This window comes from Dermacentor andersoni, chromosome 10 (genome assembly GCF_023375885.2).
Source record: "Dermacentor andersoni chromosome 10, qqDerAnde1_hic_scaffold, whole genome shotgun sequence".
Lineage (NCBI taxonomy): Eukaryota > Metazoa > Arthropoda > Arachnida > Ixodida > Ixodidae > Dermacentor > Dermacentor andersoni.
The window spans coordinates 70572991-70717169 of record NC_092823.1 but is presented as its reverse complement, the minus strand read 5'-3'; the positions used below and the strand labels follow the sequence as shown (position 1 = coordinate 70717169).

The 144179-nt window shown below is 46.6% G+C and overlaps 1 protein-coding gene across 1 annotated transcript; it reads left to right on the top strand.

The window, feature by feature from the left end:
- The first annotated feature begins 42506 nt into the window (after positions 1-42506).
- On the top strand, positions 42507-142793 carry LOC140213463 (uncharacterized). The gene is made up of 5 exons (XM_072284700.1): positions 42507-42712; positions 52880-52985; positions 140010-140127; positions 140490-140817; positions 141213-142793. Exons 1-5 carry the CDS (start codon positions 42507-42509, stop codon positions 141514-141516), a joined length of 1062 nt encoding a protein of 353 aa, XP_072140801.1. The 3' UTR covers positions 141517-142793.
- The last annotated feature ends 1386 nt before the right edge of the window (positions 142794-144179 follow it).

The window sequence follows — 144179 nt, the reverse complement described above, 5'->3', positions numbered from 1 at the left end:
CAGCCTGCCGACTCAGTAACTATCCTGGACGCCCCTCTAGACAACGCCTGTTCAGACCTGAACTCGTTGACTTATTACAGGTTGCTTTGTTCTCAGCCTACACAGGACGTCTTTCACAGCTCAGTACATGCCCTCCTGAGCCATACGCAGCATTCTACGGAAATAAAAATCTGCGTTTTACTGTCAACAATCCCCACTAGGCCGCACATGGACTGTACGTCACGAGATCGACACTGGTTCCCACGCACCACTGTGCCAGAGGCCTTAACATGTTTCACCCGCGGAGCGCCGTGTTATTGAAAACCAAGTAAGCGATATAGTTGAGCGTGGAGTGGTTCGACCTTCTAATAGTCCCTGGGCGTCATCTGTAGCCGTCGTTAAAAAAAGATGGCTCGATTTGATTTTGCGTCGACTACCGCCGTCTTATTAAGATAACTCGCAAAGAAGATTACCATCTACCACGCATCGACGATGTTCTGATTTGTTTGCAAGGCGCAGAGTAATTTTCTCCGCTCGATTTACGCTCAGGCTATTGTTAAGAGCCTATGAATCCTGCCGATCACCCAAAGGCAGCCTTCGTGACGCCAGACGGCCTATATTAATTCAACGTTATGCCGTTTGGGCGGTTCAACGCCCGGCTACATTCGAACGAATGGCGGAAAATCTCCTTCGGTGGCTAAAATTGAAGACATGCCTATGTTACCTTGACGAGGTTGTCGTCTTTTCTCCATATTTTCCCACACACCTGTACCGTCTCGAGCAAGTCTTGCAGGGCATCACAGAGGCAGAGCTCCAGCTGAACTTGAAGAAATGTCGCTTTGGAGCCAAGCAGCTTGCAATACTCGGACAGGTCTTATCGGAAGATGGCATACTACCTAATGCTTCCAAGCTTCGCGCCATCGCCGAATTCCTGAATCCCATGTCCCTAAAATAACTTCGGTGCTTTATCGAGGTCTGCTCCTACTTACGTCGTTTTATTCGAAATTTCGCTTCTATCGCTGCTCCCTTGACTCAGCGGCTTTGCAGCGATACAGAACTTTCTACTTGGGCCACAGCTTGCGACAAGGCTTTTGAAACAATGCGACGTTTGCTCACTTCGCCTCCCGTACTGCGGCATTTCGACCGCACGGCCCCACGATAGTCCACACCGACGTCAGCGGCGTAGGACTTGGGGCTATACTTGCACAGTGAAAAAGTGGGTATGATGAATACGTAGTAGTCTACGCAAGCCGAACACTAACGAAAGCAGAATTCGATTGCTCCGTCACTGAAAAGGAGTGCCTGACTATCATCTGGGCCCTTTAAAATTCCGACCGCCCCTTCGACTTCGTTACAGATCACCATGCTCTATGTTGATTATCGACGTTAAAAGATCCGTCTGGTCGCCTTGCCGATGGGCTCTACGGTTACAAGACTTCAACATTAGCGTGATTTACCAGTCTGGACGTAAACACACCGACGCGAATGCCCTCTCTCGCTCGCCCACACTAAGTGACATGATTTGCATTTCAGTCATAGAATCGGCGCCTTCGTCGCCTGTGCACGTCAACATGGCCGTGGAGCAACGCAGATCCCTAGATTGTGGCACTTATGGCTTGCATTTCTGACACTTCAACAACACACCCTTCACGCGCTACCCACCGCCAAGCTTCTCATTTTGAGTTGAGGGATGGCGTTCTCTATCGTCGAAATTACGCGTGCTATACCGCGTGCAATACCGTGGTATACCGCGTGTTATACCGTCCATCGCACCACTACAGCTAATCAGACGCTAGCGAACCGCGTAACAGAAGGGTTCAATCGTACTTGGGGCAACATGCTATCCATTTACGTTACATCGGATCAAACCAAGTGGGACCTTTTTTTGCCATATGTTACGTACTTTTATAACACCGCTTCATAGGCTACAACGGGATTTTCGCCATTCTTTCTCGTATATGGCAGTAAACCTACCTGTACGCACGACAGCATTCTCCCCTTCCTACCTGACCCATCAAAGCGCACGCCTCAATCTCAAGCCTCCAAGTATGCCAAGGAATGCCGTCAGCTGGCCCATTCGTTCATGGCGGAAGAACAGTCTCAAAAATTACGTCGTGATGATGACCGACCTCCCTGCACCTACCAGCCGGACTCACCAGCCTGGCTGTGGATACCTTCAAGCAACTCTGGTCTATACTCTAAACTCCTCGCTCAATACCACGGTCCCTACCGCGTCGTACAACATACGACTCCAGTCAACTACGTCTTCTAGCCGCCAACGCCATCTACTCACATGGGTCCTCGCGGATACCAGACAGTGCGCGTGCAGAGGCTTACACCCTATTACGACCCGGTTTTCCTCGCTTCTCCTTGAGTCGCCAGGATGGCTCCTTCTTCTCCCGGGGGCAGTTGTAGCGAGGAAGATTGGCGCGCCCTATGGACGCACAATCATCGCCGGCCCGCTGATGAAGAGGGCATCGCGCGCTCTGTGTCTGACGCTCGACTGAGCCGGACGCGTTTCTGAGTGATTATATATACGTAAACATATATATATATATATATATATATATATATATATATATATATATATATATATATATATATATATATATATCTATATATATATATATATATATTGTGAGCATACTTCATGCGCGTCATGTTCTCACCTGACATACTCATCATCACCGTCTTGGGGACTGGTGGTGGGGCTCTCACTCGGATGAATAAAGAAGAGAATGGCAACCTAAACCTAACGAGAGAGAGTTGGCGCCTATGCCAGTGGCGCATTAACGAATGCCGAAAAGAACTACTTGATCACAGAACAGGAATGTCTCAGAGTAGTTTGAGCGACGCAAAAATTTCGACAATATCTTTATGGACGCCACCTGACGGTCATAACCGACCACCACGCCCTATGCTGATTGTCGTCAATCAAAAATTTGTCTGGACGCCTTAGTCAGGGGTGGTCTGCTTGCAACAGTACGATTTCGACGTTGTCTGCAAGTCTGGAAAAAATATCAAGATGCAGATGCCCTCTCTCGCTGCCCCCTCTTGCTATTATTTTCGAGTACATCTCTCCATCGCCCGCCCCATGATGATGAGGTTGAGGCACGTTATACTCCGACCGCGTTGCTCAACTCGAATTGTGTCAACGTTCTGATCGCTAGTGCAACAGGATTATCCAACGCCTTTGCGATACTTCTTCTGCACCAAATGCCACAATATATAGACAACTGCGAGCATTTAAGCTCGTCAACGATGTACAGCACCGCTACATTCAAAGCTCCGACGGACACCGCTGGGTGCCTGTTCTATCAGGTTCGCTGCGTACACAAGTCCTTCAAGCCTTCAAAACGACGTGCGCGTTTGTCATTTGAGTTTCCACAAAACATACCACCACGTTAGGAGCCGTTTCTTTTGGCCAGGCATGTCATCCTTTGTGGCCAAGTCTCCTATTCAATAAATCTTTGCTCACCAGTTTTCTTCCTACATATTGGAAGGTTGCCTGCGTGGTCCCTATACATACGATCGGGCATCTGGAATTTGTCTCTAATTACCGTCCTATATCCTTAATAAGAAATGTCTCTAAAAGTCTTGAGCACATCCTATATACGAACCTAATGAATCATGTCAATCCCTTGTTAAATCCAAATTAGCATGGCTTCCGGCAGGGAACTTACTGTGTTACTCAAGCAACCGAGTTTGCTCCTGAGGTATGCTAATCTTTGGATCGTTGTAGCACCATTGACTGCATATACATCGATTTTAATAAGGCTTTTGACGTAGTCGGTCATGGTCGCTTAGTCCGCAAGTTGCGTTCTTTAAATGTGATTGAGAATGGTTACTCTGTCACGTCAGCCGGTGACTTTAATATAGATGTGTTAGCAAACACTAACGAACAAAGAAACATGAAAATGCTTATTACATCAAATGGATGCGACAATGCAATCACACTACCGACCCGAATTACGAAAGACAATAAAACACTGCTAGACCTTTTTGTGTCAAATTTTGATAATACAGACATCACAGCAGGAGCTATATCATGTGGTCTTAGCGACCATCTTCCGTTATTTGTTATGGTAAACAAGCAGAATTTAGAAGGATACAAAAGGCGACCACCCATTTTTTTTCATTCTATTACTCTGTCAAATTTAGACAGCTTCAGGACTGAACTACTTAAGTCAGATTTTACATGGGTAATGAAGATAAAAAATGCCGACGAAGGGTATGGAAATTTTATCAACCAGTTCCTGCTGGTTTACAAGCGACATTTTCTAATAAAAACTTTTAAGCTAGGTAAAAAAATCCGCAAACCTTGAATAACTCCAGAACTGCGCCGAAAAATCAACGAGAAAAATATGCTTTACCATCAGTTTATTAAAACAAAAGATCCTGATACCTCAAAGCAATTTAAGGCGTGCCGAAATAAATTAAACAAGGAGGTTAAAAAAAGCAGATCTAGTTAAATTTATTCTTAATTCCACAGTTGCCTAAAGAAAAGTGACCTCGTATGGAAAAAGTTCAACACTGTTTTTAAACGCACGAAACTTTCACCTGGAATCGAGAAGTTGTCAATAAATGACTGTGAAGTGTCTGGCTGTGCCCTTCGCAGATTCCTTTAATGAGTATTTACTTCATTATTCTGATCAAGATATACTTGTAGATTTTCACAATTTTATGCCCGTTAGAAATAATTCATCTGCTTTTCTAAGCCCTGTAACAGAGGATCAAGTTACATCAGTTTTTTCTTCTTTAAATAATAGTTCAAGTTTCGACGCTGAAGGAATTCAGACACGTCCGGTGAAATATGTGTTGGATGTGTTATGTCCATATTTAACCCATATTTTTAACCTTTGCCTAACATGTGCATGCTTTCCAAAGGGAATGCAAATCGTTAAAGTAACTATGCTCTTCAAGAAGGGCGATCCTAATGATATGAATAATTACCGACCCATCTCTGTCTTACCCATATCTTCCAACGGCTTGGAGAAGCTTATCCATTATCAGCTTTGCTCGTTCTTTGATTTAGACAAACTTATTTCAGATGCTCAATATCGATTTAGGAAGAACAAATCGACCGAATTAGCTTTGCTGGAACAGAAGGAATTTATTTTGTCTGAACTTGGAAAAAAGAACTTTGTACTAGGTATTTATGTCGACTTTTCTAAAGCATTTGATTGTATTCATCACTTAACTTTGCTGAAGAAACTGGAAATTTATGGAATCCGAGGTCATTTTCTTGAACTCATTAAATCATATCTCAGTTTTCGACCGCAGTTCGTTCAAATCGAAACGTATCGTTCTGATTTAAAATCCATAGTTAAAGGTGTTCCTCAGGGCAGCATTCTTGGTCCGCCTCTCTTTAACATTTACGTCAATTATCTCACTAACCTCTCTACTAAACCTAAATATGTTTTGTATGCCGACGACGCTAGTATATATCTATCTGCTCCAGACTGTCATATCTTACACAATGACGCGAATTCTCTCCTTACTAAGCTTAAAACCTGGTCAATAGTAAACCATCTGAACATAAACGTTAATAAGACGAAAGCTGTAATATTTAGACCTAAATCGAGGCAGCTAAATTCTCATGTAAGCCTAAGTTATGGTGGCGCACCAATAGAAATTACAAATAATATTAAAATTCTTTGTGTTACATTTTCTCAGAACATGCTATAGGATATCCACATTGATGCTATTCTAACTAAGCTAGCTCGAGCAGTCGGCATTATTTCCCATTACAAATCATATCTCCTGTATCAAGTAAAGATCCTGCTTTATAATTCCCTATTTTACTCTCATCTTAATTACTGTTTCTTCGTTTGGGGCACAACCCCGTATACAAATTTGCAAAGGATCTTTATACTTCAAAAAAAGCTTATCAGAGTACTTTTGCATCTACCACACAACAGTCACTCGCAAGGTCTTTTCTCCAAAGCATGCATAATACCAGTGTTCAATCTTTACAATTTAAGCTTGCACTTGCATTCCAGCGCGAACTAAAAAATCATCGTAAATATCTGCATAAGTTGTCATTACTGAAAAAGAGCCCTGTGTTTTACACTACCCGTCATAAAGAGGAGTGGATTGTACCAATTCCTAGAACCAATTACACAATGGAAAAATTATCCTTCGCACTTCCAACTCTATTAAACAACTGCAAAAAATGCGGGACTGACCTACTTAAAATATCTAAACGTGAATTACGACAGATTCACTGCACACAGTCCTAGTAACTCCACCTGTATTCCTATATTGTGTATACTTAATCCTGTGTTTATTGTGCAGCTTTATACCCTCTGCACTTATTGTATTGATTGTGGTTCTATTTTCTTTGTTTCTATTTCATTTATGAAATGATCCTGTTATTTTTGGCTCTGCTGAATTGCGAAGAGATTATATGCATACTTGTGTGTGTCTTTCCCTGCTTTGCTGTTGTTGCCCTGTAGAACGGGGCTGTGGGCCTTTGTCAAGCTGCCGTTTACGAGCGGCTTTTACCCAGAACCTCTCATCATCCCGATGAAAATAAAGATTATTATTATTGTTAATGTTGTTGAATGGATTGGGGAATACGTAACTTTAAGGTGTCGGTATTTCACAATAACCGGAGCCAAATCAAATGTAACTTCCGTCAAGTCAGGCGTCCCACAAGGGTCAGTCTTCGGATCGTTGTTATTTCTCTTTTTATTAATGACATATCAGAGAATATGAATTCCTACATGCGGCTCTTCGCTGATGACTGTATATTCTACAGAGAAGTGAAAAATTTCCAGGACTAACTTGCGTTGCAGGATGACCTAAATTCATTGCACTGGTTATGGGAACAGTGGCAAATGAAGATATCTTTCCGAAAAACAGTGTACATATGTTTCACGAGGAAGAAAGTGTACCTAAATACGTCCATACCATAAACGGGCACCTATCGGAAACTCTTGTCGAATATAAGTATTTAGGAGTTTACATCACCTCAAAGCTATGTTGGCATACACATGTTATGTTGCTGGGAAAGCATGCACAATGTTTGTTTTTTTTTTGCGCCGTAACACGAGACTTTTTCCGCAGGACTCTAGGGAATTACTATGTAAAACGCATATTAGGCCCACGCTGGAATATGCTTGTACTGTGTGAGACCCGCCGAAACACTCCGAGAGACAAAAATTAGAAACAATCCAGAACTTTGCGACCAGCTATGTTACTGGGAAATATAGTAAATACATTAGTGTGTGTGGCATAAAACAGGAATTACAATGGGAATCCCTTGAAGCAAGAAGGAGAAAGCTAAGGCTTAATTTTTTTATAATATTGTTACGTAGGAAGACGCAGACGAAAAGCTATGTACAAATATATTTACAAGGAAAATACGCTGCGCTTGGCCAAGAGGCAACAGCCCGCGCTAGCTTCTAATCGTCGTCGTCGTCTTCACACTGCTGGCCTTTCGTGATCGCGCATATTCTGCCGTAGCACTACCCCCGGCTGCAAAAGCGCCGTCCCGGAGCGACTAAAGATCGGACTCGGAAGCAGTGTAGTAGGCCTTGAGCCTACTGACGTGTACGACATCACTAGATGCCACAGGAGAGGACGAGGTTGAGGCCACAGGAGCAATTTCGTAAGTCACAGGCGTCACCTGGCGCAGCACGCGCTAGGGCCCTGTGTATCGCGAAAGGAGCTTCTCTGAAAGTCCGACGTGACGAGAGGGCGACCACAGGAGCACGAGCGCACCAGGTGAAAACTGTACGTCACGATGGCGGGCGTTGTACTGACACTGCTGAGTGGTCTGTGAGGCCGTCAGTCGAGCACGGGCAAGCTGGCGTGCATGGTCAGCGAGGGCGATGGCGTCGCGCGCATACTCGCTTGTTGAGACCGCAGCAGGAGGAAGTGCCGTGTCTAGGGGCAAGGTAGGTTCGCGACCGTACAGTAGATAAAAGGGAGAAAATCCGGCGGTGTCGTGCCGGGAAGAATTGTACGCAAATGTTACGTAAGGAAGGGCAATGTCCCAGTCGTGGTGGTCCTTGGAAACGTACTTGGCCAGCATATCGGTAAGAGTACGGTTTAACCGCTCTGTCAGGCCATTGGTTTGAGGATGGTATGAAGTAGTCAGTTTGTGTTGAATGGAGCAGGAACGCACAATGTCAGCGATAACTTTCGAGAGGAAGTTTCGCCCACGGTCAGTAAGCAGCTGTCGCGGGGCGCCATGAAGCAAGATAATGTCACGCAAGAGAAAGTCCGCGACGTCAGTGGCGCAGCTGGTAGGGAGAGCCCGAGTGATAGCGTATCGGGTGGCGTAATCAGTCGCGACGGCTACCCATTTGTTCCCAGAAGATGACGTGGGAAAGGGACCGAGCAGGTCTAATCCAACACGAAAGAACGGTTCCACAGGGACGGTGATCGGCTGGAGATGACCGGCAGGTAGCACCTGAGGTGTCTTCCGACGCTGGCAGGGATCACAGGCAGCAACATAGCGTCGAACGGAGCGAGCAAGACCAGGCCAATAGAAGCGGCGGCGGACGCGGTCGTACGTGCGGGTTACCCCAAGATGTCCTGAAGTGGGTGCGTCATGCATCTCAAAGAGCACAGTCTGTCGTAGCTGTTTTGGCACGACAAGAAGAAGGTCAGAGCCGTCAGGGAGGAAGTTCCTTCGATACAGAATGCCACCCTGGAGGACATATCGGCGAACGGATGCGTCGGTAGGTGTAGAGCGCAGACGCTCGATAAGTGCTCGCAGCGATAGGTCTCGGTACTGCTCATCGGCGATGTTACCGAAGGCAGAGACAGAGAAAATGCCGTTGGCGCTACTACTGTCGGCGTCGTCAGGCTCGTCGACCGGGTAGCGAGACAGGCAGTCAGCGTCCTTGTGTAGTCGGCCAGATTTATAGGTGACAGTATACGAATATTCTTGGAGGCGTAAGGCCCAGCGACCAAGTCTTCCTGTAGGATCTTTCAGTGAGCATAACCAGCAAAGCGCGTGATGGTCTGTGACAACGGAAAAGGATCGGCCATATAAGTATGGGCGGAATTTCGCAACCGCCCAAACTAGGGCCAGACACTCACGCTCAGTGATGGAATAGTTGCGCTCCGCGGGTGAGAGGAGCCTGCTGGCGTAAGCGATAACACGGTCGTGGCCACGCTGGCGTTGTGCCAGTACTGCTCCAATTCCGTGACCGCTGGCATCAGTACGGACTTCGGTAGGCGCAGAAGGATCGAAATGGGCCAAAACGGGAGGCGTTGTGAGAATGTCGATTAGATGAGAGAATGCAGAGGCCTCGTTATCGCCCCACTGGAAAGGAGCGTCTTTTTTCAAAAGGTCGGTTAGTGGTCGTGCTATGGCGGCGAAATTTCTCACGAAACGGCGGAAGTACGAACAAAGGCCGATGAAGCTGCGCACATCCTTGACACACTTCGGAACAGGGAAGTGCGTAACAGCATGGATCTTGCCTGGGTCCGGTTGCACTCCGTTCGCGTCAACGAGATGTCCAAGGACGGTAATCTGGCGACGGCCGAATTGGCACTTCGATGCGTTGAGTTGCAGACCGGCTCGCCGAAAAACGTCCAGGACTGCTGAGAGGCGCTCGAGGTGCGTAGCGAACGTTGGGGAGAATACGATAACGTCGTCCAAGTAGCACAGGCACGTGGACCACTTGAAACCGTGAAGAAGGGAGTCCATCATGCGTTCAAAAGTGGCAGGGGCGTTACATAGACCGAACGGCATCACTTTGAATTGATAAAGACCGTCGGGTGTGACAAAAGCAGTCTTCTCGCGGTCGAGATCGTCCACGGCAATCTGCCAGTAGCCGGAGCGAAGGTCAATAGAAGAGAAATAGCGAGCACCGTGGAGGCAGTCAAGGGCGTCATCAATCCGAGGTAGGGGATACACGTCCTTTTTGGTAACCCTGTTAAGGTGCCGATAATCCACGCAAAAGCGCCATGAGCCATCCTTCTTTTTGACCAGTACTACAGGTGACGCCCATGGACTATATGATGGTTCAATAATGTTCTTGGCAAGCATTTTGCGAACTTCTGCGTGAATAACTTGACGCTCAGCTGGTGACACTCGATACGGGCGGCGATGAATAGGAGGGGCATCGCCGGTATTAATGCGATGTTTGACAGCTGTAGTTTGGGCTAAAGGACGATCGTTAAAGTAAAAAATATCGTGGTAGGAAAACAGAACGCGGTAGAGTTCACGAGCGTGCTCGGAGGGCAAGTCGGGGGCAATCATTTTCCGTAAGTCAGCGATGGTACAATTTGCCGACTGCGATGGTAGAGGAGTAGCGGATGAAGTGTCGTCTACTGCAATGGATGCTACTGAGTGATCCTCGAATGAACAAAGCTGGGCCAAAGACATCCCACGTGGCAGCACTTGTGTCGTCAAGCCAAAGTTGACCACTGGCAGGCAGACGCAATTCGCCGTAATAGATAAAACTGTATGGGGTACTGTGATCCCATGTGTAAGGAGGACGTCTTGCATAGGAGCCGCGATGTAGTGACCGTCGGGGACTGGTGGGGATGACACTAGGTCAACGTAGGTCAGTGCCGAAGGTGGCAAGCGAACGAAGTCGGCGGAACTGAGGCGACTGGGGTGTGGTTCAGCAGGATCCAGAACAGGCAGGTCAAGGCGGAGAGTACTGGCGGAACAATCGATGAGAGCAGAATGTGCGGAAAGGAAGTCTAAGCCGAGGATGATGTCGTGGGGACAGTGGGCGATGACTGTGAATAGCACGATTGTTGAGCGATCGGCGAAGGAGACGCGGGCGGTACACATACCAATTACGGGGGTTGTTCCGCCATCGGCGACACGGACAACAGGCGTCGTGGCGGGCGTGATAATTTTCTTGAGCCGGTTACGAAGGTCAGCGCTCATTACGGACAAATGCGCCCCAGTGTCTATGAGAGCAGACACAGAAACACCGTCGACTTGCACGTCAAGAAGGTTCAGATGAGTGGGCAAAGTCAGTAGAGGATTTGGCGGCGTAGGGAGCAATGCAGCGTCACCTCGAGGCGCTGCATCGTCTAGTTTTCCGGCTGGGAGCGGCGTCCGAAGGGAGTCGGCGAATAGGCGCGACGGGGCTGGGGAGAGCGAGATTGTCGTCGTTGGGGCGAAGGCGAACGAGAATAGGGGCGGTTCGTTGGAGGAGAATCAGTGGCGGCATTATCGGAGCGTGCGGCATAGGGACGAGAAGGGCCACCTGAGGGGCGAGAGTAGGCAGTATAAGTAGGCCGGCTCGGGGAACTCCAGCGACTACGACAGTGCCGAGAAATGTGCCCGATTCGATGGCAGTGGAAACAAATAGGCTTGTCATCAGCAGTGCGCCATTCAGATGGGTTGCGGAAACGTGGTGGGTAAGAAGATGCGGGACGGGGCGAAATCGAAGAAGCCGGGCGGGTATTAGGGCGATGGGCCGAGCAGATGGTGTGAAGACCCATGTTTTCAAACTCCTGGCGGACAACTGCCTGGATCAGTGAGACCGTGACTGCAGATTTGTTGGTGGGACTGGAGTCGAAGACAGCCGGATAGGCGGCCTCGATCTCACGCCGGACGATCCTGGTAACATCGGCAGTGTTGTTGGGACGAGGAGCGTCGGCACAGGAAGATGTCGCTGGGGTGTTGGGCAGACGGGCAAACTGCTGGTCAATACGTCGGCTTTTGGCGAGTTCCAGGCGGCGGCACTCTCTTATAACAGCATCCACCGTCGCTACGTTGTTGCAAACGAGCAAGTTGAAGGCGTCATCGGCAATGCCTTTGAGGATGTGGGAAACCTTGTCTGACTCAGTCATGTGGGTGTCAACTTTGCGGCACAGAGCCAAGACGTCCTGAATGTACGTGACATAGGGCTCTGTTGACGTCTGCACACGGCCGGAAAGCGCCTTCTGCGCGGCAAGTTGTTGACCGTAGGGGTTGCCGAACAAGTCTCGAAGCTGTGTCTTAAGTGAATCCCAACTGGTGAGCTCATCTTCGTGCGTGCGATACCAAACTCGAGGTGTGCCACCGAGGTAAAAGACTACGTTGGCGAGCATAATAGTAGGGTCCCACCGGTTATTGCGGCTGACGTGTTCATACAGGCTGATCCAGTCATCGACGTCTTCCCCATCTTGGCCCGAGAATACGCCAGGATCACGGGGAGCGGGGAGAGTGATGTAGGTCGTCGAAGTGGCAGCAGGTGTCGGAGCCGGCGGAGTCGGGTTGTCGTCGCCGGGAGCCATGAAGGAAGGCTCGACGTACCGTCCACTGCGAAGCTCCGTGACGAGGTACAGGGAACCCAGCACCTCCACCAGATATGTTACGTAGGAAGACGCAGACGAAAAGCTATGTACAAATATATTTACAAGGAAAATACGCTGCGCTTGGCCAAGAGGCAACAGCCCGCGCTAGCTTCTAATCGTCGTCGTCGTCTTCACACTGCTGGCCTTTCGTGATCGCGCATATTGTGCCGTAGCAATATATATTACAACAGCATAGCTATTCCTAGGCAGACGCACATATTACATCCACGTTACAGATCCGAGCGGCTTCATCATAATTATAAAGTGCGCGAATTCATGTCAAAAACTGATATCTTCAAGATGTAGTTTTTTCCTTACGGTGTTCAAACATGGTATGCTTTATCTTCATTTCTTCTTAATATTACTGACAATGAAGTGTTTGCATTGTGATTGTGACTGCTCTTAATTGTACAGCCAAAACCCTTCCACTGTAATGCCACTGTGGCACTGTGGACAAATAAAGAAATAAATAAAAATACCAACATAAATTAATAAAAAATAAAAACAAAGAAATTACCGACGATTACGTTACTTCCTAATGCGAAATTTGAGCGCAGCAAATAAGCTGTTTCACCTTTTCGATAGATTGAGGCAAAGAAATCGAGCAACACATGTATGCGCTATCACAGAATTTTTTTGTTTATTTTTCACGCGTATTCCTTTAACAAAGACTCCACTAACAGTTCTTGACAGTCATGAAGGAAGCTTTGTGGTCGGAGAAATAGACTGATATATGTTCGACTTGGTACACCAATGCTTGATTCTCAAAGACGAGATCTATACAAGTGCCTCGCGAGGTTGTCACAGCCGTGGGACGCGTTACGAGCGAGAGGAACGGGATGTTCTCCCGCATAAGTGTTAGGAAATTGCTGTTTGTCTTTATGTCAACATTAAAGTCCCCCACTACTAACATCGGTGTGGATCGATGGACGGTTAATGCGAGTTGCAGGAAGTGCACGACGTCCCACCGATCTGGCTCTCTGATTGCCACCGCACAGGGGTTGCATTGGAGGAGGAGCGAAGAAAGGAATTAAGTTCGAGCCGGCGCTTTGACAACCGGAGACTCGCAGGAAGAGGGGTGAGGGGGGGCGGCGTGTACACCCAGCGGCAAACGATGGGGGCAGAAGCGCGCGCAGCAAGCGGACAACACAATAAAGGGAGGAGGGAAGAGATAGCAGCGACTGACTGATGCCGCTGACGCCGATAGTGAGTCAACCCCAGCTGCGGAGTTGGTTTCAGGGACAACGCCGCCGATGCCGACACAAACAATATGATACCCTCGCTTCCGCAGCGCTAAGAACCAGGTCTAGCCGTGGGAAGGTGGTCACGTATTCGTCGACGTGCCGGGGCCTACGTGAAATAACCGGCGCGTCGGCAACTGAAGAGCACCCTATCCGCCACACAAGAACAGGGGGGGGGGGAGGGGGGGCCCTTTCCTCCTCTTTCTGCATGGCGGCGACGGTGTTCTATGCAGTCACGTTATCTTGACTCTCTAGCGGCGTCAGCGGCATCCAGCGGTATCAGTCGGTCGCTGCTAGCTCTGGGGGGATGAAAGGGGGGCGGAGCTGGTTACGAGGCCGACGACAACGCCGACGACGACGCGAAACCCAGGAACGGACGCCAAAGAGCTGCGCTCTAAAACGTACGTCGCTTCTTGCGTCCAGCGTCAACGGCGCAAACGGCATACTTCGCATCCTGCTGGGCTTTTATAACCCATCTCAGGTCCCGAGACACCCTTTGCCATGATTGGGTAGACCTGATAGGCCCTCTGCCCATGACTCCGGGAGGTCAGAGAGGGATTGTGAAAGCTGTTGAACAGCTCCACGTTAGCCAGAGACTGCTCCTCTACGCTCTAGTTCGGCCTTACACGTTGCTACCTTCTTTCTGGATGCCCTTGTGCTGGATCATGGTGCACCTCTTGCACTGTTAAGTGACCGCGGCAAGACTTTCATGTCAGCAATGATCAAAGAAGTATTCGGAGCTTGTGGCACAGTTCATAAAACGACATCCGCATATCACCCTCAAGCAAATGGCATAACAGAGCGATTTCATCGCACACAACAGATGTGATATCAGTGTATATCGGGCCAGATCATGAAAACTGGGACAAACGTTTACAGTTGTGACGCTTGCGCATAATAATGGTATCCAACGAACTACGGAGTACTTACCTTTCTACCTAGTTTACTGCCATTCACCGACATTCAACATTAACGCCGCTTTTTCTAATGCCCCAACTAACACGTCGACCAGTATACCCGAACAGTTCGTCTCAAGACTTCATTAATGCCGTGGACGTACTCGCTTCAGCACAGAAGTCAGTCAGCTACATCGCAAGCAACGTTACATCTCTCGCTACGACATATCGTTTCGTCCTGCAGAGGAAGTACTCCTTTGGACGCCCATTCGTACGCCCGGTATATGTGAGCAGTTGGAATCCCACTTCCTTCGAGCCTACATTATTATTGAACAAGCATCCCCCGCGAACAATCGAGTTACTACAGTAGGCGTTTCTTCGGACCATCGCTATCGTAGTTTCGGGCCTCAAACAATTGGTTCGGCGCTTACCTCTGGGCAAAGTCGCGGCCGGCCCGGCCGCTTGCGCGCACGGGAAAATTAGTGTGAGCATTATTCATGCGCTTCATATTCTCACCAGTACATACTCATAATCACCGTTTTGGGGCTTGGTGGTGGGGCTATCACTCGGAAGAATAAAAAGATTGGCTGCATACCCTTATGAAAATGACTGTTGAAAAGTTGTTGGCATATTGTTGACGAATTGTTGACTCAATAGCCTTTCAACAATACCTCAACAATTATTGAAACCACTGGCAATAATTCAACAGTAAAGTTGTTGGGCAGTTCACAACAAAAAAGTCGTTGACTAAATTCTGTTGGTATATTGTTGAATAGTATTGAGTATTATTGAGCCATTGTTGAGCAGTTTTCAACAATAAAGTCATTGACTAAATTCTCTTGATATATTGTTGAATAGTATTGAGTATTATTGAGCCAATATTGAGTATTTTTCAACAATTAAGTCTTTGACTAAATTATCTTGACATGTTGTTAAATAGTATTGACTATTGAACCATTGTTGAGTAGTTTCCAACAATAAAGTCGTTGACTAAAGGCTGTTAACTTATTGTTGAATAAAATTGAGTCACGAGCAATATTGAGTTTCTAAGTACATGTGAAAAACACACGCACATATGTATGTGTGCGTCTTTTGCACATATATGTTGCTTTACTGATCACTTGATCACCATTGCATATATACAGGGTGTTGTTTCACGTTACTTGAACCATAGACGTATATACACGAGTTTCAGCTAACTTTACTCAGAGTTTAAAAGTATGCCGATGCACCATAAGACCATGCGACCAAATGCATGTTGCTCATTCTTGTACGTGTCACGCTATTCTTGTATTTTCCTAAGTAGTTAATTAGTCAAGAAAATTAGCCATTCTGAAGGAAACTAAGTTAGGCGAAAAATTCTAATTAGAAAGCTCTAGAGCACTTTGCAAAACGTCCTATTAGGCAATTTCTCACTTTCTATCTATTAAGCGCCCGTGAAACAGAAAAAATATCACCTGACATATCCGCTTGCGCGCCGTGCTTGCAGCGCTCCCAAACGAGCATACCATCGAGCAGGGTGTGTCGCCGCTTAAAAGGCGACAGGACAGTGACGAAGGCGTTGGCTGTGGTATTGACGCCAGCGACGTGCTTCCCTCGCTGCGGTTCATGATGGCGATAAGCAGACCGGTGTTCACACCGGTTAAATGGCATGTTTTCGTTTGTGCGCAGAAAACTTAGGAGCAGTGCAATCACGACTCGCAGGCGGGCATATGTCACGTGGTGCTTTTTCTATTTCGTGAGCATCCGCAGTAAGCTGAAAAACAATAATACTTAACAGATAGAAAGACAGAAACTGTTTATTCGGACGTGTTGCCAACAGCTCTGCAACTTTCTAATAGGAATTTCTTTCCTAACTTCCTTGCTTCAGAAGTTGGTTAATTATGCTTGACTAATTAGCTAATTAAGCAAAAATACACAAATAGCGCGACACGCTACATACCAAAGGGAGCAACATGCATTTAGTCGCGTCGTCATAGAGTTTACACTCGGCCTAAAGTTAGCAGAAACACCCTGCATATATATATATATATATGCAGTTGGAGAAGACAAACGTCCCTACAAGCAGTGACAAACAACCGATGATTGGACGCATCCTGCATTTCCATCGGCGTCCATTATAAGGGGCCATTGCCCTGGCTGTGTGTTAGGAAACGGCATTGCATGCCTCCATGTTAAATATGGTCAAGGTGGCGGAGAACGTTCACAAAATTCAAGTGTGGGGTTTGACGTGCCAAAACCACGCTTTGATTATGAGCTGCACCGTAGTAAGAAACGCCATATTTATTTTTGCCATCTGGGGTCCTTTAACCTGCACCGAACGCACAGTACACGGTCGTTTTGGCATTTCACCCCAATCGAAATGCAGCCGCCGCGGCCGGCATTAGATCCCAAGCACTCGGGTTAGTAGAGCAACACCTCAGCCACTATGCCACCACGGTGGGTGCGGCGCAGAAAGGAGTGAACATCGTTTTTACAGAGTGCGTTTCGCTTACCCGTTAGCGCGCTATACAGAACGAAACGAAAAGCTTGGCCGATATGTACGACATGGTGCCCATATTTCACATGGAGGCCAAATTCTTTTCTGTGACCTAGACGGGGTGCTGGCGAATGTGTTCGGAATCTGCTCGGCCACCAAGCACAATCTGCGCTGCTATACGTTCTCGGTGACAAATCGCACAGCGCAGGAGCACACGCACAAATGTTTAAAGAATGGGACGACAGCAGTGGCGTAGCTAGGTCGTCTGGCACCCGGGGCCCATAGGTCTTCTTTGTCACCCCCCCCCCCCCACGGGCGTAGCCGGCGGAAAGAGGGGTGTCTTCAGAAGTATATGACACCCCCCCCCCCCCAAACTGGCCCCCTTGCACCCTTCGCTGTGACATCTTTGGAATATTCTTGCGCGTTGCTCGCTTTTTATGAACTTGTTGCCTCGAAGATCGCCATGATCGCCTCCGACTCAGCGACATCAAGGGTGAGTGAGTGTTTCGAATTCCCCTTGTTCGTCCATTGCGACGCGGTGAACGGAAGCGGGGAAATGATTTCAGCGCTTGTGCGTGTCTTCCGCGCGCCTCTTTTCTAGTTTTCATTCCTAGTACTATCCTTCCGTTGCGAGAATGGGTTGTACAGCACTAGATTTGTGGCAGATAACGCGGAGTTTTGTCCTGGTTTAACTTTACACTCCGCTTGTGGTGACGTAAGGCAGCTATGTGGTGCCACCTAAAACTGGGCATGTTGTACGCCATGATTTCTGATACGGTGTTCGAGCACCCATTGAGTTAGCCTTATTAATGAGCGCAAAACAATGCGACGTGAAACCATCCGATCTGTACTGTAATCGAAGATATTTCGTTTGCGCCAAGCTAGTACAAGGCGTGTGAGCGAGCTTTCAGCAAAAGTGGGGGGGGGGTTGCGGTGGGATTGGCGAAAGTGTATTCTGTTGCGCTGTTCCCTTCAGGATCGAGTGACTCCGCGGTGCTTCAAGGCCACTATCTGACACGCCGTGCGGCCGATGTTCGCGCGATCGGAAAACACAGAGCAGGCTGTCGCGCAATAATAATTTCAAGGGTGTACATGCGACACGTGAGATACAATTGGGGTGATGCCACAGAGCGCTGCGAAATCATCGAGTTATACGCCTTGCCAACCGCGTGCGTTTGTTTTCCCCCAGGTCGCGCGCATTCAACTTTATTTTTTCACCTTCTCCGTTCGTCGCCATCGAGTGCTTCGCCCAAACGGCTTCGCGTAGGCGCTCTTTGCATTCACGGAAAGGCAGATTTCATGGCACTCCAGGTCCTACAACATTCAAAATAATGTAATTTCGTGAAATTGCAGCTTTTCGCACTTCAGTAACAGATTTAACAAAAGTTTTAAAATGAGTAAAGGAACGAGATGCCTGGCATATCTGCGTTGTCGTCCCACTGTGTTTCGAGGCGGCATGTATACGTTATCGGCAACATAAACATCAATAATTAGCATTGTTTCTTGTGACCATAGAAGTAGCTAGTTATGTCGAAAAGCTATTTTTGCTTTGAATCGGAGCACTATAGAGTGAACACATTGAAAGGGGAGCGCATCGTTGTGAACTAAATCACGACGCTTTGCCACAAGCTTGGAATAATGCTTTGTCGAAAGAGCAGTTCTGTGAAATTCTTTCTTTGAGAGTAAGCAAAACTACAGTAGCATCAGGTAGACGGGGAGTAAAAGAATGTAACACTGGTTTTATATGAAGGAGCTGCCTTTAATATGTGGCCATAACAGTTAAGTAGATGCGTGGAAATAATGTTTAAAGTAACTAGAGGAATGTGAAATAAATTTTTTGACAAGTTCACACTTCCATTGGCAAGTGCGGCCACACTTTAGTGTATTCAATGACTAGTCATTTGTATCCGTCCATTTATGTCAGCCTAATGGTCCATGTAGCTCTTTTGATTGGCGCTTTTGCTGCATCGTGGCTTCACGTTTTAATAGTGACATCTTTTTTCAGATTCAAAATGAGCTGGGAGAGGCCTCAGCTGGAACGGTAAAAGTGAATTCTTTGGCCATCCATTCTGTAGCGTCACGATGATCAAATACAGTGATACCGTGAAAATGTATTGCAGGAAGCAAAAAAAAACAACAACATTTCTGATGCAACTGCAACACATTTGCTCCAGTGATCAATTGGTGCAGAGTGCCTTCATTAGGAGACATGGTGCCTTTAAGCACTCAGCTTAAAGACTTTGCAACTGCACCGGGACTGGGAGTGAATTTCATTGTCACTTGTGAACATATTAAACGCGGAATGTGCCTTTTTCAGTGTATATGCCTGATATGAGAGGGGCGTTCAGAAACTTAGTGTGGACATTAGTGGTCTGCATGAGTGCACATCTTTCTAGTTTTACCAGAACGAAGGTATTATGACCTATGTCATACAGCAGTGCACAGCTAGAGGTATCAAACCAGAACAGCAGCACCATTTGAGAAAGTTGGCTGAAGAACGAGCAGTGATCGGGGCTTTCTGCATTTCAAGGGCCAAATTCCAAAAAGATTGATGCCGAGCTGGACGGTGTGAAGTGCCGGTCACCACGTGCTGTAGCCAGCATGGCATTTTTTAACTCCTTGGCATTATGTCTCGTTAAGATACAGAAATTGCATCACTGCTCATAAAGAAATTTGGAAATTGGGAGGTTGAGGGGAAGTGGAAGGGCTCCCCTCTGGAGCAGCCAGTGCATGCCCTTTGCTATACTGATAATGCTACCTTAATGAGAACCAGTGATGCATGTTAACCTATTACACAGCCAAGTGCATTCCTTGTTTTGTATTAAGAGGGACACTAATGACACCTTAAATGAATTTAAAATAAAGCATCGTCTTAAATAACTACTTCTGTAACTTTCTTGGTAGTTGTTTGATTATTAGAGAAAATAAAGCTCGAAGTTCAATTTTCTGAGTATCGCCCCAAAATCTTTGTGCTGACACCTCATTGTCACATCATGGATTCCAAGTATTTTTTCAAACTTGGGCTGTATTGGTTCTGTAAAAGTTCCTGACGCTTTTTATTTTGGGTTTTTTGGAATACGATGACGAACATCTTTATTTGTAAAAAAAATTGCTACACCTCAACAGACATCATCAAAATCCATGACGTCACAGCAAGCGGGTGTGGTAACTTCAAGGCAGCACTGCCACCAATCTTTCCTCTTGCTGCTTTTAGTTTACTCAGCCTCTTGTCACGGTATGAGTGAATCTCTTGAATTGTAGGAAGGTCATGTACAGATACATCTAAAATAATTTTTCTCTTTAGTGCTTTCATGCCGTAGTTGCTTAGGGGTGTTGGCACAGCTCCGCTAAGCACGAGGTCACAGGATCAAACAGCCGCATTTTGATGGAGGTGAAATACAAAACTGCCCAGGTACCTTGCAGCCTGATTTGGTAAAAATTAGTCCAGAGTTCCCCACTAAGGCGTGCCTAAACATCAGATTGTCGTTTTGGCACTTAAAACGTCAGAATTTAATTAATTTAATTTTGCTTTAGTGCTCTTTTAAGCTGTAGAATTCATGATCTTTGCAAAAACTCATGCTCAAGATATTCTCCATAAAGATTAAATAAACAGTACATATAAGTGTCTATTTATATTTTGAATTGTGGTGATACGTGATGACTATTAGAACGGTGGTACGAGACAGACAGAATTGTAATACAATGTATGACGGCACGATGATGCACATCGAGGAAATGACTGAGTTACCCTAGAGGTCCCTGACATGGACATCAACTGACTGTCCACAAACTTCTGAGTTCACTCCGTGATCTTGTGCAGCCTGTGCTTTGCGAGTCGATTAATTTAATTGAGGTGGTGGTTGGCACATACTGTCCTTGCAGCTTATGTACATTTCATACAGTGGAGTGGAATCTCACATATTACTTCTGCAGCACAGCAAGCTAACGTGACGTGTAGTGGTAATCTTAGTAATGATCGACAATCATGTCCCTCTTTGAGCTCCTAATGCTGCTTGCCAACACAAGCAGCAGCAGTTGCCCAAGATAGCGGGAAGGAGATTCATTGAAAAGTGGCATATGCCCAGGGTCGCATACCCAGTCACCCAAGCTGTTCCAACGGTTGATTTTGAACTTGTCCCTCAACATAGCAGCCCAATCTCCCCATTAGACCATGGACTACCTATTGACACAAATGGATGGGAAAATAGAGACAAACACCTGAAAATATGAAGTATCCTAAGAATGGTAATCACAATAAATAGTACTAGATGTGCATTAGCGCAAGCTCTTGGGCCAGTTGGTGCATGATGAACTTGAAAAAGGGGGGTACCAGCAAAACAAAGGACGTGCACACACGTAAAAGGTGTTAGACAGGGACGGACGCTGGTCCGTCCCAACGTCCGTCCGTGTCTAATGCCGTTTCCTTGTGTGCGTGTCATTTGTGTTTCGCTGGTACTCCCCTTTTTCAAGTACTAGATGTTTGGATACTTTGGTTTATTATTCTTGTTTGTGCTGGATTGTTTTTCTGAAACATGTGGCGTCCAGACAACATAAGAAGCTTGTAAGAAGTCAAGTTTAGGAATCTAGATTTGCAACAGGTACTTTTGTAATTTATTTGCAGTAGGGCTGTTGTGTGAATGTGCTTGAAAGGCCTAAAACTGTTTTGCTAACATTTACTTAAACATGCAGGTTCACATAGGTTGAAGGAGTGCACATTGAGAAGGTTATCCTGGCACAGTTTACCATGGCCTGCCATGGTGGACCAGGAAAGTTTGCAAGGGCCTTGCTTCACCATGTGTTCACAGAGGAGGAGCTCATGGGCCATTTGGGCTTTGGAAATAACACCAAGGGGCAAAAAGGCTCTTGACCCCACCAGGGTCAGTGCTGTTATAGGCAAGTACCATATATCCTTTCTGGTTGCATTTTTACATTCACATTTTTCTCTAAAATTATGAACTTGCCATTGACATAACAAACGACTTTCAAGTAGCCCGTGTGTGCAGTTGTGTGCGACAATAGCCTACTATTTGGAATGACTGTTCGTACGATCTTAAGTGCGTAATGCCGCCATACTCAAATGCTTCTAAACTTTAAAAGCTGCCTTCACTGCTGAAAGTTTTTAGTGGCTCCACCACATAAAATGAGCTGCATTTGCGCATTAGCAGTGTTACTTGGCTGTCATTGCAAGGAATAGTTGTCTGTGAAGCATGCTCCAAATCTATTGGCATGGAGGACATGTTTAGTTAGCCTGAAAATGTTATTCTAATACGCGAATTGCGGAGAAGGTATGCTCAAGTGTGATTACTGCTCAGCTCGAGCAGGAGCATGTTCACCAAATTGCAGAAGTCATAACAGCTCTCCAGGTTCCGAGATGTGAAACAGTAGTTTCACCAATTTTAACAGACCACATCGAATTAAGGTTGCTCCTATATTGAAGGAGGTCTATGTGATGCCAGACAGCAGCCTTTTAGCAGAGGGAACCTGAGTAGTGTGGCAATTTTCTTTTGGTATGTTTCAATCAAAGAAACAACAGGGACAGAGTTGCAAGCATTGCTGTCAACAGTACTACGTTTAGTGGGCGCTTACTCATTCTAAGCACTTAACCTATGACTCGTATTTATTAACGCCCACTTTATCACTTTGTATTCTAAGATATGAAAAAAATATTTATGTGTATTCTAAGATATGAAAACAATATTTATGTGGCTTTTCCCCACGTACTTCAATAAATTGAAAATAGGCTCTTGGGGCCTAATGTATAAAGCTTCTTAGAGACCATCGGACATGTCCACTACTCCCATTCTGAAATTGTTGGAATTGATTCCTGCTTCCTTACTTCACCTCCCTGTTAACAGCGTTATTATGAACCATCGCCAAGTAGATTATGGGCTTAAATTAATCAAAAAGATGAATGGGCTTTTCTGTCGCTCTTGTTTAGCCCGTTGAGGATCACATTTTGGGGAGAAATATGCCTCTCTAATTTAGGAGTTTTATATTTTTTGTGGTGTGCAAATGCTCAAAACTTTAGAATTGAATAGTGTCCTATTCAATTTAGTCTTTGAATGGTCACTATTTGTAAATGCGAGTATTCTAATATTTCGAAACACCAATAAAACATGAAATTTGAGCCAAAGTACGGTAAATTTTCACCTCCAATAACATAGTGTAGACATAAAACGTAACAACTTGTAATAGCAGACCAGGCTACGTTACTTCAGTAGCTGTACTTTAGAGGCTGTACAGCAATCATTTATGCTTACTGAAGAGTCCTGTGCATGTGAAGAAACTTTCTGCTGCTCCATTTGTGCTTTTAACAAACAGCTTTTCATAACATAACAATGACAAACTTGCTAACTTTAATAATACTAGGATGTGAGCCTCATCTTACATTAATTGTGATATCAGCTGTTCATTATTCAGAAACTATCCATTATTTGATTTGCTTCTAGCATTATTCGCTTCAGCCTCAAAAATCACTTTTCGCGCACCCTTAATATTTTTATTGCAGATTTAAGTTCTTCAGAGTGACATTCCGAGAAAATAAACTGGTAAATAATATTTTTAAATAACAATAAAGTGGCAATACCATTTCAGTATTTGCAGTTTTACATGTTTTATTTTTTTATGCAGGATAAAGCAGCATAATTTTTTTGTGTAATGAAACTTACAAAAAACTTGTGGCAACACTCCCAAATTACTGCAATGACAGACACCAAGGAGCTAGGTGAAAAATCAGTTTTGGAGAAACCCAAGGAGCGACAGCACTATAAGAATATTTTCTAGAAGTCTCAGAAGGTTGCAGCACCTCCAGTGGGATGTTAGGCAACACATTGTTCTGAAAAGGCAAATTTTTTTTCAGAACGTTCCATCACAGCCACAGATGTATGGCAGTGAACCCTAAAAGGGTTAAAGAAGTCAGTCCTATCGCATATGGCTCCTAAAAGACGGCATTTCTTCGTCTCTGTCACATTCTGCATGTGTCATGCTAAGCAGCTTGGTGCACTACACGGAATCCTCATTATAACAGTAATTCAGTCGTCGAGGCAGAAAACATACTTCACTGTAAGCAGTGTCTTCTTTAATGTAGAAAGTCTTAAGTCATTGTAACGCGAGAAGTACATTCCGATTGCATGTGAACTCAGGAAACCTAACATCAAATGAAGCTACACTCAATTGTAGTGACATGACAGTATTGTATTTGGAGCATGGAAAAGCACAGTGAAGTGCAGCAAGTTTTAATTATGAAAGTTACAAGAAGTAATTTTAGTTGTCAGTTCAGGTTTATTTATGAACGACATGAATTTGTTTCACCATTTCGTTTCTCAGCAAGCAAAGCTCACATGTTTGACATTGAGGATATTCATAAAGTTAATTTGCTACAGTGTTTTGTTCCTCTTTGCCCTTTCCTGCATTTGACACTTAGTGAAGTCCTGTGCCGCACTGAATAAATTTAAATGGTCATGCTATAAAGCTGTACCCGTGGAAAGTTGGACTAAAGCAACACAAATACATAAATCAATTTCGTTATATCGAGGGCAGATTGCATGCCATTCTTTTGCATGTGGAAGTTGCTTTTTAAAACTTGTTCTGGCTTCTTGTTTTTGCAGGCTTCACGTGTCGCAAATTGCCTGGTACCAACATGCCCTATGTAAAGAACTGTGGCATCGCTTCTCGCATGGGACCAATAACCTCTCAAGAGCCCAAGTTGGACAGCTCAAACCGAAACACAAGTGTTGTGCTTTTGTAACTCTCGACATTTTTATGTTCTGTGTTAGTCTCCTGAAGGGCCCAATTTGGATTTCTCAAATGAGCTTACAAATGTTGTGCCTTTCTATGCCTTCACATTTTTATGTTAATTTTATTTATGTTAATTATGCTAGTCTCCTGAGAAGTTCACATTGGATTGCTCAATCCAGAATACAAGTGCTGTGCTTTGTTATAGTTCACTACATTCTTATGTTAGTTTTTGAGATGGTTCTAGTATGGAAAGTGTTTCCTTATTAATATATTTTTTAAGTATCTTAAGCCATTTCATGCCAAACCACCCAATTTTGTCAAGAACTGATCCATTATGGCAAACCATTTCAAGTTTGCTTGTTTTTGAGTAGGTACAATGAGAAAATTTGCTTTCGTACATACACTTGAGTCATTGCAGGGCAAATAACCAGCGTTTTTTTGACCATTACAGATATAGTTGAAGCTCCAAACTCTTGCTCCCCAGTTATTTCCCTTCGCAAAAATTTTTTTGAACTTTGGCAAAAATTTATTCTTGCCCAGCTAAGCTAGAAGGCACTGATACACGTTTCTTCCGAAAGGGAAATTGTATGATCCAAATATTCAGATGGTGTTCATGTCAAGAGACTGAAGTGGTGTGAGTGCCAAAATTTGCAATGTTTGAATTTTCTTCTAACATAGGGAAATACAGAAGGCACAAAATAAATATAAAATCAGAGTGGTTGACTTGGGATAGCTGCAAAATATTTCAAGCCTTGGAGGTTCAGTTGATCAGCTAAAAAACTGTAAAGTTCAAATTTTTTCCAAAAAGCTTCGTGTTGAAGGTAAAAAAATTAGCTTTGGTGGTTGGCACAAAAGTATATGTCGCCCATCGTTACACAGCCCTATACATACATGTATACATACATACATGCATACATACATACATACAGCCCTATACATACATGTGACAAGTAACAAAAAGGTATTATTCTTTAAGTGCGATAAATTATTTTTTATAATGTTCATTTGTGGATCACACATACAGCATAAATATAGCATAAATATATGAAGCCATGTCATCTAGTAAGGAAATATTGTTAATATAATTAGCCACAAAAACTATTCAACAAACTGACTGCCTTTTTTATCATTGCGAAGGCAGGTGACGTCTAGCGCTGCAGCTGCAGTCTCAATTTGTATTTTTTTAACATGAACGCAAGAAGTGGTTGCCAATGGTGTCTGACCACATCAGACTAAACATGGCACATATGACTTTTATATATGAGCATCTTCCGGCTCTGAAACAGTGGGAGCAAACAACACCACAAGAATTTGTTCGTACTCATGTAGGTTTTCAGTCCTAATTATGAAGGTGATTTCTACTTGCATCGTCATTGGGCTTCAGGGAGCAGTGCACAAAGTGTCCTGCTCCCTCTATGTTGCATTGCACTGCGACATGCCCTTTAAAATGCTTTGTATAAACAATATCAGCGCTCTTTCTGGATTTACTGTCTACATAATAGCTGATATTTCTTTTTGTAAACTGCACGAACCATATCTTTTAGCACTGCAGGATTGCCTCACGTATTTAATACATACGAGGTCTGTTAGAAAAGTATTTGACCTTTTTTTGCGAACACCTGATGAATATGTAACAAGTGCGTTTTCATCAGCCGCCCTTGAACCTTTGTGCGCATGCACGAATTTTTTCCTGCCTGCCAATAGCGTTACTTGCTGGGACGCAGCATTTGAATGAGGTAGTACACAGTGCTCTCGCCGGTTTTTTATTGCAAGGAAAATGGCGGAGTGACTGGAGCAGTGCTACTGCATCAAATTTTGCCAGAAACTGGGCGACAGCCAAGTGGAAACCATTCCGAAGATTCACACTGCTTTTGGTGACTATGCTATGACCAGCACACAGATTAAGGAGTGGTACAACCAGTTTAAAGACGGCCACTCATCGGTGGAAAGCGAGCCACGCTCTAGTCGTCCATCAACATACCGAAATGACCAGGTCATTGCAGAAGTGAACCCCGTGGTGATGCGGGACTGTCGTGTGACTATCCAAGAAATTGTGGAAGAGGTGGGCATCAGCACATTTTATCCACATTCCATTATCACTGAAGATTTGGCCATGAAGAGAGTTGCACCGAAATTCGTTCCCAAGCTGCTCATGGTGGAGCTAAAGCAACTTCGTGTTGAAGTCTCACAGACATGCTGTATTCCACAAACAGTGACCCCAACTTCATGAACACCATAATCACTGGTGACAAGTCTTGGGGGTATGTTTACCACCCGGAAACTAAATCCCAGTCATTACAGTGGAAGCATTCCACGTCACCAACCAAAGACCGCTAAGTGCGCATCAAAGTTAAAGTGTTGCTGACTGCTTTCTTTGACTCCCGCAGTGTGGTACACCACGGGTACGCACCACAGGGTCAAACAATCACTAAAGACTACTACAGGGATGTCCTCCATGGCCTATGTGATGCTGTGTGGTGCAAGATACCGAAGTTGTCAACAGGAAATTGGCGCATCCATGACGACAATGCTTTTTTTCACACTTGATTCAGACGTTTTTGGCGAATAACTAGACTCCTGTAGTTCGACAGGTTCCTTACTCTCCTGATGTGGCCGCCTGCGACTTCTGGCTGTTTCCCGAAATCAAGAGGCCATTGAAAGAATCATGATTTCAGACAACAGAAGACATTATGGCTGCAACGACAGCTGAGCTAAACTCCGTTCGGAAAGAGGCCTTCTCGGAATGCTTCTAACAATGGCAGCACTGCTGGGAGAAGTGACTGGAGTCCCAAGGAGACTACTTTGAGGGTGATTAGGTTTCCAACGCTCCAGTTATTCCAGTTTTTTTTTTCTTTAGCCAAAGGTCAGATACTTTTCTAACAGACCTCGTATTGATAGTTTATGTGCAATGGCTGTATTGTTTACCTGGCCCACACCAAACACAAGCCTCGTTGCGTTAGAGCATGTGGCCCTTGGCAATAAAATGGAGACCCTAACACCGCTTTTCTGTCATCTGTGTGGAGACAAAGCCAGCTTTGTCGTGTGCATTCCCAGCCGGCAAGCTGTGCGCACATCCGAGAAAAGTCGGTGCTGACAAAATTTCAAAAAAGAATTCCTCGCATTTAAAAATAACGCCTTCTTTAACTTCACACATGCATAGCAGACATGTAGAGCTATCCAATAATGTATCACATATTTTTTGGCCAACTACGAAAGCTGTTTTTTCCTTCAACATGAAGCTTCTTGCAAAAAATTAGAATTTGTTTTTTTTTTACAGGCAATCAACTGAACCTTCAAAGCTGCACATATTTTTTTCCTATTCTATGTCACCTGGGCTACCATTCTGTATTTAAGTTCTGTCCTGTGAATTTTTCGTTACGAAAAAAAAAATCTAACGGATTGCAATTTGACTCATTTTTGCCGGTGCCAAAAGCAATTGAATTATTCAAATATTTGAAAAATTGGCTATTTTAGCAGTTGCATCACTTCACCGTATTTCCACGCACACCATTTGAAGGCCTCGATCAATACAATGTGCATTTGAAAAAGAATGTTGATTGATGTCCTCTAGCTCAGCTGAGCAGGAAAACTAAACTGTCACCAAAATGCTACAAAATATCTGGCAAACATTAATAAAACTGGGTACCGAGTTTTGAACTCTAGTAAACACATGACAATGTTTCAGCTATATGTGTGGTGTCAAAAAAACACTGGTCGATTCGGCATGGAATCGCACACCTGCAAGTGCATCTGTGCCATTGTCAGAGTTCAGTAAAAACTGCATTTTACATAGCTTTGTAAACATGGTTTATTGCTATCTAAAATACATGAGTAAAACTTAATAGGTATAATTCGGCTTAAATTTAAAATGCAACAAAAAATCTCTGGTAATGGCAATGATGTGCCTTTCATGTTTGCATGAAGCCATATCTTTTTCTGAATTCTTTCGTTATTTTTTTTGTGACAGTGAATAAAATTGAACTCACAAAAGGAGTAACTTTGTTTTATTCCAGCACATCACTAATAGTTTCTTTTTCACATAAAAATCTGAAGTAGTTAATATGAATAAGTCGCTTGATATGGAATGACCTGCGCAGGAACGTTATCATGGCAGAAAACGCAACTGTATCATGCAACAGCAATGCAGCGTAATAAACTGCTCCCATAAGCATCACTTATTTTGATTGCCATATTTCAGAAGTATGTAAGGTTTACTGAAATTGGCACACACCATTCAACCAACAAATAAGGATTGTACAGTGGTCCTTTTTCAGTTTTACAGATTTTTTTAAAGTTGTCTGTGCCAGGTAGCATAATTTTTGTTCTTGAGCTGGATTATTCAGAGGTGGACATTACTAGCACAAGAAATGGAAGCATTAAACTGATTCTCATAAATTTATTAATTCACTTAAACATCACGGCACATATTTCAGTTTGCAAATTGTAGCCAGTGAGGTTGAAAGACATATTCACTTGAAATTAATTTCCAGGATGACACCAGTTGCGAGATTTTTTCATAAATGTGAGAGAAATACATGGGCATTCCGGTTACTTTTGTGCTTCAATGCATAACAGTGCGTTTTGTTAACAAAAAAGTGTTATAGCAGTGCATTTCTACAGCCAGTTTGATGGCATGTGTCTCGTTACTGGTGTCATTCTGGAAGTTCGTTCTTAGTGCATACACCTTGTAAAATTACCGTCTACAATTCGTAAAAACTTTATTAGGAACTGAGTTTTTCCTAATCAACTGACTATGGTGTCTTGATTTCTCATGCAAGTAATGTTTGGCACTCTGTATCTAGAATTATGTTAGCTGCAACAGTCCGTGTTTAATAAATTCCATGAAACTTAAAGATAACCACCCTGCACACCAGGTCTCATTTGAGTGCTGTGGGCTCAAGCAAATCGTGCCATGGTAATAGTACCACTGGCTCCCTAATAGAGAAAGCAAGTACCTTTTTTGGGTGTTCTTATTGACAGTCATGTCAGACTGCTTCTACATTTATTTATTTAGGTATTTATTTTTTTAAATTTATTTCTTTTGGGAAATGTGTTTTACTTGAGGGCCACACAGACTACACCTTCAGTATTCAATTTTGTTATGGTGTCAAGCTGCAGGAAGTTTTTACTGTGCAATAGTTTTTAAGAAGTTTCTGATGTTCTCAAACTACAAATGGTTGTACATTTACACAGATGTTTGGTTACAAATAAACAGTTCAACTAGAAAAATGGTTTTTGTCTGCATCAGTTCAGCACTCTTGATTTTGTGGAGGACCATTCACTCTGACAATTGAAAAAAGTGGCATAACAGTACTGCTAGCAGTTTTGCAATATGTTTTATTACAGGCAATCTAGGAGCATGTTTTGAGCCCAGGGTGACAGAGGCCTGCGATACAAAACGGCTGTATTTAAATTTTATCCCTATCCTCTCACAGCAAACATACCAACGTGACGTCAAAGGTAATTATATGCAACATAGCTCAGCAGTATTTTAAGGTAAGTGCAGGTTTAAACTGCTAAATACCCAGTAGGGCATACAGGGATTTCAACATAATTTGTGTTGATGTTCAACAGATCTGCAACAATTCTTCCATGGGCTTTCAATATGGACGAACAACACAGTTCAACAATACGTCAATGTTCTTTCAATTTTGAGACTGAATACATCTTCAACAATGCTTCAATGGGCTTTCAACGTGACAAACAAAACATTTCAACAATACATCAATGGGCTATCAATTTGGAGCTTCAACAATGCTTCAATGGGCTTTCAACATTGACGAACAACACATTTCAACAATACGTCAATTGGGTTTCACCATTGACAAACAACACATCTTCAACAATGCTTCAATGGGCTTTCAGCATTGAAGTACACCGTAGTTTCAACGATATGCCAATGATCTTTCAAACTCAGAGGCCACAATGATGTTTCGAGTGAATGTCGCGGGCCAATTATCAACACTTGTGAACAATTTCCTCAATGATGTTTCAACAATTCCCCGATGATGTTTCAAGGTCATTTGTTGACGTTGAACGATGATACGTCAATAACCTTTCAACAATTTTTTTTTGTAAGGGTAAACCTTGTTTTATAATACACACACGCGCACACCCATATATATATATATATATATATATATATATATATATTGGAATACCGTGGTCGCGACGACCCTTTCTTCCAAAAAGGAAAAAAGGCGTCGATGCGAAAACGAACACGAGCCGATGATTGATGATGATGTTGTACGGCTGAAGATGAAGTCCGCATAAAGGCTTACACTAAATTCCCCCGTGGACGGAAGCGGCCAACCTGGCCGCACATTAGACAGTGGAACGGAGGTGAAAGGGCTTCACGCGGGAAACGTGCACGATCTCTGTTCCGCGGCAGCGTTGGTCCGCTGGGGCACCAACAGGTGTAACGGGATAGTTCACCGGCGAGGTCTGCTCTATGACTTTGTAGGGGCCAGTATATCGAGACTCGAGCTTCTACCACAAATCGAGTGTTGGTGCAGGTGTCCATAAGAGAACATCGTCGCCAGGACGGTAGAAAACGACGCGGTGAGAGGCGTCGAACCGATGTTTGCGATCGTCTTGGCTGGCTTCAGTGTGCATACGGGCGCGACGACGACATTGGGCAAGACGAGACACGAACTGGTCGCAACTGAATGGTGAAGCGTTGACGGGGCGAGAGAAGAAAGAAACGTCGAGTGATGAGGTTGGGTGGCGGCCGTATACTAAGAAAAACGGAGAGTATCCGGTGGTCCGTTGAATAGACGTGTTTCATGCAAATGTTACAAATCGAAGACTCGCATCCCAGTTACGATGGTCAGGTTGAATATAGATGAATAACATGTCGCACAGCGTGCAATGAAATCGCTCTGTTAGGCCGTTGGTTTGAGGGTGGTAGCTAGACGTCTCGGTAGTGATCAAGAATCTGGAAATGAGACTGAAATAATCAGAAGAATAAGAATGGGCTGGGGTGCCTTTGGCAGGCATTCTCAAATAGGTACAGCAGGTTGCCACTACCCCTCAAGAGAAAAGTGCATAACGGCTGTGTCTTACCAGTACTCACGAATGGGGCAGAAACTCGGAGGCTTACGAAAAGGGTTCTGCTAAAATTGAGGACGACGCAACGAGCTATGGAAAGAAGAATGATGGATGTAACGATAAGGGATAAGGAAAGAGCAGATTGGGTGAGGGAACAAACGCGGGTTAATGACATTCTAGTTGAAATCAAGAAAAAGAAATGAGCACGGCCAGGACATTTATAGAGGAGGAAAGATAACCGATGGTCATTAAGGGTCACGGTACGCATTTCAAGGAAAGGGAAGCATAGCAGGGGGTGGCAGAAAGTTAGATAGGCGGATGACATTAAGACGTTTGCAGGGACAACATGGCCACGATTAGTACCTGACCGGGGTAGTTGGAGAAGTATGGGAGAGCCCTTTGCCCTGCAGTGGGTGTAACCAGGCTGATGATGGTGATGAAACTTCGCGCCAATTAACACCACAGGTCGTGGGCTAGAGTGCGACAAAAAGTGGTTGGTTCAAGTGCCCTAATTGCATGTATCTTAGTTAACTGTGGCTTAAATAATTTGTATGTTGTCACGGGAATAAACTATTTACACGATATACTTACACGATGCGTATATATACAGCAGCGCAGAACACCGAGAGGCTGTTGCCACTTCGTCGTGTTTACCGTCGACGACTTTGTCCTCTTTAAAAAGTACCGTCCCGGTGCTTCAGGTGGGACCATCGGTAAGGGCCTAGTACGGCTTAAGCCGAGAGACGTGTATGACGTCAGGTGATCTGGAAGCGGGTGGCATGACGGAGGTCTCGGGAATGATCTCGTAAGTGACAATGGTCACTTGACGTAGAACACGGTAAGGGCCTTTGTAGCACGGGAGCAGTTTTTCGGAGAGGCCCACTCGGCGGCAAGAGGACCAAAGTAGCACGACAGAGCCTGGTGAAAAATATGTCTCACGATGGCGGAGATTGTAAGCGTGTCGTTGAGATTCCTGCGATGCCAACAGATGCGTACGGGCAAGCTGGCGCGCACCGTCAGCGTGGACGAAGGCGTCGCTTGCATACTCGGTTCTCGGATCCTGTATCAAGGGGAGGGAAGCGTCCAGTGGTAATACTGGGTCACGACCGAAAAGTAAGTAAAAGGGGGAGTACCCAGCAATATCGTGGTGTGATCAATTATAGGCGAACGTGATGTAGGGCAGCGCCACATCCCAGTCCTTGTGGCCGGGTGAAACGCATTTCGATAGCATGTCAGTAATAGTCCGATTAAGTCGCTCAATAAGGCTGTTGGTCTGGGGATGATAGGAGGTGGTCAGTTTGTGCTTGGTAGAACATGATCGTAGGATATCTGCGATTACTTGGGAGAGGAAAGTGCGGCTGTGGTCGGTAAGGAGCTGTCGCGGGGCGCCATGTATTAAATGATATCCCGGAGTAGGAAATCTGCGACGTCGGCTGCGCAGCTCGTGGGAAGTGCCCGAGTGATGGCATAGCACGTCGCATAATCAGTAGCCACAGCGATCCACCAGTTGCCGGAGCTGGACTCGGGGAAAGGGCCAACGATATACAAACCCACGCCAAAGAACGGCTCAGGTGGAATGTCGATCGGCTGTAGGTACGCGGCAGGAAGCGTTGCTGGCTTTTTGCGATGTTGACAGGGCATGCAAGCAGCTACATAGCGTCGCACGGAGCGTGCGAAGCCGGGCCAGTCGAAGCGGCGGCGCCCGCGGTCGTAAGCGCGAGCAAAGCCAAGGTGTGCCGCAGTTGGGGCGTCATGAAGCTACTGAAGCACGGTTGAGCGTAGGTGTTGAGGAACTACAAGGATAAGGGGAGGACCGTCAGGATAAAAACTGCGTCGGTACAATATCCCGTCGTTGATAATGAACCACCGTAACGGTGAATGAGTAGGAGCAGATTCCATTCGGTCAATTAGGGTCCTCAAAGTAGGGTCATGGCGTTGCTCCTTGGCCATGTCCAAAAGCTGGGAAATGGAAAGAACACTTGGGGATGCGTCCATGTCGGTGTTGGCGGGTGTGTGTACAGAATAACGGGACAAACAATCGGCATTCTTCTGCAGGCGTCCAGACCTATGCACCACCGAATAGGAATAATCTTGTAGACGCAAAGCCCATCGTGCAAGCCTGCCTGTGGGATTTTTAAGGACGAAAGCCAACAGAGGGCGTGGTGGTCCGTTACAATAGAAAATAGCCATCCATATAAATAGGGGCAAAATTTCGTCATGCCCACACAACGGCCAAACATTCGCACTCGGTAATAAAGAAGTTCGGCTCCGCAGGTGACAAAAGACGGCTAGCGTACGTGCTGACACGTTCATGGCCGTGTTAAGCTTGTGCCAAGACGGCATCGATTCCGTGGGCACTGGCATCGGTGCACACCTTTGTAGGGGCTGAAATAGAGAAATGTCCTAGAATCAGTGGGGTTGTGAGGATGGTGATAAGGCGAGAAAAACGGTGGCCTGAGAGGATCCCCATGCAAATGGCACACTTTTCTTCAGAAGATCATTGAGAAGGCGTGCTATCGTGGCAAAATCTTTAACAAACCGGCGGAAGTAAGAGCAAAGGCCCACGAAAATTCGGACATGGTTTACGGACCGTGGGATAGGGAACACTTTCATGGCGCGAATTTTCTCTGTGTCCGGTCGGATGCCAGTCGCATTGACGACATGTCCGAGAACAGTATTCTCACGATGGCCGAAGTTACATTTCTTGGAGTTGAGCTGTAGACCGGCCTTGCGAAAAACGGCAAGTGCAGCTGAAAGGCGCTCAAAGTGTGTGCTGAATGAGGGCGAGAGCACAATAACGTCATCTAGGTCGCAAAGACAAGTCGACCACTTGAATTATTGGAGTAATGAGTCCATCATACGCTCAAAGGTAGCCGGAGCGTTGCATAGCCCAAAAGGCATAACTTTGAATTGGTAAAGACCATCAGGCGTTATAAAGGCGGTCTTTTCACCATCTAGATCATCGACAGCGATTTGCCAGTATACGGACCGCAGGTCGATTGACGAAAAATACTGTGCCCCGTATAGGCAATCGAGGGCGTCATCGATACGAGGTAGCGGGTAGACGTTCTTCTTTGTTATGCGGTTGAGGTGGCGCTAATCGACGCAGGATCTCCATAAACCGTCCCTCTTTTTGACCAGACTTACAGACGGTGGCTCAATGATGTCTTTCGCTAGCATCTTTTCGATTTCGGATTTGATGACATGACGCTCCGAAGCTGACACTCGGTAGGGTCGCCAATGGATGGGTGGATTATCGGCTGTATGTATACGATGCTTGACAAGTGATGTCTGGCCTAAGGGTCGGTTGTCCAGGTCGAATATATCCTTGTAGGAAAGCAATAGACTGCAGAGCTGTTCAGTCTCTGCAGGAGTGAGATCCGGGGCGATGATTTTCTTAATGTCGTTGTCAGTACATTTAGCAGACCGGAAAGGCTCACAGGCAGCATCGACGGCGAAGGTGTCAACAGAACAAACTTCGAAAATAGTGATTGTAACCAGGGTGATATTTTTCGGCAGAACTTGCTCAGCCAGCCCGAAATTCACGACAGGGAGATACGTGCTACTGTCTGTTGTGGGTGAGAACGATGGTAGTTATGGGAGCGGAGATGTAATGACCATCGGGAACTGGCGTAGAAGGCGACATTTCAATGTATGTGCAGACCTGTGGTGGACCGTGAACAAAATCAATCAGTCTTAGGCGAATTTCATGTGGTGTCGGAGGAACTTGCACCACAGGCAGGTCAAGACTCACAGTACTTGAGGAACAATCGATGAGCGCTGAATGGGCGGAGACGAAGTCTAGGCCGAGTATGAGGTCATGGGGGCATTGGTGAAGCTCAGTGAAAAGGACGACAGTATGGCGGCCGGAAATGCTCACATGTGCAGTGCACATTCCGACCACGGTCACCGTGCTACCATCGGCGATTCGTATGAACCTAGTAACGGCAGGCGTAACAATTTTCTTTAAATAGCGGCGTAGACAGCTTTTCATAATCGATGTGTGTGTTCCGGTATATATCAGTGCTGTGACGGGTGTGCCATCAACTTGTACTTCAAGAAGGTTATTTCTCGTAAACAGCGCCAAAGGAGGATTTTGCGACGAATGCGAGATTGCAGCACCACCTCGAGGTGCCGCAATGCCTAGTTTTCCTGCTGGGCGGCCCTGGGCAGGTCAACGACGGCGAGCGGTGAAGCTGGGGCGGACGTGTCTGACGACGCCGAGGTGAGGGCGAGCGAGCATAGCAGTGAGTCGACGTAGTGGCGTCGGAAGCTTCATAGAAGCGACGGGGTGAGGAACTTCGGGGCGAACTTGCATTCCAGAAGGTGTTTGGAGGAGGAGATGGCCAACAGCTCCGGCAGTGATAGGAATTGAGACCGCTTCGGCCACAGCAGAAACAGATCGGTATGTCGTCAGGTGTACGCCAGTCCGATGGATTCCTGGTAGTGTAGGGATGACGGACACTGTGAGGTGGACTGCAATATGACCGAGGCATAGGAGCAGGGAGGGTGTCAGGGCGACTTAAGGAGCAGGCGCTGGCAAGTCCCATATTAGCGATATTAGAGGCGAGGCAGGAAACGCTGCTTCGAGTTCGCGGCGTACAATTCGGGTCACGTTTTCGCTTGTTGGTGACGAGCTAGATTGGCCGGTGGTGTCGGTACAGGAAGAGGTCGCTGCAGCATTTGGAAGCCGTGTAAACTTATTGTATATACGACGACTCTTCGCCTGCTCGAAACGGCGACATTCCTTCATGATGGCCTCGACAGTCGATAAGTTTCTAAAGACCAGAAGGTCGAATGCGTCGTCCGCGATGTATTTGATAATGTGTCCAACCTTGTCCGCCTCTGTAATGGACGTGTCGATTTTATGACAGAGGGCTAGGACGACCTGAATGTATGAGACATACAACTCGGTAGCAGTTCTGGCACGCGTGGCGAGTTGTTGCTTGGAAGCTAGTTGTCGACCGGGCGGATTGCCAAAGACGGCCGACAGATTCTCTTTAAAAAAGTCCCAGCTAGTTAGCTCTCCTTCTTGTGTGTAAAATCACGTACGCGGTGTTCGGTCGAGGTAGTACACGACATTGGCCAGCATTATGGTCGGATCCCACCTGCTCACCTTGCTCACGCGCTCATACATCTTCAACCATTCTTCCACGTCAACGCCTTCGAGGCCGGTGACCTTGCCCGGGTCTTGTGGCTGACGTAGAGCAACGTACTGGGTATGCGTGGTCGGCATTGTAGCTGCACACGCGGTGCCTTCAACTCGAAGCATGGTCCCAGGCTGGGTGAGACGTCCGCTGCGAAGCTCCGTGGCGAAGACACGTACCCCACACGTCCACCAAAATGTCACGGGTATAAACTATTTACACGATGTATTTACACGATGCGTACATATGCAGCAGCACAGAACCCCGAGAGGCAGTTGACACTTTGTCGTCTTTATCGTCGACGACTTTGTCCTCTTTTCCACCGTAACATGCTTCTGTGAGTATAGCCACCAGGGACTGAAATACCAGCGTTGTGTATAATGATGTGGGTTGTTTTATGGCGATATGGCCAGGTGTGGTCACCAGTGCCATGACAAATGGTAATGTGTAATGAGCCAATAAAGAAAGAAAGAAGAAGAAAGAGCAGAAGATAAGAAGATGACAAGAAAGGAAGAGGTGTCGGTGGAAAAAATAACGACAGAAAGAAGTCACCTTCCCCATGAAATAATACAATATATGAACGAAAAAGAAGTTATAAAGTGCACGAGGAGCTACGCGGGCAAAGGGAAAATGAGACACATAGCCTAGGAGAGCGGCGCAGCTACGTTCTGGAATGACGAGGGGCAAACTGAACTGGAGGCAGGACAAGGCGGGTGGAGCGGTGAGACGGCGACGACCCAGGGGAAGGTGCTCTTCAGCTGCCGCGCTAATCTGGTCATGAACTACTTCATGTTAAGATAGATGTTGCGATGTTTCTGGACGAGCAATTAGGTACACAAATTGATGCCGTTTTGCCTTTGTGTCCATTCGAGAGCCTGCGACTATATTCTACAGATGCAGCAAAATAAACACAAAAAGTGTTTTAGCGAAAAAGCTAATGCCCATGTTGATTGCAAAGCAACTAAGGATGTGGCTGCTTTTGCGGCCGTACAAAAACACCCTCAATCAAAAATAAGATGTCACGCAATAAAATAAAGGCATACAATGTACAGTACTCTTAAAAGGGAGGTCTAGATGGTAATAAAGTCAATGAATCCGGAACATTTGTTTATCTATGAAAAAAAAAACAATGGCTGATAGGACACACAGCCGTATATGCAATGAAAAATCCGCTTGCCTTGATGACATAACTGCGTTGCAGTTGGTAGAAATTTAATAATTTGGGGGTCCACTTTAACTAAGCACCACACGGTACCTCTTTTTGCCACTGGCAACAACAAACAAAAATGCTTGAAGAAACGCACGTACATGCACATGACAATGAAAAAGCTAGTAAAGGATAGCTTCTAACAAGCGCGATGTGCTTAGATTGACCAGAAAACAAAATCTGTCAATAAAATGTATTTGAAATAAAGTCTGATTTGAACAAAAATTTGATTTGATTTCAAACACAGCTGCCAATAAAACTAAGCTAAAGCGTTTCAGTTTAAAGTTCGTGGAAGCAAAAGCTATCTGCAATTATGAATAACTGCAGTGGCAAACAAAGGTGTTTTTCTGATGTGGCATGCGGAGAGCACCCAATACAGAAAAGGTAAGAAAAATGTGCCCTCCCTCGTACTTATTGCTCTGCTGTTTCACTCAAGTGTGTTAGTAGGAGGCCTTCAATAGTCTGCGAATGTCGATAGTGCAAACAAACACTCATTTGTGACATTACAATCGGCACGGAGACGAACTGCACTCTGTAACACATCTGCACTAAAAGCATTTGTCCGTTTTCAAGGTCTGCCTCTCTTTCTGGAAATGCTGGCTCTAGATTAAACTAGTCGCTCCGATTGTGTAATGCTCCTCACCAATTCCTAAGATGCGCAATAGGAATAAATTTTCAGCTTTAAAGCGACACTTATGCAATATATTCAGTCGAGCTAGGGTAAAAGATAACATTCCTGTAATAACGAATTCATGATTCAGATTGACAACAGAGCTTATGTAAGCTTCAAAATATTGGAACTGGAAAGTTGGAGTGACGCCCAATATTTTCGATTATATTACCAATAATGCAACGTCAGCACTGATAGATTTACGAAGATCGGCAAAGGGGAGGGTCACGCGGATATCATGTCAACTTATTCATTTTGGTAAGATCAACTGAAGCTAAAAAGCAGCAGCGGGACCTTGGGTGGCAATTCTTCATACAACAGTCATATCATAGGACACAAAAACAATAATAGACTTCTTGTCGAATAATCTACACATAAACTTCGGCTTAGCACTTTTCTTCAGTTTCCCTTCAACATCCATAGCATACAGGGGACTATGATCAATAGTGTGTAATAGCGGTGGTGGTGTGGACACACATATTTGAGCACTATTAAGGTGATTTAAAACGAGTGAAAGTGCGTTTTTTCAACTCTAGTTTTCAACTCTAGAGAAAGGCTGGCACCGCCTCAATTTGATCTTGTATTCTGTAATTCTTTGTCTACAACTAGCAAGACCCATAACTACTGCGTGACTACCACGTCGTCAGCATCAATGCCTCAATGCGTGACGTCGTCAGCAAACACGGCATTGAGCACGCTTTCAACGATATCGCTGCTGTACTGCATTTACCAAACGCAACCACCTAAACACCTTCCGCCGCTTTGTACCTAAATGCGGCGTAAGTACCTAAAGTACTTCCGCCGTTGTCCGTGACATCGCTCCTTACGCAGCTCTTCGGCACAAACGTCAAACCAGGACCACACCGTCTCTCTGGACGGATGACTATGAGGGCGCCTTTTAGACTCTTCCGCGACGTCTCACATCAGGTGTTTCGTCCCTTTTATCCCACTGCCTATCCTACACACTGACACAGGTGGCCATGGCTTCGGCGCTGTTTCGCTGCAGTGGAGCCAGGCGTTGAAGAGTAAATCGTCGGGTATGCGCGCCGTACTCTTTCTCCTACTGAGCGATGTTATGCTATCACTAAACTAGAATTCCTTGGGCTTAACTAAAGTTTAGCCCTTATTTGCGTGGCTGTCACTTCACACGTGTTACCGAAAACTTCATGTTCTCTGTTGGTTATTCTCCCTGAAAAATTCGTCCGGACTCCTCGCCGCAGGGCGCTTCGCCTACACGAGTATGAGTACACAGTCAGATATAGGTCTGGCAGCCAGCACCAAGACCATGACGCTTCGTCGCACTGCCCCTTATCGCCAAACGCCCGTGTTTCTCCTCCATCTGCTCGACACCGCAAAGTCAACCGACCAATAGGAGGACTGTTAGCCGTGTAAGATTCGTTACGTCGGTAGACATCCTTTCCTCAGCGGACCTCGGCTCCCTCAAGCGTGCAGATACATACAGCCGCAGCATTATGCACTGGCTCATTGGCCTATCCCGTCCACCCAACATCCCTTATGAAACGCACTTGCACGTATTAAATTGCATGGTGCATAATTACTTTAGTAAGTTAACAACCAAAGAGTACAAGTTTTACAACTACAACTACAAGTTTACAAGCATTTCACTACGATGCCACGGCTGACAACTTAGGTTTAACAAAGCCTACGATCGCCTTAAGAGTCGCTGTTTTCGACCTGGCCTGTACACTAGTGCTGCCAAGTACGTCGGTTCCTGTGCGCCATGTCGACGCCGAAAACGTTCCACATCTCCTCCCCCCTGCCCTTTAAAACGAATGTGGCGCCCGTTTTTCCCGTCGCAATGGCACGTATAGACTTGTACGGACGCCTTTTGCTTACACGCACGAGTCAGGGCTGGATTGTCTCCGCCGCGGACCATATGACTCGCTGCGCAGAGACGGCAGCATTTCCTTCTAGTGCTGCCTCTGAATTCGCCGAGTTTCTCCTGCGCGCCATAATCTTGCGCCACGATGCGCCTCGTGTTCTTAGAGACCGTGGCTAGGCTACTCTTCCTGATAGCCCTCGAGGCCTCTACCATCATCCATAAGAAGCGTATCATCCCCAAATGCATGGTCTTGCCGAGCGTTTCCATCTAATTTTGTCTCACCTGAGCTCTGCGTATGTTAAAGGTGACCACAAAACCTGGGACACTATACTTCTTTTCGTGACGTTTGCTTATAATATTGCTATTGATCGAACAATAGATTGCAAATTACAGCTCCACATTCCTCGTGTACGGTCATGCACTGTCCTTTCGTTCTGTATGCCATTTAACCCACTGCGCTGTCTGTCCCATCCACATCCCTTACCGAAGAGTTCGCCACCCGCTTCGCCCACTGTCATGAAACAGCACGCGCCATCACTGCGACAATTCAAGAGAAAAGAAATGTCCGTGGTGATGCCACGTGTCGTCTCATTTCGTTCTGCCCAGGCGACGAATTCCGCCTATGGACACACGTTGCTGTACTGGGGCTATGCGAAAAATTTTCTTCATAGGAATCTTGGCCCGTGCACGATGATTGAAAGAACGTCTGCAGCAAACCAACGCGTTGCTCCTGTCAGCTCGGCTACTGGCCGCCACTACCGCAGCGTCCAAATCGTTCGCATCTCTCGCCTGAAGCCGTATCATCTGCGTTGCTGCTGTCTATGGCTTGCTGTCTTGCCGATCACTGTTCTAAAGACTGGAAGTTAGTGCGTGTGAAAAAAGATATGTTCGGAATGTATACAGCCTTCCTCACAGTCATCATGAACGTTTGGCTGTCGGGTACTAGCTCACTGGCTTGAGCGGTTGCGTTGCCATGCAAAGGCTACGCCTTATTACCGGGCGTCGTGTAACACACAACCATATATATATATATATATATATATATATATATATATATATATATATATATATATATATATATATATATTGCTGCGACAACTTGGTCACATTCAACATGCGCGGCCTTCGTACTGGACACAATCCACGCCGTACCGCGGTGTTGTTCACAAACAACAAGCAACGATCTTCGTGGCAGGAGTAGGCGGGTGGACCCGGCTCGCATGCGCCACGCGCACGAGGGTTCGCGCGAGAAGGCCGAAGCCGACGGTTCGAGGGCAGTTTGAGAACGCGACTGCCAGGCAATGCTTCAAGACCGCAGTGACATTTAGTTGTGGACAAAAGTTCGCCCTTAATATACATCGTTGTTTTATTAACATCGTTACATTGCTTGTGCAGGTGCGGGGTATGAGACGAAGACCCACTGACAGAATCAGCATTGCCCCGACCACCAGCAAATCCATCCCGTGGAACTGACATCTGTACACCAGAGGACCACCCACCGTCTTCGAGGTGACTCGCCCGAATTACGCCCTGTTCTCTTCATACCAAGGGAAACTCAGACAACGGACGCCGCCACAATGATTAGCCAGGTAAGACTGGCACAGCCGGTCGTAACCCAACCTTGCTATCCGCCAACATTCCACTGCGACTTGTTCGAAGACGTGCAAGACTGGTTGGAACTGTTGTAGAGAGTGGCAAGCTTTAATGAATGGAATGAGAGACAGAATCTTCGTAACGTATATTTCGCTTCGGAGGATTTCGCAAAAACGTGGTATGTAAACCACGAACCCTCCTTGTCCTCTTGGGAGGAATTTGGACGACAAACGCTGGCAACATACGCCAGCACGGTCGCAATGAAAAGGCGGAAAATGCACTTCAACCTAGGACCCAGCTGACAAACGAGAACGTGGCGATGTACATTGAGGACATGCCCCGCTTGTTCAAGCGGGCTGATCCAAGCATGAGTGAAGATAAGTAGCTTCGCCATCTCATGCGTGGAGGGAAGCAGGAACTTGTCGCAGTTCTTGTCCGCAACCCACCACGCACGGTCGCCGAGTTCCGATACGAAGGAACCACCATCGAAAAGACTGTGGAACAGCGGGCTCGGCAATACAAGCGTGAAGCAAGCTGCGCATATGGCCATGTCTTCTCGGGAGGCATGCCAAGCAACCTTGAAGCACTGCGGGAGCTCATCCGGTCAGTGATCAGGGAAACGCTCAACAAGTTGCAGAGACCTCAGACTCCAACTGCACTATCTATCGTCGACGTCGTCCGACATGAAGTGAGGCAGGTCGTACCCGATCCAGAGCGTCAGCCACAGCCAATACGGCGCACCCGAACGTACGCCGACGTACTCAGGCAACCCGCGCTACGCAATAGTGGAGCAGTTGCAACGTCCGTTTCCTACCCGCCGACAGTGGGCAGTGCACCTCATTTTTTGGAACAAAGGCCCTGGAAAAGTTACGTCTGGCGTGACCGCAAGCGCAGGCCTCTGCGTTTTCACTGCGGAGAAGCGAGTCACCGGTATAGGTTCAGCCCGTACCGTCAAGCTGGATTAGGGGTTTTCTCTTAAGTACACCATGCTCCGGAAACGGTGAACGGCCAGCAGAGATCGAAGAATGCTTGTCCATGCGCCAAATCCCCGTTACTCCTGGCCAACATCAACCATGGTCACCATCGCCAATGCGCTACTGATCGCCTAGCCCACGCACGTCTGCAAGATTGCCTAGGAATTGCCTAAGCGTTCACCAAGCCCACACCAGGAAAAGTGAAGCAAGCGACCTGGGGAGGTGAGGGCGCTGATAATCATAGTTACGAAGATCCTCCAACGCTCTTCCAGTGCGATGACGAAATCATTACAGTAAATAGGTGCGGGAACGAAAGGATTACCGCAGATTTGCGGTTGATAATAGACGGATGAGAGCTGAATGCCATAGTTGACACAGGCACTGATTATTCGGTAATAAGCTTCAAGATGGCGAAGCACCTGAAAAAAGTTGTGGCGCACTGGACTGGACCGCAGATACGTACAGCTGCAGGTCATCTTATTACACCCCATGGCCGATGCGCCGCAAGATTTGCGATAAAAGGCTTTACTTACGTTTCTGGCCTCATTGTACTGCCAGAATGTTTACGGGAACTTATATGGGGAATGGACTTTCTACAAGTTAACGGCGCCATAATTAATCTACGTAGGTGCAGTGTATCTTTCTCGACAAAACAAGCTATGCCTGTAGAAGAATCGGAGGAGCGACGCCTTGCTGCACGGCGCGTCGTTGATGATGACGTAACTGTGCCGCCACGCTGCAGTATGTAGGTTCTTGCGGAAAAATGAAAGATTTTACGGCCGCGAAGGCATAGCGGATGGAAACATAGAGCTCCTTTTCAACAATGGTTCTTGCGTGGCTCGGGGTCTTGTTCACTTAAGCGATGGTCGTGCAAATGTCGCACTTAACGAATTTCGAAAAATGAATTCCAGCACATAGCACAAGGAACAGCTATTGCCTATTTCCCCGAGTTCTTTGAAGCAACCGAATTATGCAGGCTAAAGACAACGTCAACTACCCTGCCAGGATCCTCCAGTGTCGACAGATCAATTACCTTCAACCCTAGACTCCCGCAAGCCCAAACAGCACACATATGCGCCCTGATAAAGCATTTTTCTCACTGCTTCTCCACTTCCTCGAACGTACGGCGCACGTCTGCTGCAAAGCACAGAATCATAACAGTAAACGCCACGAGACCGGTATGACAGCACCCGTATCGAGTTTCACCAAAAGAAAGGGAGATCATCAAGAAGCAAGTAGTTAAGATGCTTTCGGATTACGTTTTCAGCCTTCCAGCAGAACATGGGCGTCTCCCGTAGTGGTCGTTAAGAAAAAAGATAACACACTTCGATTCTGCGTCGACTACCGTAAAATGAACAGCGTACCTGAGCGGGATGTATGCTCCCTTGCGCGTATCGACGAAACGTTAGATCGATTCCGATGTCCAAAGTTTTTCTCTTCCCTGGATCTCAAGAATGGACATTGGCAAATAGATGCGGATGAGCGGAATCGTGAAAAGACAGCATTTGTAACCCCTGATGGCCTGTACGAATTTAAAGCGCTTCCATTCGGCGTCTGTTGCGTACCTGCAACGCTCCAGCAAATAATGGACACTGCTCCTAGGATTGAAATGGCGGCCGTGCCAAGTGTATTAGGATTATGTTGTATTTTCTGCTACATTTGACCAACATCTAGAGCGCCTGCGACTAGTATTAGAAGCTATTCGCGCAGCAGATTTGGCAATTAAGCCGGAAACATGTCAATTCGGCTTCGATGAACTTCGGTTTCTCGGACACGTCATCAGTGCAGGAGATTTCGGCCAGATCTCGAAAGACAGCAGTTGTTACGAGGTTCCCGACACCCACGGACAAAAAGTCAGTGCGACGTTACTTGGGTTTATGCGCATAGTACAGAAGATTTCAGGAAAACTTTGCAAAGATTACTGAGCCCCTTAGAATACTAACAAGAGAAGATGAACCTTTCATGTGGAAAAGCGAACAAGACGCCTTTGACGAGTTAAGGAAACGCCTGCAATCTTCTACGATCCTTGCCCATTTTGATGAGATAGCCGACACTGAAGTTCATACCAATGCGAGTAACATCGGACTCGGTGCCATACTAGTGTAGTGGAAGAACGGCCAGAGACAGTAATAGCTTATGCCAGCCGGTAGCTCTTGAAAGCAGAGACAAAGTACTCAGCAACCTAGAAAGTGTGCCTTGCACTCATTTGGGCAATATGTAAGTTTCGACCCTACCTCTCTGGCAGACGATTCAGAGCAGTCAGTGATCACCATTCGCTTTGCTGGCTGGCGAATCTCACGGATCCATCCCGACGACTTGCAAGATGGAGCCTTGGGCTACAAGAGTTTGATATCACTGTCGTATACCGATTTGGGAGGAAACACAGCGATGCCGGCTGCTTGTCACGCGCACCAGTCGAAGCAACTGTGTCAGAAAAAGAGGATTTCCCGTTCCTTGGCATTGTTGACACGTCAAAAATCGCTCAACAGCAACGAGATGACGCCGAATTACTTCCATTTATACAGCGCCTCAAGTGCCTCGACGTTAAACTCCCGCGTATTTTCTCTAGAGGGATATCCTCGTTCTGTCTGCGAGGAAGTGACCTCTACAAGAGAAACTTTGAGAACAGTGAGATAAATGTTTTACTTGTCGTACCCACAGGTATGTGAGAAGAAATTTTGCATGCATGTCACGATGAACCCACATCTGGACACATGTGTGTGAGCCGTACATTCGCCAGTATTCGTCTGAAATACTACTGGCCAAGGTTATGAGCATCAGTGAAGCACTATGTCAAGACTTGTCGCGAGTGTCAAAGGCGCAAGACTCCATCCGTAAAACCAGCAGGCCTCCTACAGCCAATAAAGCCACCTAAAGCCTAATTCCAACAAGTTGGTATGGACCTCATTGGACCCTTCCCAACATCAACTTTAGGCAAAAAGTGGGTAGTTGTGGGCACGGACTATCTAACCTGTTACGCAGAAACCGATTCTCTGTACAGTGCAACGTCTGTCGAAGTTGCAAAGTTCTTTGTCAACAATATCGTGCTTAGGCATGGAGCTCCCCCAGTTGCTATTCCCGATCGTGGAACAGCCTTTACTGCGGACCCCATGGAGTGCTTGTTGCAAATGACACATACTGATCGTAGGACAACTACGGCGTACCACGCTCAGACAAAGGGTTTAACTGAACGCCTCAGCAGATCACTGGCTGACATACTTACGCTATATGTCGATGTTGAACATAGGCTGTGGGACGAAATTTTGCCGTACATCCCCTTCGCATATAATACGACCGTTCAAGAAACAGCAAGAGTCAGCCCGTTTGAGCTTGTATTTGGCCGAGCGGTAACCACAGCTTTGGATGCTATGTTGCCGTTACATGAAAAGACAATAACCCATCTGACCTAGGTGATTTCTTGCAAGGAGCCGAGGAGGCACAACAGATGGCAGGGTAGCGACTAGGCCGCGAACAACGCATCGACTCCAGCCGGTACATCCAGCAACGCAGTGAAGCTTATTATCAGCCCGGTGACAAGGTGTGGGTATGGACCGGGTTCGCAGGCGCCACGCGCACGAGGGATTGCGCGAGAAGGAAGAAGACGACGTTTCGAGGCCAGTTTCAGAACGCCACTGCCGGGCACTTCTTCACGTCCGCAGTGATATTTAGTTGTGGGCTCACGTTCGCCCTTCATAAATATTGTTGTTTTATTAACATCGTTACAATGTATATATATATATATATATATATGTGTGTGTGTTTGTGTGTGTGTGTGTGTGTGTGTGTGTAGGGGGGGTTATTCATTTATTTAGTAATACTGTCAAAACAAGCCAAGACAGCAGTTACGGTTACATTGGTGTCATAAATCTGGATGGCCATAGTTGGTGCCCAAACAATTCAGTAGAATGTAATCAAAAGGCACTTGGTACGTGTTTAAACAATTCAATTGCAAGCAATCCGGATAGGAAGGCACATCATATAAACAAATTTGAAGGAATAGACAACATCAGTTAGCATTAACAAATGTAGCACTATAAGGGTCTAACGAAGAACTAATGCGCCAAAGGAAGTGCAACCGACAGACAGCCAAGAATAATACCTATTCTCAAACGTTCACAAATAATTGGTAACAGCCTTTAGGAAACATTGTAAATCGGTAAATTCTACTATATCTTGTAACAAGTTGTTCCACTCGTGTATGCTTCGAACCAAGAGTGAATTTTTGAATGATTCTGCTCTATAATTAAGTTGTTTAATATGTTTTGAACGCTTCGTTCTGGGGCTAGCACATCTCTGTTATGTGATGTGTCTGATTTTTTAAGTCCACTTTATAGTCTCCAATTAATACGTGAAAAAATAGTGTCAGCCTGTTAAGCTGCATTTTCTGCTTGACAGTCGCGAGGCCAGCTCTGTTTCTGGGTTCGATGACGGAATAGGTACTAGCGTATGTGTTAAAAATAAACCTCAAGGCCCTGTTTTGTACACGCTCGCATTTCAGGGTGTTTTGTTGGGTGTACGGCTCTCAAACATGACTTGCATAAGTCATTACAGGATGTAGAGTCATGTTGTAGGCCATTGGTTTTACCTCTGGAGTGGCGTCGTGAACTTTTCGTCATAGTGCCCAAAGTTTACACTTGGCCTTATTACAGATGTTATCAACATGTACCGACCAGTTCAAATCATGTGTGAGATGAATTCCTATGTATTTAAATTCCTTAACCTCACTTAACTCGGCTCCGTTGATGCTGCTGGGGAAAACTAAAGGATTTTTTTACACGTCATGCGCATACAAACAGTATTTAATGCATTCAGTTCCGTTTGCCCCTCGCCCACCCGAGAGTGACTTTCTGTAAAAGGTTACTAAGGTTCTGTTGAATATTAGGAGTGCATATTTTAGCATATAGAATGGTGTCATCAGCATAGTGCTTGAATGCTATTTGTGGCGAAAAACATGTTCCCATATAACTGATAAAAATGGAAAGAACTAACGGGCCTACAACAGAGCCTTGCGGCACACCGATCGACCTAATTTATTGGCAATTTAAACAGAATATAATGAAACAAATTGTTCCCTTTCTGGCGAATATGCCTAAATCCAAATTAATAGCTGAGTATTACCGAAGAAATGAGACAGTTTCTTAAGCAACCTTTTATGGTATATTCTGTGGAATGCTTTCCGTAATCGATAAAGATAATGTCTATTTGACCCCTTTCATCAATACATTGACCGATTTCAGGCATAACTTCAGTGAGGAGAGTGACTATGGAGCGCCCTCGGCGAAAGCCATGCTGGGTTTTACCCAAAATTTCGTTTTCTTATACACATTTAGGTGGGCATTTAAGATCTGCTGTATCGTTTTGCAACATGTACTTGTCAAACAGACTGGTCGGTAATTAGTCACATGTTTGTATCCCTGTTTGTGAATTGGTAGTACCTTAGCCCCCCTCCAGTCTCTCGGAACGTCGCCAGATTCTAGAGAGTTTGTATATAGATGGCAAAGTTTTATTGTTTTCTTCTCGGTGACATGTGGTAGAGAGATAGGTGATCACCATTTTGAAGTCAAAAATTGCTTTTAAAGTTTCACACCCGTATTTCGATTGTGTGACGGATCTGCTCGAAAACACCAAATCAAGTAGTGATTCTCCTGATTCGTAGGTACCATGTGGGCATAGTTAATATTTGTGTAAAGTCAAGGGAAAAAGTCAGATTAAAAAGAACACGAGACACTGCCTGATCATTTTGACCTTCCCGATAATAAACCCAGTCAATATTCGGTTAACTGATACCTCCGGCCATTAGATCTTGCAGTTGCTGTTGCTAAATTTTTCAAGAAACAACTCATTAAGGAATAGCATGCATTCTTCGGTGGTGTCGGGGAGGAGGGGGGCGATATACTGCAACAACAAGAAAATGCAGACCACCGTTCTCTGTGGTGCCCACAATACACTCCAGTTCCCGAGGGGATGAAGCTTCAACGAGATCCATCGAAGTTTCATAAACAATAGCAACACCTCCTCCACTGGATTCTCTGTCTTTGGGTCAAGCCATATAGTTCGGCGAAAGGAGATAAGCACTCTAAATTGATTTATTTCACCAGTTTTTAGTTACAATTACTACATCCGGTTTATGCTCCGAGAGGACAGCTTCCAAAAGTGAAGATCTGTTGCATGTGCTCCGTGCATTGACGTTTAAAACTACTAGTCTGCCAGGGACACTCTTCCCTGCTGTCAGAACTGTTTCCCTTTTCGTGCTACATTTATTTGCCGCCTATATTGCTATTTTTGTCATGACGACGCGGTTCCCCAAAGGCACTTTCTGCTATGCACCACGCTCTTTGAGAAGCCATGGCTTATCGAAACGTTCATGCCTCTCTACTTAGGAGAATTGCGCATAATTTGCTATTTTTCCTTGAAATCATACGGCCCGAAAATAACTGGTCGTGCTTTTGACTGCTTTGTTTTCAAGACGGTGCATGCGCTCAATGCTGCGGTGAGAAGTACCAATCAAAGAAAAATTTTCCTTTAGCAGCTTCGATAAATATTCCTTTGTTTCATTTTCTTGTTCAGGGAAACCGAAGAGGATAAGGTTATTGCGGCGCTGGCGATTTTCCTTATCGTCAACTTCTTTAGATAGCACTGTTACTGTTCCATTCAGACGAGACACCGTCCGTGGTGTGTCATCAATTTTCGAAAAAGACTCAAGTTTAGCTACGCGGTCTTCAATAAGTTTTATGGGGCACCATATAGTTTCAATTCTTTTTGAACTACTCTCTGATCACGTTTAATGTCACTGAACGTCTTGCTCTGGCCCTTCAACGTTTGGAAAATCTGTTCGAGTTTTTCATCTATAGTCAAACCGGGGCCGAATTCAACTCGACATCACCACTTTTGACAAGCTTGAGACATACAGACGAACAATCACATACAAACAGCGTTAGAATGCGGGGGCACGGCACGATGATCAGAGACAAACGATTACTCCTAATTAAAGCGATGTCGAGTCTCTGCGTGTGTGTTATTCCTGCAGTGTCCCGGGTCATATATCGCGGTTTTGCGGTATCGCTTTTTTGGCCAGCCGTCAGAGTTTTCTACGCCCCTCGAACGACCACACGGTGCCCCGTGGCCAGCACACGTATCATCTGGCGATGAGTATTGGCCGAGCAGCTCCCGGAATCACTCCTCGGCATCTGACAGACGTTTGGCACCCCCACCGCAACGTTGTGCTCTGCGTTCTCCCTCTCCGCTGCGTCGCACCAAGTCCCCTTCGGCACCGGAAAACTAGCTAGCGCGGTCGATGACAAAGACGTGCTAGTCACAAAGATACGTCCTGTTTTGATGCTGAAAAACAAAGTGCGTGTTCTTGTGGATATTATCCCTGGGATGGCTTTGGTGGACACAGGCACAACAATTTCGGTCATGAGTGTCTATTTTGAGCACGGGTCAAGGCGCAAGGTTTTGTTTAAATGGGACGAAGATTCAAAGTTCTGTGGAGTGAGTGGCGAGCCGTTGCGACCTATCGGGGTGTGTAGTGCTGACGTGTTTATGGGTGGCCATTTATTTACGACAGAGTTTGTAATTATTCTTCGGTCGACCCATGCAGCGATTCTCGGCATGGACTTCTTGCGGTAGACTGCCGCACATGGAAGGTGTTCATAAGTGGTAGGATTCCGTCAGCACTCCTGGAGAACCCTGTAGATCGCGAAACTACACTGTGTGTTAGTTGTGATACGGTCGTACATGCATCATCTACCACTTGTACTCCCGTTGTCTGTTTCAGCGCACATTCCTACAACTTCGATGCCACCGTAGAACCGAAGCACTTTAACCGCGTGACGAAGAATGTGTTGGTGTCACAACGTGTGGTGTCCATAGGTGGACGCAGTGGCTGATGGACCGTAAACTGTTCTAAGGAGTACCAATTCTAAGGAGTACCGTGATAGTACCAATCGGCATAACACTAGCCTTCGCTAGCGAAAACGCATTTTATCAGAGGCTAAACTAACAGATGTGCCGGAAGAGCCTGATGACCACACTTCGGAAACGGCCCTTTTGTCGATGGTAAATAAATAGCTCAGCACGAGTGAACGCCGAAGGGTAATGCGTGTGCTTTCGAAGCACGTTTCGGTATTCGACTTTACGCAGAAGGACAAAACGCCAGCAATTCCCGCGTCTCAAACGCGCCACACCATCAACACGGGTTCGGGAAACCCGATTAGACAAAAGCCATATCGTATTTCATGATCAGAGCGCCAGAGTATCAACGAACCGGTAAACGAGATGATGCAAAAGGGAGTCGTACAAGAGTCGGCGAGTCTGTGGGCAGCTCCAGTGATTCTTGATAAAAAGATGGATGCTTAACATTTGAATGCTTTAACAAAAAGGGACGTGTACCAACTCCCACGTATTGATGGCGAAATAGTCTGTCTTCATTCCACCTCTTACTTGTCTTCGGTAGATTTACGATCCGGCTATTGGGAAATTCCGATGCACCCTTACAAGCAGAAGGCTGCTTTGTAACCCCTGACGGGCTCTTCGATTTTAATGATATACCACTTGAGCTCTGCAACGCTCCAGCAACTTTCGAGAGATTTATGAACACTGCTCTGCGCGGCTTGAGGTCGAGCATCTACATGTGCTACATCGACGACGTCGTCATCTTTGGCCGCACCTTCGGGAAACACAACTCGCGTCTGCATATTGTTCTGAACTGTATTAGAAACGCTGGCGTAGAGTCAAACCACAAGAAATTCCACTTTCGAGATCTCCAAACCCTTATGCTTGGGCGCCTCGTTGATAAGAATGGCATCCGCACTGATCCCAAGAAAACAGAGCCGTTGAAGCGTTCAGTGCGCTGTGCTCAGTCAAGGAGCTCCGTAGTTCTCTGGGGCTTTGTTCCTATTTCCGCCGCTGTATTCCTAAATTCTCCGCCGTCGCGTATCCACTGACAGGCCTGCCACGAAAAGACACCTCCTTTGAGTGGAATCCGGAGTGCGAAAATTGTTTTCATCAGTTCAAGTTTCTGCTGAGGTCACAACCACTTCTTCAACACTTCAGCCTTTCAGCTCCGACGGAACTCCATACGGATGTCAGTAGCACAGGAATTGGTTCCGTCCTAGTTCAACGCTACCGGGACCTCGAACACGTGATCGCATATGCATGTCGCTCATTAAGTAGGCCCGAGCAGAATTACACTGTCATGGAACAAGAAGGCCTCGCGGAATTATTAGCGGTTTCGTTCTTACCTTTATGGACACCCCTTTTCAGTGGTCACCGACCACCACTCATTCTGTTGGCTTGTGAACCTCCGTGACGCTTGTGGCCACTTTGCACGGTGGGCGCTCCGACTGCATAAATTAAGCTTCACCGTCTCTTATGAGAGCGGTCTACGACACGCTGACGCGTGCTGCCTCTCGCATATGCCACTTACCACTACGGGCGGTGACGCCGATGACTTACATCACCTTGTGGCTTCTGTGTCGCCGCGTTTATCAGCCTTCGAGTGCTTCAAAGCCGAACAGAGAAAAGACAATAAATTAACACCGCTCTTCACCACTACGATCGCCTCGACGACAGCAAACCATTTCTGTGTACGTGATGGACTCCTGTATTAGAACTTTTCCAGCACTGGAGCACGTTTTCTCCTACTAGTAGCGGAGAGCCTTCGCACAGCGATTCTGAAGGCTATGCACGACGACCCTATATCTGGCCAATTAGGTTCGGCGAGGGCGCTCTACCGGATCAAGGAACGCTTTTATTGGACTGGAATGCGACAGTCTGTTGTGACCTATGTTTGCAGCTGCATTCAGTGTCAATGCCACAAACAGCCATCAACTGGTCCAGCTGGTCTCCTGCAGCCGATCAAGCCTACAAGCACACTTTTCCAAGAAGTGGGCATTGACTTCGTGGGCCCTTTTCCAAAATCAGCCAAGGAAGATCGTTGGATAGTTGTTTGCGTCCACTACCTCACACGCTACTGCGAGACAGCGGCCGTGCCCTCCGCAACAGCCATTGGCATTTCAACATTCCTGCTGCAATAGGTCATCCTGCGACATGGTCTGCCTCGCGTGATCATCAGCGATCGTGGACGACAATTGACAGTTGATATCGTAGAGGAGCTGCTTCGTTTGTGTGATTCTCACTTGCGTCACTCAACACCATACCATCCACAAACGAATGGGCTTACAGAACGCACCAACCAAACAATTGTAAACATGCTATCTATGTATGTTTCCCCCTTCCGCAAGAACTGGAATGACGTACTGACTTTTATCACGTACGCGTTCAACACCGCCAAGCACAAGACCACCGGCTATAGCCCTTCCTTCCTGCTGTGCGCACGGCCACCCCGGTACACAATCGACACTGTTTTCGCTTACTGTAGTCACGAAAATCCCATTGTCGCGGAGGCCCTTTGCCTTGCCGAAGAAGCTCGTCGTATTGCTCGTTTGCGCACATTGGTATCGCAGGACAGATCAAAAGAACGCTACGACATTCGCCACAATCCGGTAACCTACCGCCCTGGTGATTTAGTCTGGCTTTGGAATCCAGTATGGAAACGCGGGTTATGCCAAAAGCTTTTGGCCACCTACGATGGACCGTTTGTTATTATTATCAGACTCACGGAAGTCACCTATAACATAGCTCGCCTCACGGCGAATGGTAGAAGAGCTGCCAAGACCCAAGTGGTCCATGTCTCCCCCTTGAAATTGATCACGTCAAGACAAATGGATTCACTGGCCCGGTGGGTTTTTTCTGCGACGAGAGTAAAAAAACCGCCGCGTCATTCCACTGTTCTTCCGGCTCCCTAACACGACTGTGACGTCGTCTTGCGTTGAACTTACCACTTCACCACCTTTAAACGTGTACGTCACACGTATTCGCTGCGAACTAGGGGCTGCAAGTCCTGTGCCGTTCCATTCACGCCCAATTGAACTCACCATTGAACAACCAGCCCCAGCGATCTCCCTCATACAGGCACTTGTACGGAAACAATTTGCAAACGTAGGTTCTCTTGCTGCCTGTTGCGTCTGCCGACCTGACGCCCGACCGGTGCCGACTTCTCCGCCTCACGGCGATCTGTATTCCCTTCCCAGGTACCGCAACCCTGCCGAGTGGCGAACTCCTGACCACCAGCCTATTTGCTTCCGTTGCCTCCGCAATGGCTAAGTCGCTTGCAATGTCGCACCTCCAGGACGTCGCCTTAGTTGAGCTCCTTTTCCCCGTCTCCTCGTCCATATGCCGATCCACGCCTTTACTCGCCTCACCGGATGCCTCCTACCTCTGATGTTTTCGTCGATGTCAGTCGTCCAGCTGGCTCGCCATCACCTCAGCGCCATTGGTCCCCGTCGGCCCAGTCACGCCGCTATTCGTCGCCGACAAATTATGGAACATCCCGGACGGAAAACTAGGTCACGCAGATCACTGAGGTACTGCTGAATCATGTTCGTCCTTTCTAAATCCTCCGTTGGCGCTCCTCACCAACACGAACCTAATTGAAGTAGACGAACATGGTGTTCTGTTGACGGCATTATTCAATACTGGAGCCCAAGTGTCCATATTGAACACTAACCTACGTCGTTGGGCACTAACGTACGGCTACTTTTCGCCGACTCCATTCGGACGCCGCTTCCAGCCAGAAACTAGACGATGCAGCGCCTCGAGGTGACGCTGCATTGCTCCGTACGCCGCCAAACCCTCTACTGACGTTGCCCACTCATCTGAACCTTCTTGGCGTGCAAGTTGACGGTATTTCTGTATCTGCTCATATAGACACTGGGGCGCTGTTGTCGGTCATGAGCGCTGACCTTCGTAACTGGCTCAACAAAATACGCCCGCCACGATGCCTGTTGTCCGTGTCGCCGATGGTGGAACAGCCCCCGTAATTGGTATGTGCCGTCCGCGTCTCCTTCACCGATCGCTCCACTACCGTGCAATCTATAGTCATTGTCCACTGTCCCCACGACATCATCCTCGGCTTAGACTTCCTCTCCGCACACTCTGCTCTGATCGATTAGTTGGCCAGTACTCTCCGCCTTGACCTGCCTGTTCTGGATACCGCAGAACAACACCTCAGTCGCCTCAGTTCCATTGACTTCGTTCGCTTGCCACCGGCGGCACTGTCTTACGTTGACTTAGTGTCATCCCCAACAGTGCCCGACGATCACTACTTCGCGGCTCCTATGCAAGACGTCCTCCTTACACACGGGATCACAGTACCTCATAATATTTTGTCTATTAAGGCGAATCGCATCTGCCTGCCAGTGGTCAATTTTGCCTTGACGACACAAGTGCTGCCACGCGGTAACTCAGTAGCATATATTGCAGTAGATGACAATTCAGCCGATCCTCCTCTACCATCGCATTCGCCAACTTGTACAATCGCTGACTTACAGAAATGATTGCGCCCGACATACCATCGGAGCACGCACGTGAGCTATACTGCGTTCTGATTTCCAACCACGATATTTTTTTACTTTCACGATCGTCCTTTGTCCCAAACTACAGCTGTTAAACATCGCATTATTACCGGCGATGCTTTGCCGGCTATGCTCACTGAAAGATCCTACAGGAAGACTTGGTCGCCGGGCCTTACGCCTCTAAAGGTATTCATATTCTGCCACCTGCAAATCTAGCCGACTACAAAAGGACGCTGATTGCGCATCTCGCTACCCGGTAGACAAGACTAACGACGCCGAGGGTCTGCGCTCTACACTTTCCGATGCATCCGTTCCCGGGTATGTCGTCCACGGCGGCATTCTGTATTGAAGGAACTTCCTCCTTGATGGATCTGATCTTCTTCTTGTCGTTCCGAAACATCTACGACAGACTGTGCTCTTTTACATGCATGACGCACCCCCTGCAGGACATCTTCGGGTAACCCGCACGTACGACCGCGTACACCGCCGCTTCTATTGACCTAGTCTCGCTCGCTGCGTCCGCCGCTCTGTTGCTGCCTGTGATACCTGGCAGCGCTGGAAAACGTCTGAGGTGCTACCTGACGGTTGAATTAGACCTCGTCAGTCCATTCGCACGTCATCCTCTGGGAACAAATGGGTAGCCGTCGCAACTGATTACGCCACCCGATACGCTATCACGCGGGCTCTCCCTAACAGTTCCGACACTGACGTCGCGGACTTTCTCTTACATGAAATTATCCAGCTTCATGGCCCCCAGCAACAGCTGTTTACTGACTGTGGTCGTAACTTCATCTCGAAAGTTATCGCCGTCACTGGGCGTTACTCCTCCGCTCAGCCCAAGCTGACTACCTCATACCATCCTCAAACCAATCGCCTGCCAGAGTGGCTAAAGCGTCCTCTTACCGATATGATGTCCACGTGTGTTTCCAAGGACCAGCACGACTGAGACACAACCCTTCCTTACGTCACCTTTGCCTATAATTTCTCCCGGCACGATAACGCCGGATTTTCTAAATTCTATCTGCTGTACTGTCGCGAGACGACCTTGCCCCTTGACACGACACTTCCTCCTGCTGCCACCTCAACAAGCGAGTATGGGCGCGATGCCATCGCCCTCGCCAACCATGCAGGCCAGCTTCCCGTGCTCGACTGACCGCCTCGAAAACCACTCAGCAGCGTCGGTACAACGCCCACCACCGTGACGTGTAGTTTTCACCTGGTGCGTTTGTGCTCCTGTGGTCGCCCTCTCGTCACGTCGTGCTTTCTCAAAAGCTCATTTCGCGATACATAGGGCCCCACCGCGTGCTGCGCCAGGTGATGCCTGTGTTGTACGAAATTGATCCCGTACGTTCAACCTCGTCCCCTACTTAGGCATCCAGTGATGTCGTGCGCGTCAGTAGCCTCAAGGCCTACTACACTGCTTCCGAGTCCGGTGTTTGATCCCTCCGCGACGGCACTTTTGCCGCCGGGGCTAGTGCTACGGAACAGCATTTACGATGAGGTAGAGGCGAGCTGTGTGAAGACGACGACGACGATTGAAGGCTAGCGTGGGCTCTTGCCCCTTGGCCAAGTGCGGCGTATTTTCTTTTAAATATACTTGTATGTAGGTTTTCGTCTGCGTCCTCCTACGTAAGAATATGCTCTTTTTGCAATAGGCCACTGCGACATGAAGTGATTGTACATTTTACACCCCAGCAATAAAATACATAGATTGCGGGGAGAAAACTACAATACTTATGTCTAAGATTAATATTTCACATCGGCGAAATAAAGTATGATGTTATTTCTTTGTCTCACGATAGTACTCAGACGAAATGAGAAAAGATTATACACCACATCGGAAGGGTCTATCCAATCGGTAACATCTGTAGTTCGTTATATTGTTACGCGCGAAGGAGACCGCCTATCACCCTTACGGATGTATGGGGCTGTTTATTTTAGGTCGCGAAGGTGACGCAAGAGCGGCTAGCTCATTGATCAAATCAACGTCCTTCTCTTCTTCTTACCACCACTCGGGACCGCAAGCACGTTTATCGGTCTTCGTTTTCTTAATGCGTATCGTTCCTCTCGTCGCAGAAAAAACCCACCGGGCCAGTTATTCCATTTGTCTTGACGTGAACAATTTCAAGGGAGCGACACGGACCACTTGGGTCTTGGCAGCTCTTCTACGACTCGCCGTGAGGCGACTATGTTATAGGTGACTTCCGTGAGTCTGATAATAATAACAAACGGTCCATCGTAGGTGGCCAAAAGCTTTTAGCATAACCCGCGTTTCCATACTGGAGTCCAAAGCCAGACTGAATCACCAGGGTGATAGGTTACCGGACGGTGGCGAATGTCGCAGCGTGCTTTTGATCTGTCCTGCGATACCAAAGTGCCCAAACGAGCAATATGACGAGCTTCTTCGGCAAGGGAAAGGGCCTCCGCGACAACGGGATTTCCGTGACTACAGAAAGGGAAAACAGTGTCGATTGTGTACCGGGGTGGCCGTGCATACAGCAGGAAGGAAGGGCTATAGCTGGTGGTCTTGTGCTTCGCGGCGTTGAACGCGTACGTGATAAAAGTCATTACGTCATTCCAGTTCTTGTGGAAGGAGGAAACATACATAGATAGCATGTTTACAATTGTTAGGTTGGTGCGTTCCGTAAGCCCATTCGTTTGTGGATGGTATGGTGTCGAGTGATGCAAGTGAGAATCACACTAACGAAGCAGCTCCTCTACGACATCCGCTGTGCATTGTCGTCCACGATCGCTGATGATCACGTGAGGCAGACCATGTCGCAGGATGACATATTGCAGCAGGAATGTTGAAATGCCAGTGGCAGTTGCGGTGGGCACGGCTGTTGTCTCGCAGTAGCGTGTGAGGTAGTGGACGCAAACAACTATCCAACGATCTCCCTTGGCTGATTTTGGAAAAGGGCCCACGAAGTCAATGCCCACTTGTTGGAAAGGTGTGCTTGTAGGCCTGATCGGCTGCAGGAGACCAGCTGGACCAGTTGATGGCTGTTTGTGGCATTGACACTGAATGCAGCTGCAAACATAGGTCTCAACAGTCTGTCGCATTCCAGTCAAATAAAAGCGTTCCGTAATCCGGTAGAGCGTCCTCGCCGAACCTAATTGGCCAGACATAGAGTCGTCGTGCATAGCCTTCAGAATCGCTGTGCGAAGGCTCTCCGGTACTAGTAGGAGAAAACGTGCTCCAGTGCTGGAAAAGTTCTAATACAGGAGTCCATCAATAACACACAAATGGTTCGCTGTCGTCGAGGCGATCGTAGCGGTGAAGAGCGGTGTTAATTTATCGTCTTTTCGCTGTTCGGCTTTGAAGCACTCGAAGGCTGGAAAACGCGGCGACACAGAAGCCATGAGGTGATGTAAGTCGTCGGTGTCGCCGCCCGTAGTGCTAAGTGGCATATGCGAGGGGCAGTACGCATCAGCGTGTCGTAGACCGCTCTCATAAGAGACGGTAAAGCTGTATTTATGCAGTCGGAGCGCCCACCGCGCAAGGTGGCCACAAGCTTCACGAAGATTCACAAGCCAACACAAAGAGTGGTGGGCGGTGACCACTGTAAATGGGTGTCAATAAAGGTAAGAACGAAGCCGCTTAACCGCTAATGTTACCGCGAGGCCTTCTTTTTCTATGAGAGTGTAATTCTGCTCGGGCCTACTGGATGAGCGACATGCATATGCGATCACGTGTTCGAGGTCACGGTAGCGTTGAACTAGGACGGCACCAATTCCTGTGCCACTGGCAATTGTATGGAGTTCCGTCGGAGCTGAAAGGCTGAAGTATTGAAGAAGTGGACGTGACCTCAGCAGAAACTTCAACTGATGAAAACAATTTTCTCACTCCGGAGTCCACTCAAAGGAGGTGTCTTTTCGCAGCAGCCATGTCAGCGGATACGCGACGTCGGAGAATTTAGGAATAAAGCGGCGGAAATAGGAACAAAGCCCCAGAGAACTACGTAGCTCCTTGACAGAGAACAGTGCACTGAACGCTTCAAGGGCTCTGTTTTGTGGGGATCAGGGCGGATGCCATTCTTATCGAAGAGGCACCCAAGCATAAGTGTTTGGAGGTCGCAAAAGTGGAATTTCTTGTCGTTTGAAACTACGCCAGCGTGTCTAATACAGTGCAGGACAATATCGAGACGCGAGTTGTGTTTGCTGAAAGTGCGGCCAAAGATGACGACGTCGTCGATGTAGCACATGCAGATGTTCCACCTCAAGCCGCGCAGAGCAGTGTTCATAAATCTCTCGAAAGTTGCTGGAGCGTTGCACAGCTCAAGTGGTATCACATTAAATTCGAGGAGCCCGTCAGGGGTTACAAAGCAGTCTTCTCCTTGTAAGGGTGCATCGGAATTTGCCAATAGCCGGATCGTAAATCTACTGAGGACAAGTAAGAGGTGGAATGAAGACAGTCTATTTCGCCATCAGTACGTGGGAGTGGGTACACGTACCTTTTTGTTATAGCATTCAAACGGTGATAGTCGACGCAAAATCTCCAAGATCCATCTTTTTATCAAGAATCACTGGAGCTGCCCACAGACTCGCCGACTCTTGTACGACTCCCTTTTTCATCATCTCATTTACTCGTTCGTTGATACTCTGGCGTTCTGATCATGAAACACAATATGGCTTTTGTCTAATCGGGTTTGCCGAACCCGTGTTGATGGTATGGCGCGTTTGAGACGCGGAATTGCAGGTGTTTTGTCCTTCTGCGTAAAGTCAAATACCGAAACGTGCTTCGAAAGCACACGCATTATCCTTCGGCGTTCACTCGTGCTGAGCTATTTATTTACCATCGACAAAAGGGCCGTTTCTAAAGTGTGGTCTTCAGGCTCTTCCGGCACATCTGTTAGTTTAGCCACTGATAAAGATGCGTTTTCTCTAGAGAAGCCTAGTGTTATGCCGATTGGTGCTATCACGGGCTCCTTAGAACAGTTTACGGTTCATCAGCCACTGCGTCCGCCTTCTATCGACACCGCACGTTGTGACACGAACACATTCTTCGTCACGCGGTTAAAGTGCTTTGGTTCTACGCTGGCATCGAAGTTCTAGGAACGTGCGCTGAAACAGACAACGGGAATACAAGTGGTAGATGATGCATGTACGACCGTATCACAACAAACACACAGTGTAGTTTCGCTATCTACAGGGTTCTCCAGGAGTCCTGACGGAATCCTACCACTTATAAACACCTTCCCTATGCGGCAGTCGACAGTAGCCCCACACTACCGCAAGAAGTCCATGCCGAGAATAACTTCATGGGTCGACCGAAGAATAATTACAAACTCTGTCGTAATTAAATGGTCACCCAAAAACACGTCAGCACTACACACCCCAATGGGTCGCAACGGCTCACCACTCACTCCACAGAACTTTGAATCTTCGTCCCATTTAAACAAAACCTTGCGCCTTGACCCTTGCTCAAAATAGACACTCCTGACCGAAATTGTTGTGCCTGTGTCCACCAAAGCCATCACAGGGATAATATCCACAAGAACACGCACTTTGTTTTCAGCATCAGCACAGGATGTATCTTTGTCACTAGCACGTCTTTGTCATCGACCGCGCTAGCTAGTTTTCCGGTGACGAAGGGGACTTGGTGCGACGCAGCGCTGAAGGAGAACGCAGAGTACGACGTTGCGGTGGGGGTGTCAAACTTCTGTCAGATGCCGAGGAGTGATTCCGAGAGCTGCTCGGCCAATACTCGTCGCCAAATGATACGTGTGCTGGCCACGGGGCACCGTGTGGTCGTTCGAGGGGCGTAGAAAACTCTGACAGCTGGTCATACCACATGGTCATATGCTGGTTGCAAAACCGCGATATATGACCCGGGACACTGCAGGAATAACACACACACAGAGACACGACATCTCTTTAATTAGGAGTAATCGTTTGTCTCTGATCATCGTGCCATGCCCCCGCATTCTAGCGCTGCTTGTATGTGATTGTTCATCTGTATGTCTCAAGCTTGTGAAAAGTGGTGATGTCGAGTTGAATTCGGCCCCGGTTTGATTATACATGAAAAACTCGAACAGATTTTCCAAACGTTGAACGGCCAGAGCAAGACATTCAGTGACATTAAACGTGATCAGAGAGTAGTTCAAAAAGAAGTGAAAGTAAATGGTGCCCCATCAAACTTATTGACGACCGCGTAGGTAAACTTGAGTTTTTTTGAAAATTGATACCACACAGCGGACGGTGTCTCGACTGAATGGAACAGTAACAGTGCTATCTAAAAAAGGTGCCGATAAGGAAAATCTCGAGCGCCGCAATAACCTTGTCATCTTCGGTTTCCCTGAACAAGACAATGAAACAAAGGCATATTTATCGAAGCTGCTGAAGGAAATGATTGGTACTTCTCACCGCATCATTGAGCGCATGCACCGTCTTGAAAAACAGCAGTCAAAAGCACGACAAGTTATTTTCGGGCTGTATGATTTCAAGGAAAAATAGCAAATTATGCGCAATTCTACTAATTTGAAAGGCATGAACGTTTCGATAAGCGATGGCTTCTCAAAGAGCGTGGTGCACAGCAGAAAGTGCCTTTGGGAAAGAGCTAAAAATGAGAAGTCGAGTGCGCCTAGTTTATGACAGGCTTTATGCGGCCGGCAAGGCGGGTTACTCGGAGGATGATACTTCCGCACGTAGGCCCTGTGGGGAACCGCGTCGTCATGACAAAAGTAGCAACATAGGCGGCAGATAAATGTCGCGCGAAAAGGGAAACAGATCTGACAGCAGGGAAGAGTGTCCCTGGCAGACAAGTAGTTTTAAACGTCAATGCACGGAGCACATGCAACAGATCTTCACTTTTGGAAGCTGTCCTCTTGGAACATAAACCGGATGTCGTATTTGTAACTAAAACCTGGTGAAATAAATCAAATTAGAGTAGTTGTTTCCTTCCGCCGAACTATATGGTTTGTCCCAAAGACAGAGAATCCAGAGGAGGAGGTGTTGCTATGTTTATAAAACTTCGATGGATATCGTTGAAGCTTCATCCCCTCGGGATTTGGAGTGTATTGTGGGTACCACAGAGATCGGTGGCATGTATTTTCTTGTTGTTGCAGTATATCGCCCCCTCCACCCCCCGATACCACCGAAGAATGCATGCTATTCCTCGAGTTCTTTCTTGAAAAGTTTAGCAACAGCAATTGCAGGATCTAATGGCCGGAGATATAAATTAACCGAATATTGACTGGGTATGTTATCGGGAAGATCAAAATGATCAGGCAGTGTCTCGTGTTCTTCTTAATCTGACTTCTTCCCTTGACTTAAGACAAATATTAACTATGCCCACATGGAACCTACGAATCAGGAGAATCACTACTTGATTTGGTGTTTTCGAGCAGATCCGTCACACAATGGAAATACGGGTGTGAAATTTTAGAAGCAATTTCTGACCACGAAATGGTGATCAGCTATGTCTCTACCACATGTAACCGAGAAGAAGAAGAAGTTTATTTTACCACATAAGTACACTGATATATACAAAGCGGTAGGGATGGCAGGATAAAAGCTGCATAACGGCAGCTTGACTAGTCCTACCTCCCCATGAACAGGCAGCAACATGGCAAGATATTCGTAGTACATACTTGTGGCAGGGTCAATATATACATATTGACAGACGCATGTATATACACACATCTATACATATATATATATATAGATACACACATGCATATACGCATACATGTATGCAAGAAAACCAGGAATGACAACCTAGAAATAGCAAAGAAATAATTTTCAATCGACAAACCAAAAAGTTAATTATTCACAGAAATTTTTGCAGTAATGTGCTCTTGGATATATGGCGTATGTTTACATCATGTAGACTATATTTGTTAAGTGTAGAGGGAAGACAGTACGACAGTGCTTGAAGGCCATAGTTCGTCCGAGGGCGCGGGACTTCCCAGTGTTCCGTATATCGATTTAGGCGAAAAGAAGGATTCCGCTGCAAGTTCGCGATGTTTATGATATGATTAGAACCCTTAATCAAGTCACGTTTAAAAGAACAGATGAGTTGATACTCGTAAAGGTGGTCTACACGTAAAATCTCGAACTTCCGGAATATGTCACGCGTATGTCCATCGTAAGGTAAGTCTGATATAGCACGTAAGGCATTCTTTTGAACTGAAACTAAATTGCCTTATGATTTCTTAGTACTATTTGACCAGAGCAGGTTACAATAGCGCAGGTGAGAAGCAAATAGTGCGTTATAAACCATAAGTTTCTGTGGTATTGGTAGTAGCCTCTGGCATCTGCGCAACATACCTAACGCTTTACTAAGTTTATTTCGTAAGTAATCGGTGTGGTGGTCCCATAGCATCAATTCATGAAAGATAACACCCAATGTTTTTGCTGTAGCGGAAAGTTCTATTTTTGTGTCATTGAGTGTGAGGCATTGGGTGAGGTCACAGGGCGTGGACTGCGCTCTAATGAGGACCGCTTTTGTCTTGGAGCAGTTTAACTGGAGAGAAATTTTACAGACCAGTTATATATCTTGTGAAGTATTTCCTTTGCGAAATCGATGAGTTGATCCTCCTTAGTTCCTGAGAAGAATAAACTAGTATCATCTGCGTAAATAATATAGTTAATGGTAACATTAATATTAACAATGTCATTTATGTAAATGATAAATAGAAGTGGTCCCAATATGCTACCTTGAGGCACACCTTGCTTAATAAGTTTAAACGAAGATGATTTTCTATTTATTGATACGCATTGCTTTCTGTTGGTTATGTAACTTCTAATTCAATCTAAAACTATACCGCGTGTACCATAACAATTCAATTTTTGTAATAGTGTTTCATTGTTAATTCTGTCGAAAGCTTTTGAGAAATCAAGGAGTACTCCCGATGTTAGTTTACTCGCCTCTATATTTTTTCAAAATTAGTTCCTTTTGTTTAAAAAGAGCAGTTTCAGTCGAGCAGCCTGACCTAAAGCCATATTGACATGGTGTTAAAACAGAATACTTGTTAAAAAAGGCAGTCATCCTAAGGAGAATAATTTTTTCTAAACCTTTTGAAAACAGTGGAAGAATTGAGATTGGTCTATAGTTACCTAAGCTTTCCCTTTCTCCGCCTTTGTACACCACAGCTACCCTTGCAATTTTCATCTGTTGAGGAGAAACGCCAGAGGTTAGGGAGATGTTGTAAATGTGAGTGAGGCAAGGGGTGAGCAGGTCAATAAAAAAACAATTGGTTGTATTTTTAATCCGTGCACATCCTCACTTTTAGATCGCCTAAAATTTTTGAACACATTTAAAACCTCAGTGTCATCAGTCTCATCAATATACAAAGAATGCGCAAGGGGACTGGGCAAATACATCAAGGCATCTTGATCATAAGTGCTTTCAACTAGTGAGGCAAAGTAATCATTAAATTTATTGGCGAGTGCTTCATCTTTCGGAACCTCATTACCAACATTGAGCTCTTTAATAGTACTGGCGGGTCGCCTTGATGATATAACAGAATTCAGCTTATTCCAAGTCTGTTTTGCATCAACGATACCATCGAACATGGAGTAGTAATAGTCGCATTTAGCTTGTTTTTGCAGCTTAGTCAGGTTATTTCGATATTTCGTAAACTGCTTCAAATCATCTGGGTCACGGCTATTCAATAACGCATAGTACAGCCTATTCTTTTCTTTTATCATTTTGATTAGCTTAGAGGAGATCCATGGCTTGCGAGCGTGTTTAGGTTTTTTACGTGCCTGTAAGGAAAGTGTTTTTGGTATACTGTGCACACGATCTTAATGAAGCGGTCATAGGCGCTATCAGGTGATGATGAGGAGAGTATATCATCCCAGCTCAAGGAGCTTATTTCGCCACGAAAGCAAGAAAGAGATTGTGAAATAATGTCTTGGAAATAAATGTCTGATTTCACCGGGTGCCTCTGTTTAATTTCAACCGTAGTAATTAGGCAAATTGGCAAATGATCACTGATAGCGATACTTATCGGACCATGGTGTAGTAGATTAGCAGAATTTGTTATAAATAGATCTATCAAGGTAGCTGTAGCAGCTGTAATGCAAGTTGGGGTAGTGTTAAGATATGAAAGGCCATGCGAAAGAAGTAGATTTGACAGGTCAGTTTGTGTGCTAGTCTTTGTGAGCATGTCAATGTTGAAGTCACCTCCGAGTACTAATGTATAATTATCTTCATTAACAAACCAAAAGAATTCATCTAAATATTGAAGAAAATTGTTGATGTTGCCGTGAGGAGGTCTATACACTACAGTAAAGAGAGGGTTTTCGAATTTTAAACGCAGAATTTCAATGTCTTCACAGCATCGAGACCATTCATCAACATACTGATAGCCGATACTTGTTTCAACATATATGCATACACTGCCGCCTCTAGTTTCGCTATTTATGTAGGCCACATTATACCCATCAATATGCACAATGTCGGTGTCGTTGCGGTACCATGTTTCAGTCAACATAATCACAGGAAAGTTAAATTTAAATTCATCTAGAAAATTCCACAATTCGTCTTCTTTAGAACGGGCTGACTGTATGTTTATATGCAGGAAACTCAGAGTCGATAGGCGCTGATGCGCAACAATCGTGCTTAATTCAGAGGGACTAGTACATTTCAGAGCCATTTTAAAACTTAATTCTCAGGGGAAAAAAAGACAGCCATTGCAATGTAGAAACAGTGCCGTTGGCATAGACGAATAAGATGCTATATATGCAAAACCAACTGCTGAAGAGAATATTAAGGGGAACTTAAATTTTTATGTGGGTGACGCCCTCAACCGCAACACTGTAGCAAGCAAGAAGAAATGAGTGCAACACTGATGTACTATGGACTCTAAGGTGTACAATATTGGTCAAGAGGTTAACGTTCATAAACAGAACTTCTGTTTCCGACAGTAGTTTAGAGCTCCCATACATAAAGACACTATCAGGCGCATTTGCTAGGTACGAAACCACATAGATTCGGAAAATGTGCGTGGGTGTCTGAAGAATCGCGCCTTTAACTGTTTTCAAAAATATCGAGAAAAGCAAGAAGAACCATAGGTTCCTAGATTGTTCTTGAGCCATTCTATCTGTTGGCACCATGACATAAGTGGCGTTGAGTATGCAATAGCGGGTAACCTAACGCACCTTGTCTAGGTCCGAGTCACAGGTAACATGTAGGACAGGCGAATTTTTAGACTTCCACATCAGGATCTTTCCCTGTGACACCCACACAAACTTCCATTCTTTTTCTCGCCTCAGTTGTCGAGCTCTACCCAATAGACGCTTGTTTTCAACGCACAGATGCTCATTGATATATACAGGATAACTCTCTTTTAAGCCCAGGGTCCCAGTGCTTAACTTAGCGGTTCGCGCAGCAGAGAGTACGCTGTCTCGTGCAGACCTAGCGGAAAACTTTATGATCACGTTTGGTTTGTTTTTATCTTTAGAAGGGACACGATGTACTACATCAATGTCGCTGTCCGTGACACTTGTGCCTATACATGTGGCAATTTGTCCAACACTTCTTCTCAGATCTTCGTTTGCAACTAACGGTAGTCCGTTAACCTCAAGGTTCATGTTCCTGCTGTATTGTTTCAGCTCAACTATTTCTCTCTTTGCTTCTTTCAGTTCTTTACTTAGTTGCTCATTCTCTTTTACATCGCTGATTTTCAGCCGTCACTGCAGTCAGCTCGCGACGGAACGCGTCAACATCCTTCTTGAATTGTTCGAAACCATCGTTCATAAAGCCCATGGAGTCGCGAATGGCTCCAAGTTCACAGCGAATCTCTGTATTGGAGTTAGCAACACCACCGACGACATTTCTCATGTCCGTCGCAAACGCCTCAAGCTTAGCTGTCAGTTCAACCAACACTTTTGTGACTTCCTTTATAGTACCTGGCTGCTTATCAGCAAGAGACTTTGCGACATCGCGCAGGCTTCCAGAGCCAGAACCCTCCATAGCCTAAAGGCGGCACAGATATGGCATATACGACACTCTAACCAGTAGTCACAACAAGGTAAAAGCACTACAAGACTCGTGGCAGCAACAGCGACGACGGGGGAGGAGCTGTGCTACAGCACAGAATAAAAAATGCCACCAACCTACGAAAATCCACACAAGTTGATTAAATGACGTGCGTACGTCGCCGCTGGCGCTACCAGAGTGAAACTAGCTTTCCATGAAAACACCGCCCCCAAGACAGAAGCGACAGAAGGCCGTGGTTACAGTACAGTCAGGCAGATGGCGGGACACACAGAACAGTCCTGGTCAGGTATCAGATGAAGCGCCGGCCTCTGCAAAAATCCACACAACTTGATTAAATGACGTGCGTACGTCGCCGCTGCCGCTGCAAGAGAAAATAATAAAGAAAATAATACAACTTTGCCATCTATATACTAACTCTCTTGAATCTCGCGACGTTCAGAGAGACTGGAGGGGGCTAAGGTAGTACCAATTCACAAACAGGGATAAGAACATGTGACTAATTACCGACCCATCTGTTTGACAAGTACTTGTTGCAAAACGATACAGCAGATCTTAAATACCCACCTAAATTTGTATAAGAAAACGACATTTTGGGTAAAACCCAGCATGGCTTTCGCCGTGGGCACTCCATAGTCACTCTCCTCACTGAAGTTACGCCTGAAATCGGTCAATGTCTTGATGAAAGCGGTCAAATGGATATTGTCTTTATCGATTACGCAAAGCATTCGACAGAATATACCATATAAGGTTGATTATGAAACTGTCTCATTTCTTCGGTAATACTCAGCTATTAAATTGGATTGAGGCATATTTGCCAGAAAGGGAACAATTTGTTTCATCATATTCTGTTTAAAGTACCAATAAATCAGGTCGATCAGTGTGCCGCAAGGGTCTGTTGTAGGCCCGTTAATATTTTCCATTTTTATCAGTTATATGGGAACATGTTTTTCACCACAAATAGCCTTCATGCACTGTGCTGATGACACCATTATATATGCTAAAACAGACACTCCTAATAATCAACAGAACCTTCGTAACCATTTACAGAAAGTCAGTCTCGGGTGGGCGAGGGGAAACGGAACTTAATGCATTAAATACTGTTTGTATGCGCAGACGTGTAAAAAAAAGATCCTTTTTTTCCCCAACAGCATCGACGGAGCCGAGTTAGGTGAGGATAAGGAATTTAAATACATAGGAATTCATCTCACACATGATTTGAAGTGGTCGGTACATGTTGATAACATCTGTAATAAGGCCAAGTGTAAACTTTGGATATTACGACGCAAAGTTCACGACGCCACTCCAGAGATAAAACCAATGGCCTACAATATGACTCTACATCCTGTAATGACTTATGCAAGTCATGTTTGAGAGCCGTACACCCAACAAAACGCACTAAAATGTGAGCGCGTACAAAACAGGGCCTTGAGGTTTATTTTTAACCCATACGCTAGAACCTAGTCCGTCACCGAACCCATAAATAGAGCTGGCCTCACGACTGTCAAGCAGAAAATGCAGCTTAAAAGGCTGACACTATTTTTTTACGTATTAAGCGGAGACTATAAAGTGCACTTGGAAAATCAGACACATCACATAACAGAGATGTGCTAACCCCAGAACAAAGCGTTCAAAACATATTAAACAACTGAATTATAGAGCAGAATCATTCAAAAATTCACTCTTGGTTCGAAGCATACACGAGTGGAACAACTTGCCACAAGATATAGTAGAATGTACCGATTTACAATGTTTCGTAAAGCCTGTTACCAAATTATTTGTGAACGTTTGAGAATAGGTATTATTCTTGGCTGTCTGTCGGTTGCACTTGCTTTGGCGCATTAGTTCTTCGTTAGACCCATATAGTGCTACATTTGTTAATTCTAGCTGATGTTGTTTATTCCTTCAAATTTGTTTATATGATGTGCCTTTCTATCCGGATTGCTTGCGATTGAATTGTTTAAAAACGCACTATGTACCTTGTGATTATATTCTACTGAATTGGTTAAGCACCAACTATGGCCATCCAGATTTATGACAGCAATGTAACCGTAACTGCTGTCTTGGCTTGTGCTGACAGTACCATTAAATAAATTAATAACAATACATACATAATATTGAATAAATGAATAACACACACACGCAGACATATATATATATATATATATATATATATATATATATATATATATATATATATATATATATATATACACATTGTAACGATGTTGATAAAACAACAATATTTATGAAGGGCGAACGTGAGCCCACAAATAAAAATCACTGCGGGCGTGAAGAAGTGCCCGGCAGTGGCGTTCTCAAACTGGCCTCGAAACGTCGTCTTCTTCCTTCTCGCGCAATCCCTCGTGCGCGTGGCGCATGCGAACCGGGTCCATAACCACACCTTGTCACCGGGCTGATAATGAGCTTCACTACGTTGCTGGATGTACCGGCTGGAGTCGATGCGTTGTTCGCGGCCTATTCGCTACCCTGCCATCTGTTGTGCCTCCTCGGCTCCTTGCAAGAAATCATCTAGGTCAGATGGGTTATTGCCTTTTCATGTAACGGCAACATAGCATCCAAAGCTGTGGTTACCGCTCGGCCAAATACAAGCTCAAACGGGGTGACTCTTGCTGTTTCTTGAACGGTTGTATTATATGCGAAGGGGATGTACGGCAAATTTTCCTCTCACAGCCTATGTTCAACATCGACATATATCGAAAGTATGTGAGCCAGTGATCTGCTGAGGCGTTAACTTAAACCGTTTGTCTGAGCGTGGTACGCCGCAGTTGTCCTATGATCAGTATGTGTCATTTGCAACAAGCACTTCATGGGGTCCGCAGTAAAGGCTGTTCCACGATCGGGAATAGCAACTGTCGGAGCTCCATGACTAAGCACGATATTGTTGACAAAGAACTTTGCAACTTCGACAGCCGTTGCACCGCACAGGGAATCGGTTTCTGCGTAACGGGTTAGATAGTCCGTGCCCACAACTATCCACTTTTTGCCTAAAGTTGATGTTGGGAAGGGTCCAATGAGGTCCATATCAACTTGTTGGAATGAGGCTTTAAGTGGCTTTATTGGCTGTAGGAGGCCTGCTGGGTTTACGGATGGAGTCTTGCGCCTTTGACACTCGCGACAAGTCTTGATATAGTGCTTCAGTGATGCTAATAACCTAGGCCAGTAGTATTTCAGACGAATCGTGGCGAATGTACGGCTCACACACATGTGTCCAGATGTGGGTTCATCGTGACATGCATGCAAAATTTCTTCTCACATAACAGTGGGTGCGACAAGTAAAAAATTTGTCTGACTGTTCTCGAAGTTTCTCTTGCAGAGGTCACTTCCTCGCAGACAGAACGAGGATATCCCTGCAGAGAAAATACGCGGGAGTTGAACGTCGAGGCACTTTAGGCGCTGTGTATATGGAAGTATTGCGGCGTCATCTCGTTGCTGTTGAGCGATTTGTGACGAGTCAACAATGCCAAGGAACGGGAAATCCTCTTCTTCTCACACAGTTGTTTCGACTGGTGCGCGTGACAAGCAGTCGGCATCGCTGTGTTTCCTCCCGGATCTGTATACGACAGTAATATCAAACTCTTGTAGCATAAGGCTCCATCTTGCAAGTCGTCGGGATGGATCCGTGAGATTCGCCAGCCAGCAAAGCGAATGGTGATCACTGACTGCTCTGAATAGTGTGCCATAGAGGTAGGGTCGAAACTTACATATTGCCCAAATGAGTGCAAGGCACACTTTCTCGGTTGCTGAGTAGTTTGCCTCTGCTTTCAAGAGCTTCCGGCTGGCATAAGCTATTACTGTCTCTGGCCGTTCTTCCACTACACTAGTATGGCACCGAGTCCGATGTTACTCGCATCGGTATGAACTTCAGTGTCGGCTATCTCATCAAAATGGGCAAGGATCGGAGAAGCTTGCAGGCGTTTCCTTAACTCGTCAAAGGCGTCTTGTTCGCTTTTCCACATGAAAGGTTAATCTTCTCTTGTTAGCATTTTAAGGGGCTCAGTAATCTTTGCAAGGTTTTCCTCAAATCTTCTGTACTATACGCATAAAGGCAAGGAACGCCGCACTGACTTTTTGTCCGTGGGTGTCGGGAACCTCGTAACAACTGCTGTCTTTTTGGGATCTGGCCGAAACCTCCTGCACTGATGACGTGTCCGAGAAAGCGAAGTTCATCGAAGCCGAATTGACATGTTTCCGGCTCAATTGTCAAATCTGCTGCGCGAATAGCTTCTAATACTAGTCGCAGGCGCTCTAGATGTTGGTCAAATGTAGCAGAAAATACAACATAATCCTAATACACTAGGCACGGCCGCCATTTCAATCCTAGGAGCAGTGTCCATTATTTGCTGGAGCGTTGCAAGTACGCAACAGACGCCGAATGGAAGCGCTTTAAATTTGTAGAGGCCATCAGGGGTTACAAATGCTGTCCTTTCACGATTCCGCTCATCCACCTCTATTTGCCAATATCCAGTCTCGAGATCCAGGGAGGAGAAAAACTTTGGACATCGGAATCGATCTAACGTTTCGTCGATACGCGCAAGGGAGTATACATCCCGCCCAGTTACGCTGTTTATTTTACGGTAGTCGACGCAGAATCGAAGTGTGTTATCTTTTTTCTTAACGACCACTACGTGAGACGCCCATGGACTGCTGGAAGGCTGAACAACGTAATCCGAAAGCATCTTAACTACTTGCTTCTTGATGATCTCCCTTTCTTTTGGTGAAACTCGATACGGGTGCTGGCATACCGGTCTCGTGGCGTTTACTGTTATGATTCTGTGCTTTGCAGCAGACGTGCGCCGTACCTTCGAGGAAGTGGAGAAGCAGTGAGAAAAATGCTTTATCAGGGCGCATATGTGTTCTTTTTGGGCTTCCGGGAGTCTAGGGTTGACGGTAATTGATCTGTCGACACTGGAGGTTCCTGGCAGGGTAGTTGACGTTGTCTTTAGGCTGCATAATTCGGTTGCTTCAAAGAACTCGGGGAAATAGGCAATAGCTGTTCCTTGTGCTATGTGCTGGAATTCATTTCTCGAAATTCGTTAAGTGCGACATTTGCACGACCATCGCTTAAGTGAACAAGACCCCGAGCCACGCAAGAACCATTGTTGAAAAGGAGCTCTATGTTTCCATCCGCTATGCTTTCGCGGCCGTAAAATCTTTCATTTTTCCGCAAGAACCTACATACTGCAGCGTGGCGGCACAGTTACGTCATCATCAACGACGCGCGGTGCAGCAAGGCATCGCGCCTCCGATTCTTCTACAGGAATAGCTTGTTTTGTCGAGAAAGATACACTGGACCTACGTAGATTAATTATGGCGCCGTTAGCTTGTAGAAAGTCCATTCCTAATATAAGTTCCCGTGAATATTCTGGCAGTACAATGAGGTCAAAAACGTAAGTAAAGCCCATTCGCCGACTTCCTTCGGACGCCACTGCCAGCCGGAAAACATGACGATTCAGCGCCTCGAGGTGACGCTGCATTGCTCGCTACACCGCCAAATCCTCTACTGACGCTGCCCACTCATCTGAACATTATTGACGTGCAAGTCGACGGTGTTTCTGTCTCTGCTCATACAGACACTGCGGCGAATGTGTCGGTAATGAGCGCTAACCTTCGCAACCGGCTAAAGTAAATAATCGCGCCCGCCACGACGCCTGTTCTCCGTGTCCCCGATGGTGGAACGGCCTCTGTAATTGGTATCTGTGCCACCCGCGTCTCATTTGCCTAACGCTCCACTATCGTGCTATTCACAGTCATCGTCCGTTGTCCCCACGACACCATCCTCGGCTTAGACTTGAGCTGCTTGCTCTGGATACCGCTGAACCCCACCTCAGTCGCCTCAGTTCCGTCGACTTCGTTCGCTTGCCACCTTCGCTACTGACTTACGTTGACATAGTGTCATCCCCAACAGTGCCCGACGATCACTACTTCGCGGCTCCTATGCAAGACGTCCTCCTTCCACACGGGATCACAGTACCTCATAAAGTTTTGTCTATTAAGGCGAATTGCATCTGCCTGCCCGTGCTCAATTTTGGCTTGACGACACAAGTGCTGTCACACGTTATGTCTCTGGTCCAGCTTTGCTCATTAGAGGATAACTCAGTAGCATATATTGCTGCAGATGACAATTCAGCCGATCCTCCTCTACCATCGCATTCGGCAACTTCTGCCATCGCCGACTTACAGAAAATGATTGCGCCCGACATGCCGTCCGAGCACGCTCGTCAGCTCTACCGCATTTTATTTTCCTACCACGATATTTTTGACTTTAACGATCGTCCTTTGGCCCAAACTACAGATGTTAACCATCTCATTAATACCGCTGATGCCCCTCCTACTTAGCGCTGCCCGTATCGATTATCACCTGCTGAGCGTCAAGTTATTCATGCCGAAGTTCGCAGAATGCTTGCCAAGAACAATATTGAACCGTCATGTAGTCCATCGGCGTCACCTGTTGTACAGGTAAAAAAGAAAGATGGCTCATGGCGCTTTGGTGTAGATTATCGGCACCTTAACAGTGTCACCAAAAAGCATGTGTATCCCCTACCTTGGATTGACGACGCCGTTGACTGCCTCTACGGTGCTCCCTATTTCTCCTCTATTGACCTTCACTCCGGCTACTGGCAGATTGCCGTGGACGATGTGCACCGTGAGCAGACTGCTTTTGTAACACCTGACGGTCTTTATCAATTCAGGGTGATGCCGTTCGGTCCATGTAACGCTCCTGCCACTTTTGAATGCATCATGGACTCCCTTCTTCACGGTTTCAAATGGTCTACGTGCCTGTGTTACTTGGACGACGTTATCATATTCTGCTCAACGTTCGCTACGAACCTCGAATGCCTCTCCGATGTCCTGGAAGTTTTTCCTCGAGCCGGTCTGCAACTCAACCCATCGTAGTGCCAATTCGACCGTCGCGAGATTACCGTCCTTCCACATCTCGTTGACGCGAATGGAGTGCAACGAGATCCAGGCAAGATCCATGCTCCTACACACTTCCCTGTACCGAAGTGTGTCAATGATGTGCGCAGCTTCATCGACATTTGTTCGTACTTCCACCGTTTCGTGAGAAATTTCGCGGCAACAGCACGACCACTTACCGAGCATTTGAAAAAAGACGCCCCTTTCCAGTGGAGCGATAACGAGGACTCTGCATTTTTGCATCTATTCGACCGTCTCACAACGCCTAGCGTTCTGGCCTATTTCGATCCTTCTGCACCTACCGAAGTCCGTACTTATGCCAGCGGTCATGGACTTGGCACAGTACCGGCACAACGCCAACGCTGCAACGACCGTGCTATTGCTTACGTCAGCAGTCTCCTGTCAACTTCGGAGCGCAACTATTCCATCACTGTCCGTGACGGTCTGGCCCTAGTTTGGGCGGTTGCGAAGTTCCGCCCATACCTTTATGGCAGACCTTTTCCGTTGTCACAGACCATCACGCGCTTTGGTGGTTATCCTCTCTGAAAAATCCTACTGGAAGACGCCTCCAAGAATATTCTTATTCTGTCACCTATAAATCTGGCCGACTACACAAGGACGCTGACTGCCTGTCTCGCTACCCGGTAGACGGGCCTGACGACACCAACAGTAGTACCGCCAAAGGCATTCTCTGTGTGTCTGCCTTCGCTAACCATTCTTTAGTATTCAATTAGACCTCTTCGGTCCCTTTCCCACATCAACGTCTGGGTTCAAATGGGTAGCCGTCGAGACGGATTACGCCACCCAATACGCTATCACGCAGGCTCTTCCTACCTGTTGCGCCAGTGACGTCGCGGAGTTTCTCTTACGTGACATTATCTTCCTCATGGCGCCCCGTCTCATCTGCTTATTGACCGTGGTCGTAACTTCCTCTCGAACGTTATCGCCGACATTGTGCGTTCCTGCTCCACTCAACACAAGGAAAATACCTCATACCATCCTGAAACCAATGGCCTGACAGAGCGGTTAAATCGAACTCTTACCGATATGCTGTCCAAGTACGTTTCCAAGGACCACAACGACTGGGACATTGCCCTTCCTGACGGCACATTGGCGTATAATTCTTCCTGGATCGACGCCGCCGGAGTTTCACCATTGTATCTACTGTACGGTAGCGGAGCGACCTTGCCCCTTGACACAGCACTTCCTCCTGCCGCGACCTCAACAAGCGAGTATGCTCCCTATGGCATCGCCATTGCCGACCACGCACGCGAGCTTGCTCGTACTCGACTGACAGCCTCGCAAATCACTCAGCAGCGTCAGTACAACGCCCGCCACCGTAATGTGCAGTTTTCGCCTTGTGCGCTCGTGCTCCAGTGGTCGACCTCTTGTCACGTCGGACTTTTAGAGAAGCTCCTTTCGCGATAAAAAGGGCCCTACAGCGTGCTGCGCCAGGTTACGCCTGTGACGTACGAAATTGCTCCTGTGAGTTCAACCTCGTCCTCTACTCTGGCATCCAGTGATGTCGTGCACGTCAGTAGGCTCAAGTCCTACTACATTGCTTTGGAGTCCGGCCTTTACTCGCTCCAGGACGGCGCTTTTGCCGCCGGAGGTAGTGCTACGGAACAGTATTTGCGATGACGAAGAGGCGAGCGGTTTGAAAACGACGACGACGATTAGAGGCCAGCGCAGGCTGTTTCCTGTTGGCGAAGTGTGGCTTGTTTCATGGTAAATATGTTTGTATATAGCTTTTCTTCTGCGTCTTTCTACGTAACAATATATAAAATGATCTGTTTTTCAGAACAAACAGTTGTAATTGTAGCGCTCACTTTTCTTTTTCTTTCACCTCTGTCTTCGTTTGTTCTTCTTTCTTGCGCTAAAAAGCATCATGCAAGGCCTTACAGTGCCACTATGGTCTCCTACAACGGGTTACAGCGTGCACTGCCCTGCTTCAGAAACTCTGACATTCTTGTGCTCATAAGAAATGCAAATTTAGCTGCGTTTTGCAGAAAAACAAAAAAAAAAACTTCTATTAGAAAGTAATGTTCCACATTTCAATATCTTTAATGAAGCGGAGTAGCAGCTTACACTTATTGAAAGTCACATAATAGGGCGTCCTGTTTTTCATGCTTTTTCACATGAGGGCGCCAAATGTCATTTTCTGCTATTTGTCAAGTATCAAAATTACAAATCCTTGTCTAATGAGAAAAACAGTGGTCATTTCAGAAAATATGAGACTCAATTTTCCCATCAGCGAGGCTATCGCACATTACGTTCTGAATGGATTTCTTCTCCTATAAGAGAAACGTGGTTTCATTGTCTAAATGGAAACGAAAACACAGGTTTGGATGGAGCTCTGTATAGTACTACATCAAAATCAGAAAATGTGCCTATTCGGTCTGTACTTATCCCAGAAGCTAGCTAATGACATAGAAGTCTCTTTGTACCACAGAGGTCTATCTACGGTACAAGAGGGTAAGGCTACAGGTTAGGTGGTCACACACATTTTCATCGTAAAATTAAAGCGCGTTATGACCTTTGTTTGTCACTTTTAATACCATGGTTAACACAACAAGCTATAATATTATTTTTTCAGAAAGCATTGCTTAAGCATGGGGTGCCTAACCACGTTTGTTAGGTGAAGAAATACTGTTTCTGGTTATTTTTGGGAAACTGGTTACATAATATTCCCAACACAATACTTTGTTTCCCTAACAATTTCGCAGACAATTGCCAACAATAGGTTGGCCACATTAACATGCACGCCATGTAAATCATTGCTTCAGGGGTACCACTATTTAGGCACACATATGCCAAGTTCAACAGTCAACCTCTCACCAAGTCCCTAATAATCATGCATATTGGCAAATTGACAGAATATTAGGAGGGGAAGGTGAGAGGGATGCTCCTTTTATAAGAGAAGCAATAGCAGAGTTGAAGTTTTATCCTCTGTCATATGCAAAAGGGCCGAGTATGCCCAGATTTCGGTTCCATTCTCACTTGTGACCACTGCAACGGGCTGACTGACATGCGTAACCAGTAGTTTGTGGGACCACATTTGCATAACCTGCAATTTTTTTAACATCTGAGGAGATCAGCGTCAAGTTCCATGCTGCGGTACACATCAGAAGGATTACAAACTGGCAACGTTTGAATGTTATGCTTCATGGTTTGTTGCATGCTTGAGGAATTTACTTCTTTATTATACACTAAGCTCATAGGCTCCAGTTTGTACTATTGCGTGACGTGGCAAGAAAACAAAGTCTGAACTCACAAGGAGAACTTTCAACAAAACTAGTCAGCCAAAAGAAGAAAAAATACGTACTCTCATATTGGGACAATGTATCTGGCAGCTATCTTATAAAAAAGCAACTAGAAATGTTTTACTTCTCTTAGCACTTTAGGAGATGGAATGTTGAATTCAAAGCTTTATACACTTCGAAGCCACCTTTCGTGGCTATTTGTTTTGAGGTCCCTTTCTCTCTAGTATTACAGGAATGAATACCCCCTCTAAAAAACAAAGAAAAACATGTAATACATAATAATGTAATACACAAAAGAGAACACTTAGGTAAATATAATTAAGAACATAGAGTTTGTGTGGGCACAGATGTTAGAAGTCTACATGAAAGCACAACAATAAAGGTGGGCAAAGCTTTTCTGCTTTTGTCTGGCGACCTGTAGCAAGACATACAGGTAAAAGGACATGGATGCCTCACAACAAAGTCCCTAAAATATCTGTACTAATACAGTGAGTAGGTATATCATGGATATATACAATTGCCTGTAATTGCAGTTAACTCAGATGGGCTAACTATGTAAGTTGATCAAGCAGAAGGTGGGCCACATTCAAAAGGTACAAATCAGAGTAGACCGAACATGGACTTTGTGAATTTGACATCAACAAGAAAAGTGTTCTACATTATTGTTGTACATTATATCATAACTGCCAACCTGTGAACATACTATTTTGTAAAAATGTTGCCGACACTAAATTCTTTGTCAGGACATAGCACACATTTTTTTCAAGCTTGTTCTCAGCACTCACAAGTTGGCATACACACATTATTAATAAGGTGAAAGTCAGACATCCACCTGTTCGTAGCAATTGCTAATCAGGAAACACAGGAAAATGGTAGTGTGGCTGCCCCGTGAAGGCGGTAGTCCCTGGTCCGAGTCCCGGACAAGGACGAATTTTTCTTCAACTGTGAGGTTTTCCTTTCTTTTCTGGAATCCATAGGGGCTTCCTTTGAAGCAATTGCTACGAATGGGTGGATGCCCGATTTTCCCTTCAATAATTACTTCTCTCCACCTGGCGGGTCTAGGCCGAACTATTACGTCACAAACACAGTATCAACATATATTTAACTTGACGTGCAGCATAAAAAGCAGCAGCGAACCACAGGGTAGTAACTGACAACATAGTTTTTTTTTTAATAACAGAGCTTGTTCAGTGTGTTTGCTGCTGCCGCTTTAGGCTGCTTCAGTAATTTGTCCTGCCGAACTTCTATAAAGCAAGTGCGGCTCTGATGTACTCAATAGAGATATTGAATTGCTAATAATAAAGCAGTAAAATAGCATTACAATAATTTTTACATGCATTTTAACAATGTCATGCCACTCATCGCTCTACAGCTTTAGAACACCTTAACCAACGCAACTTGATTCTCTTTTTGAAGTGACATTGATGAAATCGTAAAATGAACGCACGTTTGTAAACCCACGAAAAATTCAGGAGAGTTTCCAAATATGAATGATACCAACAAAACCTGCAGCTCGTGTCAGTGGCAGCGACAGCTTTGCACACACCTTCTCGCAGCATGCCCATTAGGTACTTTGCCGTGCTAGTTTAAGAAGGTCCTCCCTGCTGAAACTGCAAACTTTTGGTATAACAAGATCCCGTTACATTTTGAAAAGTCTCATACAACCAGTTACATGAAGCTGCATCTGGTTGTGCGAATAAATTATTGTTACATCACAGGCAGTTACATAACACGTAATTTGAACTGCAGCAAACATGAATCTATCTATAGAAAGCTTCACACAAACGTACATTTGTATGAACTGAAATGTGAATCTTACTATTAAGAAAATTCTTTAGTTCATCGAAAGCGTTCCAAATCATAACTTCTTTATGCGGCGGAACAAAGCACTGCCCCAAAGGACGATGCGCTCAAAATGACAACAGACCAACCGTTTTTTCGGAGCAACAACACAAAAAAGAGAAATGATTTTCTATTAAAAAGTACATTGTTCTTCTAATTTCGGCTGCTCTGCAAGATCGGAATCCTTTACAAATGCACGATAACTTATAGGACAATAATACACGCTATCTGACGACACTCGATTAACAGAAGAATTTGCATATAAGCTAGAAATCTGGCCATGCGTCCACACAGCAGTCGGGTGGTATCTCTAGCGACTGTCAGCTGTGGAGGCGACACATCGACGTACTACTTCGAGAAATGCCTATACCATTTCTCAATGAAAAATTATGCACACAAACAGTAATTTTCGTTTGCTGAATTTTTGTTGCTATGTTGATCAAAGAACCTTGAAAACACTTGAGAACAAGAAAAAACCACTTTTGCGTGCAGCCAAACTAAACTCATAAGAATGCGCATGGAATAAATACTAGGAGGCCGATTCAACATATTTGCGGTCAATTTCTAATGCCAAACACGCATTTTTTCATACTGACCTGCCGAAGATCCTAACCAATAAACCCAGAAAGTTGTGACAAGTTCTTAACCCTGATTATGCGCCTACCATGACACTTACCGACACACATGGCGAGGAAGTGAGCGACATTGAGCGTGCAAATATATTTACCACTGCGTTTTCGTCTGTCTTCACAAACGAAAATGATATGCCAATATTTGTCTAACTGCCCTACCAAGATCGCTCATGCCACCAGTCACATTCGCTGCACACAGCATCACTGGTATCATTGAAAATATTAAGATGTCATCTTCTGCAGGCACTGACGAAATCACCAGCAAACTCTTAAAAACATTCGTCGTGCTTCTTCAGTGTACTTATCATTACTGTTCACACGATCACTCTCCAGAGGTAGCATACCCACGATTGGAAGGTGGGAAAGTTCGTCCGGTCTTCAAATCCGATAACAAAAAATCGCCCCTTAATTATCGTCCCATCTCTTTAACAAGTGTGCCATGCAAAATCATGGAACATGTAATATATTCTTGCATAATGAACTTTCTTGACTCTATTAATTTCTTTCATCCTTCTCAACACGTCTTCCGTAAGAACCTATCTTGTGAAACACTATTAGCTATTTTTGTCCATGACCTGCTCGTGGCCCTTCAACAAAAGCCTTCAACAAGGTTCCTCACAAGCGCTTGCTATGAAAGCTTTCTTGGTTCAACTTGCATCATAACATACTGCAGTGGATGAAAGAATTTCTAGCAAACCGTACCCAATTTATTCACGTTAATAATCAAACCTCTAGATCTCTTACAGTAACATCAGGCGTCCCGCAAGGGTCAGTCCTTGGTCCCCTTCTATTTTTAATATATATTAACGACCTACTAACACAGGTCTCCTGTAACGTTCATATCTTTGCGGATGACTGTGTTATCTATCGCACAATGAGGAACCCCTCTGATCAACTAACTCTCCAAAGAGATTTAACTTGCGTCCATGACTGGTGTCCCCAATGGCTCATGGAACTAAACCCCGATAAATACAAACTCATGTCATTTGATCCACAACGTAATCCTCTCCTGTTCTCTTATACAATCTCGCATGTCACGATAGCAATAACACAGTCTTACAAATACCTAGGCGTAACGTTACCTAACGATTTAACCTGGAACGCGCATGTAACTAGACTGATATCATCTGCTAAGAGAAGCCTTGGTTTCCTAAAGCCTCATCTACGTCTAGCACCACCAAACCTAAGATTGCTTGCATACAAGTCACTCGTACGCTCTAAGCTGGAATATGTCTCTATCATCTGGAGCCCTAACCAAAAATATCTAACAAACTGTCTAGAATCAGTACGGAAACGTGCCACAAGATTCATCCATTCATTCTATTCATATAATGTCAGTATATAATCGGTAAAGAAGAATCCCGCTTAACAACCCTGGCTTGACGGCGTCGTATCGCTACTATGTACTTACTTCATAGGTTTTTTTATAGCTCACTTCATCATCCACCCTACATCAGTCCTCCTGCCTGCATTTCACTCCGCATTGGTCATCCCTTTCAAGTCGCCCGTCCGCGTGCGCACACTACGACTTTTGCCACATCATTCTTCCCACGTTCAGCCTCGGACTGGAACGATCTTCCACACGACATAACCGCAATCACCTGCCCATCCACATTTTTGAACTGCATAATTAACATATTTACCAGCGAGGAAACTTGCACCTTAACATCTTTCCCTTGCGTATATGATTTATCTTATTATCTACCCAACCCTTATGTAATACCGCCAATCCTGGGGCCTTCAATGTAATAAAGTGAAGTGAAGTGAAGAGCAAACCACGCTGGCATGCTTCAAAGTAGAAAATAAATAAACCATAGATAAATGTTTTGGCAACATCAATGCATTTAAGGGCCATTTCCATGCAACTTTTTGCTAAATGGGCACTGCCATATGAAGCACGAACATTTGAAAAGCACATTTATAATTTTTGTTGCTTTACTAATCTGGATTCGGTTGATCTAGGGATCTTGCGATCCGTACAACAATGCACACTTCACGAGCCATAGATTAGAATAATGCGCGCAACCGCCGGACTACCTTTCTAAGCGTAGTCGGGAAACACTTCTTTTAGTGTCACAGCTGCTGCTGCATCGACTGCACCAACGGTCCTTCCGGCGCACTTACTCTTGCATTGGGGATCAACCACAGCATGCAATAGCCCAACTTTCACCAAATTCTTCCGTACAGTTTGATATGATGCGAGAGTGCCAGAGGAGGAGATTCTTAAGACAGTGGCTTTTCATGAGCCGGGAACAAAGAAGGTGCGTAGGGTCATATATACAATATTCGTAATCAGCTCACCACACGAAAGATATTGCGCGCTACATTGCGCGTTCCCAGGGCTCTGTGATTCTCAATGCATACAAAATGCACCACGATTTCTCTCGGCACAGCGTAAACACGATTAAACAACCACATCGACCAGCATCAATGGAGACGCGCACTTACATGTAGCTACAGCTGAAGACGGGAAAATAATATAATCAGTAGCTTTACCGGCGCTTCCGGTGCCGCTACCTGTAGGCCGCCACCGGAAGCGACCATGATTTCAATGATCTCATGAAAGGTGACGGCGTGTATGACGGCATAACATTTTGATGTTATTCGAGTCGTACAGCGTCCGGTGCGGCGTGTTTCAGCAACATTGGTTTTAAGAGGGAAGACAGCAATCTGCGTAGCGGCATTATAGACGTCTCAGGACCGGGAATCGGTTTGAAGTTCGCAGCATAACGTAGTTTGGTTTGTGAATGTTTTTTGAGGCGTAATTAACGACACATTTGGCGTATAGAATTGTGATCGACGCATTGTTTCGCCTTGTTTTTTGTGTGTCGTTTTTCGGGTGTGTACAGTTCATAAGCAGTGCCCTCCAGGCATCGGACGTTGCTGCCACGGTGGCTTGATTTCTTGCTTTATTGTGGACGTGTTTACGATTTGCGGTTATCACACGGCGCACTTTTGATCGCGATCAGGCCCGATCCGGATTGAATTTCTCGTTTGTTATTAGTTCCTTTGAGCAACCAGAAATACGATTCGGATCGGGCTTGATAGCGATTGAAATGTTCGTGTGACACCGATATATAAACGTCCGTACTGTCTGTCACCGGCGCTTTCGTACACGGCTTCCGTTGTTTGCATGTGTGTGCGTGCGTGCGCGAACACGTGCTGTATACGTTGTTAATTAATGGAAATTAAAGTGGATGAAAAAACAACTTGCCGCAGGTGGGAACCAAACCCACAACCTTCGCATATCGCGTGCGATGCTCTACCGATGGAGCTACCGCGGCACTGTTTCCCCATCCACTTTTTTGGGTATTTATGTGTCCTAGTAGAAACCTGGGAGTGTTAGCCAGCGCCATCACTCAGATACCTTGGCGGCTGACGTGGAACGTCTTTCTTGCCGCAGGCGTCACGAGGCGTATATATATATATATATATATATATATATATATATATATATATATATATATATATATATATATATATATATATATATATACATATACATTTATATATATGTGTGTGTGTGTGTGAGAGAGTATGTGTATTTTCACACGTGGTTTATGCAGCACGTCTATTCTTTATTCGCTCGAGTGAGAGCTCCACCATTAGGCTCGAAAAATGGTGATGATGAGTATATACAGGTGAGAATATGAAGCGTATGAATAATAGTTCCGCACAGGTGATGGATAATCATGTTGCTGTAGGGTTAGAATGTTGACACGAGGCGAGCTAAGAGACGCGATTGGACGATAACGCGTCAGTAACCGCTGTAGGTAATAACGGGAATGGAGAGTTAGTCTCTTCATCAATTGACGAGCAATGGAGACATCTACTCAAAGATAATAGTGGCAGCGGCAATGAGAGAGAGCAACGGCATTTTTATGCTTTTTCCCAGACTTGCAGACAACGTCAAAATCGTGCTCTTGGAAGCGGACCACCCAGCGACCAAGGCTTCCGGACAATTTTTTTATTTACCAGAACAAGCATAGCGCGTGGTGCTCGGTGATGACCATAGCGTCCGCATGACCATCGCCCAAAATACTGCGAGGCATTCCTTCTTTGTGATCAAGTAGTTCTTTTCGGCAGTTGGTAATGCGCGGCTGGCGTAGGCCACAACTCGCTCTCGTCAGTTGGTATCCCGCGGTAGAAGGACAGCATCGATCCCATGGCCGCTAGCGTCGGTGTGCATACAAGTTGGTGCGTTCTCATTTAAGTGACAGGTGAAATATTAGGTGGGCAGTCGTTCCTTGAGGGCTTGAAAATAAAGATTGCTCTCTTCTGTCCAAGCAAAAGCAGTGCCCGACGTGAGCAACTTGTGCATTCTTGTACATTCTCGACGTCTTGGCCCTTTGTGCCAAGGCTGAACGGAGCATGTCTGAGGACGGTAAGGTAAATCACAGGCATTGCTGACCACGCCTTGAAATTTACTGGTGCTTACGAACCTCACCAGCATCGATGCGATCCTCAAGGAGTGCCACCGTCTCGAGCATGCTAAAAACCACCGTGTATCGCAGCACATCGCGCGACTTCCCAACACAGCTCCTACGTCATCGTGTGGCGACCTCTTCCAACAGCCTTCTCCATGCGACAACTTGGCCAGCATCATTCGTTATGAGGTCGAAGCAGCACAACCGACGGCCCCTTCATTCTCATCACCTGATCATTCTCCTGCGACAATCTCCTGCGCCACCCTGGGGCGGATGTTCCGGATAGTCACCCCCGGCAATAGAAGCCCCGTCCCGGTGCCTAACCTGCACATCCGCGGTGAAAGGTGTGTGGTATGCCTTTAGTCTCGCCACGTGAATGTTGTCACTTGCAGCTGACGATGTCGCTGAGAGGTCGGCGGGGATGATTTAATCATGACGACGGTCACTTGTCGCACAGCACGGTATGGGCCAGTGTAGCGCAGGGGCAGCTTTTCGGAAAGGCCCACACGTTAAATGGGTGACCAGAGAATCACCAGAGAATCCGGAGAAAAGTGCACGTCGCGATGGTGGCAATCTTAGACGCGTGTCTGATGCTCCTGTGAGGCCTCGAGACGAGTGCGGGCGAGCTGGTCGGAGTGTGCAATCGCGTCGCGGGCGTATTCAGTGGCTGAACGTGTGGCCGAGGGTAGCAAAGTGATCGACGGCCACGTGGGTTCTCGGCCTTATAGGAGAGAGAATGGTGAATAGCCGGTGGTGTCCTGATGCAATAAATTGTACAAGAACATCACATATGCTAAGTGAAGATCCCAGTCATAGTGGTCGGTCGCAACGTAGTTCGAAAGCATGTCGGTGAGGGTCCGGTTCAGGCGCTCCAGCAGGCCGTTGGTCTGCGGGAGGTAGGACATTCTGAACTTGTGCTTTGTCGAGCAGGGGCGGAGGATGTCCTCGACCACTGCCGCCAAAAAGCTGCGGCCATGGTCAGTGAGTAATTGGGGCGGAGCACCGTGCACTATAATGATGTCATAGAGAAGAAAGTCAGCATCGTCAGAAGCACAAGTTCTTGGGAGGGCTCTGGTGATTGGGTATCGCGTAGTCTAGTCAGTAGCGGCGGCGACCCATTTATTTCCTGAGCCCCTGAGAGGAAATGGTCCAAGAAGGTCTAGAGCAACACGGAAAAAGGGTTCGAGTGTGATGTCGATCGGCTGGAGAAATCCAGCTGGAAGTGTGGAGGGCTTCTTCCGGCGCTGACAGGGCTCACAAGCGGCAATGCAGTGCCGCATGGAGCGGGCGAGGCCCGGCCAGAAGAATCGACGGAATACATGGTCGTATGTGCGCGATACATTTAGGTGTCTAGCCATAGGAGCGTCGTGAAGTTGGTGGAGGACAGTAGAACGCATGTGTGATGGAATGACGAGCAGATGCTCATCGCCGTGTGGATCGGAATTGCGGCAGTATAATGTCCCCTCCTTGAGGAGAAACATATCGAGAGAGGCGTCGCCAGGCGTTGACTCCAGAAGGTCGGCGAGGGTTCGTAATGAAAGCTCGCGGCGTTGCTCGTTGAAGTTAGACGCAAATGCGACACAGAGAAAACGCAAGCGATGGCGCCCGCATCAGCGGGTTTGTCGATGGGCTAGCGGGACAAACAATTGGCATCCTGGTGCAAGCGTCCCCTCTTATATATGCCACGGAGAAGGTATATTCTTGGAGGCGTAACGCCCAGCGAGCGAGTCGTCCCGTGCGGTGTTTGAGCGACGATAGCCAGTAGAGAGAGTGGTGGTCACTTGACACACAATGGGCGATCGTACAAGTATGGACGAAACTTCGCAACAGCCCACACAAGAGTGAGGCAGTCGCGCTCTGTGATTGAATAATTGCGCTCGGGGGTGATAGAAGTCGACTGGCATAGGCTATAACGCGATCATGTCTACGCTGGCGTTGTAATAACGCTGCTACTATGCCGTGACCACTGGCATCAGTTCGAACTTCCGTTGAGGCGGAGGGGTCCAAGTGGACCAGAATTGGGGGCGTGGGAAGGAGAGCAGCGAGCTGCGAAAAAGAAGCGGCGCCGCCCATGAAAAACATTGTCCAAGACGCCCCAAGGAAAAACCATTCTTTGTTCAAAAGGTCGGTAAGGGGACGTGCGATGGTCGCAAAATTCTTCACAAAACGTCCGGAATATGAGCACAGCCTCACGAAACTACGAACGTCCTTGGTAGACTTCCTGACAGGAACGTTCGTAATAGGGAGAATTTTGTCCGGATCAGGTCGCACGCCTCTGACATCCACGAGGTGTCCAAGGTTGGCGAGCGAAGTGACAATTTGAAGAGTTCAACTGGAGACCTGCATGGCGAAACGCGACAAGAATCGCTGAAAGATGGTCGAGATTATAGTGGAATGTGGGCTACTAAACGATGACGTCGTCCAGATAGCACAAAGAGTTCAACCACTTGAACCAATGAAGGAAAGAGTGCATCATTTGTTCGAAGGTGGCGGGTGCGTTACAGAGACCGAAAGGCATCACCTTGAACTGATAAATGCCATTATGGGTAACATATGCAGTCTTCTCTAGGTCCATGCCGTTGACGGATATCTCCCAGTAGGCGAACCGCAAATCGATAGAACAAAAATAGGTGGCACCGTACAGGAAGTCTACAGCGCCATCAATACGTGGTAAAGGGTACACGTCGTTTTTACTGATTTTGTTCAGGTGGCGATAATCTATACAAAAGCGCCACGTTGCATCCTTCCTTTTAAAAATACGACAGGAGAAGCCCAGGGACTAGAGGAAGGCTCAATTATATCGTTTTTAAGTACCTTTCTTGCATCCTGTTGGATAAAAGCTCGTTGCGACGGAGAAACACGATATGGACGTCGGTGGGTAGGGTTCGCATTGTCAGTATTTATGCGATGGGCCACAATGGACGTTTGACTTAAGGGTCGATTGGCCAAGACAAAAAAGCCCCTATAGCGTTCAAGAACGCGGCAAAAGGCTTCAGCTTGACCAGGTGTACGGTCAGAGGAAACCAACTTCTTAATGTCGACGTCAGTCCCACTGCAGTCACTGTAGTCAGCTGCACTGTCTAGTTTTCCGGTCGGGATATCGGCGAGTAGGTCGGAGAAGGAACGAGATTGACGGCGGGAGGGAGAAGGCGAGCGGAAGTAGCGGGGTAATCGAGGTAATCAGTAGCGAAATAGCGAGGTAACCAGGAATATAGCGCGTTGGAGAAGCAGTTAAAACAGATCAGGTTGTTCTCCACGGGTCGCCATTCAGGGGGTTACGATGTTCATAAGGGGAGTAGGAAGAGCGGGGTGGAGACGTGCGATGTGACAGAGGATTCGAAAATACGGAATGAATGCCTTGCAGGCCGACGTTGGACAACACTTGACGGACGACGGCCTGGATCAAAGAGATTGTCGCAAGAGAATGATCAGGTGATGAGAATGAAGGGGCCGCCGGTTGTGCTGCTTCGACCTCATGACGAATGATGCGGGCCAAGTTGTCGCATGGCGAAGGCTGTTGGAAGAGGTCGCCACACGATCACGTAGGAGCTGTGTTGGGAAGTCGCGTGATGTGCTGGGATACACGGCGGTTTTTTGCATGCTTGAGACGGTGGCACTCCTTGAGGATCGCATCGATGCTGGTGACGTTCGTAAACACCAGTAAATTTTTATGCGTGGTCAGCAATGCCTTTGAGGATGTGATTCATCTTACCGTCCTCAGACATGTTCGGGCCAGCCTTGGCACAAAGGACCAAGACGTCGAGAATGTGCGATACGTAGGACTTGCTCGACGTCTGTAAAAGTGTGGTAAGGGCTTTATTGAGATTGACTTGATAACTAACGGTTTGCCAAAAAGGTCGCGGAGCGTCTCTTTGACGAGATCCCAGCTCGATATCCCTTCGTGAGTCTCGAACCGTGCCAGTGCATCTCCGTCGAGGTAGAAAAGAATGTTGGCAAGCATATTAGTAGGATCCCACTTGTGACTATTGCTGACCCGTTCTTATAAGCGGAGAGAGTCGTCAACATTAGGACTGCCGACTCCGGTGAAAACATCAGGATCCCGAGAATGGAACGGGGACGTAGGTCCGGGCTGCCGGCGGAGAACCTTATGTAGATGAAGTGCCACCAGCAGGGGCCGAAATGGCACTGTCGCCGTTGCTACCACTGCGGAGCTCCATGACGGGCACGGGGAACGTCCACCACCACCAAATTATAGTTACGTGTAGTTGATGTCCAATGCTTACAATTTATTTACAGGAGAGCTAACGGAGGCCCCCAAAACGACGTTATATCAAGCGGGCACACGTTGTCTTCGTCTTCCTCAGTGCAGCCACAATGTAGCGGTTCTTCCGCATCAATCTTTCTTTAGTCTAGACCTCCGATCCGTGTACTGGAAAATCGTCATGCATGATGCGGACAAGGACAAGGCAGCCTTTGTAACACGAGACGGACATTGCGAGTTCAACGTCATGCCCTTCGGTTTACGTAATGCTCCTGCAATGTTTGCACGCACGATCGACACAGTTTTACGTGGCCTTTAGTGGAAGACCCGTCTATGCTATTCAGATTACATTGCTATGTTTTCTACAACTTTCGTCAGCACCTTGAGCGTTTGGACGAAGTTTTCACGCGTTCTTAACGATTTACTCCAACTCAACACAAAGAAATGCCATTTTAATAGAAAGAACATCAATGCGTTGGACCACTTTATCAGCAAAGATGGCGTTCGACCAGATACTGACAAGGTTGCTTCAGTGCTTCACTTCCCTCGCAATGAAAATCAAAAACATTTAAGAAGTTTCTTGGGACCGACATCCTACTTCCGCCGCTTCATGAGTGATTTTGCTGCAATGGCGTCGCCGCTGCACAAGTTGCTCACGTCGGGTACTGCTTTTCTTTGGACAGAAGGCAGCGAACTTTATTTTCAAGCCCTCAAGGAATGACTGCCCACCTAACTTCTCACCTGTCACTTAAATGAGAACGCACCAACTTGTATGCACACCGACGCGAGCGGCCATGGGATCGATGCTGTCCTTCTACCGCGAGGTACCACCTGACGAGAGCGAGCTGTGGCCTATGCCAGCCGCGCAATACCGGCTGCCGAAAAGAACTACTCGATCACACAGAAGGAATGCCTCGCAGTTGTTTGGGCGATACAAAAATTTCGACCATATCTGTACGGATGCCATGGTCACAACCAACCACCACGCCTTATGTGTGTCTGGTAAATAAAAAAAATTGTCCGGAGGCCTTGGTCGCTGGGTGGTCCGCTTACAAGAGCACGATTTTGACATTGTCTGCAAGTCTGGGAAAAAGCATCAAAATGCCGACGCTCTCTCTCATTGCCGCTGCCACTATTATCTTCGAGTACATGTCTCCATTGCTGGCCAATTGATGAAGAGACTAAGTCTCCATTCCCGTTATTACCTACAGCGGTTACTGACGCGTTATCGTCCAATCGCGTCTCTTAGCTCGCCTCGTGTCAACATTCTGACCCTACTGCAACATGATTAACCATCACCTGTGCGGAACTATTATTCATACGCTTCATATTCTCACCTGTATATACTCATCATCACCATTTTTGGAGCCTTACGGTGGAACTCTCACTCGAGCGAATAAAGAAGAGACGTGCTGCATAAACCACTTGGCACAATACACACACACACACATATATACATACATATATATATATATATATATATATATATATATATTTAGCGCAAAAGCATTGCCCGCGTAGTGCGAAGTGTGCATTTATATGAAAACAGTAACAATCACGCACAAGCAAACCATCAATGGCAATAATATTTCTTTTGGTAGACGATACCATCTGTTGGTATTTCTGTACATACGATACAAGGACTGCGGGCGGATGGAACACGTTTTTTGAAACACAATAATTGTTTCCCTCTTCATCTGCCTGTTATAGGTTGAGCGAGTTACAAAAACATGTTTGTACCAACTTTCAGATTGAGTTAGCTGCGAATCTTCGCATAGGTTCGGCGCTGCGGCCATCCTAATCATTGTTTTCTTTGCACGGGAATTACATTGATTCGTATGAACTGCGCGGTCATTCACTCCTTCCAATTCTCTTGACGTTGTTTTAGGACTGTGCTCCCACAACTGTAGCGACTGGACGATCAGTGCGGCCAGCAGAGTCTATCATTCTGTCACCTTCCACGAGATATCGTCTCGCGTTTCGGTGTGTGTTATATGTAGCACAACTGACGACATTGCTATGAATATTTTTTAATGACAAGTATACATTTACGGGTCATTGCATTGTTTATAATTATTTTACGGAGCCGTAAGAAATTTATTCGAGGGACTGTTGTGTCCACACAGTCTTAAATGTTTCACACCGTTATGGGTGTAATGCGGGTGTACTTATCATTTCACCCTTGTAAACACCCTTGAAAGACCCTTTTTAACGTAAAATGGTGTTCAAGAAGAAAAAACCCTTAGAACACCCCAGTATTTTTCATTTACACCCTAATTATAAGGGAGTAAGTGAACAAGCTTACAGTATACGATGAATGAACATTGGCAGTTAACACGTTGATATTGGATATATGAAACGCGCGCTACCTGCGCTTGAATCGGGTAGCTGGAATGATTAGATCAGGGCATCTGGGCAGCAGCCCACTGACTCCGAACAGAGGTCAAAAATGAAGTTTCCCACGAATGTTGATATTGAACGGATGACACTAACACGCCGACTTTGCATAGCCAGATATCTGGAAAACGACGATCGCTGACCGTGTTCGCCGCAATGGTTGTGCTATAAATGTAGCCTGTTTTATGGGCAGAGGTTCGCCCAATAAAAGTTCTGTCGTTCCCAGTATTGCTACTGTGTTCTTCAACGTCACCACCACGTGACAATATTTTTGGACAACTGCAGAACGCACAGCATTTTTCGGGGTTTGACGTTGCTAAGGTATACTGGCAGGTGCCCATGCATGGAGAGTCGAAACCAATGACAGCTTTTGCTATGGCCTCAAACCTGCATCAGTTCCGCTTCATGCCGTATGGCATTAAAACCACACCAGCTGTTTTCAACCACCTCATGAGAAAAGCGGTAGCAGACGTACCACATATTTACTACTACTTCGATGACGTGTTCATTGCCACTGAAACGTGGGACGATCACATGGGTACACTTCAGTCAGTCCTCCAACGAGTGAGAGAATCTGAGTTGACAATTCGGCCAACAAAATGTGAAATTGGTCAAAGGTCAGTGAAATTCCTCGAAGCCCTTGTTGGAAACGGTATCATCCAACCAGAGCTCGAGACTCTAGTGCTGTAGTAATTTTTATGTGTACTCATACATACCGAGTGTGCGGTGCTTGGCACTATAGCGCTGCCGTAATTTTTATGTCTACACATACGTGCCGAGTGTGCGGTGCTCAGAAATGCGGTGCAGTGGTAATGCTCTTGTGGTGCTTTTGTGCTACGGTGGACCAACGGATATCAAGTACGCTCAAGTTCTTTCAACGAAAGACTTTCTTAAGTGGGGGTGATTGTGAAAAAGTGCTCCCAAATTACATAACGCAAGAGCATACGACATTGCGGCTGGTATAAATAAGAGTAAAAGAAAAACAAGGGAGGCTCGTCTTGCGAATGAAAAATGGGCCTCGCACAAAGGAGATAGTTGGAACACCGGCGTGACTAGCGCCGCAGGGCCTACGGAACCCACATCTACTGGTGAGGTTCACTTGATCGGGCGTTCGTCTTCGGGACAGGGAACGCCGCAGGTCGTTTCCCGGCACGAGACCTCGGAACGGCCTACTGAAGCCTCGACCCCGCATCGACGCACGAGGTTCGGGAGAGCGAGCGTCCCTCACCGAGACGAGGAGACGCCTCCTGTCACCGCCTTGCACGAGGCTCCAGGTCGGCCTGCTTACATATCGAAACTAGCTTCTACGCGCGAGGTTCGGGTGGCCTGGCGTCCGTCATCGAAACGAGAGCCTGGGGCCGTCTTCTTCCTCAATACATTCGAAGTGGCCTGTTCCCGTGGCCATCCACCTTTTCCGGCCCCGTGCTCTGCGTCTGGTCTTCCACGCTGGTCCGCACTCTGCCAGCGAGTGTTCCGCCTCAAAAGACTCTACGTCTCACCACACTCGTACTTTCAATCGCAACCTCGTTAGAGTACGTTTTATCCTGTTTACGAACAACCTTGTATGTGTGGGTTTAGTTGAACGTATTGATGTTTACGTGCCGTCTAATATAATTGGCGTGTGTTTCGAGTCATGCACCGTCTCCTCCATATTCCTGGCATCACACGCCTTGCAAAGTGACGATCCTAACCATCAAAGCCGGCTTTTCGGACTACGGACGGCGGCGGCTGTAGAGATATGAGCAAACGGCATTACTTCCAAGATGGATTCCAATCGATATCTTGAAGGTGGAGGAGTGAACCCACGACATCTGGTGGGTGTTGAGCACACGATCTTTGATGTTAATTAAGGTGAGCTTAGACAACATACGAGTAATTAACGCAGAAGCAATGAAACCGATCGCACTCAGGACCTTTGGTTGGAGGAAACAAATGAAAGAAAGTAAAAGCACATTTGAAAATTCATGTCAAGTAATTTAGTTTATGTCATTAAGCGGGCGCGCTTTCGCCTTCATCTACATTAGGGTATGTTAAGGTGATTGTCAACTTTCAGAATGTCGAAAATATTCATCGAAGCAAATACAACAAAAATCGATAGGAAGGAGGCCTGCTAAGAGTAATAATATATGGAAGCGAACCACGGACTTGAATCGGTTCCAGCATAGGAGCTTATATCACGAAAAATTTAGGAATGTGACGAAGTATGTTAGGCTAAGAACGGCGAGTTGTGATCTTATACAAATAATACGGCGGTATCTTGAACCGCTACCTCAAATACGTTTGGCCATGGTATGTTCGATCTGCATAGTGATACAAATCCAAAGAATATTTTCTCAGCACTGTCGTAGCTGCTGCCTTCCATGCTCGTGCGGGAGCTTCATTGAACAGTAAAACGACATTGTTATTATTAGTAACCGGCATGCTAATAATTAGGTAAGTAGTTTTAGCCAGGCTCTATGATATGCTGTGCAAGAAGCTGGTACATAGTTTCCGTATGTGTTGAGCATTAATACCAGTGCTGTGATCGAGGAAGCTCGGCTCGGTGATGGTATATGCTGTACGCAGCACAGGTGAGGTTGTGCAGCCCAAGTTGTCCCTGTAGGGTCAGGGTTGAAACTGGTGCACCGGGACGGACACCTGGTACGGGGATGGTCAGGTGCAGGCGCAGGGAAAGGGGCCCCGTAGCGAACCTGCTTACGGTGGGCTACGGCGCGGCGACGGGTAAATAAGGGCGCTTGCCGGTTAAGCACTTCCATGTCTGGTAGGCTAAAAAACTAGGCTTTAAATGTGGAGCAACCAGCGCGCATAGCGCACCTATGCATTTACTATGATGCAGGCGTACCCTAGAACAGTCGAATTTTAACCGCCGTTGGGTGTGGGTCCTGGAAACTTCTACGACGGCGTGTGGCCGATACACCTTGGCACTAACGGGAAGGCGCCAATGATTCAGTGAAATCAAAATGTCACACTGTTCACGCTGGAACAGTCAGCTTGCAGAAATTAAAGAAATGCTTACTTCTATTTCGACGACATCGAGGCGTGTTCTCACTCCTATTTTGCTGCAATCCTGAACCACTGTCGTCAGGGTGGTGTTTTCTGCTCTATAGGGCCTTTTTCACCGCTAGGATGGTACGTTATCACCGTAGCTTCTTCAATGTTTTCAATTATTCAACGTGAAAAACAAAGCTGAACTGTTATCACCGTACTCCCTAATGTGTAATTTGACCGCAGTGAGACACGTGTCTAAACGTTCACTTACTGTGTACTGAACTCTTGACTTTCTGCACTTACTCTTTCCTCAAGAAGCACCCCCTTCAAGGTCCTTTATGCTTTTTAAGGAGGCCTTACTTACACAGAAATGCACGGATATAAGTTCAAGGTGCCTGGTTCTGAAAAACGAGCTTTCTGCACGCATTTCTCACGGTTTGCGGTTGGACCATTAACTGAAAAGGTTCTGTCGGGACCGTCGCCTGATCCTCTACATCAGCCGAATAGTGTGAAGGCCCGCCACAAATGTTGCTATAAAGCGAACTGGACAAGAAACTTCGAAGTGTCTTAGAGCTTGCAAGAATCTCACCACCATATTCATCCTATTCTTTCGACGCCCTTTCCCATTCCCCTAACGCTGAGTCCTCTCAAAAATAATAAATACCTCTCTCACTTTCTCTCACGTCGGTCGTATTACATTTATGACAGCATGCTTAGCGACCCGTTAGCTAGGCTATCGGAAACATGGACATTGAGGCTGGTCATGCATGGTTTGCTAAAGCGCCGCATTATAAGGTCGCAAGTTTTATTGTTAGGCTTTTGGTCAAGAGTCAAGAATCAATTATTAGAGTCAAGAAAGTTCATTATGCAAGAATATTTTACATGTTCCATGCTTTTGCATGGCACATTTGTTAAAGAGATGGGACGATAATTAGGGGCGATTCTTTGTTATCTGATTTGAAGACCGGACGACCTTCCCCACCTTCCAATCGTGGGTATGCTACCTGTGGAGAGTGATCGTGTGAACAGTAATGATAAGTACACTGAAGAAGCACGACGAATGTATTTTTAAGGGTTTGCTGGTGATTTCGTCAGTACCTGCAGAAGATGACATCTTAATATTTTCAATGATACCAGTTATGCTGTGTGCAGCGAATGTGACTGGTGGCATGAGCGATCTTGGTAGGGCAGTTAGGACAAATGTTGGCATATCAGTTTCGTTTGTGAAGACAGATGAAAATGCAGTGTTAAATATTTTTGCGCACTCAATGTCGCTCACTTCCTCGCCATGTGTGTCGGTAAGTGTGATGGTAGGCGCATTATCAGGGTTAAGAACTTGTCAGAACTTTCTGGGGTAATTGGTTAGGATCTTCGGCAGGTCAATATGAAAAAAATGCGTGTTTGGCATTAGAAATGGACCGCAAATATGTTGACTCGGCCTCCTAGTATTTATTCCATGCGCATTCTCTTGGGTTTAGTTTTTCTGCGCGCAAAAGTGGTTTCTTCTTGTTCTCAAGTGTTTTCAAGATTTTCTGATCAACATAGGCACAAAAATTCAACAAACGAAAATTACTCTGTGTGCATAATTTTTCATTCAGAAATGGTATAGGCATTTCTGGAAGTAGTCCGTCAATGTGTCGCGTCCACAGCTCACAGTCGCTAGAGATAGCACCCGACTGCTGTGTGGACGCATGGCCAGATATTTAGCTTGTATGCAAATTCTTCTGTTAATAGAGTGTCGTCAGATAGCGTGTATTATTGTCCTATGAGTTATCGTGCATTTGTAAAGGACTCCGATCTTGCAGAGCAGCCGAAATTACGACAACAATGTTTCTTTTTAATAGAAAATCATTTCTCTTTCTTGCGTTGACTCTCCGAAAAAACGGGTGGTCTGTTGTCATGTTGAGCGCATCATCCTTCGGGGCAGTGCTTTGTTCCGCCGCATAAAGAAGTTATGATTTGAAACGCTTTCGATGTACTAAAGAATTTTCTTAATGGTAAGATTCACATTTCAGTTCATACAGATGTACGTTTGTGTGAAGCTTTTCATAGATAGATTCATGTTTGCTGCAGTTCAAATTACGTGTTATATAACTGCCCGTGATGTAACAATCAGATATTTGCACAACCAGATGCAGCTTCATGTAACTGGTTGTATGAGACTTTTCAAAATGTAACGTGATCTTGTTATACCACAAGTTTGCAGTTTCAGCAGGGAGAACATTATTAAACATTTATTATTGTTTAGGGATGTCAAGATGTTGTGAACCAGAGGCACCTCCACATAAGAATCTGCGGCACCTCTGCAGCCTCAATAGCACGGCAAAGTACCTAATGGGCATGCTGCGACAAAGTGTGTGCAAAGCTGTCGCTGCCACTGACACGAGCTGCAGATTTTGTTGGTATCATTCATAGTTGGAAACTCTCCTGAATATTTCGTGGGTTTACAATTGTGGGTTCATTTTACGATTTTATCAATGTCACTTCAAAAAGAGAATGAAGTTGCGTTGGTTAAGGTGTTTTAATGCTGCAGTGCGATGAGTGGCATGACATTGTTAAAATGCATGTAAAAATTGTTGTAATGCTATTTTACTGCTGTATTATTAGCAATTCAATATCTCTAATGATTACATCAGAGCGGCACTTGCTTTACAGAAGTTCGGCCAGACAAATTACTGAAGCAGCCTAAAGCGGCAGCAGCAAACACACTGAAAAAGATCTGTTATTAAAAAAACTATGTTGTCTGTTACTACCCTATGGTTCGCTGCTGCTTTTTATGCTGCACGTTAAGGTAAATATAGGTTGATACATTGTTTGTGACGTAATAGTTCGGCCGAAACCCGCCTGGTGGAGAGAATTAATTAATGACGTGAAAATCAGGCATCCACCCATTCGTAGCAATTGCTTCAAAGGAAACCCCTATGGATTCCAGAAAAGGAACCCTCACAGTTGAAGAAAAATTCGTCCTTGTCCGGGACTCGGACCCGGGACTACCGCCTTCACGGGGCAGCCGCACTACCATCTGAGCTAACCAGGCGGCTAGCAGGTGGCAGGGCGAAGTCGAATTTGTAGATAACACGAAGCAACAGCAAGGGTTTGAGGTAATTTCTTCCCCTTTAATAATTACCTATCTCCACGTTGCGCTTTTCCGCAGAACTAATACGTCAGAACCTCGCCTTTGCTTCCTGTTGTCAACAAATTCGACTTCGCCCTGCCAACTGCTAGCCGCCTGGATCGCTCAGATGAAAGAGCGGCTGCGCCGCAAAGGCGGTGGTCCCGGCTTTGAGTCCCAGACCAGGACGAACTTTTCTTCCACTGTTAGGCTTTGCTTTCGAGCAACCCGCCCGGGTTTCCTGTGTAGCAATTGCTACGAACGGGTGGATGTCTGACTTTCACTTTATTAATAATGTGTGTATGCCAAATTGTGAGTGCGGAGAACAAGCTTGAAAGAATTGTGTGTTATGTCCTGACAAAGAATTTAGTGTCGACAACATTTTTACAAAATAATATGCTCACAGGTTGGCAATTATGAAATAATGTACAACAATAATATAGAGTACTTTTGTTGTTGATGTTAAATTCACAACGTCCATGTTCGGTCTACTTGATTTGTACATTTAGAATTTGGCCCACCTTCTGTTTGATCAACTTACATAGTTAGCCCATCTGAGTTAACTACAATTAGGGGCTATTGTATATATCCATGATATACCTACTCACTGTATTGTTACAGATATTTTAGGGACCTTGTTGTGAGGCATGCATATCCTTTTACCTGTATGTCTTGCTACAGGTTGCCAGACAAAAGCAGAAAAGCTTTGCCCACCTTTATTTTTATGCTTTCATGTACACTTCTAACATCTATGCACACACAGACTCTATGTTCTTAATTACATTTTCCTTAGTGTTCTCTATTTTATTACATTAATGTATTACATGTTTTTCTTGGTTTTTTAGAGAGGGTATTCATTCCTATAATACTAGAGAGAAAGGGACCTCAAAACAAATCGCCATGAAAGGTGGCCTAAAAGTGTATAAAGCTTTGAATTCAACATTCCATCTCCTAAAGTGCTACGAGAAGTAAAACATTTCTAATTGCTTTTTGATAAGCTAGCTGCCAGATGCATTGTCCCATTATGAGAGTACGGATTTTTTCTTCTTTTGGCTGACTAGTTTTGTTGAAAGTTCTCCTTGTTCAGACTTTCTTTTCTTGCCACGTCACGCAATGGTACAAACTGGAGCCTATGAGCTTAGTGTATAATAAAGAAGTAAATTCCTCAAGCATGCAACAAACCATGAAGCATAGCATTTAAATGTTGCCAGTTTATAATCCTTCTGATGTGCAGCGCAGCATGGAACTTGAGGCTGATCTCTTCAGATGTTAAAAAAATTCCAGGTAATGAAAATGTGGTCCCACAAACTACTGGTTATACATGTCAGTAGCCCGTTGCAGTGGTCACAAGTGAGAATGGAACCGAAAGCTGGGCATACTCGGCCCTTTTGCATATCACAGAGGATAAAACTTCAACTCGGCTATTCCTTCTCTTATAACAGGATCATCATTCTCACCTTCCCCTCCTAAAGTCTGTCAAATTGCCAATATGCATGATTAATAAAGACTTGGTGAGATGTTGACTGCTGAACGTGGCATATGTGTGCCTAAATAGTGGTACCCCTGAAGCAATGATTTACATGGCGCGCATGTTAATGTGGCGAACCTATTATTTGCAATTGTCTGCGACATTGTTAAGGAAAGAAAGTATTGTGTTCTGAATAATATTTAACCAGTTTCCCAAAACCAACCAGAAACAGTATTTCTTCACCTAACAAAAGTGGTTAGGCACCCCATGCTCAAGCCATGCTTTCCTAAAAAATAATATTATAGCTTGTTGTGTCAACCATGGTATTAAAAGTGGCAAACAAAGGTCATAACGCGCTTTAATTTTACGATGAAAATGTGTGTGACCACCTAACCGGTAGCCTTACCCGCTTGTGCCGTAGATAGGCCTCTGTGGTACAAGGAGACTTCTATGTCATTAGCTAGCTTCTGGGACAAGTACAGACCTAATAGGCACATTTTCTAATTTTGTTGTAGTACTAGACTGATCTCAATCCAAACCTTTGTTTTCTTTTCCATTCAGACCATGAAACCACGTTTCTCTTATAGGAGAAGAAATCCATTCAGAACGTAAAGCGCGATAGCCTCGCTGATGGAAAAATTGGGCCTCATATTTTCTGAAATGACCACTGTTTTTCACATTAGACAAGGATTTGTAATTTTGATACCTGACAAATAGCAGAAAACGACATTTGGCACCCTCATGTGGAAAAGCATGAAAAAATAGGTCACCCTATTATGTGACCTTCAATATGTTTAAGCGGCTACTCGGCTTCATTAAATACATTGAAATGTGCACCATTACTTTCTAATAGAAGATTTTTTGTTTTTTTCTGAAAAACGCAGCTAAATCTGCAATTCTTATGAGCACAAGAATGTCAGAGTTTCTGAAGCAGGGCAGTGCACGCTGTAACCCATTGTAGGAGACCATAGTGGCACTGTAAAACCTTGAATGATGCTTTTTAGCGCAAGAAATAAGAAAAAACGAATACACAGGCGAAAGAAAAGGAAAAGTGAGTGCTACACTTAGAACTGTTTATTCTGAAAAACAGATGATTTTATATATTGTTACGTAGGAGACGAAGAAGAAAAGCTATATACAAACATATTTACAATGAAACAAGCCACACTTCGCCAACAGGAAACAACCCGCGCTGGCCTCTAATCGTCGTCGTCGTTTTCAAACTGCTCGCCTCTTCGTCATCGCAAATACTGTTCCGTAGCACTACCCCCGGCGGCAAAAGCGCCGTATCGGAGCGACTAAAGGCCGGACTCCAAAGCAATGTAGTAGGACTTGAGCCTAATGACGTGCACGACATCACTGGATGCCAGACTAGAGGACGAGGTCGAACTCATACGAGCAATTTCGTACGTCAAAGGCGTCACCTGGCGCAGCACGCTGTAGGGCCCTGTTTATCGCGAAAGGAGCTTATCGCGTGCGTACAGTAGATACCATTGTGAAAATCCGGCGGCGTCGATCCAGGAAGAATTATACACAAACGTGCCGTAAGGAAGGGCAACGTCCCAGTAGTTGTGGTCCATGGAAATGTACTCGGACAGCATATCGCTAAGAGTTCGGTTTTAACCGCTCTGTCAGGCCATTGGTTTGAGGATGGTATGAGGTATTTTGCTTGTGTTGAGTGGAGCAGGAACGCACAGTGTAGGCGATAACGTTCGAGTGGAAGTTACGACCACGGTCAATAAGCAGATGAGACGGGGCGCCATGAGCAAGATAATGTCACGCAAGAGGAACTCCGCCACGTCAGTGGCGCCACAGGTAGGAAGAGCCTGCGTGATAGCGTATTGGGTGGCGTAATCCGTCGGGACGGCTACCCATTTGTACCCAGAGGTTGATGTGGGAAAGGGACCGAAGCGGTCTAATTCAAGAGGAATTATCGGTTCCACACGAATGGGGATCGCCTGGAGATGACCGTTAGGTAGCACCTCAGACGTTTTCCAACGCTGGCAGGTATCACAGGCAGCAACAGAGCGGCGGACGCAGCGAGCGAGACTAGGTCAATAGAAGCGGCGGTGTACGCGGTCGTACGTGCGGGTCACCCGAAGATGTCCTGCAGTGGGTGCGTCATGCATGTAGAAGAGCACAGTCTGTCGTAGATGTTTTGGAACGACAAGAAGAAGATCAGATCCCTCAAAGAGGAAGTTCCTTCGATACAGAATGCCGCCGTGGAGGACATACCGGCGAACGGATGCATCGGAAAGTGTAGAGCGCAGACCCTCGGCGCCGTCAGTCTCATCTACCGGGTAGAGAGATGGGCAGTCAGCGTCCTTTTGTAGTCGGCCAGATTTGTAGGAGGCAGAATACGAATACATTTAGAGGCGTAAGGCCCAGCGACCAAGTCTTCCTGTAGGATCTTTCAGTGAGCATAGCCGGCAAAGCATCGCCGGTAATAATGCGGTGTTTAACAGCTGTAGTTTGGCACAAAGGACGATCGTGAAAGTAAAAAAAAAATATCGTGGTTGTAAATCAGAACGCGGTAGAGCTCATGTGCGTGCTCCGATGCTATGTCGGGCGCAATCATTTCTGTAAGTCAGCGATTGTACAAGTTGGCGAATGCGATGGTAGAGGAGGATCGGCTGAATTGTCATCTACTGCAATATATGCTACTGAGTTATCCTCTAATGAGGAAAGCTGGGCCAGAGACATACCCCGTGGCAGCACTTGTGTCGTCAAGCCAAAATTGACCACGGGCAGGCAGATGCAATTCGCCTTAATAGACAAAACTTTATGAGGTACTGTGATCCCGTGTGTAAAGAGGACGTCGTGCATAGGAGCCGCGAAGTAGTGATCGTCGGGCACTGTTGGGGAGGACACTAAGTCAACGCAAGACAGTGCCGAAAGTGGCAAGCGAACGAAGTCGATGGAACTGAGGCGACTGAGGTGTGGTTCTGCGGTATCCAGAACAGGCAGGTCAAGGCGCAGAGTACTGGCCGACTAATCGATCAGAGCAAAATGTGCGGAGAGGAAGTCTATGCCGAGGATGATGTCGTGGGGACAGTGGACAATGACTATAAATTGCACGGTAGTGGAGCGATCGGTGATCGAGACGCGGACGGCACATACCAATTACGGGGGCTGTTCCACCATCGGCGACACGGACAACAGGCGTCGTGGCGGGCGTGAGTATTTTGTTGAGCCGGTTACGAAGGTCAGCGCTCATGACCGACAACAGCGCCCCAGTGTCTATAAGAGCAGATACAGAAATACTGTCAACATGCACGCCAAGAAGGTTCAGACGAGTGGGCAAGGTCAGTAGAGGATTTGGCAGCGTAGGGAGCAGTGCAGCGTCACCTCGAGGCGCTGCATCGTCTAGTTTCCGGCTGGAAGCGCCGTCCGAATGGAGTCGGCGAAAAGTAGCCGTAGGTTAGTGCCCAACGACGTAGGTTAGTGTTCAATATGGACACTTGGGCTCCAGTATTGAATAACGCCGTCAACAGAACACCATGTTCGTCTACTTCAATTAGGTTCGTGTTGGTGAGGAGTGCCAACGGAGGATTTAGACAGGACGAACATGATGCAGCAGTACCTCAGTGATCTCCGTGACCTAGTTTTCCTTCCGGGATGTTCCATAGTTTGTCGGCGATGAATAGCGGCGTGGCTGGGCCGACAGGGACCAACGGCGGTGAGGTGATGGCGAGCGAGCTGGACCACTGACATCGACGAAAACGTCAGAGGTAGGAGGCATTCGGTGAGGCGAGTAAAGCCGTGGATCGGCATATGGGCGAGAAGACGGGGGAAAAGAGCTCAAATACGGCGACGTCCTGAAGGTGCGACATTGCGAGCGACTTAGCCATTGCGGAGGCAACGGAAGCAAAGAGGCTTGTGGTCAGGAGTTCGCCACTCGGCAGGGTTCCGGTATCTGGGAAGGGATTGCAGATCGCCGTGAGGCGGAGAAGACGGCAATGGTCGGGCGTCAGGTCGGCAGACGCAACAGGCAGCAAGAGAACCTACGTTTGTAAATTGTTTTCGTACAAATGCCTGTATGAGGGAGATCGCTGGGGCTGGTTGTTCAATGGTGGGTACAATTGGGCGTGAATGGAGCGGCACAGGACTTGCCGACCCTAGTTCGCAGCGAATACGTGTGACGAACACGTTTAAAGGTGGTGAAGCGGTAAGTTCAACGCAAGACGAAGTCACAGCCGTGTTATTACCGCGAGGCCTTCTTGTTCCATGACAGTGTCATTCTGCTCGGGCCTACTTATTGAGCGACATGCATATGCGATCACGTGTTCGAGGTCCCGGTAGCGTTGAACTAGGACGGCACCAATTCCTGTGCTACTGACATCCGTATGGAGTTCCGTCGGAGCTGAAAGGCTGAAGTGTTGAAGAAGTGGTTGTGACCTCAGCAGAAACTTGAACTGATGAAAACAATTTTCGCACTCCGGATTCCACTCAAAGGAGGTGTCTTTTCGTGGCAGGCATGTCAGCGGATACGCGACGTCGGAGAATTTAGGAATAAAGCGGCGGAAATAGGAACAAAGCCCCAGAGAACTACGGAGCTCCTTGACAGAGCACAGCGCACTGAACGCTTCAACGGCTCTGTTATCTGGGGATCAGTGCGGATGCCATTCTTAGCGACGAGGCGCCCTAGCATAAGGGTTTGAACGTCTCAAAAGTGGAATTTCTTGTCTTTTGAAACTACGCCAGCGTTTCTAATACAGTTCAAGACAATATCCAGACGCGAGTTGTGTTTCTTGAAGGTGCGGCCAAAGATGATGATGTCGTCGATGTAGCACATGCAGATGTTCCACCTCAAGCCGCGCAGAGCAGTGTTCATAAATCTCTCGAAAGTTGCTGGAACGTTGCACAGCTCAAGTGGCATCACATTAAATTGGAAGAGCCCGCCAGGGGTTACAAAGGCAGTCTTCTCCTTGTCAGGGTGCATCGAAATTTGCCAATAGCCGGATCGTAAATCTACTGAGGACAAGTAAGAGGTGGAATGAAGACAGTCTATTTCGCCAACAATACGTGGGAGTGGGTATACGTCTCTTTTTGTTATAGCATTCAAACGGTGATAGTCGACGCAAAATCTACAAGATCCATCTTTTTATCAAGAATCACTGGAGCTGCCCACAGACTCGCCGACTCTTGTACGACTCCCTTTTTCATCATCTCGTGTACTCGTTCGTTGATACTCTGGCGCTCTGATCATGAAATACGATATGGCTTTTGTCTAATCGGGTTTGCCGAAGCCGTGTTGATGGTATGGCACGTTTGAGACGCGGGAATTGCTGGTGTTTGGTCCTTCTACGTAAAGTCGAATACCGAAACGTGCTTCAAAAGCACACGCATTACACTTCGGCGTTCACGTGTGCTGAGCTATTTATTTACCATCGACAAAAGGGCCGTTTCCGAAGTGTGGTCATCAGGCTCTTCCGGCACATCTGTTAGTTTAGCCACTGATAAAGATGCGTTTTCTCTAAGAAGGCTAGTGTTATGCCGATTGGTGCTATCGCGGGTTCCTTAGAACAGTTTACGGTCCATCAGCCACTGCGTCCACCTTCTATCGACACCGCACGTTGTGACACCAACACATTCTTTGTCACGCGGTTAAGAGCTTCGGTTCTACGGTGGAACCTAAACCTAAACAGACAACGGGAATACAAATGGTAGATGATGCATGTACGACCGTATCACAACAAACACACAGTGTAGTTTCGCTATCTACAAGGTTCTCCAAGAGTCCTGACGGAATCCTGGCACTTATGAACACCTTCCCTGTGTGGCAGTCGACAGTAGCACCACACTACCGCAAGAAGTCCATACCGAAAATAACTTCATCGGTCGATCGAAGAATAATTACACACTCTGTCGTTTTTAAATGGCCACCCAAAAACACGTCAGCACTACACACCCCGATAGGTCGCAACGGCTCGCCACTCAATCCACAGAACTTTGAATCTTCGTCCAATTTAAACAAAACCTTGGGCCCCAACACGTGCTCAAAAAAGACACTCATGACCGAAATTGTTGTGCCTGTGTCCACCAAAGCCATCACAGGGATTATATCCACAACAACACTCACTTTGTTCTTCAGCATCAGCACAGGATGTATCTTTGTCACTAGCACGTCTCTGTCATCGACCGCGCTAGCTAGTTTTCCGGTGTCGAAGGGGACTTGGTGCGACGCAGCAGTGAGGGAGATCGCAGAGCACGACTTTGCGGTGGGGGTGTCAAACTTCTGTCAGATGCCGAGGAGTGATTCCGGGAGCTGCTCGGCCAATACTCGTCGCCAGATGATACGTGTGCTGGCCACGGGGCACCGTGTGGTCGTTCGAGGGGCGTAGAAAACTCTGACGCCTGGCCAAAACCGCGAAACCGCAAAACCGCGATATATGACCCGGGACACTGCAGGAATAACACACACACAGAGACACGACATCTCTTTAATTAGGAGTAATCGTTTGTCTCTGGTCATCGTGCCGTGCCCCCGCATTCTAGCGCTGCTTGTATGTGATTCTTCGTCTGTATGTCTCAAGCTTATCAAAAGTGGTGATGTCGAGTTGAATTCGGCCGCGGCTTGACTATAGATGAAAAACTCGAACAGATTTTCCAAACGTTGAAAGGCCAGAGCAAGACGTTCAGTTACATTAAACGTGATCAGAGAGTAATTCAAAAAGAAGTGAAAGTAAACGGTGCCCCATAAAACTTATTTAAGACCGCGTAGGTAAACTAGAGTCTTTTTCGAGACTTGATGACACACAGCGGACGGTGTCTCTTCTGAATGGAACAGTAACAGTGCTATCTAAAAAAGTTGAAGATAAGGAAAATCGCCAGCGCCGCAATAACCATATCATCTTCGGTTTCCCTGTACAAGACAATGAAACAAAGACATATTTATCGAAGCTGCTAAAGGAAAATTTATTTTCTGCGATTGGTACTTCTCACCGCAGCATTGAGCGCATGCACCGTCTTGAAAAAAAGCAGTCAAAAGCACGACCAGTTATTTTCGGGCTGTATGATTTCAAGGAAAAATAGCAAATTATGCGGAATACTCCTAAGTTGAGAGGCTTGAACGTTTCGATAAGCCATGGCTTCTCAAAGAGCGTGGTGCACAGCAGAAAGTGCCTTTGGCAAAGCACTAAAATTGAGAAGTTGAGTGGCAAGCGAGTGAGCCTAGATTATGACAGGCTTTATGCGGCCGGCAAGGCGGATTAATATGAGGATGATACTTCCACACGTAGGCCCTGTGGGGAACCGCGTCGTCATGACAAAAATAGCAACATAGGCGGCAGATAAATGTCGCACGAAACGGGAAACAGATCTGACAGTAGGGAAGAGTGTCCCTGGCAGACTAGTAGTTTTAAATGTCAATGCACGGAGCACATGCAGCAGATCTTCACTTTTGGAAGCTGTCCTCTTGGAACATAAACCGGAAATAGTAATTGTAACTAAAACCTGGTGAAATAAATCAATTTAGAGTGCTTATTTCCTTCCTGCGAACAATATGGCTTGTCCCAAAGACAGAGAATCCAGAGGAGGAGGTGTTGCTAATGTTTATAAAACTTCGATGGATCTCGTTGAAGCTTCATCCCCTCGGGAACTGGAGTGTATTGTGGGTACCACAGAGATCGGTGGTCTGTATTTTCTTGTTGTTGCAGTATATCGCCCTCCCCCCCGACACCACCGAAAAATGCATGCTATTCCTTAATGAGTTCTTTCTTGAAAAATTTAGCAACAGCAACTGGAAGATCTAATGGCAGGAGATGTCAAATAACCGAATATCGACTGCGTATATTATCGGGAAGGTCAAAATGATGAGGCAGTGTCTCGTGCTCTTCTTAATCTGACTTTTTCCCTTGACTTACCACAAATATTAACTATGCCCACAGGGAACCTACGAATCAGGAGAATCACTACTTAATTTGCTGTTTTCGAGCAGATCCGTCACACAATCGAAATACGGGTGTGAAATTTTAGAAGCAATTTCTGACCACAAAATGGTGATCACCTATGTCTCTACCACATGTAACCGAGAAGAAAATAATAAAGCTTTGCCATCTATATACTAACTCTCTAGAATCTGGCGACGTTCAAAGAGACTGGAGGGGGCTAAGGTAGTACCAATTCACAAACAAGGATACAAACACGTGACTAATTACCGACCAATCTGTTTGACAAGTACATGTTGCAAAACGATACAGCAGATCTTAAATACCCACCTAAATGTGTACAAGTAAGCGACATTTTGGGTAAAACCCAGCATGGCTTTCACCGAGGGCACTCCATAGTCACTCTCCTCACTGAAGTTACGCCTGAAATCGGTCAATGTATTGATGAAAGGGGTCAAATAGATATTATCTTTATCGATTACAGAAAGCATTCGACAGAATGTACCATAGAAGGTTGCTTATGAAACTGTCTCATTTCTTCGGTAATACTCAGCTAATAAATTGGATTGAGGCATATTTGTCACAAAGGGAACAAATTGTTTCATTATATTCTGTTTAATGTACAAATAAATTAGGTCGATCGGTGTGCCGCAAGGCTGTGTTGTAGGCCCGTTACTTCTTTCCATTTTTATCATTTATATGGGAACATGTCTTTCGCCAAAAATAGCCTTAAAGCACTATGCTGATGACACCATTATAGATGCTAAAATATGCACTCCTAATAATCAACAGAACCTTAGTAACCTTTTACAGAAAGTCACTCTTGGATGGGCGAGGGGCAACCGGAACTGAATGCATTAAATACTGTTTGTTTGCGCATGACGTGTAAAAGAGATCCTTTAATTTTCCCCAACAGCATCAACGGAGCCGAGTTAGGTGAGGTTAAGGAATTTAAATACATAGGAATTCATCTCACACATGATTTGAACTGGTCGGTACATGTTGATAACATCTGTAATAAGGCCAAGTGTAAACTTTGGGCACTATGACGAAAAGTTCACGACGCCACTCCAGAGTTATAACCAATGGCCTACAACATGACTCTACATCCTGTAATGACTAATGCAAGTCATGTTTGAGAGCCGTACACCCAACAAAACACCCTGAAATGCGAGCGTGTACAAAACAGGGCCTTGAGGTTTATTTTTACCACATACGCTAGTACCTATTCCGTCATCGAACCCAGAAATAGAGCTGGCCTCGCGACTTTCAAGCAGAAAATGCAGCTTAACAGGCTGACACTATTTTTTCACGCAATAAGCCGAGACTATAAAGTGGACTTAAAAAATCATCACTTAACAGAGATCCGCTAACCCCAGAAGAAAGCGTTCAAAACATATTAAACAACTGAATAATAGAGCAGAATCATCCAAAATTCGCTCTTGGATCGAAGCATACACGAGTGGAACAACTATATATATATATATATATATATATATAGATATATATTGTTCTGTAAAATAGGGAGCAGTGGGGCTGCGGCTAGGAGGGAGACAACGACGCCGACAAAGAACAACCTTGTTTCGGTGCTCGGTCGGCTACACTACCTCTCGCTGCTCCAACGTTCTAGTCGCGAACGCTTACTGCTCAAACTGCTTCGCGACATTTGGTGGAGGTGCTGGACTTGTTGCCAACCTGGATCTATAAATATATATAGTATATATATATATATATTGTAACGATGTTAATGAAACAACAATATTTATTAAGGGCGAACGTGAGCCCACAACTAAATATCACTGCGGGCGTGAAGAAGTGCCCGGCAGTGGCGTTCTCAAACTGGCCTCGAAACGTCGTCTTCTTCCTTCTCGCGCAATCCCTCGTGCGCGTGGCGCATGCGAACCGGGTCCATAACCACACCTTGTCACCGGGCTGATAATGAGCTTCACTACGTTGCTGGTTGTGCCGGCTGGAGTCGATGCGTTGTTCGCGGCCTATTCGCTACCCTGCCATCTGTTGTGCCTCCTCGGTCCCTTGCAAGAAATCATCTAGGTCAGATGGGTTATTGTCTTTTCATGTAACGGCAATATAGCATCCAAAGCTGTGGTTACCGCTCGGCCAAATACAAGCTCAAACGGGGTGACTCTTGCTGTTTCTTGAACGGTCATATTATATGCGAAGGGGATGTACGGCAAAATTTCGTCCCACAGCCTATGTTCAACATCGACATATATCGAAAGTATGTCAGCCAGTGATCTGCTGAGGCGTTCAGTTAAACTCTTTGTCTGAGCGTGGTACGCCGTAGTTGTCCTATGATCAGTATGTGTCATTTGCAACAAGCACTTCATGGGGTCCGCAGTAAAGGCTGTTCCACGATCGGGAATAGCAACTGTGGGAGCTCCATGCCTAAGCACGATATTGTTGACAAAGAACTTTGCAACTTCGACAGCCGTTGCACTGTACAGAGAATCGGCTTCTGCGTAACGGGTTAGATAGACCGTGCCCACAACTACCCACTTTTTGCCTAAAGTTGATGTTGGGAAGGGTACGATGAGGTCCATACCAACTTGTTCGAATGATGCTTTAGGTGGCTTTATTGGCTGTAGGAGGTCTGCTGGTTTTACGGATGGAGTCTTGCGCCTTTGACACTTGCGACAAGTCTTGACATAGTGCTTCACTTATGCTAACTACCTAGGCTAGTAGTATTTCACACGAATCCTGGCGAATGTACGGCTCACACACATGTGTCCAGATGTGGGTTGATCGTGACATGCATGCAAAATTTCTTCTCACATAACTGTGGGTACGACAACTAAAAAATTTGCCTCACTGTTCTCGAAGTTTCTCTTGTAGAGGTCCCTTCCTCGCAGACAGAACGAGGATATCCCTCTAGAGAAAATACGCGGGAGTTGAACGTCGAGGCACTTTAGGCGCTGTATAAATGGAAGTAATTCGGCGTCATCTCGTTGCTGTTGAGCGATTTGTGACGCGTCAACAATGCCATGAAACGGGAAATGCTCTTCTGACACAGTTGTTTCGACTGGTGCGCGTGACAAGCAGTCGGCATCGCGGTGTTTCCTCCCTTATCGGTATACGAAAGTGATATCAAACTCTTGTAGCCTAAAGCTCCATCTTGCAAGTCGTCGGGATGGATCCGTGAGATTCGCCAGCCAGCAAAGCGAATGGTGATCACTGACTGCTCTGAATAGTGTGCCATAGAGGTAGGGTCGAAACTTACATATTGCCCAAATGAGTGCAAGGCACACTTTGTCGGTTGCTGAGTAGTTTGCCTCTGCTTTCAAGAGCTTCCGGCTGGCATAAGCTATTATTGCCTCTGGCCGTTCTTCCACTACACTAGTATGGCACCGAGTCTGATGTTACTCGCATCGGTATGAACTTCAGTGTCGGCTATCTCATCAAAATGGGCAAGGATCGGAGAAGCTTGCAGGCGTTTCCTTAACTCGTCAAAGACGTCTTGTTCGCTTTTCCACATGAAAGGTTCATCTTCTCTTGTTAGTATTCTAAGGGGCTCAGTAATCTTTGCAAGTTTTCCTCAAATCTTCTGTACTATGCGCATAAACCCAAGGAACGTCGCACTGACTTTTTTTCCGTGGGTGTCGCGAACCTCGTAACAACTGCTGTCTTTTCGGGATCTGGCCGAAACCTCCTGCACTGATGACGTGTCCGAGAAACCGAAGTTCATCGAAGCCGAATTGACATGTTTCCGGCTTGATTGTCAAATCTGCTGCGCGAATAGCTTCTAATACTAGTCGCAGGTGCTCTAGATGTTGGTCAAATGTAGCAGAAGATACGACAACATAATCATAATACACTAGGCACGGCTGCCATATCAATCCTAGGAGCAGAGTGTCCATTATTTGCTGGGAGCGTTGCAGGTACGCAACAGACGCCGAATGGAAGCGCTTTCGTTCGTAGGGGCCATCAGGGGTTACAAATGCTGTCTTTTCACGATTCCGCTCATCCACCTCTATTTGCCAATATCCAGTCTTGAGATCCAGGGAGGAGAAAAACTTTGGACATCGGAATCCATCTAACGTTTCGTCGATACGCGCAAGGAAGTATACATCCCGCTCAGTTACGCTATTCATTTTACGGTAGTCGATGCAGAATCGAAGTGTGTTATCATTTTTCTTAACCACCACTACGGGAGACGCCCATGGACTGCTGGAAGGCTGAACAACGTAATCCGAAAGCATCTCAACTACTTGCTTCTTGATGATCTCCCTTTCTTTAGGTGAAACTCGATACGGGTGCTGGCATACCGGCCTTGTTGCGTTTACAGTTATGATTCTGTGCTTTGCAGCAGACGTGCCCCGTACCTTGGAGGAAGTGGAGAAGCAGTGAGAAAAATGCTTTATCAGGGCGTATATGTGTTCTTTTTGGGGTTCCGGGAGTCTAGGGTTGACGGTAATTGATCTGTCGACACAGGAGGTTCCTGGCAGGGTAGTTGACGTTGTCTTTAGGCTGCATAATTCGGTTCTTTCAAAGAACTCGGGGAAATAGGCAATAGCTGTTCCTTGTGCTATGTGTTGGAATTCATTTTTCGAAATTCGTTAAGTGCGACATTTGCACGACCATCGCTTAAGTGAACAAGACCCCGAGCCACGCAAGAACCATTGTTGAAAAGGAGCTCTATGTTTCCATCCGCTATGCCTTCGCGGCCGTAAAATCTTTAATTTTTCCGCAAGAACCTACATATTGCAACGTGGCGGCATAGTTACGTCATCATCAACGACGCGCCGTGCAGCAAGATGTCGCTCCTCCGATTCTTCTACAGCCATAGCTTGTTTTGTCGAGAAAGATACACTGGACCAACGTAGAAATAATTATGGCGCCGTTAGCTTGTAGACAGTCCATTTCCAATATAGGTTCCCGTGAACATTCTGGCAGTACAATGAGGTCAGAAACGTAAGTAAAGCCTTTTATCGTAATTCTTGCGGTGCATCGGCCAAGGGGCGTAATAAGATAACCTGCAGCCGTACATATCTGCGGTCCAGTCCACTGCGTCACAACTTTTTTCAGGTGCTTCGCCATCTTGAAGTTTATTACCGAATAATCAGTGCCGGTGTCAACTAAGGCATTCAGCTCTCATCCGTCTATTATCAATCGCAAATCTGATGTAATCATTTCGTTCCCGCACCTATTTACTGTAATGATTTCGTAATCGCACTGGAACAGCGTTGCACGATGTTCGTAACTATGATTATAAGCGCCCTCACCTCCCCAGGTCGCTTGCTTCACTCTTTCTCGTGTGGGCTTGGTGAACGCTTAGGCGATCCCTAGGCAATCTTGCAGACGCTCGTGGGCTAGGCGTACAGTAGCGCATTGGCGACGGTGACCATGGTTGATGTTTGCCAGGAGTAACCGGGATTTGGCGCATGGCCAAGTATTTTTCGATCTCTGCTGGCCGTTCACCGTTTCGGGAGCATGGTGTACTTAAGGGAAACCCCTTAAACCAGCTTGACGGTACGGGCAGAATCTATACAGGTGACTCGCTTCTCCGCAGTGAAAACGCAGAGTCCTGCGCTTGCGGTCACGCCAGACGTAACTTTTCCAGGGCCTTTGTTCCAAAGAATTAGCTGCACTGCGCAATGTCGGCGGGTAGGAAACGAACGTCGCTACTGCTCCACTACTGCGTAGCGCGGGTTGCCTGAGTACGTCGGCGTACGTTCGGTTGCGCCGCATTGGCTGTGGCTGACGCTCTGGATCGCGTATGACCTGCCTCACTTCGTGCCGGACGACGTCGACGATAGATAGTGCTGTTGGAGTCTGAGGTCTCTGCAACTTGTTGAGCTTTTCCCTGATCACTGACCGGGTGAGCTCCCGCAGTGCTTCAAGGTTGCTTGGCATGCCTCCCGAGAAGACATGGCCATATGCACAGCTTGCTTCACGGTTGTATTGCCGAGCCCGCTGTTCCACAGTCTTTTCGATGGTGGTTCCTTCGTATCTGAACTCGGCGACCGTGCGTGGTGGATTGCGGACAAGAACTGCGAAAAGATCCTGCTTCACTCCACGCATAAGATGGCGAAGCTACTTGCGCTTGTATCAGTACGCTTGAACAAGCGGGGCATGTCCTCGATGTACATCGCCACGTTCTCGTTTGTGAGCTGGTTCCTTGGTTGAAGTGCATTTTCCGCCTTTTCATTGCGACCGTGCTGGCGTATGTTGCTAGCATTTGTCGTCAAAATTCCTCCCAAGAGGACAAAGAGGGTTCGTGGTTAACATACCACGTTTTGGCGAAATCCTCCGAAGCGAAATATACGTTACGCAGATTCTGTCTGTCATTCCATTCATTAAAGCTTGCCACTCTCTACAACAGTTCCAACTAGTCTTGCACGTCTTCGAACAAGTCGCCGTGGAATGTTCGCGGCTAGCAAGGTTGGGTTACGACCGGCTGTGCCGGTGTTACCTGGCTAATCATTGTGGCGGCGTCCGCTGTTTGAGTTTCCCTTGGTATGAAGAGAAGAGGGCGTATTTCGGGCGAGTCACCTCGAAGACGGCGGGTGGTCCTCTGGTGTACAGATGTCAGTTACACGGGATGGATTTGCAGACGCAATGCTGATTCCGTCACTGGGTCTTCGCCTCATACCCCGCACCTCCACAAGCAATGTAACGATGTTAATAAAACAACGATGTTTATTAAGGGCGAACTTTTGTCCACAACTAAATGTCACTGCGGTCATGAAGCATTGCATGGCAGTCGCGTTCTCAAACTGGCCTCGAACCGTCGGCTTCGGCCTTCTCGCGCGAACCCTCGTGCGCGTAGCGCATGCGAGCCGGGTGCACCCGCCTACTCCTGTACGGCGTGGATTGTGTCCAATACGAAGGCCGCGCAACTTGAATGTGACCAAGTTGTCGCAGCAATATATATGCATATACATACATATATATATATATATATATATATATATATATATATATATATGCTTGTGTGTTACACGACGCCCGGTAATGAGGCACAGCCTTTGCATGCCAACGCAACCACTCACGCCTGTGAGCAAGTGCCAGACAGGCAAACGTTCATGATGACTGTGAGGAAGGCTGTATACATTCAGAACTAAGTTTTTTTCACATGCACTCGCTTCCAGTCTTTAGAAAAGTGATCGACAAGACAGCAAGCCAGAGACAGCAGCAACGCAGATGATACGGCTTCAGGCGAGAGATGCGAACGATTTGGACGCTGCGGTAATGGTGGCCAGTAGCCGAGCTAACAGGAGCAACGCGTTAGTTTGCTGCAGACGTTCTTTCAATCATCGTGCACGGGCCAAGATTCCTATGAAGGAAATTTTTCGCATAGCCCCAGTACAACAACGTGTGTCCATAGGGGGAGTTCATCGCCTCGGCGGAACGAAATGAGACGAAACGTGGCATCACCACGGACATTTCTTTTGTCTTGAATGGTCGCAGTGATGGCGCGTGCTGTTTGATGACAGTGGGCGAAGCGGGTGGCGAACTCTTCGGTAAGGGATGTGGATGGGACAGACAGACCAGAGGGTAAATGGTATAAAGAACGAAAGGACAGTGCATGACCGCACACGAGCAATGTGGAGCTGTAATTTGAAATCTATTGTTCGATGAATAGCAATATTATAAGCAAACGTCTCGAAAAGAAGTATAGTGTCCCAGGTTTTGTGTTCAGCTTTAACACACGCAGAGCTCAGGTCAGACAAAATTCGATGGAAACGCTTGGCAAGCCCATGTATTTCGGGATGATACGCTTCCTATGAATGGTGTTAGAGGCCTCCAGGGCCATCAGGAAGAGTAGCCTAGCCACAGTCGCTCAGAACACGAGGCGCATCGTGGCGCAAGGTTATGGCGCACAGGAGAAACTCGGCGAATTCAGAGGCAGCACTAGAAGGAAATGCTGCCGTCTCTGCGCAGCGAGTCATATGGTCCGCGGCGGAGACAATCCAGCCCTGACTCGTGCGTGTAAGCAAAAGGCGTCCGTACAAGTCTATACGTGCCATTGCGATGGGAAAAACGGGCGCCACATTCGTTTTAAAGGGCCGGGGTGAGGAGATGTGGAACGTTTTCGGTGTCGACATGACGCACAGGAACCGACCTACTTGGCAACACTAGTGTACAGGCCAGGCCGAAAACAGCGACTCTTAAGGCGATCGTAGGCTTTGTTAAAACCTAAGTTGTCAGCCATGGAATCGTCGTGAAATGCTTGTGAAACTTGTAGTTGAAGTTACTCTTTGGTTGTGAACTTACTAAAGTAATTATGCACCATGCAATTTATTACGTGCAAGTGCGTTTCATAAGGGGCTGTTGGGTGGATGGGGTAGGCCAATGAGCCGGTCCATAATGCTGGGTCTGTATGTATCTGCACGCTGGAGGTAACCGAGGTCCGCTGAGGAAAGAATGTCTACCGATGTAACGAACCTTATCCGGCTAACAGTCCTCCTATTGGTCGGTTGACTTTGCGGTGTCGAACAGATGGAAGGAGAAACAAGGGCGTTTGACAACAAGGGGCAACGCGACAAAGCGTCATGGTCTTGGTGCTGGCTGCCAGACCTATGTCTGACTGTGTACTCATACTCTTGTAGACGAAGCGCCCTGCGGCGAGGAGTACGGTCGAATTCTTCAGGGAGGATAACCAACAGAGAACATAAAGTTTTCGGTAAGAATTGTGAATTGGCAGCCACATAAATAAGGGCTAAACTTTAGTAAAGCCCAAGGAATTCTTGTTTAGTGAGCATAACATCGCTCAGTAGGAGAAAGAGTACGGCTCCCATACCCGACGATTTGCTCTTCAACGCCTGGCTCCACTGCAGCGAAACAGCGCCGAAGCCGTGGCCACCTGTGTCAGTGTGTAGGATAGGCTGTGGGATAAAAGGGAGGAAACACCTGATGTGAGACGTCGCGGAAGAGTCTAAAAGGCGGACAAAGCGGCGGAAGTAGTTTAGGTACTTACGCCGCATTTAGGTACAAAGCAGCGGAAGGTGTTTAGGTGTTTGCGTTTGGTAAATGCAGTACAGCAGCGACATTGTTGAAAGCGTGCTCAATGCCGTGTTTGCTGACGACGTCACGCATTGAGGCATTGATGCTGACGACGTGGTAGTCTCGCAGTAGTTATGGGTCTTGCTAGTTGTAGACAAAGAATTACAGAATACAAGATCAAATTGAGGCGGTGCCAGCCTTTCTCTAGAGTTGAAAACTAGAGTTGAAAAAACGCACTTTCACTCGTTTTAAATCACCTTAATAGTGCTCAAATATGTGTGTCCACACCACCACCGCTATTACACACTATTGATCATAGTCCCCTGTATGCTATGGATGTTGAAGGGAAACTGAAGAAAAGTGCTAAGCCGAAGTTTATGTGTAGATTATTCGACAAGAAGTCTATTATTGTTTTTGTGTCCTATGATATGACTGTTGTATGAAGAATTGCCACCCAAGGTCCCGCTGCTGCTTTTCAGCTTCAGTTGATCTTACCAAAATGAATCAGTTGACATGATATCCGCGTGACCCTCCCCTTTGGCGATCTTCGTGAATCTATCAGTGCTGACGTTGCATTATTGGTAATATAATCGAAAATATTTGGCGTCACTCCAGCTTTCCAGTTCCAATATTTTGAAGCCCACATAAGCTCTGTTGTCAATCTGAATCATGAATTCGTTATTACAGGAACGTTATCTTTTACCCTAGCTCGACTGAATATATTGCATAAGTGTCCCTTTAAAGCTGAAAATTTATTCCTATTGCGCATCTTAAGAATTGGTGAGGAGCATTACACAATCGGAGCGACTAGTTTAATCTAGAGCCAGCATTTCCAGAAAGAGAGGCAGACCTTGAAAACGGACAAATGATTTTAGTGCAGATGTGTTACAGAGTGCAGTTTGTCTCCGTGCCGATTTTAATGTCACAAATGAGTGTTTGCACTATCGACATTCGCAGACTATTGAAGGCCTCCTACTAACCCACTTGAGTGAAACAGCAGGGCACTCAGTACGAGCGATGGCACATTTTTCTTACCTTTTCTGTATTGGGTGCTCTCCGCATGCCACATCAGAAAAACACCTTTGTTTGCCACTGCAGTTATTCATAATTGCAGATAGCTTTTGCTTCCACGAACTTTAAACTGAAACGCTTTAGCTTAGCTTTATTGGCAGCTGTGTTTGAAATCAAATCAAATCTTTGTTCAAATCAGACTTAATTTCAAATACATTTTATTGACAGATCTTGTTTTCTGGTCAATCTAAGCACATCGCGCTTGTTAGAAGCTATCCTTTACTAGCTTTTTCATTGTCATGTGCATGTTCGTGCGTTTCTTCAAGCATTTTTGTTTGTTGTTGCCAGTGGCAAAAAGAGGTACCGTGTGGTGCTTAGTTAAAGTGGACCCCCAAATTATTAAATTTCTACCAACTGCAACGCAGTTATGTCATCAAGGCAAGCGGATTTTTCATTGCATATACGGCTGTGTGTCCTATCAGCCATTGTTTTTTTTCATAGATAAACAAGTGTTCCGGATTCATTGACTTTATTACCATCTATACCTCCCTTTTAGGAGTACTGTACATTGTATGCCTTTATTTTATTGCGTGACATCTTATTTTTATTTGAGGGTGTTTTTGTACGGCCGCAAAAGCAGCCACATCCTTAGTTGCTTTGCAATCAACATGGGCATTAGCTTTTTCGCTACAACACTTTTTGTGTTTATTTTGCTGCATCTCTAGAATATAGTCGCAGGCTCTCGAATGGACACAAAGGCAAAACGGCATCAATTTGTGTACTTAATTGATCGTCCAGAAACCTCGCAACATCTATCTTAAGATGAGTTAGTTCATGACCAGATTACCGCGGCAGCTGAAGAGCACCTTCCCCTGGGTCGCCGCCGTCTCACCGCTCCACCCGCCTTGTCCTGCCTCCAGTTCAGTTTGCCCCTCGTCATTCCAGAACGTAGCTGCGCCGCTCTCCTAGGCTATGTGTCTCATTTTCCCTTTGCCCGCGTAGCTCCTCGTGCACTTTATCACTTCTTTTTCGATCATACATTTTATTATTTCGTTCGGAAGGTGACTTCTTTCTGTCGTTATTTTTTCCACCGACACCTCTTCCTTTCTTGTGATCTTCTTATCTTCTGCTCTTTCTTCTTCTTTCTTTTTTTATTGGCTCATTACACATTAGCATTTGTCATGGCACTGTTGACCACGCCTGGCCTTATCGCCATAAAACACCCCACATCATTATACACAACGCTGGTATTTCAGTCCCTGGTGGCTATACTCACCGAAGCATGTTACGGTGGAAAAGAGGACAAAGTCGTCGACTATAAAGACGACAAAGTGTCAACTGCCTCTCGGGGTTCTGTGCTGCTGCATATGTACGCATCGTGTAACTACATCGTGTAAATAGTTTATACCCGTGACATTTTGGTGGACGTGTGGGGTACGTGTCTTCGCCACGGAGCTTCGCAGCGGACGTCTCACCCAGCCTGGGACCATGCTTCGAGTTGAAGGCACCGCGTGTGCAGCTACAATGCCGACCACGCATACCCAGTACGTTGCTCTACGTCAGCCACAAGACCCCGGCAAGGTCACCGGCCTCGAAGGCGTTGACGTGGAAGAATGGTTGAAGATGTATGAGCGCGTGAGTAAGGTGAGCAGGTGGGATCCGACCATAATGCTGGCCAATGTCGTGTACTACCTCGACCGAACACCGCGTACGTGATTTTACACACACGAAGGAGAGCTAACTAGCTGGGACTTTTTTAAAGAGAATCTGTCGGCCGTCTTTGGCAATCCGCCCGGTCGACAACTAGCTTCCAAGCAACAACTCGCCACGCGTGCCAGAACTGCTACCGAGTTGTATGTCTCATACATTCAGGACGTCCTAGTCCTCGGTCATAAAATCGACACGTCCATTACAGAGGCGGACAAGGTTGGACACATTATCAAAGAGATCGCGGGCGACACATTCAACCTTCCGGTCTTTAGAAACTTATCGACTGTCGAGGCCATCGTGAAGGAATGTCGCCGTTTCGAGCAGGCGAAGAGTCGTCGTATATACAATAAGTTTACACGGCTTCCAAATGCGGCAGCGACCTCTTCCTGTACCGACACCACCGGCCAATCTAGCTCGTCACCACCAAGCGAAAACGTGACCCGAATTGTACGCCGCGAACTCGAAGCAGCGTTTCCTGCCTCGCCTCTAATATAGCTAATATGGGACTTGCCAGCGCCTGCTCCGTAAGTCGCCCTGATACCCTCCCTGCTCCTATGCCTCGGTCATATTGCAGTCCACCTCACAGTGTCCATCATCCCTACACTACCAGGAATCCATCGGACTGGCGTACGCCTGACGACATACCGATCTGTTTCTGCTCTGGCCGAATCGGTCTCAATTCCCATCACTGCCGGAGCTGTTGGCCATCTCCTCCTCCAAACACCTTCTGGAATGCAAGTTCGCCCCGAAGTTCCTCACCCCGTCGCTTCTATGAAGCTTCCGACGCCACTACGTCGACTCACTGCTATGCTCGCTCGCCCTCACCTCAGCGTCGTCAGACACGTCCGCCCCAGCTTCACCGCTCGCCGTCGTCGACCTGCCCAGGGCCGCCCAGCAGAAAAACTAGGCATTGCGGCACCTCGAGGTGGTGCTGCAATCTCGCATTCGTCGCAAAATCCTCCTTTGACGCTGTTTACGAGAAATAACCTTCTTGAAGTACAAGTTGATGGCACACCCGTCACAGCACTGATATATACCGGAACACACATATCGATTATGAAAAGCTGTCTACGCCGCTATTTAAAGAAAATTGTTACGCCTGTCGTTACTCGGTTCATACGAATCGCCGATGGTAGCACGGTGACCGTGGTCGGAATGTGTACTGCACATGTGAGCATTTCCGGCCGCCATACTGTCGTCCTTTTCACTGTGCTTCACCAATGCCCCCATGACCTCATACTCGGCCTAGACTTCGGCTCCGCCCATTCAGCGCTCATCGATTGTTCCTCAAGTACTGTGAGTCTTGACCTGCCTCTGGTGCAAGTTCCTCCGACACCACATGAAATTCGCCTAAGACTGATTGATTTTGTTCACGTTCCACCACAGGTCTGCACATACATTGAAATGTCGCCTTCTACGCCAGTTCCCGATGGTCATTACATCTCCGCTCCCATAACTACCATCGTTCTCACCCACAACAGACAGTAGCACGTATCTCCCTGAGGTGAATTTCGGGCTGGCTGAGCAAGTTCTGCCCAAAAATATCACCCTGGTTACAATCACTATTTTCGAAGTTAGTTCTGTTGACACCTTCACCGTCGATGCGGCCTGTGAGCCTTTCCGGTCTGCTAAATGTACTGACAACGACATTAAGAAAATCATCGCCCCGGCTCTCACTCCTGCAGAGACTGAACAGCTCTGCAGTCTATTGCTTTCCTACAAGGATATATTCGACCTGGACAACCGACCCTTAGGCCAGACATCACTTGTCAAGCATCGTATACATACAGGCGATAATCCACCCATCCATTGGCGACCCTACCGAGTGTCAGCTTCGGAGAGTCATGTCATCAAATCCGAAATTGAAAAGATGCTAGCGAAAGACATCATTGAGCCACCGCCTGTAAGTCTGGTCAAAAAGAGGGACGGTTTATGGAGATCCTGCGTCGATTAGCGCCACCTCAACCGCATAACGAAGAAGGACGTCTACCCGCTACCTCGTATCGATGACGCCCTCGACTGCCTATATGGGGCACAGTATTTTTCGTCGATCGACCTGCGGTCCGTATATTGTCAAATCGCTGTCGATGATCTAGATTGTGAAAAGACCGCCTTTATAACACCTGATGGTATTTACCAATTCAAAGTTATGCCTTTTGGGCTATGCAACGCTCCGGCTACCTTTGAGCGTATGATGGACTCATTACTCCAATAATTCAAGTGGTCGACTTGTCTTTGCGACCTAGATGACGTTATTGTGCTCTCGCCCTCATTCAGCACACACGTTGAGCGCCTTTCAGCTGCACTTGCCGTTTTTCGCAAGGCCGGTCTACAGCTCAACTCCAAGAAATGTAACTTCGGCCATCGTGAAAATACTGTTCTCGGACATGTCGTCAATGCGACTGGCATCCGACCGGACACAGAGAAAATTCGCGCCATGAAAGTGTTCCCTATCCCACGGTCCGCAAAACATGTCCGAATTTTCGTGGGCCTTTGCTCTTACTTCCGCCGGTTTGTTAAAGATTTTGCCACGATAGCACGCCTTCTCAATGATCTTCTGAAGAAAAGTGTGCCATTTGCATGGGGATCCTCTCAGGCCACCGCCTTTTCTCGCCTTATCACCATCCTCACAACCCCACTGATTCTAGGACATTTCTCTATTTCAGCCCCAACAAAGGTGTGCACCGATGCCAGTGTCCACAGAATCGACGCCGTCTTGGCACCAGCTTAACATGGCCATGAACGTATCAGCACGTACGCTAGCCGTCTTTTGTCACCTGCGGAGCCGAACTTCTTTATTACCGAGTGCGAATGTTTGGCCGTTGTGTGGGCATGGCGAAATTTTGCCCCTTTTTATATGGATGGCTATTTTCTATTGTAACGAACCACCACGCCCTCTGTTGGATTTCGTCCTTAAATATCCCACAGGCAGGCTTGCACGATGGGCTTTGTGTCTACAAGATTATTCCTATTCGGTGGTGTATAGGTCTGGACGCCTGCAGAAGAATGCCGATTGTTTGTCCCGTTATTCTGTATACACACCCGCCAATACCGACATGGACGCATCCCCAAGTGTTCTTTCCATTTCCCAGCTTTTGGACATGGCCAAGGAGCAACGCCATGACCCTACTTTGAGGACCCTAATTGACCGAATGGAATCTGCTCCTACTCATTCACCGTTACGGTGGTTCATTATCAACGACGGGATATTGTACCGACGCAGTTTTTATCCTGACGGTCCTCCCCTTATCCTTGTAGTTCCTCAACACCTACGCTCAACCGTGCTTCAGTAGCTTCATGACGCCCCAACTGCGGCACACCTTGGCTTTGCTCGCGCTTACGACCGCGGGCGACGCCGCTTCGACTGGCCCGGCTTCGCACGCTCCGTGCGACGCTACGTAGCTGCTTGCATGCCCTGTCAACATCGCAAAAAGCCAGCAACGCTTCCTGCCGCGTACCTACAGCCGATCGACGTTCCACCTGAGCCGTTCTTTTGCGTGGGTTTGGATATCCTTGGCCCTTTCCCCGAGTCCTGCTCCGGCAACAGGTGGATCGCTGTGGCTACTGATTATGCGACGCGCTATGGCATCACTCGGGCACTTCCCACGAGCTGCGCAGCCGACGTCGCAGATTTCCTACTCCGGGATATCATTTAATACATAGCGCCCCGCGACAGCTCCTTACTGACCACAGCCGCACTTTCCTCTCGCAAGTAATCGCAGATATCCTACGATCATGTTCTACCAAGCACAAACTGACCACCTCCTATCATCCCCACACCAACAGCCTTATTTAGCGACTTAATCGGACTGTTACTGACATGCTATCGAAATACGTTTCACCCGGCCACAAGGACTGGGATGTGGCGCTGCCCTACATCACGTTCGCCTATAATTGATCACGCCACGATATTGCTGGGTATTCCCCCTTTTACTTACTTTTCGGTCGTGACCCAGTAGTACCACTGGTCGCTTCCCTCCCCTTGATACAGGATCCGAGAACCGAGTATGCAAGCGACGCCTTCGTCCACGCTGACGGTGCGCGCCAGCTTGCCCGTACGCATCTGTTGGCATCGCAGGAATCTCAACGACACGCTCACAATCTCCGCCATCGTGACACATATTTTTCACCAGGCTCTCTCGTGCTACTTTGGTCCTCTTGCCGCCGAGTGGGCCTCTCCGAGAAACTGCTCCCGTGCTACAAAGGCCCTTACCGTGTTCTACGTCAAGTGACCATTGTCACTTACGAGATCATTCCCGAGACCTCCGTCATGCCACCCGCTTCCACATCACCTGACGTCATACACGTCTCTCGGCTTAAGCCGTACTAGGCCCTTACCGATGGTCCCACCTGAGGCACCGGGACGGTACTTTTTAAAGAGGACAAAGTCGTCGACGGTAAACACGACGAAGTGGCAACAGCCTCTCGGTGTTCTGCGCTGCTGTATATATACGCATCGTGTAAATATATCGTGTAAATAGTTTATTCCCGTGACAATATACAAATTATTTAAGCCACAGTTAACTAAGATACATGCAATTAGGGCACTTGAACCAACCACTTTTTGTCGCACTCTAGCCCACGACCTGTGGTGTTAATTGGCGCGAAGTTTCATCATCATCATCAGCCTGGTTACACCCACTGCAGGGCAAAGGCCTCTCCCATACTTCTCCAACTGCCCCGGTCAGGTACTAATTGTGGCCATGTTGTCCCTGCAAACGTCTTAATGTCATCCGCCTATCTAACTTTTTGCCACCCCCTGCTATGCTTCCCTTTCCTTGGAATGCGTACCATGACCCTTAATGACCATCGGTTATCTTTCCTCCTCTATAAATGTCCTGGTCGTGCTCATTTCTTTTTCTTGATTTCAACTAGGATGTCATTAACCCGCGTTTGTTCCCTCACGCAATCTGCTCTTTCCTTATCCCTTATCGTTACATCCATCATTCTTCTTTCCATAGCTCGTTGCGTCGTCCTCAATTTTAGCAGAACCCTTTTCGTAAGCCTCCGAGTTTCTGCCCCATTCGTGAGTACTGGTAAGACACAGCAGTTATGCACTTTTCTCTTGAGGGATAGTGGCAACCTGCTGTACCTATTTGAGAATGCCTGCCAAAGGCACCCCAGCCCATTCTTATTCTTCTGATTATTTCAGTCTCATTTCCGGATTCTTGATCACTACCGAGACAACGTCTAGCTACCACCCTCAAACCAACGGCCTAACAGAGCGATTTCATTGCACGCTGTGCGACATGTTATTCATCTATATTCAACCTGACCATCGTAACTGGGATGCGAGTCTTCGATTTGTAACATTTGCATGAAACAGTATTCAACGGACCACCGGATACTCTCCGTTTGTCTTTGTATACGGCCGCCACCCAACCTCATCACTCGACGTTTCTTTCTTCTCTCGCCCCGTCAACGCTTCACCATTCCGTTGCGACCAGTTCGTGTCTCGTCTTACCCAATGTCGTCGTCGCGCCCGTATGCACACTGAAGCCAGCCAAGACGATCGCAAACATCGCTTCGACGCCTCTCACCGCGTCGTTTCCTACCGTCCTGGCGACGATGTTCTCTTATGGACACCTGCACCAACACTCGATTTGTGTTAGAAGCTCGAGTCTCGATATACTGGCCCCTACAAAGTCATAGAGCAGACCTCGCCGGTGAACTATCGCGTTACAGCTGTTGGTGCCCCAACGGACCAACGCTGCCGCGGAACAGAGATCGTGCACGTTTCCCGCGTGAAGCCCTTTCACCTCCGTTCCACTGTCTAATGTGCGGCCAGGTTGGCCGCTTCCGTCCACGGGGGAATTTATTGTAAGCCTTTATGCGGACTTCATCTTCAGCCGTACAACATCATCATCAATCATCGGCTCGTGTTCGTTTTCGCATCGACGCCTTCTTTCCTTAAAGGGTCGTCTCGACCATGGTATTGCAATATATATATATATATATATATATATATATATATATATATATATATATATTTATATGTGGGTGTGCGCGTGTGTGTATTATAGGACAAGGTTTATGCAGCCAATCTTTTTATTCTTTCGAGTGAGAGCCCCACCACCAAGCGCCAAAACGGTGATTATGAGTATGTACTGGTGAGAATATCAAGCGCATGAATAATGCTCACACTAATTTCCCCGCGCCCGCAAGCGGCCGGACAGGCCGCGACTTTGCCCAGAGGTAAGCGCCAAACCAATTGTTTGAGGCCCGAAGCCACGATAGCGATGGTCCGAAGAAACGCCTACTGTAGTAACGCGATTGTTCACGGGGGATGCTTCTTCAATAATAATGTAGGCTCGAAGGAAGTGGGATTCCAACTGCTCACATATACCGGGCGTACGAATGGGCGTCCAAAGGACTACTTCCTCTGCAGGACGAAACGATATGTCGTAGCGAGAGATGTCGTAACGTTGCTTGCGATGTAGCTGATTGACTTCTGTGCTGAAGCGAGTACGTCCACGGCATTAATGAAGTCTTGAGACGAACTGTTCGGGTATACTGGTCGACGTGTTAGTTGGGGCATTAGAAAAAGCGGCGTTAATGTTGAATGTCGGTGAATGGCAGTAAACTAGGTAGAAAGGTAAGTACCCCGTAGTTCGTTGGATACCATTATTGTGCGCAAACGTCACAACTGTAAAAGTTTGTCCCAGTTTTCATGATCTGGCCCGATATACACTGATATCATATCTGTTGTGTGCGATGAAATCGCTCTGTTATGCCATTTGATTGAGGGTGATATGTGGATGTCGTCTTATGAACTGTGCCACAAGCTCCGAATACTTCTTTGATCATTGCTGACATGAAAGTCTTGCCGCGGTAACTTAACAGTGCACGAGGTGCACCATGATCCAGCACAATGGCATCCAGAAAGAAGGTAGCAACGTGTAAGGCCGAACTAGAGCGTAGAGGCTCTGGCTAACGTGGAGCTGTTCAACAGCTTTCACAATCCATCGCTGACCTCCCAGCGTCATGGGCAGAGGGCCTATCAGGTCTACCGAATGATGGCAAAGGGTGTCTCGGGACCTGAGATGGGTTATAAAAGCCCAGCAGGATGCGAAGTATGCCGTTTGCGCTGTTGACGCTGGACGCAAGAAGCGACGTACGTTTTTGTTTTTATTTTTTATGTATTTATATTGGTATTTTTATTTATTTATTTATTTATTTGTCCACAGTGCCACAGTGGCATTACAGTCGAGGGGTTTTGGCTGTACAATTAAGAGCAGTCACAATCACAATGCAAACACTTCATTGTCAGTAATATTAAGAAGAAATGAAGATAAAGCATACCATGTTTGAACACCGTAAGGAAAAAACTACATCTTGAAGATATCGGTTTTTGACATGAATTCGCGCACTTTATAATTATGATGAAGCCGCTCGGATCTGTAACGTGGATGTAATATGTGCGTCTGCCTAGGCATAGCTATGCTGTTGTAATATATATTATAAAAAAATTAAGCCTTAGCTTTCTCCTTCTTACTTCAAGGGATTCCCATTGTAATTCCTGTTTTATGCCGGACACACTAATGTATTTACTATATTTCCCAGTAACATAGCTGGTCGCAAGGTTCTGGATTGTTTCTAATTTTTGTCTCTCGGAGTTTTTCGGCGGGTCTCACACAGTACAAGCATATTCCAGCGTGGACCTAATATGCGTTTTACATAGTAATTCCCTAGAGTCCTGCGGAAAAAGTCTCGTGTTACGGCGCAAAAAAACAAACATTGTGCAAGCTTTCCCAGCAACATAACATGTACATGCCAACATAGCTTTGAGGTGATGTAAACTCCTAAATACTTATATTCGAGAAGAGTTTCCAATAGGTGCCCGTTTATGTTATGGACGTATTTAGGTACACTTATATCTTCATTTGCCCCTGTTCCCATAACCAGTGCAATGAATTTAGGTCTTCCTGCAAAGCAAGTTAGTCCTGGGAATTTTTCACTTCTCTGTAGAATACACAGTCATCAGCGAAGAGTCGCATGTAGGAATTCATATTCTCTGATATGTCATTAACAAAAAAAGAAAAAGCAACGATCCGAAGACTGACCCTTGTGGGACGCCTGACTTGACGGAAGTTACATTTGATTTGGCTCCGGTTATTGTGAAATACCGACACCTTAAAGTTACGTATTCCCCAATCCATTCAACGACATTAACAATAATAATAATCTTTATTTACATCGGGATGATGAGAGGTTCTGGGTAAAAGCTGCTCGTAAACGGCAGCTTTCCCGTTCTACAGGGCAACAACAGCAAAGCAGTGAAAGACACACACAAGTATGCATATAATCTCTTCGCAATTCAGCAGAGCCAAAAATAACAGGATCATTTCATAAATGAAATAGAAACAAAGAAAATCGAACCACAATCAATACAATAAGTGCAGAGGGTATAAACCTGCACAATAAACACAGGATTAAGTACACACATTATAGGAATACAGGTGGAGTTACTAGGAATGTGTGCAGTGAATCTGTCGTAATTCACGTTTAGATATTTTAAGTAGGTCAGTCCCGGATTTTTTGCAGTTGTTTAATAGAGTTGGAAGTGTGAAGGATAATTTTTCCATTGTGTAATTCGTTCTAGGAATTGGTACAATCCACTCCTGTTTATGACGGGTAGTGTAAAACACAGTGCTCTTTTTCAGTAATGACAACTTATGCAGATATTTAAGATGATTTTTTAGTTCGCGCTGGAATGCAAGTGCAAGCTTAAATTGTAAAGAATGAACACTGGTATTATGCATGCGTTGGAGAAAAGACCTTGCGAGTGACTGTTGTGAGGTAGATTCAAAAGTACTCTGATAAGCTTTTTTTGAAGTATAAAGATCCTTTGCAAATTTGTATACGTGGTTGTGCCCCAAACGAAGAAACAGTAATTAAGATGAGAGTAAAATAGGGAATTATAAAGCAGGATCTTTACTTGATACGGGAGATATGATCTGTAATGGGAAATAATGCCGACTGCTCGAGCTAACTTAGAATAGCATCAATGTGGCTATCCTATAGCATGTTCTGAGAAAATGTAACACCCAGAATTTTAATATTATTTTTTATTTCTATTGGTGCGCCACCATAACTTAGTCTTACATGAGAATTTAGCTGCCTCGATTTAGGTCTAAATATTACAGCTTTCGTCTTATTAACGTTTATGTTCAGATGGTTTACTATTGACCACGTTTTAAGCTTAGTAAGGAGAGAATTCGCGTCATTGTGTAAGATATGACAGTCTCGAGCAGATAGAAATATACTAGCGTCGTCGGCATACAAAACATATTTAGGTTTAGTAGAGAGGTTAGTGGGATAATTGATGTAAATGTTAAAGAGAAGCGGACCAAGAATGCTGCCCTGAGGAACACTATGGATTTTAAATCAGACCGATACGTTTCGATTTGAACGAACTGCGGTCGAAAACTGAGATATGATTTAATGAGTTCAAGAAAATGACCTCGGATTCCATAAATTTCCAGTTTCTTCAGCAAAGTTAAGTGATGAATACAATCAAATGCTTTAGAAAAGTCAACATAAATACCTAGTACAAAGTTCTTTTGTCCAAATTCAGACAAAATAAATTCCTTCTGTTCCAGCAAAGCTAATTCGGTCGATTTGTTCTTCCTAAATCCATATTGAGCATCTGAAATAAGTTTGTCTAAATCATAGAACGAGCAAAGCTGATAATGGGTAAGCTTCTCCAAGCCTTTGGAAAATATGGGTAAGACAGAGATGGGTCGGTAATTATTCATATCATTACGATCACCCTTCTTGAAGAGCATAGTTACTTTAGCGATTTGCATTCGCTTTGGAGAGCATGCACTTGTTAGGCAAAGGTTAAAAATATGGGTTAAATATGGACATAAGACATCCAACACATATTTCACCGGACGTGTCTGAATTCCTTCAGCATCGAAACTTGAACTATTATTTAAAGAAGAAAAAACTGATGTAACTTGATCCTCTGTTACAGGGCTTAGAAAAGCAGATGAATTATTTCTAACGGGCATAAAATTGAGAAAATCTACAAGTATACCTTGATCAGAATAATGAAGTAAATACTCATTAAAGGAATCTGCAAGAGCACAGCCAGACACTTCACAGTCATTTATTGACAACTTCTCGATTCCAGGTGAAAGTTTCGTGCGTTTAAAAACAGTGTTCAACTTTTTCCATACGAGGTCACTTTTCTTTAGGCAACTGTGGAATTCAGAATAAATGTAACTAGATCTGCTTTTTTTAACCTCCTTGTTTAATTTATTTCGGCACGCCTTAAATTGCTTTGAGGTATCAGGATCTTTTGTTTTAATAAACTGATGGTAAAGCATATTTTTCTCGTTGATTTTTCGGCGCAGTTCTGGAGTTATTCAAGGTTTGCGGATTTTTTTACCTAGCTTAAAAGTTTTTATTAGAAAATGTCGCTTGTAAACCTGCAGGAACTGGTTGATAAAATTTCCATACCCTTCGTCGGCACTTTTTATCTTCATTACCCATGTAAAATCTGACTTAAGTAGTTCAGTCCTGAAGCTGTCTAAATTTGACAGAGTAATAGATTGAAAAAAAATGGGTGGTCGGCTTTTGCATCCTTCTAAATTCTGCTTCTATACCCTAACAAATATCGGAAGATGGTCGCTAAGACCACATGATATAGCTCCTGCTGTGATGTCTGTATTATCAAAATTTGACAAAAAAAGGTCTAGCAGTGTTTCATTGTCTTTCGTAATTCGGGTCGGTAGTGTGATTGCATTATCGCATCCATTTGATATAATAAGCATTTTCATGTTTCTTTGTTCGTTAGTGTTTGCTAACACATCTATATTAAAGTCACCGGCTGACGTGACAGAGTAACCATTCTCATTCACATTTAAAGAATGCAACTTGCGGACTAAGCGACCATGACCGACTACGTCAAAAGCCTTATTAAAATCAATGTATATGCAGTCAATGGTGCTACAACGATCCAAAGATTCGCATACCTCAGGAGCAAACTCGGTTGCTTGAGTAACACAGTAAGTTCCCTGCCGGAAGCCATGCTAATTTGGATTTAACAAGGGATTGGCATGATTCATTAGGTTCGTATATAGGATGTGCTCAAGAGTTTTAGAGACATTTCTTATTAAGGATATAGGACGGTAATTAGAGACTAATTCCAGATGCCCGATCGTATATATAGGAACCACGCAGGCAACCTTCCAATATGTACGAAGAAAACTGGTGAGCAAAGATTAATTGAATAGGAGACTTGGCCACAAAGGATGACATGCCTGGCCAAAAGAAACGGCTCCTAACGTGGTGGTATGTTTTGTGGAAACTCAAATGACAAACGCGCACGTCGTCCTGAAAGGCTTGAAGGACTTGTGTACGCAGCGAACCTGATAGAACAGGCACCCAGCGGTGTCCGTCGGAGCTTTGAATGTAGCGGTGCTGTACATCGTTGACGAGCTTAAATACTCGCAGTTGTCTATATATTGTGGCATTTGGTGCAGAAGAAGTATCGCAAAGGCGTTGGATAATGCTGTTGCAGTAGCGATCAGAACGTTGACACAATTCGAGTTGAGCAACGCGGTCGGAGTATAACGTGCCTCAACCACATCATCATGGGGCGGGCGATGGAGAGATGTACTCGAAAATAATAGCAACAGGGGGCAGCGAGAGAGGGCACCTGCGTCTTGATATTTTTCCCAGACTTGCAGACAACGTCGAAATCGTACTGTTGCAAGCGGACCACCCCTGACTAAGGCGTCCAGACAAATTTTTGATTGACGACAATCAGCATAGGGCGTGGTGGTCGGTTATGACCGTCATGTGGCGTCCATAAAGATATTGCCGAAATTTTTGTGTCGCTCAAACTACTCTGAGACATTCCTGTTCTGTGATCAAGTAGTTCTTTTCGGCATTCGTTAATGCGCCACTGGCATAGGCGCCAACTCTCTCTCGTTAGGTTTAGGTTGCCATTCACTTCTTTATTCATCCGAGTGAGAGCCCCACCACCAGTCCCCAAGACGGTGATGATGAGTATGTCAGGTGAGAACATGACGCGCATGAAGTATGCTCACTATATATATATATATATATATATATAGGCACTCAGAAACGCGTCCGGCTCAGTCGAGCGTCAGACACAGAGCGCGCGATGCCCTCTTCATCAGCGGGCCGGCGATGATTGTGCGTCCATAGGGCGCGCCAATCTTCCTCGCTACAACTGCCCCCGGGAGAAGAAGGAGCCATCCTGGCGACTCAAGGAGAAGCGAGGAAAACCGGGTCGTAATAGGGTGTAAGCCTCTGGACGCGCACTGTCTGGTGTCCGCGAGGACCCATGTGAGTAGATGGCGTTGGCGGCTAGAAGACGTAGTTGACTGGAGTCGTATGTTGTACGACGCGGTAGGGACCGTGGTATTGAGCGAGGAGTTTAGAGTATAGACCAGAGTTGCTTGAAGGTATCCACAGCCAGGCTAGTGAGTCCGGCTGGTAGGTGCAGGGAGGTCAGTCATCATCACGACGTAATTTTTGAGACTGTTCTTCCGCCATGAACGAATGGGCCAGCTGACGGCATTCCTTGGCATACTTGGAGGCTTGAGATTGAGGCGCGCGCTTTGATGGGTCAGGTAGGAAGGGGAGAATGCTGTCGTGCGTACAGGTAGGTTTACTGCCATATACGAGAAAGAATGGCGAAAATCCCTTTGTAGCCTATGAAGCGGTGTTATAAAAGTACGTAACATATGGCAAAAAAAGGTCCCACTTGGTTTGATCCGATGTAACGTAAATGGATAGCATGTTGCCCCAAGTACGAAAATTCAATTTCGGCGCGAGAACAATCAATGATGGCCTGATGATAGGAAAGGAAGCCGCACCACAAGATTACGTCGTGTTAACAGGATGAGAGGACGTCGAACTCGACTGTATACGTCTATCTTTGAGCGACGATGCGGGCGGTACATGCGGCAACTGGGGTAATGCACTCAGAACTAGCTTTCCGGAGTTACAGCGCAGACAAGTGCGTCATTGCTTTTTGAACCTTGCGGCAAAGTTCTGCCGTAAGTACTGAAACGGCGTCGCCTGTGTCGGCTAATGCCAGTGTGGCGACTGCTTCTACAGACTATTCGATTACGTTCGTCGGAAGGGAGCGAGGCTTTGTGTGGTTCCACTGGAACGCAGTTCCCGCCTCTTGAACTGCGGTAGCTTGTTTTCCTGCTCCGATGGGGCCGGACGCCGCAGCGTGGGGGATAGGTTTGCGGAGACGAGGAATGGCGTGCGACAAACACAAGCAGAAGGAATAACGTTGCTCGTAGACGGCAAATGGGAGTCATTTGGGGGCGACAAGGACGACAGAGAGAGAGAGAGAGAAAATGATAAATGAAAGGCAGGGAGGTTAGCCAGGACTGAGCCCGGTTGGCTACCCTAGGCTGGGGAAAGGGAAAGGGGGATGGAAAGATTAAAAGAAGAGAAAGTCCACTGGAGATATCAGTCGGTCACTCAGTCCGGATCACAGACGCTGACTCAATCCGGTCGCCTTCAAATATCGCAGCAGCGCTTTTGTGGCCTTTTGTAGCCGCGATATGTGAGGCCATGGTCCCAAGATCTTTTTTAAGCTGAACGGCCTTCCATCTAGTTGATTGAGAGCTGTGCAGAGGTCTTGCCTTTCATTTTCAAAAGATGGGCAGTAGCACAGTATATGTTCTATGGTTTCCTCGACACCGCAGGCATTGCACTCGGCGCTATCAGCCATTCCAATCAGAAATGCATAAGCGTTGGTGAATGCGACGCCCATAGTAAGTCGCACAGGACTATTTCCTCATTTCGCGGAAGACCTGGTAACAGCCGCAGTTGCATAGAGGGATCGAGGAAATGCAACCGATGTTGAGTGAATTCAGGTGTGAACGAAGCTGGCGAAACGTAGGGGCGGACAAGTTGGTCATTACCTTGGAGCCATAAGCGATTGCGACAGTGCCGTGCCACGCGACCAGGCGTTCCACAGAAGAAGCACACAGGCCGATTGCCGGGTGTAGGCCAGGGTCCCGTGCTAGCTGGAGATCTGGTGGTGTGCACTGGAGGGATTGGACGTGGCGGTGCAGCAAACGCTGGCGTTGAAAAAGTCGATGGAGGTGGTCATGCTGCAACCTGGGCGTAGCTTAGATGTACACGCAATTGTGGCGCTGCAAGAGGGGGCTGAATAGCTTCGGACGCTTGTTCCTGGAGCATCTGGCGGAACGTAGGAGCCAAGGACGTCGTAGGCCCTGGGACGGCAGTGAACAGGGTTAGCTGGCGCACCTGTTTGGAGCGTATAAATTCCTTGATTTCTCTGAGCAGATGGTCGTTGTTAGTCACAGCGGCTAAACATGCAATAGAAGTATCGGGGATCGAAGAACGTCGAGTGAGTAGACGTTGCCTCCTGAGTTCGTCGTAGCTTTGAGAAATTTCAGAGACTTCGACCAGGGTCCGCGGGCTTTTCGAGAGGAGAATTTGGAATGCGTCGTCCACTATGACCTTCATTAGGTGACGGATCTACTCAGACTTAGTCATCGATGGGTCGACACGCTTGGAAAGGTCCACAACGACTTACATGTACTTGGTGATGTTTTCACCGGGTTGCTGGGAACGGCTGCGCAAGTGTTCTTCGGCGCGGAGCTTCCGCAGCACATGGTGACCGAAGACTTGCGTAATGCGCGCCCTGAAATCTGGACAGGTGCCGAGGTCGGAATCGTGGTTGCGGGGCCACACGCTAGCGATACCTCTGAGATTGAAGTTCAGAGGTGGCCTCCCGGTGACGAGGCCACCTCTGAAACGGCTTCGGCTTGTCCGACTGCTCCCGACGTCACGGTTTCCCAACATCGCGACCCTGGTGTGTTCTCTGGCCTGGAGGGACAGGACGTTGACGAATGAATCAAGCTATATTAACATGCGAGCGCTAATACCAGGTGGGACCCAACCATTATGCTCGCCAATGTCATCTTTTATCTCGGCGGCACCCCACGCGTGTGGCACCAGCCGCATGCCGATGAGATGACCAGTTAGGACAATTTCAAAGAAAAGCTCAGGGAACTGTTCGGCGACCCCATTGGGCGCAAGGCTTTCGCGAGAAAGGCTCTTGCGTCTCGTGTGCAGACATCTACAGAGCCGTACGTTTCATACATGCTCGATGTATTGGCTCTATGCCGAAAAGCTGATGACGCTATGTCCGAAGCAGATAAAGTTTCACATGTCCTAAAAGGCATCGCCGACGACGCTTTCAATTTGCTTGTTTTCGGCAACGTCTCGACAATCGACGCCATCATTAAGGAATGCCGTCGCCTTGAACAGGCTAAGAGCCGCCGTATCACACACCATATCACGCGGCTACCCAACACTGCGGCTATGTCGACATGTGAGGGTCGACCACGTCAGGCTACCACCTGTGACGACGTCACCCGTATTGTTCGCCGCGAGCTCGAGGCCGCCTGTTCGCCAGCTTTCGCCGCGACGCCTCCCAATCCGCCAGCAACCACGTTTGCAATGATTCAGGCCGTAGTCATACAGGAATTTGAGAATCTGTGTCGGAACTCCGTGTGTACAACGTTTGAACCACCCGCCGTGGTTGCTCAGTGGCTGTGGTGTTGGGCTGCTGAGCACGAGGTCGCGGGATCGAATCCCAGCCACGGCGGCCGCATTTCGATGGGGGCGAAATGCGAAAACACCCGTGTACTTAGATTTAGGTGCACGTTAAAGAAGCCCAGGTGGTCGAAATTTCCGGAGTCTTCCACTACGGCGTGCCTCATAATCAGAAAGTGGTTTTGGCACGTAAAACCCCATAATTAAATTTTTTTTTAACGTTTGAACCCAACGTTCCCCAGTTTTCTACGGGCCCTCCTCGTCCCCGGCAGTCCTTTTCTGCCTTATCTCCCCGCAACCCGTCCGAATGGCGTACCCCTGATGACAGGCCGATCTGCTTCCACTGCTGTCGCATCGGCTACGTCGCTCGTCTCTACCGCAACCGATGGATACCACCTTCTCGGACATACGCCGCCACTTCTTCCCGCACTTTTGGACCTTCTGTTCCATATGACAAACGCCATGAACCCACTGTTGCTGCTGCCCCTGCCCCGAACCTTCGCTACAGCCGCCATCACCTCGCCGCCATCAGTCTCGTTCGCCCCAACCCCGCCGCTTCTCTTCGCCGCCTATCGCGTCCCGGACCCAGCCGGAAAACTAGGCACTGCAGCTGCTGGAGGTGAAGCTGCGTTGTCGACCATGCCCCCAAATCCTCTGCTCACGTTACCATCGAACCAAAACCTTCTTGACGTTAACGTTGACGGCTATCCTGTCACTGCACTCATCGGTACAGGCGGACATATTTCTATTATGAGTGCTGCCTTCTGACAACGACTCAAAAAGCTCTTCACCCCAGCGTTGGCACGCGTCGTGCGCGTTGCGGATAGCGGTACTGTGCCTATCATCGGCATGTGTACGGCACGAGTCAGCATTGCCGGCCGCCACACCCCTGTCATCTTCACCGTGATTGCTCATTGCCCCCACGACCTAATTCTCGGCCCCGACTTTCTCTCCGCGCATTCTGCCCTTATTGACTGCTCTGCCAGTACCCTTCGCCTTGAGTTGCCGATTCTCGTAGAACCTTCTGAAGCACCCCAGTGCCGCTAACGCCCCACCGGCTTTTTTCGCCTGCCGCCAAAATCAATAGCCTATTTTGAACTCTTTTCTTCCCCACCAGTCCCTAATGGCGAGTACCTCGTCACTCCTCTGCCCGACATTCCACTTCTGTATGACGTCACCGCGCCTCACAGTATACTGACTATTACTGCGAACCACACTCGAACGCCTGTTTGTAACTTTGGATTGGCAAAGCAAAACCTACCGCAAGGTATTTGCATTGCCAACGTTGTCTCGGCGACCATCACGCGGCACCGTTGTCAACAGATGCTTCTTGCGGGCTTAACAGGCCCATCGTGCCAGCCTCGGCCGCCGATCCCAAGATACAGAAAATGGTTGCGACGGGCCTGTCCTCTGCGCAGGCTGAATATCTTTGCCAATTGTTATCGTCCTACCGAGATATTTTCGGCTTCGACGATCGCCCTTTAAGCCGGACGCTAGCGGTCAAGCATCGGATTCTTACTGGCGATGCTACGCCTATTCACCGACGACCGTATAGAGTTTCTGCTTCGGAACCCCAAGTAATTGAAAGTGAAGTGAACAAAATGCTACAGAAATACATCATTGAGCCTTCTTCAAGTGCTGGGCGTCACCTGTGGTGTTGGTTAAGAAGGATGGCACATGGCGCTTCTGTGTAGACTACCGTCATCTGAACAACATTACTAAGAAGGATGTCTACCCGCTCCCACGTATAGACGATGCACTTGACTGCCTGCACGGTTCCAGCTATTTCTCGTCTACTGATCTGCGTTCTGGATACTGGCAGATTGCGGTTGAGGATATGGACAGAGAAAAAACCGCGTTCATCACACCTGATGGTCTATATCGATGTTAAGTAATGTCACTTGGATTATGCAACAACCCTGCCACCTTTGAGCGTATGATGGACTCCTTGTTCCAAGGTTTCAAATGGTCCACACGCTTTTGCTACTTTGACGGCGTCATTGTCTTCTCGCGAACGTTCGACACTCACCATGAGCATCTAACATCTATACTTGATGTATTTCACAAGGCGAAGCTGCAACTTAACTCATCCAAATGTAGTTTGGGCCACCGTCAACTTACTCTTCTTGGCCATCTCGTTGACGCTTCCGGAGTAAAGCCTCATCCCGACAAAACTCGCGCTGTCCGACATTTTCCGGTACCGAAGACAGCTGCAGACGCCCGATGTTTTGTAGGACTATGCTCGTACTTTCGTCGTATCGTTCCAGATTTTGCGACAATTGCTAGACCCCTCACTAATCTTTTGAAGAAAGCGTACAATTCTCCTGGGGCACTTCAGAAGCCGCCGCCTTCTCTAGTCTCGTCACTCTTCTAACCTCACCACCCATTCTCGCCCTCTTCGACCCTGATGTGCCTACAGAATTGCGTACAGATGCCAGCGGTCATGGCGTAGGTACCGTCTTAGCTCAGCGTCAGCGGGACAAGGATCGCGTTATTGCTTATGCAAGCCGCCTCCTAGCACTATCGGAGCGCAACTATTCCATTACGGAACGAGAGTGCCTTGCTGTTGTCTGGGCGGTTGCGAAGTTCCGTCCTTACCTTTACGGTCGCCCTTTTTCCGTAGTCACTGACCATCACCCTCTCTGCTGGCTCCCATCGTTAAAAGATCCTACAGGCCGGCTTGGTCGATGGGCTTTGAGGCTACAAGAATTTTCATATTCCGTGGGCTACAAGTATGGCCGCCTGCACTAAGACGCTGAAAGCTTGTCGCGTTACCCTGTTGGCGATCCTGACTCCTCCGATATTACCAGTGCTGGTTGCGTATTCTCTGTATCCCAGCTGTTTCATTTCGCCGACGAGCAACTTCGTGACGCCTACATCAGAGCACTCATCGACTGTTTTGAACACTTTCCGGCCGATTCCACTCTACGCCTCTTCGTCCTCGACGACGGTACTTCGTACCGTCGCAACCTTCATTCGAACGGCTCTGAGTTCCTTCTTGTCATACCTAAACACCTCCGCTCAACCATTCTAGAAGAGCTTCACGACGCACCAACGGCAGGACACCTCGGCGTATCTCGAACCTATGCCCGTGTACGTCGCCGTTTTTTCTGGCCGGGCCTTGCCCGTTCCGTACGAGGTTACGTCGCCGCTTGTCAAGTTTGCCAACGACGCAAGAAGCCTTCCCAGCTACCCTCTGGTTACCTGCAGCCGCTCGACATCGCTGCCGAGCCCTACCATCGTGTTGGCTTAGACCTTCTCGGCCCATTTCTGGAATCTACATCACAAAACAAGTGGGTTGTAGTCGCGGCTGACTACGCGACCCGCTACGCCATAACCCGCGCTCTTCCAGTACAAAAATGATTGTTGATTAACCATTGAGATATCTTTGGGCAATTGTTGAAACAACGGACTTCAACAAGTTTTCAAGAGCAATTGAGTTCACTCAACCCTTGCAAAACAATATTACCGTTGAGTGTTCTATATAAACAATTTATTGGGTAATTTGTGTTGATTTTTCTAGTTGTTCTTTTGTTGTGTAGCAGTTGAGTCCAGTATACAATAATTAGGACTCGCATATGAACATTCCAAACATTTATTTCGATGCGTTACAACCTCATTCCTGTCACTTTGTGGCAGGTTGGTTCTTCTTTCGCCACGCTTTAATTAAAAGAAAATAATGTGTGACCGATGGGGTGGAATCAAACGTCGGCCGTGGAGCCCGGTACTCTAACCAACGAGCGCGCGCATACTCCTCTCATTCGACAGCCAGTAAGCTCTGAAGTGCTTGGCGCGTGCGCCGCGTGCCACTTCCTGGTGCTGTCGCTACAGCTGGCGCTTTAAAGCGCCTATCTCCGGGACCGCCCCACTTTCGTAGCCATTTTCGCTACGTAAAAACTGCGACGTTAGACTAGATTCATGACCGCCCAAGTTCAAAACGATTTATTTCTTCGCCGGTGTAGAAATGCCCATAGTCATTTTAACATACACTAGGGGTGCGATTTTGTAGGAATGCCTTTTTTCATGCCAACACCTTTTCGCGTGACGTCACCGATTTTGGAAATTCTGTATACGTAGGCACGACGTTTTCTTGGATCGTCCAATCAGAAGCTCCCTTCATTGGCCGGATGTTTCTTTCGTATTCTCTTCTCTTTTTCCGGGACTGTATAGCAAATTTGTTTTGTAAAACGGCACTTAATAAAAGCGGACTTCCATGCTGCGCAAAGCAAATTCATTTTGTTACATTACAACGCAAAAGCTGCCGCAGTCCAAAGAAATGCAAACGCAAGTGCTCTATTTTTAAAGCCGTAGCCACATAGTAGTCGGATGTGCATCCAATCCATGCCGTTGAGCGCACGCAAAATGGCAGCCTTTGTTTACCTGTGAACAGCTGACAGCCTCTAGCGTGTCCGTCTGAACAGCTGACAGTCCCTTGCGTGTCCGTAATTGCGGCCCCGCCCCCGTCAGATCAGGATTGAGGTGAGTAACTATTGCTCGTGTACTGCTTGCATTGTCGTGTTGTTTTCGCTGCATGTCTGACGTGTGATAATTTCTTTTTTAGGAAGGGCCAAGAAGAATTATCCGTAGCCCCCGAGGTCAAACTTGTGGGGATGCGCGACCCTCGCGCCTCCCCTGATGTTTTCCCGCATAGCGCATCCCCTGATATGCTGTTTTCCCGCACGGCTCGCGTGGCCTGGCGCCCGCGGCGCTCGGAGTGGTACAAGCGCGGTGCGAGAGATGGCGCGACCGTCGCACCGCGGCGGGGTTACTCGGGCGCCGAGGGACAAGGGGCTGTCTTTTTCCCGGCGGGTCCGGCGCACGGCGTGGACGTCCCACGCGCGCGCGGCGACCCATGCTTCTGCGAGACCGCCTCGCGTGGCGGCCTTCGAGCGCGCCTCCGTTGGCGTGACCGAACACGCGAACGACCAGGCGTTGGGATCCAGCATGGGGCGAACATATTCGCTCGCTCGCGGTGAGTCGGACTTCTAGATTTGTCGCGCGCCCATCGGCATGTTTTGTGGATAGCCACTCGGCTAGCAGGCATGGATCTATGAAAGGTGCAATAAATGCCCTTGTGACTGTTAGCACTACTGTGTTGTCGTTCCTTTGTCCCCAAGAGTACGGAGGAGAAACACGTATCTCCCACAAACTTTGCAACATGGTGGATCGAGAACTGTCAAGGCATTTTCCATAGGGCACCGCCATGACATAACGATAGCTTCGTCAAAGTTATCGCTGCATCGGTAATACTTCCTGCACTGATACGCTCCCAGAAAGAAGCTGCTACAACAATAAATCTGAGTAGTGACTTCACCTTTTTTGACATTAGTGGTATAAAAAGGCAGAAATAAGTCGTAGTGAGCACTTTATGCAGGCGCTTAGCTTAGACAGAATGTTTGCCTCTAAATTTCTTACTGTGCTGCGGGCCGGCTGAAATTCCCAAATTGACAAAGAGAAAATGGCAGCAAAAGGGCCGCGGGTGTCAAAAGAGCAGGCGGCTATTCTCGTGCAGTTCATCGAGCAGCACCCATACCTGGCGAGAGCTTCTACAGAGTTCTCGCCACGTATGACTGCTGCTCGAAAAAACGAACTGTGGGAGGAGGTGGCGGCGGTGCTTAACGCACAGGGGCCAGCCGTAAAGGCCACCAGCCGTTGGCGCAACCATTGGGCCAAGATGGCCCATAAAGCGAAAAAAAGAAGCGGCCAGGGCCGCAAGCGAGAAGAGTTGAGCTTCTAATGATGCTGACAGTAACGTAGTTTCACGTTGTCGTTTTTCCCGTGTTTGCAGGGCTACTGGAGGTGGCAAAGTGGGTGGCGTGGACGGCCGCGTCCTCGACGTCCTTATGAGGACAGGAGGGGTCCTTGTTTCCCCCCCTGAGTACTTCCCCGATAGCGAGGTGCGTACATTGGATTTAAAAAAGTGTTGTTTGTGTGACCTGCTGCGACCTCACAAATTTTCAGCATTACATTGTAACACAATATTGCAAAATGTTTAAGCCCTTTTTTTGTGCAAGTGACAATATAGGTTATGTACTCGAGCAGCAACTTGTGTAAATGATGCGCATTGCACACACTGCTCGCAATGTCTGAACACTACTCTGATTGCAGGACGAGGCAAGTTCGGAGGAAGCTGCAGGGCCCAGCGGTTCCCGCGGACATCCACCAGCGACAACTGCTTTCGTGGTGTCGGGCCCTGCAGCTGTTGCTGGGCCAAGTGGCCTTACACGTAAGGCAGTGACCTAGCTTTTGTAATAGCATTGTTGTTTGCAGTTGCTGTATGATCTTGCTATGAAGTAAAGTACGTCACTGTGCTGCTATTACATTTGTGTCTAACATCCAGCTCTTATTCATGGAGGAGAAATGCAAGACTACAAATGACATGATGTTGTAATAGAGATTCCTTGTGCTTCTTAAGGGTTACTGCTACAGCAACTTTCTGTGGCATCTTTTGCTCTAACTACCTGTTTTCTGTATCATTATTGTAGCTATGCAGCTATAATGACATTTCAAAGTGACTGGTTAGGACAATCAATCTATGTAGGTCGGATAACAGTGAATGAGCAGTCTTTGCTTTTGCCTTGCATGAAGAGCCACCGGCTACGCCCCAGGTGCTGCGGCCTACCACCCATGTGCCGCGGCCTACCACGCAGGTGCCTCCGCCAACCCCGCAGGTGCCTCAGCCAACCCCGCAAGTGCCGCAGCCAACCCCGCAGGTGCCGCAGCCAACCCCGCAGGTGCCGCAGCCTACCCCGCAGGTGCCGCAGCCTACCCCTCGAGAGCCACGGGCACCCCGTAGACAGCCCAGGCAGCAGGAACTTGATGGTGCTGTGATGACAGCTACTGCCGCATACGTTCGCCAGAGCCAGTTGGAGGAAGCCAGAGTTCAAGAGGACACCCGCTTCCGCCAAACCGGCAGGTATGTGTAAGGCCACAGATGTATATGTTTCTGCGTATGAAATTGATGAGCATATGACCTCTCTAAAAATTATATTAATCAGTGAACAAGCATAATGTATACGTGTAGTCCTGTGGTGATATCTTGTACACATTCGCGTGATATAACATGTGTGAATATCTACGCAATTATGTGGCAAAAAGAAAAAAGTGGCGTTGAATTCAAGGAAGCAGGTATAGCAATGTAACACATCTTAATGGAATGCGACGGCACAAGTTTGATGGGCCAGAAAGATATTTCCAGTGTTTGAATATACAATGACAAGACAATAGACTGCAAATGGGGATGGATGCAACACACGAAGGCCTTGTTACTGAGCTTCTGTAATTAAACTAATTACACATCTTTGCTAACAGCACCACGAGGCCCACCTGCAGAGCCTGCGGCAGCACCACGAGGCCCACATGGAGAGCCTGCGGCACCTCGGGGAGGAGGTGGCGGGAATGCGGGAAGTGCAGTCGCAGCGCCTCGAAGTGCAGCGGCAACGCCTCGAAGTGGCGCGTCGGTCGCACGAGACCAACGAGCGCCTGCTTCAGCTGCTGCTGGCTGCACTGCGGCATGGTGGCAGCCAAGCCCCTCCCCCCTCTCAGGCCCCACATAATTAAAGGATGCAAAGGTAGCATAGGCAAGGAATTTGTAACTTATCTTAAAATTTGCTGATGTATTAATGATATGAAGGGCAAGTATTGCTAGTTTGCAAATAAATAATTGCTGAAGTCACCCTTTAATGCAACCATAAGTAGCATAGCCGTTGCAGCATGATTTTTTTCTTCAAGGTTTACTTCAGCCATAAGAGCGTGCACACCATCAGGCTCGCCTGCAAAAGTGCCTGTAGGCCTGGTGTGTGCGGGCATTCCGACTGCGGCGCTGCAATTTTGAGGTGCCTAGTTATTGTCATGTCAATTTAAGCACGACGCCACACTGCAAGTGTTCTACAATTTAATCCTTCTCATCGAATGGTGAAATTTTCAGGCCTTACTATAATGTCGAAAGCAACCTGTCACTATACACAGCAAAAAAGAAAAAAAGTTATGAAAATTCCTTGCCTATGCTCCTTCTTTTCATTTGTAATGTTTATTTTTTGTTTGTTGCATATTTGTTTGTGTCACTACCTGCTGAGCTGGAATGTCTCTTTTCTTGCACATCTTTCTCATTATTAAACATTTTGTTGTCATTCAGTAATCTTTCAGGTTGTGCTACATTGTAATTTAGCCCTTGTGGTGCAATTTGTGTGTAATATTTATGCAGTTTGTCTTAATGAATATCATATGGTGCTATGGCTCTTTCAGTTTCAGAGCGCCACAACAGCATGTTCCTTTCACATATAGTGATGTACCTATACATTTCGCTGTGATAAATATTCGGTTGGCGTGTGATTTAAGCACCTGCTCATTTCTGTTTCTGGTGCAGTTTAAGCCAGTTGTTATTACTGTGTACTTGTGCCGTGTACAACAGTTTTCTTAAGCGATGCATGCCGTTACCTGTGATATATTATGATGCAAGAAAAATGTGATCCAATATTTATGCCAACGTGTCTGTGATATGTTGCATAATGTCTCTACTACTGAGTACTCATGATTCTCACATTTCTTCAATGTAGAGACTGTCGCATGTGATGTGTGCATAAACAAGTGTATGTTGAAGGCTGAAATACAGAAAGGTGCAGTTTTCCTCTTGTGCTTTTATTTACACATCGCAACCTCATTTCTAGTGCTAGCTTGCACTGTACAAATATTACTGTTTAACATTGCTGAGTTCTGCTATATACAAGTGAGGTCACTTTGTTGAAATCAATCAACTGCTCGTGCGTGCACACACTTCGCGGGAGCCACAGCGCTTGACATGTCGGATGACCAGTTGGACGGCATTTTCGTCACTCGAAAGGAACTTTGCCGTTGTTGCGAGACAAAATGGTGGAGGACCTAGAAGCTGCGCGTGCAACAGCACGTTCCATGTACATCTTGGCTTCTGTGAGCTTCTCTGTGCTAGTAGAAAGTGAGGAGACAGGCGCTTATGTCCATCAATGCGTAAGGTGATACGAGTAAGAATCAGGCTACATGCATCTAGATGACGACAGCAGCAACAAGCAAATTGTGGAAGACACTTTGAATATGCACTTATTTTTAGCTTGCTTTCAATCTCATATGTCACCTCTAACGATACTGTTTTACTTACTATAAGTGCAGACTTTACATAACCCTTCGCTACACAACTTTTATGTACCCACCGTGGTTGCTCAGTGGCTATGGTGTTAGGCTGCTGAGCACGAGCGATCGAATCCCGGCCACGGCGGCCGCATTTCGATGGGGGCGAAATGCGAAAACACCCGTGTACTTAGATTTAGGTGCACGTCAAAGAACCCCAGGTGGTCGAAATTTCCGGAGCCCTCCACTACGGCATGCCTCATAATCGGAAAGTGGTTTTGGCACGCAAAACCCCATAATTTAATTTTTTAACAACTTTTACTTTTCTCAACAAATCATGAATGCTTTGCATTACGCAGACATCAACTACAACTTAGCACGGGAAATGTATCTGCAATTTCACAGCATGAAATGCGCAATGCAATTACTTAAAACTGTGTGCATGCATCTAACGATGCTGACGCTGCTGTTGACGTCGCAGCTGCCGCCGCACGCTCCTCAAATAACGCATGTGCTGCGCACGGGTTGTGCCAAACATGCCAATGAGATTGTCGCGAACAGCCCGCCCTCTCAAGTAGTGCATTCTAGAGCCCGTGTTACGGGGCAGACTGTGCGGCATGGGGTCGCCGTTATTGTCAAGCTCACTACTACTACTGCCGCTGCTGCTGTCGTCATCACTGTCATCGCCTGACTCGTCGCCTTCAGAAAGGCGAAGGTTGTGCAACACAGCACATGCCGCGACAATGTTGACTGCACGTTCCGGCTCGTAGAGGAGGGTGCGATATCGCTGAAGACAGCGGAAACGGCTCTTTAAGAGCCCAATGCACTTCTCCGCTACGGAACGCATGGCGGCATGTGCTGTGTTGTACTGCCCCTCGGCTGTGTGCTCTGGAGGATGGCCAGGAACCGGGGTCAGGAGGCACGGCTCCAAGGGGTAGCCACTGTCACCTGCACAAAGATGGAAATAGTACATTGAGTACTCCGCTGACGAGAGGCAAGTTGTCAACTGAGGAAAGCTAGAGCATCATTCAACAAAGGTAGACTTAAGGGTTGCAAGTCCCAAGTAAAAGCATGAGTTGAGCATGTCCATACCCGACACAAACTCTTAACCAATATACATGTGCACTACTCGGTGCCTGCCACAAACAAGAAATCAACACTTGTTGCTGCTATCAATGA

Bases quoted from the DNA above. Each gene is read 5' to 3' on its own strand.
- LOC140213463 (XM_072284700.1), top strand. From the start codon at position 42,507: ATGCGTGGAGGGAAGCAGGAACTTGTCGCAGTTCTTGTCCGCAACCCA. The intron at 52,986-140,009 runs GTGGGCCCTTTT...CTCTGATTGCAG, and splicing joins AAGAAGTGGGCATTGACTTC to GACGAGGCAAGTTCGGAGGA. The intron at 140,818-141,212 runs GTATGTGTAAGG...CTTTGCTAACAG, and splicing joins CGCTTCCGCCAAACCGGCAG to CACCACGAGGCCCACCTGCA.